Here is a 144,179-nt window from a genome sequence, read left to right as displayed (position 1 = left end):
CCTGGCTAGAGGCAGGGCTCCTCTATTCCTGATCCTGGTACACGTTGCTCTCTCCCTGTAAATAGGTTCTTGAGGTTCCTTCAAGAGGATCAGTCATATCATCATTTTGATACTGTCTGGAGTTCTCTACACGAGAGACTGGAGCAGCATTGACTCTAGATGAACTTCTTGTGGTAGGTGTCCCTCTTTTCAGCTCACGTACCCGGGCTGCTAAGGAGGAGTTGGGTTTTCCATCCCACTTCCTCATGTCTTCTCCATGCTCCTGAAGGAAAAACCAGAGGTTACCTCGTGGAGTGTGTCCTCTCTCCCTGCCTGAGGAACGCCGGCTCCTAATGGCAGAAACTCTTGTTGGTTCTGGAGAGATCTGGTAGTTGTTTTCCTTAAGTTCTTTTTTTAGTTTCTGATGGCCCTCTTCAATCAGGCTTCGGACTTGCTCCACCAGCCGTGTTTCCACGGATGAGACATGGGTACAAAATGGGGCTGTGACACTGTCCTCATAAATTCTTAGTTTATTGGCCAAGACGCCTACCATGTCCTCACCTTCCCTCCAATGCAGCGTTGCCAGGTAACGGGAATACATCTCTGGTCCAAGCCGTGCAAATCTCAACCACATCTGTGACGTGCACCGGACACAGTCTGGGCTCTTAGGAAATCTCTCATCTTCTGAGAAAATGATCTCCAGCACGGCCAATTCCCTCAGCCATCGGATACCTTGTTCTATTGTGCTCCATTTTCCTTGGTGCACCTGAAGATCTCCTTTACAAAGGTATCTGTCCTTCACACTTGTCAGCAGTCGCCGCCAGAGGCTGAGAGTTTCTTGGGTTCTCCCAATCCCCTGGTCAATGACCACATCCCTGGACAGAGATCCCAGTTGCCTGGCCTCACATCCATCCAGAATGGTGTCATTGGCTGCAGCGTCCCAGATGCGGAGCAGCCAGGTCAAGATGGACTCATTTGTCTGGCGGGTGAATTCCCTCCGCAGGTCACGCAGCTCACCCAGGGATAGACAGCGAGTGATGATTTCTGGCTCTGTCACTTCTGCTGGGTGCGAAGGTCCTGCCACGTCCTCGTCAGTCACTATGCGAACTGATTTGCTCTTTGATTTCTTCTTCTGAACGGGTGCAACTGCTACTGGTCTAGGCTGTTCTGGCTCAGTGGTGGTTTGTGTGGAGATGCTGATGGTGCTTCTGTCTTTTTTCTCCTTTGTGGCAGACTGCATAGACACGGACACTGTTGCTTTGCTTTTGGCTTTTTCCTCCTCTGTGGCAGTCTGCGTAGACACGGACACTGTTGCTTTGCTTTTGTCTTTTTCCTCCTTTGTGGCAGTCTGCATAGACACGGGCACTGTTGCTTTTTGTTTGGTTCTTCTCCTCTTTGTGACATTCTGTGCAGTCGTGGACGAAGTTGATTTGTTTCTTTTTTCCTCTTCCTCAAGAATACGCATCAATACGCCATGTAGTGTTCTGTTTCTAAGCATGTTGTAGGCTGTAAAGGCTGTGCAGAGGAGACAAAGCAGAACTAACAACAATATTATGCTGTCCTTAGCATCCAGCGGGAACTCAACATTTCCAAAAACTACTGTAGCAGGCCGGAAAGATTGGAAAAAATCATCCTTTACCCCTCCCCCCAAGGGCTGGGGGTGATTGTTAAAACCCCGGATGTAGCAACCTAGACTAGGACAAGCAAACAAAGTCGAGTATATAGTCCGGATTATGTTCATTGCCTCAGAGGTTATCATGCAGTAGACATAATAGGCCAGTAAATCAATTTTTATACCATATCCTGGTCTACACAGGAGCATTACAGCTGGCAGATACTTCCCCATGTGTGGAAAAATATAGAGAGCAAGATATAAAACCCATGTAAGCATGTTGAGAATCATGGTGAAAACAAAATTGTAATACTGACTTTCCTCAGTACCCTTCGTGCCCCACGTTGGGCGCCAATTAATGTGTTGGTTTGAAAGTAAAACCAGTGCGAGACTCTAAGTCAGTAATACAATTTAATAGGAGAAAAGAGAAAAAAATAAAATACATGCAGTAATTTAAAAGAAACAACCACCAACACAGTCAGAAATACAACCTGACACCCTGTCAGTCAGGGTGTTGGTAGCAGTCCGTATAAATGGTGGCTGCAGTCCTCCTGGATGACAGATGTGGTTCTGTTGAAGCAGTGCTCCTGTAGAAGGTGCAGTTTTCCTCCGAAGATCCAGCGATGATGTGGAAAAAGGTCCGACTTTCCTCTGGCATCCAGTAGAAAGGTCTGCCCTCGGGTCCCAAACCCCAGTTTTTTATCTAGGTAGGAAAGGCTTGGCTCCTGCCCCTGGTTGGAGCATCTCCCAATGGGGTGATGTAATCTTATCAGTCACACAATAGGACTTAATGGCCCATTAACGGAATATATTTTCTGGATGAAGGATGGGTTGTGAATAGATAACGATGATCATCCCCCCATCTTATCAGATGGCACATCAGCAGAGGATATCTCCCACAGAGATAAGGATCACCACCCCTCCCACATTTTAACAGATGGTGATAGAATACACATTTTTGCATTGTACCCCAGGACACAACCACAAAGGTAACAGGTGACCTTTTAGGGCCAACCATTGCTGTTATCAGGAGGTCCCCAGTATTAGGATTTCTGGTGAGCGTTCTAATGAATAACCAGTTCCCCCCCCCATGCCTCTGCCCACCCACGAGAGACGGGGTTTCTAGTTTCCCTGCTTCTGAAGCCGTTTCAGTTCCATTCCCAAAAACTGAGAAGGAGGAAACTCTGACTCAGCTCTCAGAACCTGTGGACGAGATTGATTTGGCTCACTGCCCAGAATCTGTGGAGGGGTTAAGTTTGACTCACTGACCACAACCTGTGGAGGAGGCGGTGCACTAGGCTGGACAGTAGGAGAGTTTGATGTAAGGATCTTAGGGCAATGCCAATTCACAACAATTTTTATCAACTTGTCAAGTGGTAAGCCATCCATAACATCTTTAGGAATTTGTTTCTTTAACCCCAACGACCACCAGTACTGACGGGGAGTATTCAAATTCCCCTTTCCTGGCTTATCACTAGGAGAAACAAGGTGTCTAACACCTTTAGTTTTCTCCACTTTATCCTATGGGACTTTTACGGGTCCATATTTCCTGCTGTAATTCAACAAGTCCTCTGCAACATCGCTCCATGTCCAAACTTTACGGTTATTGTCAGGAGATTCTGGAGTCCGTCTAGAGGGGGATTCATAGGGAGGGAAAGAGTCCACGGAACCAGATCGCTCACGTGAGTTTCCAAGAAATCTATCTAATCTTTCTACAGGTGTCATGGATGCGATAGTTTTTTGAAGGAGAATTGCGGTAGATTTGAGTGTTTCTGGGAGACCACGAATTAAAGGGGTCATGATTTCAGGCATTACAGGCAATTGCATAGGTGATTCATAGGTGGTAGTCAGTTTTCTATCATGTATCATTTGCAGGCAAGCAGCTTTGTGAATGTTTTTCAAAAGTTGGTCGGGAGTATCAACTAAAGCTATAGGGTCTCCCCTTTCCAGGGGGTTAAGCCCCCCGGCCCAAAAAGCTGCACGTTGGGTCAAGGACCATGGGTAGCTCTTATCTCCGGTTCTTAAGAAGACCCTATGTCCCCGATACCCACTAGCTTCACTTTCTGATAATTTAATCTCATCTCCCCCAGTAAGAGACACTCGAAATACATATTCAGTGTCTGTTTCATGAGGGAGTCGCCCATATTCCTTTGTCAGTTTTGCTAATTCAGTGGCAGAATATGGGATTTCTTTTGTAGAAATGTTTGGTACAAAATCATCAGGACCAAGATAAGTATATTGTGTTTTAACCATAGGTCTCAACTTCGGACAACAGTGTTCCCCAAGATTTTTCATTATAGTTAACTCCTTTTGGGGATAAATTTGATTAATGTGAACAATCTCCTTCTCTTCTGTTTCTGCGTGTGTTTCATTCTGTCTTACTGTTTTGGTACTTTCTTCTCTTAGGGCAGCCTGTAGCAAATGTTTTTCATCTCGCAACAAACGGTTCTCATTCCTTTCTTGATCTAATTGTTTTTGCAGAATTTGAACAAGATTTTGCAAAGAATCTATAATTGTACTTTCTTCACTAACTCGCTTAGAGCGAGTTTCTATGGCTGCCGTAAGACAAGCTCCCTAAACTGAGAAGAGTATGGTTTTATTTTTGCCCAGTTTGAACTTTGATTCATGTTGCCAAGAATATATTCTATCAATCACATTCTCCAGATTAAACCAATTACTGTTGGCCCATTCCTCCCCACCTTGGGACGGTCTGGCTCTACACTTATCTAATAGAGCATAAAATGCAGCTTTATCTGTTACGGTGGAATTCTCAGTCATTTTGTGAAGGGATAAGTAAAAACCACAACAGGTAGGTCTATTGCTTAAGTTACCACACACAGCGAAACAGCTTTCGCTGTGTGCCCCCCTTCGCTTCCCTATGCGGGTGAAGAGGCCAAACTACTTGGGAGGCACTCCTTAGTTACAAAACACCAGGTTGTCTCTTCACTACACCAAGTATCAAAAACATCATAAAAAACAACAACGTGTTCTACATTGTCCCTTCTCGTCATCCAGTTTGTGCTTCTGCTGCTTCTGCTGTTAGGAATCGCTCCTTGAAAGACAAGAGAGAGCGTCTTTCTGGGTGCATTGCACTGAGTGAGAGCTCGCTAGGGACTTTGCACTCGGAGCCAAGGCAACAGGGCGTGCTTGCCCGCGGAACTGAGGACAAGCTGTTGAGCAGAGCTGAAACTGACCGCTGGATTTCAGCTGTGTCCGGACGGCAGAAGGCAAAGGACGAAGCCGCTTCGCAGGGCCGTGGAGCAAAGAGCACCTGAGCAGTCAAAGAGCCCCTTCACAATCGCTTTCACTTCTCAGTGCTCTTGCTGCTTGGAAAAGTAGCACACAGCCGTTGCACGCCAGTGCCCTTCCTCACACCTTCGCTGTGGTGTACTCCATTGTTGGGGGTTGAATGCTTCCCTTTTCTTTCTGTGGAATTTCTCCCCTTGTTATGCTAAGTGGTTGCACCTTAAGGTAATGTTCTCTCGAAGGGAGGTGGGTGGAGGAAGAGGGGGGGGGGAGACCGGAAAAAGGAAAGGTGGGACGGGGGTCGGGAGCGGGCTGGAAAACTCTCTCTTGTTTGGCTCGTGGAGGGAGGGGACGCCCCGTGCTCGGATCTGGCATCTCCCCTGCCACCCCAGGGCTGAGATCCACGCTCCCTGCCTTTGGACATCGCTCTGCTGCTCTCCCACCTCACCCTACTACCTCCAGACACTCTGCCGAGCACCACGACCGACACCGTGAGGGGGGAGTCACTTTCCCCATCCCTCTCACCCCTGGACCGCTGTCGCTGTCACTCCAGCCCTCTTCAACGGCGCGGGACCTGCCCTGCTCCCACAGCACCGGTAACTGAGCACAGGGAGACGGCCTGCGGCCAAAAGGGACTGGAACTGAGTCATACTGTTCTGTTCTGTTGTCAATTTTTATAGCTGTTGTTGTTTTCTGCCTTGTTAGATATCAGTAAAGAACTGTTACACTTATCCCCACATCTCATGCCTGAAGGCCCCTGATTTGGACCTGAAATAATTAAAAGGGAGGGGGGTTGCACTCTGCATCGCAGGAAAGGGGCTCTTGCCTTTCCTTAGACCATACCTGTCTTTCAAACCAAGACAGATTTTGGCGCCCGGAACGTGAGGCATTCCCAAAGGGCATGGAGAGAGGGGTAGAAAAGGGCATAACAGTTCTTGAATTACCCAAGCTTGTGGTAGGTGACACCATGCTGTCCAGCTTACCCTGGATTGGCCTCCATGTGGTCACTGCTATATCTCTCCTATTTGCAAGGCCTTCTTTAAACATGAGTCTCATAACCAAGGTTACTGTGGCTATTATCCGGTTCATTTTGTGGGTTGATCAGTTGAGGAATTCATGGATTTTTAATTTTCTCTGGAAGATGGCCACATGGATTCAGAGCTATCGCACTCTAAGTGTGTGTTTCTGGGGCTACTTCAATAATGGTACTTACTGTGAGGAAGTGGCAGCAGGTGAAATCTTCTCCCAACCCATCACACAGTTTTTGAAGTTCACCCCACCAGTCTTCAAGGGGTTCAAATCTGCTTTAAATGCTAATGAAGGCAAAGAAGGAAGCCACAGGGCACCGGGCTTGCAAGGACAGTGCAGCGAAGAGAACATGAGCAGCCAAAGAGCTCCTTCATAATCGCTTTCACTTCTCAGTGTTCCTGCTGCTTGGAAAAGTAGTACACAGCCGTTGCAAGCCAAGGGAAAAGCTGGCGCAGTGCCGTTCCTCACTCCTTCTCTGTGGTGTACTCCATGCAGCTAGAGCAAACCGAGAAGGACGCGAGGAAGAAGAAGGCGTTCTTAAAGTAGGCCCCTGTCAGCAGCCCTTAAAGAGCGCATAACACACGGCGTCTCGCTGCCCTCCATTCTACATACTCGCAGCTCCCTTTGCCGACTTGCAAAAAACCTACCAGAGTAGAGAGGGCCAGATTGAAGAGGCAGTGCCTAGGTTCACCTTCTACTTATTCGACGTAAGCCACGTCCAGCTCCTCGCTGCACTCTGTATTTCCCTTCCCCGCGGCATTTACCGTGGTACTGTGTGCAACTCGGCGCCTCGAAGTGACCGCCAATGTTTCCACAGCGGGCTGCAAGGGAACCAAGGAGCAGCACAAGCAGCAGTGCTTCAGCTTGCTCCTTACGACTGCTAAGGGCACTTGGGAACGCAAGCGAGAGGCAGCCACCTTCCTCTCCTAGTAGCCTGTAACGTGCTCCACACAACCACGGTACTTGTGCTGCTTCGTTTACCTCCCTCACCCACGCCTGGCGCCGCTTTCACTCCCCGGCGGCCAGAAGCCTCTGAAGCGGCTCCACGCAGCCAGCAGTGTGCCGGCAGCCTAGCACTCGAGAACACTGCTTCTGCCCAAGCCCGCCTAGGGCGTGCACCTTTGTTCTCAGAGCTCCTTGCAACAGTCTGCATCTCTCGCAGTTGGAATGGAAAATGAAAGCTTTTCACCTACGCCCTTCACAGAGATCTGTTGCCAGCACGAGAAGGTCTTGTGGCAGGAGCTCGCCCCCACCGCGAGGAAGCTGCTATTAGCACCGCATTGCAGGGGCACTTCTCGCTCCTTGACTACGTGCTCAGCGCTCTCCGAATTCGCTGCTAGCTCCACTGTCCTTTTCAGTGGCAAGTAGCAGCGCTCACAGTACATAAAGCTTTGCAAGGACCAAAGTCCTGGAGGGACATATCTCACACGAAAATGTGCCAGGGCAGAGACGTTCTACACTGAGTAGAGACAGAGACAGACAGAGAGTTCTACACTGCCACTTTTTGTCAACCGTCTTGTGCTCTGGGCGCCTCTGCTGTGACAAAGCGTTCCTTGAATGACGGGCGAGAGCGCCTCTCCAGGCATATTGCACTGAGTGAGATCTCCCTAGGGACTTTTGGGTGTAAAACTTTTTCCACCTCCAAAAATACATGGGTAAGTCCTAAAAGTTTTGGTTTTATTAAGAATAGTTACGTCCAAATATTGCTGTTCCAAACACCCTTGGTTTCAGTCTGAAATTAACTGCTTCTTTCTGTCTTTTTGGCTAGTGGCAATCTAATTCCAAGGTATCTAGATGTGTTGCAAATCCATAAATTACATCTCAGGTTAGGTGGGATAATTGGCTCGGAAGAAAATGGAATTGAGAATTTGAAAAGAATCCAAAGTGAGCTGATTGTAACGGCTTTTTCCCGGCCTATACAGAGTCTTTCACCTTCCACCGGTCTAGCTCAGGTGTTGGGGTGATATTCCCCTGGGCCTTAGCCACAGAGACGTAGATAAGATACCAAAAGAGGCTCTTTCCCCTGATAAAGTTACAGGTTTATTTGTCGTGGGTAGTGAGTGAAAAGGGAAGGGAAAAGAGCGGGGGAAGAGAGAGAAAAGAGGGGAAAGGACAAGATAAAAGCGTGGGGGGGGGAAGAAAACGGGGGAAGAGAAAAAGGGGAAAAAAGAAAGAGCGGGATAAGAGATCTGGGGAAAAAAGAGATGCGGGAAAAGAGAGGGGGGAAAAAAGAGAGAACGGGATAAGAGATGGGGAAAAAATGAGAACGGGGCAAGAGAGAGTGGGGGAAAAAAGAGAACGGGGCAAGAGAGAGTGGGGGAAAAAAGAGAACGGGGCAAGAGAGCGAGGTCAGCGGGTCCTGACCTTTTCTAGGGTCTGGAAAGGGGGGGGCGGGGAGAAATTGGATCCCAGCCAGCTCTGTGTGGCCAGGAGGGGAGAGGGACCAAGATACAGGGTACAGCAGGGGTCACGGGATGTACCATTTACAATGTATCTAGGGAACGCAACAGCTGATGTCACCATCTGAGATTCCCTTGGGTTCCAAATCCTTTCATTTGTGTTTTTGTGGGCTTTTTTGAAGGCGCTGTACAGTTGAAGCCATGATTTAGCTGCGGTGAGACCTGCTCTGCTGTAAAAGCATTATTTTCTCAGTGAGCATGGACAACAGTTACAGTGTCGTCTTTTAAGATTCCCTGCACTCCACTTATGCTGGCAAAAGCAGTGCCTTGACTGTAATCATAAAAGTGATTACAGTTTCATTGCTTTGACATCATGTAGGATGCTTCCTCCATCTCCTGTGGTCAGCATTAAGTAACAGACTTCTCAGTTTCTAGGAAGAGTCTAGCAAACAATCACCTTGCTCCTTCTCTTGCATTTATTCATCACTGCTATGCTGCTCTACAGACAGATAGTCTGTTTATGATTCAACAATTCAATGGGACATCAAGTAAATAGCAAAGCAAAACTAACTAGCGAAAGCACTATAAGGGCCAGAGATTAGCTTGGATCAAAACAGGTATTCTCGTAGCATTGTTTACAAACGAGTCAGCATGTGAAACAGAAGGCACAATGTAGTTTGTGCCTTGTTTTGGGCATGCCCGGAAGAAGGACATTCTGATTTCACATATGGGAAAAGAAATGTTGACATTTGAATGAGATTGTTCATACCCCAGAAAAGGTTGCTTTGAAAGGTTGTGGAAGTCCTGTTAGGAAACATGGCTTTACAAGTCCTTTCCACCAGGAGACAACAGCTGCAGAACATCTGGGTGTGCCAGTATTGAGAGCACCAGCAAAGATGACAGTGGAGAAGTTGGTGAACAATGGCAGTGGCCTGGGGGAGAGCAAGTGGGGTGCTGGCTGTGGAACCAGGGGAGTGCTGACTGATTTAGGAGGCGTGTGATGGTCTGTGCCAGCAAGCGGAGTAGTGCTGTGGCCTTGGGACACTGCCTATACTGGAATTCAGTGCGGTCACTGGGCAAGCTGAATGTCTGAGCTGCTGGAGGGACCCAGTTTGCTCACATGTAAACATCCAGTCTCACTCTTGCCAGCCACAGAAAGGAGCAGGATGTGGCTGCTGGCGATGCCTGTCATGTATATGTAGTGTGCATGTGTGCTATCCTAGCCTGCTGGGAACACTTCTTCTTTGTGACTGCTTGGGCTGAGGGAGAGAAAGCAGTGGTAGTTTCTGAGGTTTCGAGTTTGCTCGAGTTTCTCAGGCTGTTTCTGGAGCCACCCAGAGTTCTCTTCCTTGAAGCATTTGAATTCCTGGTAATTTTCAAAATTCAAACAGACACAGCCCTAAGCTAGTTGATCTGACTTCAGAGCTATTCTTACGCTGAGCTCTTGAATGATCTGATCTCCTGAGATGTCTTCCATCTCAGTTTATGACCTGGTTCTTGTGAAAAGTAGGATCTTTTAGCCTGGAGAAGAGTGGTTTCTGGAGAGACAGTATTGTGGGCTTTGAATATGTAAAGAGGGTATAAGACAAATGGAGAAAGACTTTTTAGGAAGGTTTGCAGAGGCAGGACAAGGGGCCATGCTTTCAAACTGAGACTAGGTTTAGATTGGCTAAAAGGAAAAACTTTTCTACAATGAAGCTGGTGAGGCACTCTAACAGGTGTTCCAGAGAAGTTGTGGATGCCCCATCATTGAGAGTGCTCCTTATCAGTTTGGCTAGTCTAGAGCAATTTGATCTACTGTAAGATCTACCTGTCAAGGAAGTTGGACTAGATGATCTTTAATCACAGACTGTTGTATGATTCCATGAAAGACAGAATGCAATAAAGTTCATATTTCAGATTTTGGCGCAGATATATTTATTATTTCTCACTTATTATCAGCGTCTTTTGCATCATCTGAGCTTTTTAAAAGGTCTAGTAAAAGCACTTTCAAAGATCTTTTCCACAGGCTTTCCCATAGATCATATTTTGAAGGAGTTAACAGACATCGGAAAAGCTCTTTGATATCATATGGAACCAGTTCGTTTGAGGTAAAGGTGGCTCTCATCATGCCTTTAAAGATTTCACTATTTCTACTAAATTCTCTCTGTACTTTACAAATTTCCTTTTTTATCTTGATAGGACAAAGGTTGATAACTTCTACCATTCCTCTTACCAAGATTAACTACACGAGCAACTGATGGTATATACTCTTTTTCCTGGTGTTGACTTTCAGGGCTGGGCATCCCCACCCACCCGGACCAGGAGGCTGCCCACCCCCCCCAGCAACGGGACACCATCCATCCCGCAGGGGCTGTGAGCTGATCCCTCCCCACCCCCACCCCTACCGGCACTGAACTCAGCAGGGGCTCCACTGCCCTCCCCCACCCCGCAGCAGCTTGGAGGGAAGCAATGTGAAACCGGAGCGGGGGACGGGTGCTGGGATCCAGGGTTGCAACACCTGTGGGCGGGGTCGCTGGGTGCTGTGTAGGACTGGGTCTTGGAGGGGGGAGGGGGCAGTGGAGCCGAGGGCAGGGATGGGTTATGGGAGGGGACAGGCTTCGGGGCAGGGACCGGAGGGTGAAGCGGGTTGCAAGATGATGGAGGAGACACGTGGCTGCCACCACATGGGACCCCCCCCTACGGGCTGTATTGCATGGCCAGAGCTATCTGGGACCCCGACACCTTCAGGTGTAGCCACGTGGCCGTTGCCCAGAGGGGAAGGGAACAAGGAAGGAGTGCTGACAATTTTCGAAAAATTATCAGAACTGGGATACTGGGGAGGACCCAGGGACTCAGAGCAACCACAGCAGTGCTGGGAGCCCTGCACCCCCCAGGGAGACCCGTGGGTCCCCTCCAGGTCCGGGTTATAGGGTTTTCGGGAAAGGGAAGGTGAGTCTGAACCGTTTTGCTGCTGCTGTTTGTTGTTGTCTGTCTGAATTAAAAGTTTCCGAATTTGTAAAAACTTCGGGAGGAATACAGAAGCTGTTTTATCTCCAATTTCCACTTTTAAAGTTAATAAATCCGCTATTTCATCCCAAAATGAAATCGAATTTCTATTTTGCAATTCAAGGTCAGATTTTTCAAGAGACAGCCAGCTGGCAAAACGGGCTAAATTTTCTTAGATATTAAAACATTTCCTGAACTTAATATCTCCCTGAGTTGGTTTCTTATACTCTTTTGTAAGGCAGATTGCTGTAAGCCCATGATGTTTAGCAATTTGCCACTATATCTACCCCACTACTGTTGAAAACACAGGAAGAGAGTTAGTTGTTAAACCGTGCCAGGTACACTACGGTTTTCAGGCTTTACTGGATGCCGACCCGATGTTAATTTCGTTACTTTAGACTGCGCCGCTATAGGGACCAACCCCGCAGCAAAACCCCACAAAAACCGCAAAAAAACTCAAAAAAACTTCCGTGCCACCGCTTTGAAACCGATCAAAGCTTCCTGCCTGCTGCCGCGCCTGGGTGACTGCGTAGAGCCCCCACCAGTCTGCACGCCACACCACGTGGTCGCGTGTACACCGAGCCGTCGCGCAGGCCACGCACACGCCCGCGCCGTCTCTCTCCTTGAGTTCGGCGCCACGCCAGGCAAATGCCAGCGGTGAGACCCCAATGCGGAGCTCCAGAAACCCACCCACCGCGAAAGGAGGCTTCCACTCACCTTTTTTTTTTTTGCTGGCAGAGGCGTCTGAGTAACTGTAGTGGGTCTACGTCCAGAACCGACCTGCCTGGGCTTCTGACAGGCTCCCGGTTCGTGCTTAAAAGTCTTTGAACTGCACAAAATGCAGCTAAAAGAAATTTAAGCTAGTTGATCAGCTCCAAGGCTTCTTGAATCCTGAAAATAGGAGTCACAGCCGAACATGGGGTGCTCTGTAGAGACCATTCACTTAGGGAGCCAAATGAGGCTTTTTCTCAGCCCTAAAATGGGGTTCTTCGCCTTTCCTCCGGTCTAGCTCAGGTGTTAGGGTGATGGCTCCCGGGGCCCTTGCCTCATGGACGTAAATGAGATAACAAATGAGGCCCTATCCCCTGATGAAGTTAGAGGGTTTATTTCTCGTGAGTAGCGAGGAAAAGAGGGAGCAAGAGAAAAAGAGGGAAGAAGAGACAGAGGTCAGGGGGCACAGAACTTTTCTAGGGCCTGCAAAGGGTGGCGGGGAGAAACTGAATCCCAGCCAGCCCTGTATGGCCAGGACGGGAGAGGGACCAAGCTACAGGGCATAGCAGGGGTCATGGAATGTACCATTTACAATGCATCTAGGAAATGCAACAGTCTTTCCTACCTGCTCGATCAGAGGCACATTAGAAGAGCAGTATGGACCTGAGGGGCAGATGCACATACCTTCACAGACTTCACAGTGGGACTGTGGCTAGAGCTGGAGGTTTGATATTCTTCCTGATAATTTGAGCCGTTAAAACAAAGCCGGAGGTAACAGACCAAGTGAAAATACAATGCCAGGTTGCGGAAAGAGAATGTTACCTATCTAAACACCTACATAAATTCCCCATTATTCTCTTTGTTTAGGAGACCAAGCCAATGTCCGTGTAAATGAAAACAAGTGTGAATATTGACTTTTCTTGAATCAAGACTCGGGTTTATGTCCAAGTCAAAGGCCAATAAACCAGAAAGGCTCCGCTGAGCACAGTGCACAACTAACATGGAAGACAGTAATTTGACCTCTTATGTAAGCAGTGTTGGAATGGTTCCCCATCCAAAAGGAAGGATGTCAAATGCTTCTTTGGAAATATTTTAACTTCTGTGCATTTCTTTCTTTGTAATGAACTAATCTCTAACAAGCCAGGACGTGACTGTGTTCAGTAGAAATAGATCAATGGCAACATTTAGCCTAAAGGTATTATGAGCTTGATCAGGAAGTTTGAATTAGATTTAAAGGCACTGTAGTCATATTTAATTTTATTTCTCTCCGTACTTGAGTCTCTTAAACAGGGACCTTCAATTGGACAGGAACGGGACACTGAAGCAAATTGTAATGGATGATGTAATGGCTTACCCGGAAGCATTTTTTGGGAATTGATTCCTTCTAGGTATCCATCAGCCAGCATTTTAGTGTGAAGGAAATCTTCAAACAGGTAAAACAAAAATTCCCGTTGGTTTAAAACCTGACTGCTATATTAATTTTTCACTTTTTTGAAAATTTTCATGACCTTTAAAATTCAGACTATATCAAGTATTGTTTCAGCCATTGAAGAAAGTGCATTTGATACAGATAGGAGAGGGAAACCAAAACATTTCTCAGAGCCGCACTTTGAACTCTGTCCTTGTTACAAACGGCACTTGAGGAAATTCATTTGCCTTTGGAACAGAAAACGACAAGGTAACAGGCTTATCATTACGGATTTGAGTGTTCCAGGTTCTTTAGATAGTAAGTGATCTATTCAAGATGACCTCTTACTGAAAGAGATCCATTTTGAGAAGGGATATGGATTTCTTAGAAGAAAGCAAATCCCTATGTTAAAACGGTGTGGTGGGTGTTTTTTGTTGTTGTTTTGCTTTTAGAACTTGCAAGGCACAATCGACTTCATAGTTCGAGATCCAAATAAGACCACGACATTCCAAACCGGTGTTTATTTTTGGTTGTTTTTCAATCGGTATATCTTTGGATTGTAACCAGTAGAACTGTGCTTGAACTGGAAAGAAGTAGGGGAGGTTTCAGAAGTGGAACATATGGTGGAACAGTAAGCTGAGAGCATTGTGCAAGGAGAGGAAAGAGGGGAAAATGGTAAGAGTTTCCTGAGTCGGAAGGGACCCCTAGGGATCGTCAAAGTCCAACTCCTGGCCCTGCACAGACACTCCAACAGTCCCACCCTCTGCATCCCTGAGAGCATTGGCCAAACGCTCCTGGATCTCTGGCAGCCTTGGGGCTGTGCCCATTGCCTGGAGAACCTATTCAGTGCCTGACCAGCCTCTGAGGAAAAAAACCTTAGCCTGATAGCCAGCCTAATCGTCCCCTGACGCAGCTCCTGACATTCCCCTGGCTCCTGTCCCTGGTCGCCGAGAGCAGAGAGCAAAGCTGTCCCTGTGCTGCCCTTGAGATGAGCTGAGAGGTCCCAAGTGAGGTGTGAGCTCAGTGTCCTCTCTGCAGCTGAACCAAATGCCCTCAGCCACTCTTTGTATGGCTTCCCCTCCAGCTCCTTCACGGTCTCTATGTCCCTTTTTTGGACATTTCTCCAATAGCCTGAGGTCTTTCTGACGTTGTGGCATCCAAAATTGCCCCCAGGGCTTGAAGAGAGCGCAGTCCCAGCCCAGAGCAGAGCAGGACAATCACCTCTCTCGAGTGAGCGGTGCCACAAGATAGGGGCAGTTGTCAAAAATCAGCTGGAGAAACAAATCTAACAGAGAAACAGGTGATCTTGGCACAGGAAATGGAAGAAGCAGGGGAAGAAGAAGATGAGGAGAGGATTCCTTGTAAATGTGAAGAAAATGAGCATGCAGAACAGGGACTAAGCATTATGCAGGTAAGTGAGCAAGAGAATAAGTTTGAAAGTGAAGGCAGTTTTTTCCAAAAGAAGGAGGAATAAGAAGTCTTTTTGCTGCGAATGAATAGAAAGGTTTTTTTCCATTTAGTTTGTATACGAAGCGCCAAGGGGTCTAGATCCTTTTGTGGGAAAATGGAGTGCGTAAAGTTGCCAATCATTTTGGAGCAAATTTGGAGGTTTTTGGGGTCCCCGGTGAATTTTGGGTCGAATGCTGGGGATTTGGGGGTTCCCAGGTGAATTGGGGGGGGGGGGGTGTTTGGGGAGATCCAGGTGAGTTTTGAGGAGTTCCAGGTTGATTTTGGGGGAGAATTTGTGGAATTTTGGGGGATCCCGGGTAGCGAGGTTTGGGGTTGTGTTGGTTTGAAAGTAAAACCAGTGAAAGACTCCAAGTCAGTAATAGAGTTTAATAGGAGTAAAGAGAAAAAATAAAATACATGCAATAATATAAAAGAAAAACCAGCAACAAAGTCAGAAATACAACCTGACACCCTGTCAGTCAGGGTGTTGTTAGCAGTTAGTATAAATGGTGGCTGCAGTCCTCCTGGATGACAGATGTGGTTCAGTTGAAGCAGTGCTCCTGTAGAAGGTGCAGTTTTCGTCCGAAGATTCAGATTCATTTGGGATGAATTTGGGGGCCTGCTGGTGGATATTCCGGGGAATTTTGGTGACTTTTGGGAGTCCCAGATGGGTCTTGGAGTGAATTTGGTGGATTTGGAGGTATCTGGGTGTGTTTTGAGGGGGACTGGAGAGATTTTGGGGTGAATTTTGGAGGTGTTGGAAGGACTGGGTCTTGGGGGTGATTTGAGGGATTTTGGGGGTTGCAGGTGGGTTTCTGGGGTGAAGCCCAAGGACTTAGTCGTCCCCTGTGAATTTTGGGGTGAATTTGTGGAATTCTGGGAGTTGCCAGGTGAGTGCTGGGCATCCCAGGGGGGGCTTCGGGGTGAATTTTGGGGATTTTGGGTTTCCCAGGTCATTTGCTGGGGTGAAAACGTTCGAAAAGGTTTCATTTTGAAAACAAGTTAAAGCCAGAAGGTTACTGAAAATTAATAGATGTGATGCGGCCAGGTAATATGCAGACAACACACAGCGAGACAAATCATGGGAAAAATACAGTGGTAACACACGAGCATGTGAGGATGGGATCAGTACAGCTAAGGCTCAGCTGAAGCTGAATTTGGAAAAGCATGCCAAAAATAAGAATAATAAAGGCACCAACGGGTATTTCAGTGGGAAAAGGAAGATGAAAAGAAACCTATCACACCTCCCCTATTCCCCCCCACCCCCATAAGCCAGACAGGACTAGTGACAACAGACAAGGAGAAGGCTGAAGTACTCAACAAGTGTTGGTCTCAATTTTTACTGCCAGTCACTATTTCCACATCTGTCAGGTTATTGGACTGGTGGACTTGATTCTAAGCCATAGTAGCAGGTCAGCTTTCAGACCACTTGAGGAACCTGAGCATGCAAGACCATGGGACCCACCCAGAGGCATGTCAGGGCCCTGAGAGAACTGGCACCTGTAGTTGCTAAGGTGCTTCATCCATCATATTTGAGAAATCAAGGCAACCAGCTGAAGTCTCCAGACACTGTGTTGTATTTACTCCAATACTCTTGGTCTTTTTTGTAAATCTTAGAGCTCTGAGTCAATTTCTGCAGAGGATTCCCAATGCAGTTTCAAAAATGGAATCTTTGTTATTGGTCCTCATGTTGATCTTGGATATTTCCATTTTCTGCACTCCTATATTTTCGAAACATTTGTAATGACTGAAAAGAAAGCTGAGACGAGGCATTATGCTCTTTCCAGTGATATAAATGGACCAGTATTCTTATCAGACAAATATATTTTTGCTGTGTCTAAGCACATGTGCATAGCTGTGTTTGATTTATGTGTCCAGGTTTTGGCAATGGGGCAGCCACAGGGCCGTCCTGTGACAATGGCCCAGGTGTTGCCCCGTCCCGCATTCTTCCAACTGGCTCCACTTCAGGATGTCCTCCCTGCTGAGAGAAGAGGCTGGGACAGCATCTTTAGAAATGTGACTTTCTGAGTTTTTTTGTTTTGTTTTGTTTTGTTATTTTTTAAGTTACTAAAAACCTTCACCTTGATTTTTTGGTGTGTTGGGTTTGGGGTTTTTTTCCAGTATGGGTGGTTTTTTGTGGGCTTTTTTGTGTCCTTTTTTGTCTCTTTGGGGCTTATTGGTTGGGGTTTTATGTGTGTATGTTTGGTCTGCTTTTTTTGTTTGTTTGTTTGTTTGGTTATTACGGTTTTGTAGAGTTTTTTAAGCAAATTCATTGAAAAACTGAACAGTCCTCCACTATAGTCTCCTGGATTCACCAGAGACTCTTCCTAGGCATCTCCCTGATCCTTTTTTCAATGAGTCTCACATCATTCTCCTGAGGAACCTGTCTGCTTATGGTTTGGGTGGGTGGGCTGTTTGCTGGGTGGCAAACTGGGTGATGGCCAGGCCCACAGAGTGGTGGGAAATAGAGTTCATCCAGCTGGTCCCCAAGGCTCACTCTTGGGCCCAGTCGTGTTTAATATCTTTATCAGTGATCTGGACAAGGGGATAGAGTACACGCCCAGGAAGTTCACAGATGATGCAAAGTTAGCTGGTAGTGTTTTTTTCTTCTGGAGGACAGCAGGCTCTGCTTCTTCTTCCTCCTGTTCTGAGGTCGCTGCTCCCTCTTCATCCCTCATTAAGTGTGCTGATTTTATCACTTGGATGAGAAAACAATTTTAGCAACAATACTAGTGGCAGGGTACAAGAAAGGACGAGTTCACATGAATCCCCGCCAAACAACAGACCATACCTGATGGCTCCTCTGCCCAGCTTACTGACTACACCGGAACCCACTGTCTCCCAAAGATACTCCCTTCTCCCTGCCCCCAGCCATGATGTGAGATGGAATAGAATAACTAAGATTTAGATTCTCCCTATGTAACTCCATCATACTTCGATTCTGGGAAAAAAAAGAATTCTTGAAGTTCTATCATTTCAGATCATTGAATTTGAATTTGCATACTAAAAAGTCTAGCCAGAAACTCATGACAATATTAATAGCCCATTCTAGAATGTCTGAGATGATATACACTTCTTTCAAGAGAATGTGATACCTCACGTGACTTCTCCAGAATTTCAATGAACAGCGGGAGTAGTCTACAAGATTCTTGCTGCCATCTGGGTTTCCTGGTATTTGGCTGGTCTATGTAAGCCAATCAGCTATTCAGCAGAGGGAATATTAGTGTGATACTTGATGGTATGTGAGACGGAACACAGTAATTTCTGCCTTTTTGCATAGAGATAAATCTGTAAAGAAAGCTCCATAATGCTCAGACAAGGAGGCTGCTGGACTTCAAGCAGCAAAGGCCCAAAACGAACCAGTGAAAAGGTGTCATTGAAAAAAAAAAAGAAAGCCAGGTGGGGAGCAAAGTGATACTTAAGGGCAGTTTACTAAAGGAGGAAATCTAGTGAAAAAAAATGTCCAAGAGTGAAGGAATAACAGGGAAAATGAAACTAAGGAAGGAAATCAATCTCAGCTCATCATTTCTGAAGCGAAAAAGTTGTCATTGCAATGATGCATAAAGCGAGAAATAATAAATGCGTCTGCGCCAAAATCTGAAATATGAACTTTATTGCATTCTGTCTTTCATGGAATCATACAACAGTCTGTGATTAATGATCATCTAGTCCAACTTCCTTGCCAGGTAGATCTTACATTCGATCAAATTGCTCAAGACTAGCCAAACTGACAAGGAGCACTCTCAATGATGGGGCATCCACAACTTCTCTGGAACACCCGTTTGAGTGTCTCACCAGCTTCATTGTAGAAAAGGTTTTCCTTTTAGCCAATCTAAACCTAGTCTCAGTTTGAAAGCATGGCCCCTTGTCCTGTCTCTGCAAACCTTCCTAAAAAGTCTTTCTCCATTTGTCTTATACCCTCTTTACATATTCAAAGGCCACCATCCTGTCTCTCCAGAAACCTCTCTTCTCCAGGCTAAAAGATCCTACTTTTCACAAGAACCAGGTCATAAACTGAGATGGAAGACATCTCAGGAGATCAGATCATTCAACAGCTAAGCGTAAGAATAGCTCTGAAGTCAGATCAACTAGCTTAGGGCTGTGTCTGTTTGAATTTTGAAAATTACCAGGAATTCAAATGCTTTAAGGAAGAGAACTCTGTGTGGCTCCAGAAACAGCCTGAGAAACTCGAGCAAACTCGAAACCTCAGAAACTACCACTGCTTTCTCTCCCTCAGCCCAAGCAGTCACAAAGAAGTGTTCCCAGCAGGCTAGGATAGCACACATGCACACTACATATACATGACAGGCATCGCCAGCAGCCACATCCTGCTCCTTTCTGTGGCTGGCAAGAGTGAGACTGGATGTTTACATGTGAGCAAACTGGGTCCCTCCAGCAGCTCAGACATTCAGCTTGCCCAGTGACCGCACTGAATTCCAGTATAGGCAGTGTCCCAAGGCCACAGCACTACTCCGCTTGCTGGCACAGACCATCACACGCCTCCTAAATCAGTCAGCACTCCCCTGGCCCCACAGCCAGCACCCCACTTGCTCTCCCCCAGGCCACTGCCATTGTTCACCAACCTCTCCACTGTCATCTTTGCTGGTGCTCTCAACACTGGCACACCCAGATGTTCTGCAGCTGTTGTCTCCTGGTGGAAAGGACTTGTAAAGCCATGTTTCCTAAGAGGACTTCCACAACCTTTCAAAGCAACCTTTCCTGGGGTATGAACAATCTCATTCAAATGTCAACATTTCCTTTCCCATATGTGAAATCAGAATTTCTTTCTTCCGGGCATGCCCAAAACAAGGCACAAACTACATTGTGCCTTCTGTTTCACATGCTGACTTGTTTGTAAACAATGCTAGGAGAATACCTGTTTTGATCCAAGCTAATCTCTGGCCCTTATAGTGCTTTCGGTAGTTAGTTTTGCTTTGCTATTTACTTGATGTCCCATTGAATTGTTGAATCATAAACAGACTATCTGTCTGTATAGCAGCATAGCAGTGATGAATAAATGCAAGAGAAGGAGCAAGGTGATTGTTTGCTAGACTCTTCCTAGAAACTGAGAAGTCTGTTACTTAATGCTGACCACAGCAGATGGAGGAAGCATCCTACATGATGTCAAAGCAATGAAACTGTAATCACTTTTATGATTACAGTCAAGGCACTGCTTTTGCCAGCATAAGTGGAGTGCAGGGAATCTTAAAAGACGACACTGTAACTGTTGTCCATGCTCACTGAGAAAATAATGCTTTTACAGCAGAGCAGGTCACACCGCAGCTAAATCATGGCTTCAACTGTACAGCGCCTTCAAAAAAGCCCACAAAAACACAAATGAAAGGATTTGGAACCCAAGGGAATCTCAGATGGTGGCATCAGCGCACTTTGGATCCTTTCCAAATCCTCAATTCCTTTTTCTCCCCAGCCAATTGTCCCACCTAACCTGAGATGTAATTTATGGATTTGCAACACATCTAGTTACCTTAGAATTAGATTGCCTCTAGGCAAAAAGACAGAAAGAAGCAGTTAAGTTCAGACTGAAACCAAGGGTGTTTAGAACAGCAATACTTGGACATAACTAATCTTAATAAAACCAAAACTTTTAGGACTTACCCATGTGTTTTTGTAGGTGGAAAAAGTTTTACATCTAAAAGTCCCTAGGGAGCTCTCACTCAGTGCAATGTGCCTGGAGAGGCGCTCTCGCTCGTCTTTCACGGAACGATTTGTCACAGCAGAGGCGTCCGGTGCACAAGATTCCCGACGAGAATGGGCAGTGTAGAACTCTCTGTCTGTCTCAGTCACTACTCGGTGTAGAACGTCTCTGTCCTGGCACATTTTCCTGTGAGATATGTCTCTCCAGCTCTTCGGTACTTGCGAAGCTCTATGTACTGTGTGCGCTGCTACTTGCAGCTGAGAAGGACCGTGGAGCTAGCAGCGAATTCGGAGAGGGCTGAGCACGTAGTCAAGGAGCGAGAAGTGCCCCTGCAATGCGGTGCTAATAGCAGCTTCCTTGCGTCGGGGGCCAGCTCCTGCCACAAGACCTTCTCGTCCTGGCCAGGGATCTGTGTGAAGGGCGTAGGCGAAAAGCTTTCGTTTTCCATTTGAACTGCGAGAGAGGCAGACTGTTGCATGGAGCTCTGAGAACAAAGGTGCACGCCCTAGGCAGGCTTGGGCAGAAGCAGCGAGGGCTGTGAACAAAGCTGCACAATTACCTTGGTTGTGTGCACCACGTTACAGTCTACTAGGAGAGGAAGGTGGCTGCCTCTCGCTTGCGTTCCCAAGTGCCCTTAGCAGTCGGAAGGAGAAACCTGAAGCACTGCTGCTTGTGCTGCTCCTTGGTTCCCTTGCAGCCCGCTGTGGAAACATTGGCGGTCACTTCGAGGCGCCGAGTTGCACACAGTACCACGGTAAATGCCGCGGGGAAGGGAAATACAGAGTGCAGCGAGGAGCTGGACGTGGCTTACGTCGAATAAGTAGAAGGTGAACCTAGGCACTGCCTCTTCAATCTGGCCCTCTCTACTCTGGTAGGTTTTTTGCAAGTCGGCAAAGGGAGCTGCGAGTATGTAGAATGGAGGGCAGCGAGACGCCGTGTGTTATGCGCTCTTTAAGGGCTGCTGACAGTGGGCTACTTTAAGAACGCCTTCTTCTTCCTATCGTCCTTCTTGCTTCGCTCTAGCTGCATGGAGTACACCACAGCGAAGGTGTGAGGAAGGGCACTGCCTCAGCTTTTGGCCTCGCCTGCCTGTGCTGCGCCTTTAGCTGCACACCAGAACAATGGCATTTCTTACCGGCAAGGTAAAATGGTGTTAGTGTAGCCTCAGGATTGGCATTGCCTAGACATTAAGTTGAGAGACCACGTATGAGGGAGTCTTTAGAGGATTCCTCCCCCATGGCGCAGGTGTATTCTCATTCTCGTGCTGAACTGAAAAGTCCGGGCATGGCAATTCTGGCCCGCCTTGTGCAGAGACGAACGCAAATGTGTGGCTATTATCCTCTGTTCCGGACCTCTTTGTTATAAATGAGAGACAAAAGTCTCGATATTCAGCAAAATTTTGGATTGCTTTATTTGATCTAGAAAGAGCAAGCAGCGCGCTGGGGAACATGAGAGGTCACCGCCCACTCCACGCTCCACCGAACTTTGGTTTGCAGCCTCTTCTTATACTGTGGTTCCTCGTTGTAATCAATAATTTTTGGGTATTTTTTGCTGTCATAATTTTGCCAGGTAAGCAGTGGTTGTTCGAATAAACATCCTTACACATTTCACAAAGCCTCCGGGCAATAATCAGTCACAGATAGCCATCTGGTCCTTGTAGATAACCACCAGAGAAGTTCTGGAAGTCTGGTCCTTGAGATAAGCAGTATTGATCAGACAAAAACAGGAAGGGCTTTTTGGGTAGTCCGAATTCGCCAGCTGGTAGCCGATACAACTTATTTGATAAACATAACATAATATAATTAATGTAATGTAACATAATTGTTGGGGGTTGAATTGTTCCCCTTTTCTTTCTGTGGCATTTCTCCCATTGTTATGCTAAGTAATTGTGGCTACACCTTAAAACGTCAGATAATGTGCTCTCGTAGGGGGGTGGGTGGAGGGGGAGGGGGGGGGGAACCGGAAAAGGAAAGGTGGGATGGGGGGGTCTGGAGCGAAGGACTCTCTCTCGCTTGGCTCGTGGTGTGGGAGGACAGCCCGGGGCTCCGGTCTTGCATCTCCCCTGCCATCCCAGCACAGTAAAAGCAGGTTCGTCACGGTGAATTATTTCCTGCTTCATTTCCTTGTTTTGGTGGGGGTTTTCGTGGTTTTCCTCCCCCTTTCTGCTGGGTTTCTTTCTGTCTTTCACGAACTGCAGCTATAAAGATTTTTGCTTTTGCTTTCTGCTTCTCTTCATCCCTCCTTACATAAACTTTTTGTGCTTCTCTTAGCAATTCTTGTAACCCCCGATCTTGCCAATCATCTAACTTGTCTAATTTCTTTCTAATATCTCCCCATGATCGAGCAACAAATTGGGTTTTGAGGAGTGCCTGACCCACTTGTGTATCAGGGTCTATCCCGGAGTACATTTGGAGATCTTTCCTCAGCCGCTCCAACCAGTCTGTCGGGGATTCGTCCTATTTTTGTTGTTCACTAAAGGCTTTATTAATATTTTGTCCTTTAGAAACTTATTCTCGGATACCTTTAACGAGTATCCATCTTAAGTCCATCATATTCTGGCAATGGACATCATTCTGATTATCCCAGTTAGGATTATTTAATGGCCATTTCTGGTCTCCCCTAGGTCCAATCTGATGCTCCCGGTCACATACCCTCATTCCAGCCTGTCTGATCATTTCCCCTTCTTCCGTGGTGAATAGGATACTTAATATAGATTGTAATTCCATCCAAGTATACATACTTGGTCCGAGGAATTGATCTAGTCTCTCTGATACCCCTATAGGATCTTTTAATAGTTTTCCCATTTCTTTTTTAAAGTTTCTCACTTCCCCTGTGTTCAAGGGAACATTTACAAATCCAATTAAGCCAGCCTGTTGTCCTGCTAATGGAACTTCCCTCAGGGGGTAAAGGCGAGCCTTTGTATTGTTATCTCCCTCCTCTCTGGTGATACTATCTCTCCTGGTATTCCTTTCACTGGAGTGAGTTCTTAGAGCTATGGGAGTACCAGGAGGAGAAGTGGGTGCGGTGGGGGGGGTCTCCTGTATTTTCTGTATTATACAGAGGTGGGAGATTATCGAGGGGTTCCCAGGTAACCTTTTTTTTATCTTCATCCTCTTTTTCTTTTAAAGTATATATCAAGGATGGCTTGGACTGTTTTGCCCACAGGGCAGCATACTCACATTTCTCTCTGTTGAATGGTTCTTTATGAGCCACATATGTGTTTAATGCCCGACAAATCCAACCCTCAAATGAGCCGAACATGGGCCAGTATAGGTTATCTTTACGGATCATTTCTCTGGTCCACTCCACCATGCAATATTGAATCAATTTTTCTTTACTTTTTCCTCTGTCTACCACCCCTGTGTCCCAACATTTTAATATTACTCCCAAAGGGCTGCCTGGTGGTATTTCTGGCAACCTACTTGTCTTGTCTTTATTTTCCCAATCTCCTTGTGGACCAAATGAACTTGAACCCCTTCGTGGGTCCCTGGGACTCAGAATCTTACTCCCTCTTTTTCCCATTTTTACCTCAAGGGACTGTCTTGAGGTGTTTGTACTCCCCGATGTGTTCCGCCCGAACCCCTGCCTCTCATTGGGTCAGGATGGACTAGAACCCGCCTCTACCTGGGCTGGGATGGGAAAAGCAGCTTTTCCCTTCTCCCTCCGTGACTGGTGTGTTGCAATCTGATTTTCTTTTCCTCCCCCTTCCCCCCTCCCCGCCCCCCCCCTTCCAGGGTCCTGCCTTTGCCTGGATTAGGATGGGAAGGACCTAGCCCTACCTGGGCTAGGGCAAGAAAATCAGTCTCTCCCTTTGTGCTCACTCGCTTCGTCCGGTCACCGGCCAGGTCCCTCGCGGGATGCTGGAAACGCAGATAGGACTCCACTCTCACTTAGCAGCAAAGGCCACGTCTCATTCACACAAACACACAGTCATCCCCAACAAACCAGACAGATACTTAGAGTCCAATGCTCCTGTCTGGGTCTTCGTGCACAAGAATTACAGGTGATTTTTCCGCGGCCTTCCGGGGAGATTTTCCTTGCTCAGTCTATATGGTGCGGTACGTCGATGGGTCCCGAGAATCACTGACGAACCGGGGCCGCAGTAGTGGGGCGCTTCCCTGAAATCGCAGTGCCTCTCAGGGATCCAAGGACGTCCCGGGTTTCTGCACCAAATTGTTATAAATGAGAGACAAAAGTCTCGATATTCAGCAAAATTTTGGATTGCTTTATTTGATCTAGAAAGAGCAAGCAGCGCGCTGGGGAACGCGAGGGGTCACTGCCCACTCCACGCTCCACCGAACCTTGGTTTGCAGCCTCTTCTTATACTGTGGTTCCTCGTGGTAATCAATAACTTTTAGGTTATTTTGCTGTCATAATTTTGCCAGGTAAGCGGTGGTGGTCGAATAAACATCCTTACACAAATTCACAAAGCCTCCGGGCGATAATCAGTCACAGATAGCCATCTGGTCCTTGTAGATAACCACCAGAGAAGTTCTGGAAGTCTGGTCCTTGAGATAAGCAGTATTGACCAGACAAAGACAAAAAGGGCTTTATGGGAAGTCCGATTTCGCAAGCTGGTAGCTGATTCAACTTAGTTGATAAACATAACATAATATAACATAATGTAATGTAACATAATACAACATAATATAACATAACAAGGTGAATTTAAAAAGAATTATTCAATCATATAATTTCCTTTATCTAATGTCCATGCATCACTTCAGAGCTTAGTATTCTGGTTTATGCAAACCCCAATGCTTTTGTGATTAACATGAATCTTTTATCAATTGTCACATCTGCTTCCGGGTGTGTGGGCCGCCATGAGCACGCAGCAGCCGCCGAGGACACTGTGGATTGTGGATGAGGCTGGACTGGCCCCCCGCCCCCGTTGGTCTGACAGCGGCCGGAGTGGCATCTGAGCAGCATCGCCTGAGGGCCTCATGGGGGGCGGGGAGAGAGCCGGGAGTGACCCCGAGCGACACCGGAAGCGATATCCGTAGGGCCCGGAAGGCCAGCAGTGGCATCGAGTTTCACGGGTAGGAGGCTGCTAAGCTGCTTGGAAAGCTGGAGCTCCTCTGCTCTAGGACAGACTGGGCGGGCTGGGGGTGTCCAGTCTGGAGAACAGAAGGCTCCAGGGAGACATTCGAGCCCCTTGCAGTGCCTGCTGGGGCTCCAAGATAGCTGGGGAGGGACTTTGGAAAAGGGTCTGGACTCGCAGGACAAGGGGGTATAGCTTCAAACTGCCAGAGAGCTTGGGTAAATGGGATATTGGAAAGGAATTCTTCCTTGTATGGGTGCTGAGGCCTGGCACATGTTGCTCAAAGAGGCTGTGTGGGAGCCCCATGGCAGGAAGTGTCCAAGGCCCGGCTGGAGCAGACATGGAGCAACCTGGACTAGTGGAAAAGTGTGCCTGCCCATGTCAGGATGTGGCACGAAGATGATCTATCATCTCTAAGGTCGCTTCCAGGCCAAACCATTCTGGGATTCTAGGATTCATGGAAGGCCCTTTTCCAAGTGAAGTGTTGTATCTCTTGGCTCCCAGCTTGTAGTTGCCAGTTCTCGAAGCAGGCCTGGCCAAGCAGCTGTGATGAGCCATGGGTTCTCAATAGGACGAGTGTGATATATTTGCAGAGAGGAAGGCTGCAGACAGAATTTCAAGGCCCAGGTAAAACAAGCAAAGGATTGAATATAAGCCAAAGGTTGGTTGTGTTAGTCAGTTTGCTGGCTGTTGAAATGGCCCCAGGTCATTTTCAATATTTCTAATTTGGATTTGTTTGAGTAAAAAAAGAATGTGTTACCTCCAGCGTAGGCTCTCCAATGCATGTCCATGTGCTCCCATCTCTTTGTTGTATATCAGGTTCTATTAACTGAAGACAGAATCATAACACAGTAGTAAAACATTTAGAGGTGAATTTAGCCAGCTTCAGGAGTTTTCAACTCTGCTGTTGACTTTTCTGGTAACTGCAAGCAAGGCAACACGATCCAGTTACTCCACTTCTCTCTGAGGAAAAGATGATTTTTTTTTTCCTCATTTTGAAAATAGCCTAGAATGAAGAGAGTTATGCATGTGGCATGTAGGATTCATTATTTTACCTTTCTCTTCTGCTGTCTTTTGCGTACTTGTTTTTTTAATTTTTTTTTGTCGCTGTTCTCCATTCAGTAAGTTTGAAAGAATTCTAATTGTTGAGATGATGGTTCTTTGAAGGCTCACTTAGCCCACCTTTTGGGTGAAGGAAAGAAGAAGACAAGGTTCTCTAAGAAGAGTAAAAAGCATACTGTAAAGCAACATTCAGAGATGTCTGCTGATGCCATGCAATTACCGTGTAATCAGCAGAAATGTGTTGGAAAAACACCCATCAGTGACTTCACAAGAAAGCCACACTCAAGGCAGGTAAAGAACAGAAGCATAAAACCCCAAAGGAATGAAATGGACAGATTTTCATTGGGAATGAGCAACTGCTGAATTCTTGGTTCTAGAACTAGGGGCTTGTAATAAATAGACTGTCTCCTTGCCAAACGTAAATTTGGTGTAATGAACTGCTCACTGCCCGTTGAAGTGCAGGGCTAGTAGACTAATATTTACCATGGCAGGCATATTGTATGGCTTTCCTGTTAAAAAGAAATTGGTTTTGCTCATAGCAACCTAGATATGTACCCAGTCTGACACCTATTTTTTAGGCTATATTTCCAAGTAAATGGCTTCCATGATGATGCAGTAAGTTTATGTCATGAACAGGAATGAAGTGATTGCATGCATCCTTTTTTACCCTAAGCCAGCTGCTGAATAATGAGACAGAGACTCTCACTGACGCCAAGGAGTGCCCAAGCTTTTGGGAAAAGCACTGGGCAGATAAAGCCTATTTCCACATTTCTTGCTAGCGTCTTCTTCGAAGTTCATGGGTTTGTTCATCTTTTAGAGCTGTTCTAGATGTCTTTGTAGTTTACATGTACTAAATATAGCAGGTATTGCTTTCATGCCGTCCTAATAGATTTGAAGTTGGGATCTACTCAGGCTTCAATGCCTCAGAAGAAGCAACGTTGATTCTTTGAATTCTATTCTTGAACGTGAGAATGATACTTATGTAGTTAATGAATTAATTAAATCGAATTCATTTGAATGGAAAAATTGTCTTGTTCATGTAGATTTTAACTTGGGAAATTGATATTTGAGTTCTACTTTTCATTGTTGTTGCTTTTCTGTATTCTTTGATTGCACAGATAGCAGATGTACTGACCAAGTATTCTGTGAAACTGGAGGAAATGTCCTTCCTCTTGGCAGCTGATGTTCACAAGCTCATTAACAAAAAGGCCATGGTAAATGTTTTACCTGGGGCAAGATAGCAGTCTGAATATTCCTAGAATGCCTTTCTTTCCCCAAATGAAATTCATTTTTTCTGCCTATCAATCACTGAAATATAGAAGATATTTCTACTTGGCAGGGTATTGGTTATCATTTGTGTTATTTTCTCCCCTCATTTTCTGTAGAAGAGACAATTTTTTGTTTGTTTTTGCATGTCGTATGCTGCTTCTACTTCTGGTTTTCTTTTTTAATACACAGAATGTAAAGAGAGCACTGCTGGATAATGAGAGGGCAACTGCCAAGCTACTCTTGAATCGAATGAAATCAGAGCTTGAGAAAGAAAAATGGCATCAACTGAAATGGCAAGGGAGAGTCAAGGCCTGGAAGCTCATGCAAAAGAAGTGTGTAGTTCAGAGTTTCAGGTCAGAAATGTGGCAGTCTTCTTTTGGACAATGAGCAACACAAAGTGGCTAGTGTTCACTTTTGGTTTCTATAAAAGTAATACTTGATCATTATTTCTTTCTGCATGGTATCACATATGATATCACATATATCATGTGATTCCATTCTACATATCTACTTTCCATCCTGCAGAGAATTTATGGCAACTGAAGAAATACAGAATCCCCCAACTGTGAATATGCAAATGGAAAAGTTGGTAAAGGAGCAGATGGTACTTGCATTTATTCATCACTGCTATGCTGCTATACAGACAGATAGTCTGTTTATGATTCAGCAATTCAATGGGACATCAAGTAAACAGCAAAGCAAACCTAACTACCGAAATCACTATAAGGGCCCGAGATTAGCTTGGATCAAAACAGGTATTCTCCTAGCATTGTTTACAAACAAGTCAGCATGTGAAACAGAAGGCACAATGGGGTTTGTGCCTTGTTTTGGGCATGCCCGGAAGAAGGACATTCTGATTTCACATATGGGAAGAGAAATGTTGACATTTGAATGAGATTGTTCATACCCCAGAAAAGGTTGCTTTGAAAGGTTGTGGAAGTCCTGTTAGGAAACATGGCTTTACAAGTCCTTTCCACCAGGAGACAACAGCTGCAGAATATCTGGGTGTGCCAGTGTTGAGAGCACCAGCAAAGATCAAAGTGGAGAAGTTGGTGAACAATGGCAGTGGCCCGGGGGAGAGCAAGTGGGGTGCTGTCTGTGGGACCAGGGGAGTCCTGACTGATTTAGGAGACGTGTGATGGTCTGTGCCAACAAGCGGAGTAGTGCTGTGGCCTTGGGACACAGCAAATACTGGAATTCAGTGGGGTCACTGTGCAGGCTGAGTGTCTGAGCTGCAGGAGGGACCCAGTTTGCTCACATGTAAACATCCAGTCTCACTCTTGCCAGCCACAGAAAGGAGCAGGATGTGGCTGCTGGCGATGCCTGGCATGTAGTGTATACGTGTGCTATCCCAGCCTGCTGGGAACACTTCTTTGTGACTGCTTGGGCTGAGGGAGAGAAAGCAGTGGTAGTTTCTGAGGTTTCGAGTTTGCTCGAGTTTCTCAGGCTGTTTCTGGAGCCACCCAGAGTTCTCTTCCTTGAAGCATTTCCATTCCTGGTAATTTTCAAAATTCAAACAGACACAGCCCTAAGCTAGTTGATCTGACTTCAGAGCTATTCTTACGCTGAGCTGTTGGATGATCTGATCTCCTGAGATGTCTTCCATCTCAGTTTATGACCTGGTTCTTGTGAAAAGTAGGATCTTTTAGCCTGGAGAAGAGAGGTTTCTGGAGAGACAGTATTGTGGCCTTTGAATATGTAAAGAGGGTATAAGACAAATGGAGAAAGACTTTTTAGGAAGGTTTGCAGAGACAGAACAAGGGGCCATGCTTTCAAACTGAGACTAGGTTTAGATTGGCTAAAATGAAAAACTTTTCAACAATGAAGCTGGTGAGACACTCAAACGGGTGTTCCAGAGAAGTTGTGGATGCCCCATCATTGAGAGTGCTCCTTATCAGTTTGGCTAGTCTTGAGCAATTTGATCTACTGTAAGATCTACCTGGCAAGGAAGTTGGACTAGATGATCTTTAATCACAGACTGTTGTACGATTCCGTAAAAGACAGAAGGAAGTGAAGCTCATATTTCAGATTTTGGCGAAGACATATTTATTATTTCTCAATTTATGCATCATTGCAATGACGACTTGTTAGCTTCTGAAATGATGAGCTGAGATTGATTTCCTTCCTTAGTTTCATTTTCCCTGTTATTCCTTCACTCTTGGACTTTTTTTTTCACTAGATTTCCTCTTTCAGTCAACTACCCTTAAGTATCACTTTGCTCCGCACCTGGCTTTTTTTTTTCAATGACATCTTTTCACTGGTGCGTTTTGGGCCTTTGCTGCTTGAAGTCCAGCAGCCTCCTTGTCTGAGCATTATGGAGCTTTCTTTACAGGTTCATCACTATGCAAAAAGCCATAAACTACTGTGTTCCATCTCACATACCATCTAGTATCACACTAATATTCCCTCTGCTGAATAGCTGATTGGCTTACATAGACCAGCCAAATACCAGGAAACCCAGATGGCAGCAAGAATCTTGTAGACTACTCCCGCTGTTCATTGAAATTCTGGAGAAGTCACGTGAGGTATCACATTCTCTTGAAAGAAGTGTATATCATCTCAGACATTCTAGAATGGGCTATTAATATTGTCATGAGTTTCTGGCTAGACTTTTTAGTATGCAAATTCAAATTCAATGATCTGAAATGATAGAACTTCAAGAATTCTTTTTTTTCCCAGAATCGAAGTATGATGGAGTTACATAGGGAGAATCTAAATCTTAGTTATTCTATTCCATCTCACATCATGGCTGGGGGCAGGGAGAAGGGAGTATCTTTGGGGGACAGTGGGTTCCGGTGTAGTCAGTAAGCTGGGCAGAGGAGCCATCAGGTATGGTCTGTTGTTTGGCGGGGATTCATGTGAACTCGTCCTTTCTTGTGCCCTGCCACTAGTATTGTTGCTAAAATTGTTTGTTTTCTCATCCAAGTGACAAAATCAGCACACTTAATGAGGGATGAAGAGGGAGCAGCGACCTCAGAACAGGAGGAAGAAGCAGAGCCTACTGTCCTCCAGAAGAAAAAAACACTACCAGCCAACTTTGCATCATCTGTGAACTTCCTGGGCGTGTACTCTATCCCCTTGTCCAGATCACTAATAAAGATATAAAACAGGACTGGGCCCAAGACTGAGCCTTGGGGACCAGCTGGATGAACTCTATTTCCCACCACTCTGTGGGCCTGGCCATCACCCAGTTTGTCACCCAGCAAACAGCCCACCCACCCAAACCATAAGCAGACAATTTCCTCAGGAGAACGATGTGAGACTCATTGCAAAAAGGATCAGGGAGATGCCTAGGAAGAGTCTCTGGTGAATCCAGGAGACTATAGTGGAGGACTATTCAGTTTTCCAATCAATTTGCTTAAAAAAATCTACAAAACCGTAATAAAAAATCAAACAAACAAACAAAAAAAGTAGACCAAAGAAACACACAAAAAACCCAACCAATAATCCCTAAAGAGACAAAAAAGCCCACAAAAGAAAACACCCTAAACTGAAAAATCTCCAAACCCAACACATCAAAAAATCAGGGTGAATGTTTTTAGTAACTTAAAAAATAACAAAACAAAAAAACCCCACAAAGTCACATTTCTAAAGGTGCTGTCCCAGCCTCTTCTCTCAGCAGGGAGTACATCCTGAAGTGGAGCCAGTTGGAAGAAAGCGGGACAGGGCAGCACCTGGTCCATTGTCACAGGATGGCCCTGTGGTTGCCCCATTGCCAAAACCTGGACGCATAAATCAAACACAGGTATGCACATGTGCTTAGACACAGCAAAAATATATTTGTCTGAAAAGAATACTGGTCCATTTATATCACTGGAAAGAGCATAATGCCTCGTCTCAGCTTTCATTTCAGTCATTACAAATGTTTCTAAAATATAGGAGTGCAGAAAACGGAAATATCCAAGATCAACATGAGGACCAATAACAAAGATTCCATTTTTGAAACTGCATTGGGAATCCTCTGCAGAAATTGACTCAGAGCTCTAAGATTTACAAAAAAGACCAAGAGTATTGGAGTCAATACAACACAGTGTCTGGAGACTTCAGCTGGTTGCCTTGATTTCTCAAATATGATGGAGGAGGCACCTTAGCAACTACAGCTGCCAGTTCTCTCAGGGCCCTGACATGCCTCTGGGTGGGTCCCATGGTCTTGCATGCTCAGGTTCCTCAAGTGGTCTGAAAGCTGACCTGCTACTATGGCTTAGAATCAAGTCCACCAGTCCAATAACCTGACAGATGTGGAAATGGTGACTGGCAGTAAAAATTGAGACCAACACTTGTTGAGTACCTCAGCCTTCTCCTTGTCTGTTGTCACTAGTCCTGTCTGGCTTATGGGGGTGGGGAGGAATAGGGGAGGTGTGATAGGTTTCTTTTCATCTTCCTTTTCCCACTGAAACACCCGTAGGTGCCTTTATTATTCTTATTTTTGGCATGCTTTTCCAAATTCAGCTTCAACTGAGACTTAGCTATACTGATCCCATCCTCACATGCTCGTCTGTTACCACTGTATTTTTCCCATGATTTGTCTCGCTGTGTGTTGTCTGCATATTAGCTACTCACATCACATCTATTAATTTTCAATAACCTTCTGGCTTTAACTTGTTTTCAAGAAGAACCTTTTTGAACCTTTTCACCTCAGAAATTCACCTGGGAAACACAAAATCCCCAAAATTCACCCCGAAGACCCCCTGGGATGCCCAGCACTCACCTGGCAACTACGAAAAAATCCACAAATTCACCCCAAAATTCATGGGGGACCACCAAATCCCGGGGCTTCACCCCAAAATCCCACCTGCAACCCCCAAAATCCCTCAAATCACCCCCAAGACCCAGTCCCCCAACACCTCCCAAATTCACCCCAAAATGTCACCAATCCCCCTCAAAACCCACCCAGATACCCCCAAATCCACCAAATTCACTCCAAGACCCATCTGGGACTCCCCAAAATCACCAAATTTCCCCAAAAATCCACCTGCATCCCCCCCAATTCATCCCAAAATCCTCCCACGACTCCCAAATGCTCACCTGGATACCCCAAAATCGACAGAATTCACCCCAAAATCAGACTGACATCCCCAAAACTCACCTGAGAACCTTAAAAATCACATGTATACCCTAAAATTCACCAAATTACCCCCAAAATTCCCCTGAGATCCCTAGAATTCCACAAATAACCCCTAAAATTCGACGGGGAGTCCCCACATTCCACAAATTCACCCCTCTACTGGGGTACAATGCAAAAATGTCTATTCTATCACCATCTGTTAAAATGTGGGAGGGGTGGTGATCCTTATCTCTGTGGGAGATATCCTCTGCTGATGTGCCATCTGATAAGATCAGGGGGATGATCATCGTTATCTTTTCACAACCCATCCTTCCTCCAGAAGACAGATTCTCTTAATGGGCCATTAAGTCCTATTGTGTGACTGATAAGATGACATCATCCCATTGGGAGATGCTCCAGCCAGGGGGAGGAGCCAAACATTTCCTACCTAGATAAAAACTGAGATTTGGAACACCAAGTCAGTCCTTTCCACTCGATCCCAGAGGAAAGTCGGACCTTTTTCCACATCATCGCTGGATCTTCGGAGGAAAACTGCACCTTCTACAGGAGCACTGCTTCAACTGAACCACATCTGTCATCTAGGAGGACTGCAGCCACCATTTATAGGGACTGCTACCAACACCCCGACTGACAGGGTGTCAGCTTGTATTTCTGACTTTGTTACTGCTTTTTCTTCTATATTATTGCACGTATTTTATTTTTTCTCTTTTCTCCTATAAAATTGTATGACTGACTTGGAGTCTCGCTCTGGTTTTGCTTTCAAACCAACACATTTATTGGCGCCCAACGTGCGGCACGGAGGGTACTGAGAAAGGTCAGTATTACAAATTTGTATGCACCATGATTCTCAACATGCTTACATGGGTTTTATATCTTGTTCTCTATATTTTTCCGCACATGGGGGACTATCTGCCAGCTGTAATGCTCCTGTGTAAACCAGGATATGGTATAAAAATTGCTTTATTGGCCTACTATGTCTACTGCATGATAACCTCTAAGGCAATGAACATAATTCGGAATATATACTCGACTTTGTTTGCTTGTCCTAATCTAGGTTGCTGCATCCGGGGTTTTAACAATCACACCCAGCCCTTGGGATTGGTAAAGAATGATTTTTTCCAATCTTTCCGGCCTGATTCGGTAGTTTTTGGAAATATTGAGTTCCCGCTGGATGCTAAGGACAGCATAATATTGTTGTTAGTTCTGCTTTGTCTCCACTGCACAGCCTACAACATGCTTAGAAATAAAACACTACATGGTGTATTGCTGCGTATTCTTGAGGAAGAGGAAAAAAGAAACAAATCAACTTCGTCCACGTCTGCACACAATGTCATAAAGAGGAGAAGAACCAAAAACAAAGCCACAGTGTCCGTGTCTACGCAGACTGCCAAAGAGGAGAAAAAAAGCCAGAAACACCATCAGCATCTCCACACAAACCATCACTGCACCAGAACAGCTTAGACCAGTAGCAGTTGCCCCCGTTCAGAAGAAGAAATCAAAGAGCAAATCAGTCCGCATAGTGACTGATGAGGACGTGGCAGGACCTTCGCACCCAGCGGAAGAGACAGAGCCAGAAATCATCACTCGCTCTCTATCCCTGGGTGAGCTGCGTGACCTGCGGAGGGAATTCACCCGCCAGACAAATGAGTCCATCTTGACCTGGCTGCTCCGCATCTGGGACGCTGCAGCCAATAACACCATTCTGGATGGAAGTGAGGCCAGGCAACTGGGATCTCTGTCCAGGGATGTGGTCATTGACCAGGGGATTGGGAGAACCCAAGAAACTCTCAGCCTCTGGCGGCTACTGCTGACAAGTGTGAAGGACAGATACCTTTGTAAAGAAGATCTTCAGGTGCACCAAGGAAAATGGAGCACAATAGTACAAGGTATCCGATGCCTGAGGGAATTGGCCGTGCTGGAGATCATTTTCTCAGAAGATGAGAGATTTCCTAAAAGCCCAGACTGTGTCCGGTGCACGTCACAGATGTGGTTGAGATTTGCACGGCTTGGACCAGAGATGTATTCCCGTTACCTGGCAACGCTGCAGTGGAGGGAAGGTGAGGACATGGTAGGCGTCTTGGCCAATAAACTAAGAATTTATGAGGACACTGTCACAGCCCCATTTCGTACCCATGTCTCATCCGTGGAAACAAGGCTGGTGGAGCAAGTCTGAAGCTTGATTGAAGAGGGCCATCAGAAACCAAAAAAAGAACTTAAGGAAAACAACTACCAGATCTCTCCAGAACCAACAAGAGTTTCTGCCATTAGGAGCCGGCGTTCCTCAGGCAGGGAGAGAGGACACACTCCACGAGGTAACCTCTGGTTTTTCCTTCAGGAGCATGGAGAAGACATGAGGAAGTGGGATGGAAAACCCAACTCCTCCTTAGCAGCCCGGGTACGTGAGCTGAAAAGAGGGACACCTACCACAAGAAGTTCATCTAGAGTCAATGCTGCTCCAGTCTCTCGTGTAGAGAACTCCAGACAGTATCAAAATGATGATATGACTGATCCTCTTGAAGGAACCTCAAGAACCTATTTACAGGGAGAGAGCAACGTGTACCAGGATCAGGAATAGAGGAGCCCTGCCTCTAGCCAGGTAGAGGAGAGGGATAATCGAATCTATTGGACTGTGTGGATCCGATGGCCTGGCACATCCGACCCACAAAAACATAAGGCTTTGGTTGACACCGGCGCCCAATGTACTCTGATGCCATCAAAGTATGTAGGAGAAGAATCCATCTCTATTTCTGGGGTAACAGGAGGATCCCAGCAGCTGACTGTAGTGGAGGCCAAAGTGAGTTTAACTGGGAACAGGTGGCAGAAACACCCCATCGTGACTGGCCCAGAGGCCCCATGCATCCTTGGCATAGACTATCTTAGAAATGGATATTTCAAAGACCCAAAAGGATATCGCTGGGCTTTTGGGATAGCTGCTGTAGAGACAGACGACATTAGAAAACGGAACACCTTGCCTGGTCTTGCAGATGACCCCTCTGCTGTGGGACTACTGAGAGTTGAAGAGCAACAGGTACCAATCGCCAGAAAAACAGTACACCGTCGGCAATACCGTACTGACAGAGACGCGGTGATTCACATCCATGAAATGACCCGTGAGCTGGAGAGTCAAGGGGTGGTCAGCAAAACCCACTCACCCTTCAACAGCCCCATCTGGCCTGTGTGTAAATCTGAAGGAGAATGGAGATTGACCGTAGACTATCGTGCATTGAATGAGGTGACTCCACTGCTGAGCGCTGCTGTGCCGGACATGCTGGAACTCCAGTACAAGCTGGAGTCAAAGGCAGCAAAGTGGTATGCCACCATTGACATCGCCAATGCATTTTTCTCCATTCCTCTGGCAGCAGAATGCAGGCCTCAGTTTGCTTTCACCTGGAGGGCCGTGCAGTACACCTGGAATTGTCTGCCCCAGGGGTGGAAGTACAGTCCCACCATCTGTCATGGACTGATCCAGGCTGCCCTGGAAAAGGGTGAAGCCCCCGAACATCTACAGTATATCGATGACATCATTGTATGGGGCAGCACAGCAGGGGAAGTCTTCGAGAGAGGAGAGAAGATTATCCAGATTCTGCTGAAAGCTGGTTTTGCCATTAAGCGAAATAAAGTTAAGGGACTGGGTCAGGAAATTCAGTTTCTAGGAGTCAAGTGGCAAGATAGATATCGTCAGATCCCAACAGAGGTAATTAATAACATCACCGCTATGTCTCCACCTACCAGCAAGAAGGAAACACAAGCCTTCCTAGGTGCCATAGGCTTTTGGAGAATGCACATTCCTGAGTACAGCCAGATTGTGAGCCCTCTCTACCTGGTTACCCGCAAGAAGAACGATTTCCACTGGGGCCCTGAGCAGCAGCAAGCCTTTGCCCAGATCAAGCAGGAGATTGCTCATGCAGTAGCCCTTGGCCCAGTCAGGACGGGACCAGATGTGAAGAACGTGCTCTACTCTGCAGCCGGGAACCATGGTCTGCCCTGGAGCCTTTGGCAGAAGGTGCCTGGGGAGACTCCGGGTCGACCACTGGGATTCTGGAGCAGAAGCTACAAAGGATCTGAAGCCAGCTATACTCCCACAGAGAAGGAGATCTTGGCCGCCGATGAAGGAGGTCAAGCGGCCTCAGTGGTGATTGCACAGAAACACAACTCCTCCTGGCACCCCGACTACCAGTGCTGGGTTGGATGTTCAAGGGAAAGGTGCCTTCCACACATCACACCACTGACACCACATGGAGCAAGTGGATTTCCCTCATCACTCAGCGCGCTCATATTGGGAATACAAATCACCCTGGGATTCTGGAAATAATTACAAACTGGCCTGAAGGTGAGACTTTTGGATTGTCTTCTGAAGAAGAAGAGGAGCAAGTGGCACGTGCTGAGGAAGCCCCACCATATAATGAGCTACCGGAGACTGAAAGACGATATGCCCTCTTCACTGATGGTTCCTGCCAAATTGTAGGCACTAACCAGAAATGGAAAGCTGCAGTATGGAGCCCCACATGACAAGCTGCACAAGCTACCGAGGGACAAGGTGGATGGAGTCAGGTCGCAGAGCTAAAAGCCGTCCAGTTGGCTATGGATATTGCTGAATGAGAGAAGTGGCCAAGGCTTTATCTCTACACTGACTCATGGATGGTAGCTAATGCTCTGTGGGGATGGCTGGATTGCTGGAAAAAGGCCAACTGGCAGCGCAGAGGGAAACCCATCTGGGCAGCTGAGATTTGGCAGGACATTGCTGCCCGAGTAGAGAAATTGACCATAAAGGTTCTACACGTGTATGCACATGTACCCAAAAGCCGGGCTAATGAAGAACATCACAACAACGAGCAGGTGGACCGAGCTGCCAAAGTGAAAGTATCACAGGTAGATCTAGACTGGCAGCACAAGGGAGAATCATTCCTAGCTCATTGGGCCCATGATGCCTCTGGTCATTAGGGGGGATATGCAACATACCGATGGGCCCCTGACCGAGGGGTGGACCTTACCATGGACAGCATCAAACAGGCCAAGAGGGTGAAGCCTCTGTGGTACGGTGGACGATGGTCAAAGTACAGGTATGGGGAAGCCTGGCAAATTGACTACATCACCCTTCCCCAAACCCACCAGGGCAAGCGCTACGTACTGACCATGGTGGAAGCAACTACAGGATGGATAGAAACCTACCCTGTGCCTCATGCCACTGCCCGGAACACCATCTTGGGCCTAGAAAAACAAGTCCTTTGGAGGCATGGTACCCCTGAGACAATTGAATCAGACAAGGGAACCAATTTCAAGAACAGCCTTATCAACACCTGGGCCAAAGAACATGGTATTGAATGGATATATCATATCCCTTAGCAGGCGCCAGCTGCCGGGACAGTTGAACGGTCTAATGGACTCCTTAAGACTACTTTGAAAGCACCAGGTGGTGGAACCTTCAGAAATTGGGAAATGAACTTGGCCAAAGCCACCTGGATGGTTAACACCCGAGGGTCCATCAATCAAGCCGGTCCTACCCACTCTGAACCCCTGCACACAGTGGATGGGGACAAGGTCCCTGTGGCACACATGAAAGGTATTTTAGGAAAGACTGTTTGGATTAATCCCACCACAGGCAAAGGCAAACCGATCCGTGGGATTGTTTTTGCTCAAGGACCTGGTTGCACTTGGTGGGTAATGCAGAAAGATGGGGAAACCCGTTGTGTACTGCAAGGAGACCTAATTTTTAGAGAGAACTGTATGTAAGGTTCATTTTGTATTATATATCTGTAACAGGGTATTGGTTTGGGTATGATGTAGATGGTAATAGAATAAGGGGTGGATTATGTCCTGGGGTACAATGCAAAAATGTGTATTCTATGACCATCTGTTAAAATGTGGGAGGGGTGGTGATCCTTATCTCTCTGGGAGATATCCTCTGCTGATGTGCCATCTGATAAGATCAGGGGGATGATCATCGTTATCTTTTCACAACCCATCCTTCCCCCAGAAGATATATTCTGTTAATGGGCCATTAAGTCCTATTGTGTGACTGATAAGACTACATCATCCCATTGGGAGATGCTCCAGCCAGGGGGAGGAGCCAAACATTTCCTACCTAGATAAAAACTGAGATTTGGAACACCAAAGCAGTCCTTTCCACTGGATCCCAGAGGAAAGTCTGACCTTTTTCCACATCATCGCTGGATCTTTGGAGGAAAACTGCACCTTCTACAGGAGCAATGCTTCAACTGAACCACATCTGTCAACCAGGAGGACCGCAGCCACCATTTATACGGACTGCAACCAACACCCTGACTGACAGGGTGTCAGGTTGTATTTCTGACTTTGTTGGTGGTTTTTCTTTTATATTATTGCATGTATTTTATTTTTTCTCTTTTCTCCTATTAAATTGTATTACCGACTTGGAGTCTCACATTGGTTTTACTTTCAAACCAACACAACCCCAAACCTCGCTACCCGGGATCCCCCAAAATTCCACAAATTCTCCCTCAAAATCAACCGGGGACCCCTCAAAACTCACCTGGATCTCCCCAGATTCCCCCCCAATTCACCTGGGAACCCCCAAATCCCCAGAATGCAACCCAAAATTCACCTGGACCCCAAAAACCTACAAATTCGCTCCAAAATGATTGGCAACTTTACACACTCCATTTTCCCACAAAAGGATCTAGACCCCTTGGCGCTTCGTTTACAAACTAAACGGAAAAAACCTTTCTATTCATTCTCAGCAAAAAGACTTCTTATTCCTCCTTCTTTTGGACAAAACTGCCTTCACTTTCAAACTTATTCTCTTGCTCACTTACCTGCATAATGCTTAGTCGTTGTTCTGCATGATCATTTTCTTCACTTTTACAAGGAATCCACACTTCATCTTCTTCTTCCTCTACTTCCTCCATTTCCTGTGCCAAGATCACCTGTTTCTCTGTTAGATTTGTTTCTCCAGCTGATTTTTAACAGCTGTCCCTATCTTGTGGCACCGCTCACTCGAGAGAGGTGATTGTCCTGCTCTGCTCTGGGCTGGGACTGCGCTCTCTTCAAGCCCTAGGGGCAATTTTGGATGCCACACCTTCAGAAAGACCTCAGGCTATTGGAGAAATTTCCAAAGGAGGGACACAGAGATAGTGAAGAAGCTGGAGGGGAAGCCATACAAAGAGTGGCTGAGGGCATTTGGTTCAGCTGCAGAGAGGACACTGAGCTCACACCTCACTTGGGACCTCTCAGCTCCTCTCAAGGGCAGCACAGGGACAGCTTTGTTCTCTGCTCTCTGCGACCAGGGACAGGAGCCATGGGAATGCCAGGAGCTGTGTCAGGGGACGATTAGGCTGGCTATCAGGGAAAGGTTTTTTTCCTCAGAGGCTGGTCAGGCACTGAATAGGTTTTCCAGGCAATGGGCACAGCCCCAATGCTGCGAGAGATCCAGGAGCGTTTGGTCAATGCTCTTGATACCGAAATAATGAGAAAAAGGTCTAATGTTGATATAGTAGTAGTCAGGCTAAAGCTTAGAAAACTGCAGTTCTCGGACAGGCCCTGGGAAACAGGCCTGGGAATGAGCTGGGGACTGTGGAAACAATAATTAAAGATAATTAAAAAATTTAATGGAGCATATAGAACATTTAGAAACTTTCAGGATAAGGCTAAAGTATAATAATAAATAAAGGGTTCTGGTGATGGGAAAACATGCAAGGGGGAATTAAAGGGGGGGAGCCTATACTTTTGAATAGACAAGCATGCAAAATTTATAACTTTTAGGAATGATATCTACAAGATTTATGTATCTGTATTGTCTTGAAGAATGTGTACCTCTGCACGTAGACTACTTTGTAAAAAGGTATAAAAAACTTGATGAAAAAGGGAACTGTGGGACCCTGACTTTGGACGCTAGTCCGCAGGTTCCCCGGGCCCTGGATAAAGCACCGCATAAACTAACTCTGTTAGTTTGTGTTCTGTTTGGGGCATCGGGCAACACTCTCAGGGATGCAGAGGGTGGGACTGTTGGAGTGTCTGTGCAGGGCCAGGAGTTGGACTTTGACGATCCCTAGGGGTCCCTTCTGACTCAGGAAACTCTTATCATTTTCCCCTCTTTCCTCTCCTTGCACAATGCTCTCAGCTTACCGTTCCACCCTATGTTCCACTTCTGAAACCTCCGCTACTTCTTTCCAGTTCAAGCACAGTTCTACTGGTTACAATCCAAAGATATACAGATTGAAAAACAACCAAAAAGAAACACTTGTTTGGAATGTCGTGGTCTTATTTGGATCTCGAACTATGAAGTCGATTGTGCCTTGCAAGTTCTAAAAGCAAAACAACAACAAAAAACACACACCACACCGTTTTAACATACGGATTTGCTTTCTTCTAAGAAATCCATTTCCCTTCTCAAAATGGATCTATTTCAGTAAGAGATCATCTTGAATAGATCACTTACTATCTAAAGAACCTGGAACACTCAAATCCGTAATGATAAGCCTGTTACCTTGTCGTTTTCTGTTCCAAAGGCAAATGAATTTGCTCAAGTGCCGTTTCTAACAAGGACAGAGTTCAAAGTGTGGCTCTGAGAAATGTTTTGCTTTCCCTCTCCTATCTCTATCAAAAGCCCTTTCTTCAATGGCAGAAACAATACTTGATATAGTCTGAATTTTAAAGGTCATGAAAATTTTCTCAAAAGTGAAAAATTTATATAGCAGTCAGGTTTTAAACCAACGGGAATTTTTGTTTTACCTGTTTGAAGATTTCCTTCACACTAAAATGCTGGCTGATGGATACCTAGAAGAAATCAATTCCCAAAAAATGCTTCCGGGTAAGCCATTACGTCATCCATTACAATTTGCTTCAGTGTCCCGTTCCTGTCCAATTGAAGGTCCCTGTTTAAGAGACTCAAGTACGGAGAGAAATAAAATTAAATATGACTACAGTGCCTTTAAATCTAAATCGAACTTCCTGATCAATCTCATAATACCTTTAGGCTAAATGTTGCAATTGATCTGTTTCTACTGAACACAATCACATCCTGGCTTGTTAGAGAATAGTTCATTACAAAGAAAGAAATGCACAGAAGTTAAAATATTTCCAAAGAAGCATTTGACATCTTTCCTTTCGGATGCGGAACCATTCCAACACTGCATACATAAGAGGTCAAATTACTGTCTACCATGTTAGTTCTGCACTGTGCTCAGCGGAGCCTTTCTGGTTTATTTGCCTTTGATTTGGTCATAAAGCTGAGTCTTGATTCAAGAAAAATCAATATTCACACTTGTTTTCATTTACACAGACATTGGCTTGGTCTCCTAAACAAAGAGAATGATGGGGAATTTATGGAGGTGTTCAGATAGGTAACATTCTCTTTCCTACTGGATGTGTGAACAGTGCTGCTTCCTCTATGGCTTCAGAGCTGCTGCTAACATCTTCAGGGAGGAGAGCGGTATTGTACCAATTTTTAGATCGTTTTTACGTTGCAAGTGCTTGGCCGTCTTGAATGTCTGAGTTCCTAGAACTTTGAATGAGATCAAATCTATGAGTGAAGAGATGATGGTGCAGACCAAGTTCTGAATAAGGCATGGATGTGATGGTATGCACAGTAATACTGATGTGCTATGGTTTTTGAATGATAGCAGTCTTCCTTTGTCCCATTCCTAAACCGTGGGCATTATTTGCCTTAACCTTGTTCAGTAGGCACATTATTCTATATTCTTACATGAAGTGGAAAGCACTCTTTTATAATACCTTCACACAACAGCATTAAAACAAGGCCTAAGTAGTACAACCAATGTTCAAAGATGCTCTACCTTTTAAGTTGACGATACAAAATTCATACCTTGTTCTAATTTGATCTCAAGAAGAAAGGGTGTTCTCCAAATACTCCTTCAGCTCTCCCTCACAGCTCACCATTTTCCTTTTATCTAAAATTGTATCCAGATCACTTTCATCATCGAAGGCCACATAAAAATGCGAGTAAAAATGGTTTCGTAGCTACTAAAATCTCCCCAACTATATAGGATTCAAGGAAGTTAATTATGCGCATATATTCTACACCCAGGAGAGAAAGCTACCTCAGCAAAACTCATCACCTATGGAAATATTCCTAGATAATGAAAACCTCTGACACTGCCACCCCAAGGTGGTTGTTGAAAAAATGAGAACCTCACATCCAATCAGACTCTAGACCTGCACAAGATCTCGCAATAGCAACTTGCAGCCACTTTCGACAGAAAGCAGCAGTGATCTCTATCTCTGTTGCCATACCAAGAATAAGACAGGACTGTCCATTCAGCGTGAATCAAGCAGTTAGCGAAAATGCACCTGACAGAATGAAACTGAAGAGTAGAAATTCCCATCTAAAAGTCAAAGATTACATTTTTAATTTTATAGCAGGTATTTTGAATTTCAGAGGACTCTTTGCATTAAGAAGTCCTGTCTTTATAGCACACCCTTGTTTTTATGTTTCTACCTGTATTATGGCCATTTAGCCGTCTCCTTAAAATCACTCCAAAGAAAAACATTCAAGTGAACAAGTTCTTTCTAAACTGCTGGAAGGTTAAATGAATGAGTAAGAGGATATGTAACATGATAAAAGGCTGTCTGGAATTTTACGACTGGTATCCAACGTGGCATCTTCTATCTGGAGAGTAAAAAAAATCAGTCTCCAAGTAATCTGCTAAGAATGCGGATTATCAAAACTTCTGTTTATTCTGGCACCATAAAGCACCAAATCACATTCTATAATTTATCCCTTTAGAAACAACTGCCCGACTTTTTGTATGTATAGAAAAGATTGGAAGACATTTGGGAGATCATTTCCAGCTATTCCTAAAGTCTGATCTTAAGCAGACTGGGCCATACATCATTCATCGCTATCATATGTAGTTCAGATAGAAATGATCATAAAAATACAATCTATTTATATTACAAATAATAAACACAAGAATTATGAACACTTCCACATGAAACTCTTCCACACCAAACTGTTTCTTTGGAGTGTTTTGTCACACTATGGACCTCTTTCTAAGGTGACATCAGTAGCCTACCACGCAGAAGGCATTGCAGGTGGGAGCACAGGAAGAGCAGACTAAACCCAAGGAGTGATGAAAATATATGTCATCAAATAAAAGAAACGTACATCCACGTGCTCCACTTCTTCTTCAAACCTACACATTAGTTTCTCAGTCATCTGAAGCATGTTGGAGTGCACAACTTCAGCATCTTCTGCTGTGCAAATGTTCATATCCAACAGGGTCATCTGAAGGAAAAGAAGAACAAATTATTGACATGCACAGAAGAAATACTGTGTGGCTTTCAGAGAGCCTGGCTAAACCTAGTGTTTCTTTTCTTGTGATGGACAGAGATAGATTCAACCTCCTACATGCCATATTAGATTAGTAAACAATACCATCTGGTTGGACACAAAGGGAGAAATTGAGGCAGAGGTGGAATTTCTTCCCCAAGATAAGACAGATTTAGCACAAGGGCTGAGGCTCCTTGCATCTTCCACATTCACGCAGGACAGCACTCCCTTCATTACCGGCATTTGTTACGGATTTTCCACATTTCAAGTACAAATACCAACAACTACTGTGAAACCAAACGGATGGCTTAGTTTTTGAACAGAGTAAGGCAGAGGTTAAAAAGGAATTCCACTTGTTATCTCAATGTTTGACCCATCCTCAGATGCATTTTACTGTAATGACACATTGGACCACGGCTATCACAGCCAAAAGCTGTGGCACTCAACTTGCACATCTGCCCTTTCTCCTGACATTTGCCCTCGACCAGCTCATACTGGATGCTCATTTTCTCCACTCACTCCAGATTAGGGCTGTCTGAATGATATGGAAGAGACCACAGTCAAAATTCCCATCTTTCATAGTGCAGTGTGATATCGAAATATGACAGAGGCCATGTGCTGAATCTCAGCACACGGAACGGATCCCAGCAGTGCCTGCAGACCTTTGCCTACAGACACCAGACACTACCAGCCAAAGAAATCAAGACATTTTCATACACAGCTCTTTATCATTATGCTTCAAAGTAGCAAGGTACTTACAATCGCTACCAACTTATTTGCTACCATACAGGCTAGAAACATCCCAACAGGATGTGCTCTGGAGCAAGAGAAGGCAGACACAGAGAGGGAAGGCATGCTGCAAGGACACAGAGAAAGGAAGTATCTCCAATACTTCCCCTCTTCTTCTCATACTTCCCCTCTTCTTCTCCAAGAGTTAAGAAGGAGTATTTTTGTATGATTGAGAAGGGATCCATGTCAAAATTAACTTTAGATTTCCCCCAGATTCATTCTAACCAAGCCAGTTCCTGCTAGATCTCACCATGCACAGGTGTTTGTACTGGCCAAAGGAAAGCCATGCCACAGGCAGCTTCTTTGGTTCTTACTGCCACCTCCAAGCAACTGAGAAGGTATGTGGGAACACACGGAACAAAGAATAGAGCAAACATGCACTCTCAAAGCAACTGTCTGCCTCATCGTTGCCTGGGAGAAAAGAAAATATTGCTTGAATTCCAGACTGTTCTTAGGATTTCCCGACCTACCTAGACTTTTGTTTCAATTCTCCAGAGTTCTGCACCATTCGCTTCCATCAGATTTGGCACGTGTTGGAGGCAACAAGGTGCTATCAAAGTAGGAAACAAGAGTCAGGTATCCTAAAATACAAACCAGTCAGTACATCAAATATAAAAATATGAATCCAAATATCCATACTACTGGGCTTTCTTTTATTTAAAGCCATCTTGGCAATGATAATAAACCTGAGATTGTTGTTGTTCAAGGCCAACTGTTTACTGCCCGATAAGGAACTAACTGTCATCTACCTTGTTCCTACATCCACCGTAAAAAACCTCCCTGTAAAGATCGTAATGCATTGCACCCACACCAATGCGTCTTGTGTTCAGGATGGATATTCAAACGCAGCAACGTTAGATTTCTATCCAGACTCCTCTCTTAATTTATTAGGCAAATAAAATCCCATGCCATGGAGAAAAAATGCCTTGACAAAAGCACCAACTTCTAGCTCTCCACCCATCTTTGCCCATTTCTACTATGTTTCAAGATTTACTTCTGCATTCCTCCATTTTTAGAGCCTGGTCGCCACCTATTAAGTGTAGCTGGGGCACTGAAAATCAAGAATGCATTTTCTCCATTCAAAAGAGCTGTCCAGAAATACATGTAGACCCTGCCTTACTGCTGCATTTAGCAATCACACATTGACAGGAAGCAAAGTGCATTTTGTAGCCAAGTCCTTCATTAACTCCAGCAACAATTGTTTTCCTTTATGCTATACCCTCTTTTGCCATACCCGATATATTGCAAAACCTTCAGTCTCTGTTCACTGAGTACCATCTGCTCCTTTATCAACTTTTCCATTTGCATATTCACAGTTGGGGGATTCTGTATTTCTCCACTTGCCATAAATTCTCTGCAGGATGGAAAGTAGATATGTAGAATGGAATCACATGATATATGTGATATCATATGTGATACCATGCAGAAAGAAATAATGATCAAGTATTACTTTGATAGAAACCAAAAGTGAACACTAGCCACTTTGTGTTGCTCATTGTCCAAAAGAAGACTGCCACATTTCTGACCTGAAACTCTGAACTACACACTTCTTTTGCATGAGCTTCCAGGCCTTGACTCTCCCTTGCCATTTCAGTTGATGCCATTTTTCTTTCTCAAGCTCTGATTTCATTCGATTCAAGAGTAGCTTGGCAGTTGCCCTCTCATTATCCAGCAGTGCTCTCTTTACATTCTGTGTATTAAAAAAGAAAACCAGAAGTAGAAGCAGCATACGACATGCAAAAACAAACAAAAAATTGTCTCTTCTACAGAAAATGAGGGGAGAAAATAACACAAATGATAACCAATACCCTGCCAAGTAGAAATTTCTTCCATATTTCAGTGATTGATAGGCAGAAAAAATGAATTTCATTTGGGGAAAGAAAGACATTCTAGGAATATTCAGACTGCTATCTTGCCCCAGGTAAAACATTTACAATGGCCTTAGCGTTAATGCACTTGTGAATATCAGCTGCCAAGAGCAAGGGCATTTCCTCCAGTTTCACAGAATACTTGGTCAGTACATCTGCTATCTGTGCAATCAAAGAATACAGAAAAGCAACAACAATGAAAAGGAGAACTCAAATATCAATTTCCCAAGTTAAAACCTACATGAACAAGACAATTTTTCCATTCAAGTGAATTTGATTTAATTAATTCATTAACTACATCAGTATCATTCTCACGTTCAAGAATAGTATTCAAACAATCAACGTTGCTTCTTCTGAGACATTGAAGCCTCAGTAGAGCCCGACTTCAAATCTATTAGGACGGCATGAAAGCAATACCAGCTACATTTAGTACATGTAAACTACAAAGACATCTAGAACAGCTCTAAAAGATGAACAAACCCATGAACTTTGAAGTAGACGCTAGCAAGAAATGTGGAAATAGGCTTTATCTGCCCAGTACTTTTCCCAAAAGCTTGGGCACTCCTTGGCATCAGTGAGAGTCTCTGTCTCATTATTCAGCAGCTGGCTTAGGGTAAAAAAGGATGCATGCAATCACTTCATTCCTGTTCATGACATAAACTTACTGCATCATCATGGAAGCCATTTACTTGGAAATATAGCCTAAAAAATAGGTGTCAGACTGGGTACATATCTAGGTTGCTATGAGCAAAACCAATTTCTTTTTAACAGGAATGCCATACAATATGCCTGCCATGGCAAATATTAGTCTACTAGCCCTGCACTTCAACGGGCAGTGAGCAGTTCATTACACCAAATTTACGTTTGGCAAGGAGACAGTCTATTTATTGCAGGCCCCTAGTTCTAGAACCAAGAATTCAGGAGTTGCTCATTCCCAATGAAAATCTGTCCATTTCATACCTTTGGGGTTTTATGCTTCTGTTCTTTACCTGCCTTGAATGTGGCTTTCTTGTGAAGTCACTGATGGGTGTTTTTCCAACACATTTCTGCTGATTACACGGAAATTGCATGGCATCAGCAGACATCTCTGAATGTCGCTTTAAAGTATGCTTTTTAGTCTTCTTAGAGGACCTTGTCTTCTTCTTTCCTTCACCCAAAAGGTGGGCTAAGTGAGCCTTCAAAGAACCATCATCTCAACAATTCGAATTCTTTCAAACGTACTGAATGGAGAAGAGCCACAAAAAAAATTTTAAAAAACTAGTACGGGAAAGACAGCAGAAGAGAAAGGTAAAATAATGAATCCTACATGCCACATGCATAACTCTCTTCAATCGAGGCTATTTTCAAAATGAGAAAAAAAAAAAGATCATCTTTTCCTCAGAGAGGAAAAGTGGAGTAACTGGATTGTGTTGCCTTGCTTACAGTTACCAGAAAAGTCAACAGCAGAGTTGAAAACTCCTGAAGCTGGCTAAATTCACCTCTAAATGTTTTACTACTGTGTTATGATTCTGTCTTCAGTTAATAGAACCTGATATACAACAAAGAGATGGGAGCACATGGAGATGCATTGGAGAGCCTACGCTGGAGGTAACACATTAATTTTTTACTCAAACAAATCCAAATTAGAAATGTTGAAAATGACCTGGGGCCATTAAAACAGCCAGCAAACTGACTAACACAACCAACCTTTGGCTTATATTCAATCCTTTGCTTGTTTTACCTGGGTCTTGAAATTCTGTCTGCAGCCTTCCTCTCTGCAAATATATCACACTCGTCCTATTGAGAACCCATGGCTCATCACAGCTGCTTGGCCAGGCCTGCTTCCAGAAGAACTGGCAACTACAAGCTGGGAGCCAAGAGATACAACACTTCACTTGGAAAAGGGCCTTCCATGAATCCTGGAATCCCAGAATGGTTTGGACTGGAAGCGACCTTAGAGATGATAGATTATCTTCGTGCCACATCCTGACATGGGCAGGGACACTTTTCCACTAGTCCAGTTGCTCCATGTCCGCTCCAGCCTGGCCCTGGACACTTCCTGCCATGGGGCTCCCACACAGCCTCGTTGAGCAACATGTGCCAGGCCTCAGCACCCACACAAGGAAGAATTCCTTTCCAATATCCCATCTACCCCAGCCCTCTGGCAGTTTGAAGCTATACCCCCTTGTCCTGTGAGTCCAGACCCTTTTCCAAAGTCCCTCCCCAGCTATCTTGGAGCCCCAGCAGGCACTGCAAGTGGCTCGAATGTCTCCCTGGAGCCTTCTGTTCTCCAGATTGGACACCCTCAACTCTCCCAGTCTGTCCTACAGCAGAAGAGCTCCAGCTTTCAAAGGAGCTTAGCAGCCTCCTACCCCTCAAACTCGACGCCACCGCTGGCCTTTTGGGCCCTACGGATATCACTTCTGGTGCCGCTCATGGTCACTCCCGGCTCTCTCCCCCCCGCCATGGGGCCCTCAGGCGATGCTGCTCGGACCCCACTCCTGCCGCTGTCAGACCAACGGGAGGCGCTGGGCCAGCCCAGCCTCATCCACAATCCACAGTGTCCTCGGCAGCTGCTGCAGGCTCATGGTTGCCCACACACCCCGAAGCAGATGTGACAATTGATAAAAGGTTCATGTTAATCTCAAAAGCATTGGGGTTTGCATAAACCAGAATACTAAGCTCTGAAGTGAAGCATGGACACTTTATAAAGGAAATTATATGATTGAATAATTCTGTTTAAAATCACCTTGTTATGTTATATTATGTTATGCTTTTCAAATAAGTTGTAAGGAGGGATGAAGAGAAGCAGAAAGCAAAAGCAAAAATCTTTATAGCTGCAGTTCGTGAAACACAGAAAGAAACCCAGCAGAAAGGGGGAGGGAAACCACGAAAACCCCCACCAAAACAAGGAAATGAAGCAGGAAATAATTCACCGTGACGAACCTGCTTTTACTGTGCTGCGATGGCAGGGGAGATGCAAGACCGGAGCCCCGGGCTGTCCTCCCACACCACGAGCCAAGCGAGAGAGAGTCCTTCGCTCCAGACCCCCCATACCACCTTTTCTTTTCCAGTTCCCCCCCCTCCCCCTCCCCCTACCCCCCTAGGAGAGAACATTATCTGTCGTTTTAAGGTGTAGCCACAATTACTTAGCATAACAGTGGGAGAAATTCCACAGAAAGAAAAGGGGAACAATTCAACCCCCAACAATTATGTTACATCACATTAATTATATTATGCTATGTTTATCAAAGAAGTTGTATTGGCTACCAGCTTGCGAAATCGGACTACCCAAAAAGCCCTTCCTGTCTTTGTCTGATCACTACTGCTTATCTCAAGGACCAGACTTCCAGAACTTCTCTGGTGGTTATCTACAAGGACCAGATGGCTATCTGTGACTGATTATCGCCCGGAGGCTTTGTGAATTTGTGTAAGGATGTTTATTCGACGACCACTGCTTACCTGGCAAAATTATGACAGCAAAAAATACCCAAAAATTATTGATTACAACGAGGAACCACAGTATAAGAAGAGGCTGCAAACCAAGGTTCGGTGGAGCGTGGAGTGGGCGGTGACCCCTCGCGTTCCCCAGCGCGCTGCTTGCTCTTTCTAGATCAAATAAAGCAATCCAAAATTTTGAGGAATATCAATACTTTTGTCTCTCATTTATAACAATTTGGTGCCGAAACCCAGGACGTCCTTGGAGCCCTGAGAGGCACTGCGATTTCGGGGAGGCGCCCCACTGCTCTGGCCCCGGTTCGTCAGTGATTCTTGGGACCCATCGACGTACCACACCATATAGACTGAGCAAGGAAAATCTCCCCGGAAGACCGCGGCAAAATCACCTGTAATTCTTGTGCACAAAGACCCAGACAGGAGCATCGGACTGTGACTATCTGTCTGGTTTGGTGGGGATGACTGTGTGTTTGTCTGAATGAGACGTGGCCTTTGCTGCGAAGCGAGAGTGGAGTCCTTCTATCTGCGTTTCCAGCATCCCGTGAGGGACCTGGCCGGTGACCGGACGAAGCGAGTGAGCACAAAGGGAGAGACTGATTTTCTTGTCCTAGCCCAGGTAGAGGCTAGGTCCTTCCCATCCTAGTCCAGGTAGAGGCTAGGTCCTTCCCATCCTAGTCCGGGCAAAGGCAGGACCCGGGAAGGCGGCGGGGGGGGGGGGGGGGGGTGGGGAAGGGGGAGGAAAAGAAAAGCAGATTGCAACACACCAGTCACGGAGGGAGAAGGGAAAAGCTGCTTTTCCCGTCCCAGCCCAGGTAGAGGCGGGTTCCAGTCCATCCTGACCCAAGGAGAGGCAGGGGTTCGGGCGGAACACATCGGGGAGTACAAACACCTCAAGACAGTCCCTTGAGGTAAAAATGGGAAAAAGAGGGAGTAAGATTCTGAGTCCCAGGGACCCACGAAGAGGTTCAAGTTCATTTGGTCCACAAGGAGACTGGGAAAATAAAGACAAGACAAGTAGGTTGCCAGAAATACCACCAGGCAGCCCTTTGGGAGTAATATTAAAATGTTGGGACACAGGGGTGGTAGACAGAGGAAAAAGTAAAGAAAAATTGATTCAATATTGCATGGTGGAGTGGACCAGAGAAATGATCCCTAAAGATAACCTATACTGGCCCATGTTCGGCTCATTTGAGGGTTGGATTTGTCGGGCATTAAACACATATGTGGCTCATAAAGAACCATTCAACAGAGAGAAATGTGAGTATGCTGCCCTGTGGGCAAAACAGTCCAAGCCATCCTTGATATATACTTTAAAAGAAAAAGAGGATGAAGATAAAAAAAAGGTTACCTGGGAACCACTCGATAATCTCCCACCTCCGTATAATACAGAAAATACAGGAGACCCCCCACACACACCCACTTCTCCTGGTACTCCCATAGCTCTAAGAACTCGCTCCAGTCAAAGGAATACCAGGAGAGATAGTATCACCAGAGAGGAGGGAGATAACAATACAAAGGCTCGCCTTTACCCCCTGAGGGAAGCTCCATCAGCAGGACAACAGGCTGGCTTAATTGGATTTGTAAATGTTCCCTTGAACACAGGGGAAGTGAGAAACTTTAAAAAAGAAATGGGAAAACTATTAAAAGATCCTATAGGGGTATCAGAGAGACTAGATCAATTCCTCCGACCAAGTATGTATACTTGGATGGAATTACAATCTATATTAAGTATCCTATTCACCACGGAAGAACGGGAAATGATCAGACAGGCTGGAATGAGGGTATGGGACCGGGACCATCAGATTGGACCTAGGGGAGACCAGAAATGGCCATTAAATAGTCCTAACTGGGATAATCAGAATGATGTCCATCGCCAGAATATGATGGACTTAAGATGGATACTCGTTAAAGGTATCTGAGAATCAGTTCCTAAAGGTTAAAATATTAATAAAGCCTTTAGTGAACAACAAAAAAAGGATGAATCCCCGACTGACTGGTTGGAGCGGCTGAGGAAAGATCTTCAAATGTACTCCGGGATAGACCCTGATACACAAGTGGGTCAGGCACTCCTCAAAACCCAATTTGTTGCTCGATCATGGGGAGATATTAGAAAGAAATTAGACAAGTTAGATGATTGGCAAGATCGGGGGTTACAAGAATTGCTAAGAGAAACACAAAAAGTTTATGTAAGGAGGGATGAAGAGAAGCAGAAAGCAAAAGCAAAAATCTTTATAGCTGCAGTTCGTGAAACACAGAAAGAAACCCAGCAGAAAGGGGGAGGGAAACCACGAAAACCCCCACCAAAACAAGGAAATGAAGCAGGAAATAATTCACCAAGGCGAACCTGCTTTTACTGTAACAAGAAAGGTCATATAAAGAAAAATTGTAAAGAACGGATACGGGGTGAAAACATGTTCCAGGAAGATGAATAGGGGTGTCAGGGGCTGTATGTATTAGGGACCATACCATCCAAAGATCCCTTGATAAATTTAAAGATTGGTCCCCAGGGGGAGGAGGTGGAATTTTTAGTAGATACAGGAGCCGGAAAATCCACAATTAAACACCTACCAAAAGGGTGTAAACCTAGTAGAGAAACAGCACTCGTGGTTGGAGCAAAAGGTGAACCATTTCGGGTCCCTATTATTAAAAATGTGCAAATTGAGACCCAAACCAAAATTGAATTAAAAGATCTGCTGTTACTGCCAGAGGCAGAAAATAATTTATTGGGGAGGGATTTAATAATAGCATTGGATTTGAAACTTGAAGTATCCCAAGGTCAGCTTAAAATTTTTGCTTTAACTCAAAAGGACGAGGAGCAAATATGTCCTGAGGTGTGGTACACCCCTGGAGAAATAGGGAAGTTAAAAATGAAACCTATCAAAGTGAAAATCACTGATCCCGATTTGCCTATCCGAGTTCGTCAATATGCAATATCTCTGGAAGGGAGACGGGGCCTTAAGCCTCTCATAGAAAACCTTTTGCAACAGGGGGCTTTGGAACCATGTATGTCCCCACATAATACTCCTATTCTGCCTGTCAAAAAGACAGACGGGAATTCCAGATTGGTACAGGATTTGAGAGCTATGAATCAGCAAACTGTTACCAAATTTCCCATAGTAGCAAACCCTTAGACACTCTTAAGCCATTTGTCCCCTGACTACACTTGGTATAGTGTAATAGATCTAAAAGATGCCTTCTGGGCATGCCCATTAGAAGAAAGTAGTAGAGATTACTTTGCCTTTGAATGGGAAGATCCTGATAAGGGCAGGAAACAACAACTGCTTTGGACAGTATTGCCTCAGGGCTTTACAGAATCCCCTAATCTCTTTGGACAAGCCCTAGAAGAATTCATGCAGTCTTTTGAGTCACCAGATGGGGTGAAATTGTTACAATATGTAGATGATCTATTAATAGCAGGAAAGGACGAGAAATCTACTAGAAATGGGACTATAAAACTTTTAAACTTTTTGGGACAACAGGGATTGAAGGTATCCAAAGCCAAATTACAGTTCACAGAACCAGAAGTAAAATATTTGGGACATTGGCTAAGTAAAGGGAAAAAGAAATTGGATCCTAATAGAATCTCTGGAATATTAAGTCTGGGACCTCCAAAAACCAAAAAAAGAAGTGAGGAAAATTTTGGGATTGCTGGGATATTGTCGCCAATGGATAGAGGGATTTAGTGAGAAAGTAAAATTTCTATATGAAAAACTTACCACTAATCGCCTAAAATGGACAGAAGAGGATGATAAAAGTTTTGAAAAGGTCAAACATGCTTTAATTCAAGCCCCTGTACTCAGTCTCCCAGACTTGGAGAGGCCATTTCAGTTATTTGTAAATACCTCTGATCAAACAGCATATCGCGTACTCACCCAGGAATGGGCAGGCAGTCGAAAGCCAGTGGGATATTATTCTGAACTGCTCTACCCTGTCAGTAGGGGTTGGCCCACATGCCTCCAGGCCCTAGTGGCCACAGCACTTTTAATTGAAGAAGTCCGAAAAATTACCTTTGGGGCACCCCTAGTGGTCCACACCCCTCATAACGTAAGGGGAATTCTGAATCAAAAAGCTGAGAAATGGTTAACCGATGCCCCAATATTAAAATATGAAGCTATTCTAATCACTTCCCCAGATTTGGAGCTAAAAACAACAACTGCTCAAAGTCCTGCACAATTCCTATATGGGGAACCAGGAGAAAATTTAGAACATGATTGTGTGGATGTTATAGAATTACAAACAAAAATTAGACCTGACTTGGGAGAAGTTGAATTTAAGGATGGAGTAAAATTGTTTATAGATGGATCTTCTCGAGTGGTGGAAGGAAAACGAAAATCGGGATATGCCATAGCAGGAGGAGAAGAACTGAAATTAGTAGAATCCGGACCCTTAAACGCAGCATGGTCCGCTCAGGCTTGTGTACTATTTGCTCTTTATAGGGCATTATCTTATTTAGAAGGTAAAAAAGGGATGGTATATACGGATTCTAAGTATGCCTATGGCATAGTCCACACATTTGGTAAAATTTGGGAAGAAAGGGGGTTAATTAACACTCAAGGACGGGGGTTGATACACCAAGAATTAATTGCTAGAATACTAGAGGCTCTTAGGGGCCCCACTGAAATTGCTGTGGTCCGTATAAGAGGGCACCAAAAAGGAACAAGCTACCATACAAGGGGGAATAATCTGGCTGACAAAGAAGCAAAAAAAGCAGCATTGGAGCAAAAACCGGTTTCTGTATTAAGGACTACAGTTAAAGATCTCAGCCCCAACCAGGAATTACAGAAGCTATTTACTCCTCAGGAAAAAGAAGGGATAAAAAAATTAAAGGCAGAACAGCATGAGAACAAATGGGTTTTACCAGATGGCAGGGAAATTTTACCTAAGACCCAGGCCAGACAAATTATTGAACAATTACACCAACAAACACATTGGGGAACCAGAGCGCTAGCAGACCAATTTTTAAAATTTTTTGGATGCATCGGCATTTTTGATATTGCAAAGCAGAGCGTACAGGGTTGTTTAACTTGTCAGAAAATTAATAAAAAAGGTATGCGACAAGGTCCGTCAGGAGGACGGAAAACTGCTTACAGACCCTTTGAAAGAATACAAGTAGATTTTACAGAATTACCAAAAATAGGAAGGTGGAAATACTAGTGAGAGTAGACCAATTAACCCACTGGGTAGAGGCATACCCTGCAGCTAGGGCCATATCACAAGTGGTAGCCAAAATATTGTTGGAACACATAAGCCCAAGGTATGGCCTGGTTCGAGCAATAGACTCAGACCAGGGGACGCACTTTACATCAAGGGTGCTTAAGTTACTGACCTTGGCGCTGGGCATCAGCTGGGAGTATCATACACCTTGGCACCCTCAGAGTTCTGGGAGGGTTGAAAGGATGAATCAAACATTAAAACAACAGCTGTCAAAATTAATGATTGAGACTAAAATGCCATGGACAAAGTGCCTCCCACTAGCCCTGTCTAATATACAAACAATGCCAAATTCAAAAACAGGGATTTCACCGTATGAAATGCTGTATGATGGTATGCCTTACCCTAAAGGAGTACACCTTGATGCGACCTTAGTTCAGGACCCTTCTCTTCAGAATTACATAATAACAATCAGCAAAAACTTGGAAGAATTAAGAGAGAAGGGGATTTTAGCTCAAACTGTCCCTCTAGGATTTGCCATACATAAAATTAAGCCAGGACAACATGTGTTAATGAAAGTATGGAAAGAAGAAAATCTAGCTCCAAAATGGGAAGGACCGTATTTAGTTCTGTCAACAACTGAAACAGCTGTGAGTACAGGTGAAAAGGGATGGACACATGTGAGTAGAGGCAAGGGTCCTGTAACCCCTCCTACTGCAGGTTGGACAGTGACATCTGAGCCTGGAGACCTCAAAGTGCGAATTCGGAAGACTTGATGTCAATACCGGATCAATTCGTCTCAAAGGTCTCCTAATCAGGACTGAAAGTCACCTGCCCCAAACCCGGGTGTAGCCTGTTCATCAAGAAAAGGTGTCCATATTGTACTGAGTTGTTGTGGTGTTATTCCTATGGTGGGTATCCCCCATTCACATTATGTGTCCAATGTAGAAGAAATGAATGTAAGGAAACTATTAAAGTATTAATACCCTATCAGCACAAGGAGAAATCGAAATTGATGATCATAACTGGTGGGAGGAATAAGGAAAAAAAAGAGAGCCAGAGCAGAGGTATTGACAAGAAAGTGTCAGAAGGGTTGTGTATACTGTGCTGTTACTGCTGTACATTGTACTGGAATGTTAAAGCTAAAAGCTGGGACAAAATTAAGAAACACTACCAAAAGAGAAAGACAATGTGGGAGACCCCAGGACATATTCCCTGCTGCCGAGAAGATTAAACAAACCTCGGCTACTGGCAGCAACCCCGTAGGCCTTGAGGGAGGCAGAGGGATGAAAATGGTCATGGGAGTCATCCTATTGCTAATGATGATAAAAGGAAATAGTGCTGATGCTTGTTCCAAGTGTTACCAGACAATTAAGTATGGCAGACACACGGTATCCACCCTTGCCTTCCATACACATATCAATTCGGCCTGCTATAATAAACACAACTTAGAAACTTGCACTATTATGGGAAGAAGTTACTGGGTAGCCACCAATTTGGGAAAAGGAGGGTGGGTTCCATCAGCATACCAAAGTTGTCCAGTAGGAAAGACACACCTCTGCTTCACAAAAGAAGGTATGTGGGGATATTCAGATCAGGGAGGAGTGCATGATCACTACAAGGAAGAATTGATAAAAAATATAACTAAGGTCTTGAAAGGATCAAAGACAAACCATGGGGGAAATTTTAACTTGTATGAGAAAACAAAACAACAACTCAGCGAACGGGACTTACCCACCTTGGGAAAAAATTTATTTGTAGAATTAATGAAAGAAATCACTACTGAACTGAACTGAACTCACTGTTGGATCTGTGGAGGAATGCAAATGACTGAACAATGGCCATGGAGGGGGGAGGGATTGGGCCCAGAGCAGTTGTTACAGTGGAATCAAACGGAGTCAATAGACCTGAAGGGTGGGTTCTAAGTCATGAGGTAATAGGAGAGGTATGTATAACACGTCAGGGAACTAACTTTACCCAATATGTGGGGCACACCCCCTGTAAGCCTATCCTGATTACAAATGCAAGCAAACAGTCTTGGTGGCCCAAAGCTCCAGAAAGATATTGGGGAAAGTTAAGTAAATGTAATTGTATAAAGAACAATTTTACAGGACTATGCTGGTATAATAAAAATAGAGCCAACCCATATGAAGAAGTAAAAAGTGTAAGGACTTATTGGCAACAACCTGAATCAGTTAAACTAAGCTGGAAAGCCCCAGATGGAATATTTTGGATCTGTGGGAAAAAAGTTTATAATACCCTACCAAAAAGATGGAGAGGGACATGTACTCTAGGGATTATCCAGCCTGCGTTGTTTACATTACCAAAGGAAAAGGGTAATAGAGTGTTAGGAGTTCCCTTGTATGAAACTTTGTATCGAAATAAAAGGAGCACAGACATAGGGGGAACACAAATATGGAAGGATGATGAATGGCCCCCAGAACGAATTACTGAATATTATGGACCAGCTACCTGGGCTCAAGATGGGAGCTGGGGCTATCACACTCCAATTTATATGCTAAATAGAATTATCAGGCTACAAGCCGTGGTAGAAATTACTTCAAACCGGACAGCCTGAGCAATGGAATTGATAGCTAAACAACTTACCCAAACTAGAGCAGCAGTATATCAAAACCGACTGTCTCTAGACTATCTGTTAGCTGAAGAAGGGGGAGTGTGTGGAAAGTTTAATAATTCTGAATGCTGCTTAGAAATTGATGATAATGGTGAAGTAATTACTAAAATTGCAGAAGAAATAAAACAAATAGCCCATGTACCTGTACAAACCTGGAACTCTATGCTTAATAATAATTGGTGGAATAACCTGTTGGGGGAAACTCGGTGAAAGAAATTAGGATTTATGTTAACATGTGCATTATTAGGACTACTGTTCATCCCTTGTCTTGTTCCATGCTTCATTCGACTAATACAGTCAGTGGTTCAAGGAATGCAAATTGCTACAAAACCAATAGACCCTGAGAAGGCAACAAAATTAATGGCAGTACAAGAGGTACTGACAAAATTTGAAACCAGAACACGAATCAATGGGATAAAAAAAGAGAAGTGGGGAAATTGTGACTATTCATAAAAGATTCGTGTTAATCACAAAAGCATTGGGGTTTGCATAAACCAGAATACTAAGCTCTGAAGTGAAGCATGGACACTAGATAAAGGAAATTATATGATTAAATAATTCTGTTTAAAATCACCTTGTCATGTTATATTATGATGTATTAAGTTACATTACATTATGTTATATTATGTTATGTTTATCAAATAAGTTGTATCGGCTACCAGCTGGCGAATTCGGACTACCCAAAAAGCCCTTCCTGTTTTTGTCTGATCAATACTGCTTATCTCAAGGACCAGACTTCCAGAACTTCTCTGGTGGTTATCTACAAGGACCAGATGGCTATCTGTGACTGATTATCGCCCGGAGGCTTTGTGAATTTGTGTAAGGATGTTTATTCGACCACCACGGCTTACCTGGCAAAATTATGACAGCAAAAAATACCCAAAAATTATTGATTACAACGAGGAACCACAGTACAAGAAGAGGCTGCAAACCAAGGTTCTGTGGAGCATGGAGTGGGTGGTGACCCCTTGTGTTCCCCAGCGCGCTGCTTGCTCTTTATAGATCAAATAAAGCAATCCAAAATTTTGAGGAATATCAATATTTTGTCTCTCATTTATAACACAGAGGTCCGGTACAGAGGATAATAGCCACACATTTGTGTTCGTCTCTGCACAAGGCAGGCCAGAATTGCCATGCCCGGACTTTTCAGTTCAGCACGAGAATGAGAATACACCTGTGCCATGGGGTAGGAAACCGCTAAAGACTACCTCATACGTGGTCTCTCAACTTAATGTCTAGGCACTTGCCAATCCTGAGGCTACACTAACACCTTTTTTACCTTGCGGGTAAGAAATGCCATTGTTCGGGTGTGCAGCTAAAGGTGCAGCACAGGCAGGAGAGGCCAAAAGCTGAGGCAGTGCCCTTCCTCACACCTTCGCTCTGGTGTACTCCATGCAGCTAGAGCGAAGCAAGAAGGACGCGAGGAAGAAGAAGGCGTTCTTCAACTAGCCCTCTGTCAGCAGCCCTGAAAGGGCACATAACACACGGCATCTCGCTGCCCTCCGTTCTACATACTCGCAGCTCCCTTTGCCGACTTGCAAAAATGCTACCAGAGTAGAGAGGGCAAGATTGAAGAGGCAGTGCCTAGGTTCACCTTCTACTTATTCCACGTAAGCCACGTTCAGCTCCTCGCTGCACTCTGTATTTCCCTTCTCCGCAGCATTTACCGTGGTGCTCTCTGCAACTCGACGCCTAGAAGTGACCGCCAATGTTTCAAAAGCAGGCTGCAAGGGAACCAAGGAGAAGCACAAGCAGCAGTGCTTCAGCTTGCTCCTTCCGACTGCTAAGGGCACTTAGGAAGGCAAGCGAGAGTCAGCCACCTTCCTCTCCTAGTAGACTGTAACGTGGTGCACACTAGCACGGTTCTTGTGCGGCTTTGTTCACCGCCCTCACCTATGCCTGGCGCCGCATTCACTCCCCGGCGGCCAGAAGCGCTCGCGAACGCTGCTTCTGCCCAAGCCCGCCTAGGGCGTGCACCTTTGTTCTCAGAGCTCTGTGCAACAGTCTGCCTCTCTCGCAGTTCAAATGGAAAACGAAAGCTTTTCGCCTACGCGCTTCACAGAGATCTGTTGCCAGCACGAGAAGGTCTTGTGGCCGGAGCTCACCCCCGACGCAAGGAAGCTGCTATTAGCACCGCATTGCAGGGGCACTTCTCGCTCCTTGACTACGTCCTCAGCGCTCTCCGAATTCGCTGCTAGCTCCACGGTCCTTCTCAGCTGCAAGTAGCAGCGCTCACAATTCATAGAGCTTGGCATGGACCGAGGACCTGGAGGGACATATCGCACAAGAAAATGTGCCAGGGCAGAGACGTTCTACACTTGGTAGAGACAGAGACAGACAGAGAGTTCTACAGTGCCCCTTCTCGTAGGCCATCTTGTGCTCCTGCTGCCTCTGCTGTGACAAATCGTTCTTTGAATGACCAGCGAGAGCACCTCTCCAGGCACATTGCACTGAGTGAGACCTCCCTAGGGACTTTTGGATGTAAAACTTTTTCCACCTCTAAAAATACATGGCTAAGTCCTAAAAGTTTTGGTTTTATTAAGATTAGTTATGTCCAAGTATTGCTGTTCTAAACACCCTTGGTTTCAGTCTGAAATTAACTGCTTGTTTCTGTCTTTTTGCCTAGTGGCAATGTAATTCCAAGGTAACTAGATGTGTTGGAAATCCATAAATTACATCTCAGGTTAGGTGGGATAATTGGCAGGGGAGAAAAAGTAATTGAGCATTTGGAAAGAATCCAAAGTGAGCTGATGTCACAATCCGAGATTCCCTTGGGTTCCAAATCCTTACACTTGTGTTTTTGTGGGCTTTTTTGAACGTGGTGTACAGTTGAAGCAATGATTTAGCTGCGGTGAGACCTGCTCCGCTGTAAAAGCATTATTTTCTCAGTGAGCATGGACAACAGTTACAGTGTCGTCTTTTAAGATGCCCTGCACTCCACTTATGGTGGCAAAAGCAGTGCCTCGACTGTAATCATAAAAGGGATTACAGTTTCATTGCTTTGACATCATGTAGGATGTTTCCTCCATCTGCTGTGGTCAGCATTAAGTAAGAGATTTCTCAGTTTCTAGGAAGAGTCTAGCAAACAATCACCTTGCTCCTTCACTTGCATTTATTCATCACTGCTATGCTGCTATACAGACAGATAGTCTGTTTATGATTCAACAATTCAATGGGACATCAAGTAAATAGCAAAGCAAAACTAACTAGCGAAAGCACTATAAGGGCCAGAGATTAGCTTGGATCAAAACAGGTATTCTCCTAGCATTGTTTAAAAACAAGTCAGCATGTGAAACAGAAGGCACAATGTAGTTTGTGCCTTGTTTTGGGCATGCCCGGAAGAAGGACATTCTGATTTCACATATGGGAAAAGAAATGTTGACATTTGAATGAGATTGTTCATACCCCAGAAAAGGTTGCTCTGAAAGGTCGTGGAAGTCCTGTTAGGAAACATGGCTTTAGCAGTCCTTTCCACCAGGAGACAACAGCTGCAGAACATCTGGGTGTGCCAGTGTTGAGAGCACCAGCAAAGATCAAAGTGGAGAAGTTGGTGAACAATGGCAGTGGCCTGGGGGAGAGTAAGTGGGGTGCTAGCTCTGGAACCAGGGGAGTCCTGACTGATTTAGGAGACGTGTGGTGGTCTGTGCCAGCAAGCGGAGTAGTGCTGTGGCCTTGGGACACTGCAAATACTGGAATTCAGTGGGGTCACTGGGCAGGCTGAGTGTCTGAGCTGCTGGAGGGACCCAGTTTGCCCACATGTAAACATCCAGTCTCACTCTTGCCAGCCTCAGAAATGAGCAGGATGTGGCTGCTGGCGATGCCTGTCATGTATATGTAGTGTATATGTGTGCTATCCCAGCCTGCTGGGAGCACTTCTTCTTTGTGACTGCTTGGGCTGAGGGAGAGAAAGCAGTGGTATTTTCTGAGGTTTCGAGTTTGCTCGAGTTTCTCAGGCTGTTTCTGGAGCCACCCAGAGTTCTCTTCCTTGAAGCATTTGAATTCCTGGTAATTTTCAAAATTCAAACAGACACAGCCCTAAGCTAGTTGATCTGACATCAGAGCTATTCTTACGCTGAGCTGTTGGATGATCTGATCTCCTGAGATGTCTTCCATCTCAGTTTATGACCTGGTTCTTGTGAAAAGCCGGATCTTTTAGCCTGGAGAAGAGAGGTTTCTGGAGAGACAGTATTGTGGCCTTTGAATATGTAAGGAGGGTATAAGACAAATGGAGAAAGACTTTTTAGGAAGGTTTGCAGAGACAGGACAAGGGGCCATGCTTTCAAACTGAGACTAGGTTTAGATTGGCTAGAAGGAATAACTTTTCTACAATTAAGCTAGTTAGACACTCAAACGGGTGTTCCAGAGAAGTTGTGGATGCCCCATCATTGAGAGTGCTCCTTATCAGTTTGGCTAGTCTTGAGCCATTTGATCTACTGTAAGATCTACCTGGCAAGGAAGTTGGACTAGATGATCTTTAATCACAGACTGTTGTACGATTCCGTAAAAGACAGAAGGCAATGAAGCTCATATTTCAGATTTTGGAGCAGACATATTTATTATTTCTCACTTTATGCAACATTGCAATGACAACTTGTTAGCTTCTGAAATGATGAGCTGAGATTGATTTCCTTCCTTAGTTTCATTTTCCCTGTTATTCCTTCACTCTTGGACTTTTTTTTTCACTAGATGTCCTCTTTCAGTCAACTGCCCTTAAGTATCACTTTGCTCCTCACCTGGCTTTTTTTTTTCAATGACATCTTTTCACTGGTGCGTTTTGGGCCTTTGCTGCTTGAAGTCCAGCAGCCTCCTTGTCTGAGCATTATGGAGCTTTCTTTACAGCTTCATCACTATGCAAAAAGCCATAAATTACTGTGTTCCATCTCACATACCATCAAGTATCACACTAATATTCCCTCTGCTGAATAGCTGATTGGCTTACATAGACCAGCCAAATACCAGGAAATCCAGATGGCAGCAATAATCGTTTAGACTACTCAAGCTGGTCATTGAAAATCTGGAGAAGTCATGTGAGGTATCACATTCTCTTGAAAGAAGTGTATATCATCTCTGACATTCTAGAATGGGCTATTAATATTGTCATGAGTTTCTGGCTAGACTTTTTAGTATGCAAATTCAAATTCAAATGATCTGAAATGATAGAAGTTCAAGAAATTTTCTTTCCCAGAATGGAAGTATGATGGAGTTACATAGGGAGAATCTAAATGTTAGTTATTCTATTCCATCTCACATCATGGCTGGGGGCAGGGAGAAGGGAGTATCTTTGGGGGACAATGGGTTCCGGTGTACTCAGTAAGCTGGGCAGAGGAGCCATCAGGTATTGTCTGTTGTTGGGGGGGGGATTTCATGTGAACTCGTCCTTTCTTGTACCCTGCCACTAGTATTCTTGCTAAAATTGTTTGTTTTCTCATCCAAGTGACAAAATCAGCACACTTAATGAGGGATGAAGAGGGAGCAGGGACCTCAGAACAGGAGGAAGAAGAAGCAGAGCCTGCTGTCCTCCAGAAGCAAAAAACCACTACCAGCCAACTTTGCATCATTTGTGAACTTCCTGGGCGTGTACTCTATCCCCTTGTCCAGATCACTGATAAAGATATTAAACAGGACTGGGCCCAAGACTGAGCCTTGGGGACCAGCTGGATGAACTCTATTTCCCACCACTCTGTGGGCCTGGCCATCACCCAGTTTGTCACCCAGCAAACAGCCCACCCATCCAAACCATAGGCAGAAAGTTTCTTCGGGAGAAGGATGTGAGACTCATTGCAAAAAGGATCAGGGAGATGCCTAGGAAGACTCTCAGGTGAATCCAGGAGACTATAGACGAGGACTATTCAGTTTTCCAATCAATTTGCTTAAAAAACTCTACAAAACCGTAATAAAAAAACAAACAAACAAACAAAAAAAAAAAAGCAGACCAAAGAAACACACAAAAACCACCAACCAATAATCCCCAAAGAGACAAAAAAGGCCACAAAAAAAAGCCCACAAAAAATCACCTATACTGGAAAAAAACCCCAAACCCAACACATCAAAAAATCAGGGTGAAGGTTTTTAGTAACTTTAAAAATAACAAAACAAAACAAAAAAACCCCAGAAAGTCACATTTCTAAAGGTGCTGTCCAAGTCTCTTCTCTGAGCAGGGAGGACATCCTGAAGTGGAGCCACTTGGAAGAAAGCAGGACAGGGCAGCACCCAAATCCCTGGGCTTCACCCCAAAATCCCACCTGCAACCCCCAAAATCCCTCAAATCACCCCCAACATCCAGTCCTTCAAACAACTTCCAAATTCACCCCAAAATGTCTCCAATCCCCCTCAAAACCCACCCAGATACCCCAAATCCACCAAATTCACTCCAAGACCCATCTGGGACTCCCAAAAATCACCAAAATTCCCTGGAAAATCCACCTGCATCCCCCCAAATTCATCCCAAAATTCTCCCACGACTCCCAAATGCTCACCTGGATACCCCAAAATCGACAGAATTCACCCCAAAATCAGCCTGGCATCCCCAAAACTCATCTGAGAACCCTAAAATTCACATGTATACCCTAAAATTCACCAAATTACCCCCAAAATTCCCCTGAGATCCCTAGAATTCCACAAATTCCCCCTAAAATTCTCCGGGGACTCCCCACATTCCGCAAAGTCACCCCTCTACTGGGGTACAATGCAAAAATGTGTATTCTATCACCATCTGTTAAAATGTGGGAGGGGTGGTGATCATTATCTCTGTGGGAGATATCCTCTGCTGATGTGCAATCTGATAAGATCAGGGGGATGATCATGGTTATCTCTTCACAACCCATCCTTCCTCCAGAAGATATATTCTTTTAATGGGCCATTAAGTCCTATTGTGTGACTGATAAGATTACATCATCCCATTGGGAGATGCCCCAGCCAGGGGGAGGAGCCAAACATTTCCTACCTAGATAAAAACTGAGATTTGGAACACCAAGGCAGTCCTTTCCACTGGATCCCAGAGGAAAGTCTGACCTTTTTCCACATCATCGCTGGATCTTCGGAGGAAAACTGCACCTTCTACAGGAGCACTGCTTCAACAGAACCACATCCGTCATCCAGGAGGACTGCAGCCACCATCTATAGGGACTGCTACCAACACCCTGACTGACAGGGTGTCAGGTTGTATTTCTGACTGTGTTGGTGGTTGTTTCTTTTATATTATTGCATGTATTTTATTTTTTCTCTTTTCTCCTATTAAATTGTATTACTGCTTTGGAGTCTCGCACTGGTTTTACTTTCAAACCAACACAACAACTAACTCTCTTCCTGTGTTTTTAACTGTAGTGGGCTAGATATAGTGGCAAATTGCTAAACATCATGGGCTTACAGCAATCTGCCTTACAAAAGAGTATAATAAACCAACTCAGGGAGATATTAATTTCCGGAAATGTTTTAATACCTAAGAAAAAATTAGCCCGTTTTGCCATCTGGCTGTCTGTTGAAAAATCTGACCTTGAATTGCAAAATATAAATTCGATTTCATTTTGGGATGAAATAGGGGATTTATTAACTTTAAAAGTGGCAAATGGAGTTAAAACAGCTTCTGTATTCCTCCCGAATTTTTTACCAATTTGGAAACTTTTAATTCAGACAGAAAACAACAGACAGCAGCAGCAAAACGGTTCAGACTCACCTTCCCTTTCCCCAAAACCCTATAACCCGGACCTGGAGGGGACCCACGGGTCTCCCTGGGGGATGCAGGGCTCCCAGCACTGCTGTGACTGCTCTGAGTCCCTGGGTCCTCCCCGGTATCCCGATTCTGATAATTTTTCGAAAATTGTCAGCACTCCTTTCTTGTTCCCTTCCCCTCTGGGCAACGGCTACACCTGAAGGTGTTGGGCTCCCAGATAGCTCCGGCCATGTGATACAGCTCGTAGGGGGGGGTCCCATATGGTGGCAGCCACGTGTCTCCTCCTTCATCCCGCAACCCCCTTCACCCTCCCGTCTCTACACCTAAGCCTGTCCCCTCCCATAACCCATCCCTGCCCTCGGCTCCACTGCCCCCTCCCCCCTCCAAGACCCAGCCCCGCACGGCACCCAGCGACCCTACCCACAGGTGTCGCGACCCTGAATCCCACCACCCCTCCCCCGCTCCGGTTTCACATTCCTTCCCTCCAAGCTGCTGCGGGGTGGGGGAGGGCAGTGGAGCCCCTGCTGAGTTCAGTGCCGGTGGGAGTGGGGGTGGGGAGGGATCAGCTCACAGCCCCTGCGGGACGGATGGTGTCGCTGTGGTGGGGGGGGTGGGCAGCCCTGAAAGTCAACACCAGGGAAAAGAGTATATACCATCAGTTGCTCCTGTAGTTTATCTTGGTAAGAGGAATGGTAGAAGAAGTTATCAACCTTTGTCCTATCAAGATAAAAAAGGAAATTTGTAAAGTACAGAGAGAATTTGGTAGAAATAGTGAAATCTTTAAAGGCATGATGAGAGCCACCTTTAACTCAAACAAGCTGGTTCCATATAATATCAAAGAGCTTTTCCGATGTCTGTTAACTCCTTCAGAATATGATCTATGGGTAAGCCTGTGGAAAAGATCTTTGAAAGTGCTTTTACTAGAGCTTTTAAAAAGCTCAGATGATGAAAAAGATGCTGAAAATAATGTCATAACATATGAACACCTATGTGGGGAAAAGGATTGGCATTGCCACGAAAGCCAAACCAGAGTACTATCCAAGTCTGTCCCGGATAAAATCTGCAATGTTGCAGAAAAGGCTTTTAATCAATTACCAACAGTAGATACTAAAGGCAGTTATGTTAACATTAAACAGTTTGCTTCTGAGAATTTCTTACAGTTTGTGGACCGCCTTCGTACGCAAGTAGAAAGACAAGTGTCTGATCCAGTATTACAAGCTGAATTAATTAAAGAAATGGCTCAGAGGAATGCTAATGAAACCTGCCGTAGGGTTATTCTTGGCCTTCCCCTAGAGCCAGCACCTAGCTTAGCACAGATGATAGAATCCTGCGCCAGCAAAACAGAACTGCTCAGTGGACACGAGAGAAATCCAGGACTGGCACACCCAAAAACCATGGCAGCTGTAACACCAGAAGCCAAGAAGCAACCAATGTCACCAGAGCAGCTGCAGCACATCATCTGCTTCCAGTGCAAGCAGCCAGGACACTTCGCCAGAGACTGTCCACACAACCAGAAACAGAAGAAGACCAACAAACAAAAAAACTAGCTTTACAGCGCGTACCTGCCATTAAAACAATAGCGCCCTCGGCTATAAATGCTGCGGGCTCCACACTCGCAAAGGACTCTCTCTTAATAAACAAAAAGCGGAAGGATGGGAGAGAGGGTGTGGGGATGCATGGCAATCAAAAGATTAAATGTTCAATTAACAATGTTTGGAAGCCACTAGGCCGTTTTAGGCTTGTGACAACCAAAGGTTTTCATTTCAGGTCACGTGATTGGACGGTCATTACAGAGGACTTACCTAACAGTACACAGGACGTGACGTTAAAACACATGAAACTGGACAGTGAGTTCTTTGTTGTCAGGGACACAGCACACACACCCCCAGAGATTGAGGTAGCTCCCATGACCATCAAGGGAAGCATAACTGGCCTCATTCTCCTGGCACGATGTCCTCTACCACCATATTACCTGGTTGAGGGACAAATCCTCGCCCAGGCCATTCCTGTTCCAGTGGAGGTCCCAGTAGATGGAAAATCACCTGAAGTCTACTGGGCAGAAGTGGTGGGTGAGGACAAACCTTCTCTGGCATGCAACCTAACCAGTGGATCAGATCACCTCCATGTGGAGGGGGTACTGGACACAGGTGCTGATGTGACTATCATACCTGAGAGGATGTGGCCGTCACATTGGGAACTTCACCCTGTGGCAGGCAGAATCCAAGGTGTAGGAGGAGTAAAATTGGGAAAAAAATATCAAAAAGCATCGTACAAATTGAGAGGCCGGTTGGAAAATTGGCTAGCATCCGTCCATTTGTTACAGACAATAAATGCCCTCTATGGGGGAGAGACACCATGTCCCAGTGGGGGGTAAAATTGATTTTTCCTAAGACTCCTCGGGATTTTTAGAGGCGGCCACTGTACAGCGTCCTACCCAAAAGTTGAAATGGCTAGATGATACCCCAAAGTTGGTAGCACAGTGGCCGATGAGTAAGGAAAAGCTCAGGGCACTTGAAGAGCTTGTGGAGGAGCAATTGGCTAAAGGCCACATAGAGGAGACTACAAGTGCGTGGAATTTCCCGGTTTTTGTGATAAAGAAACCGGGGAAGGACAAGTGGAGGCTGCTCCACGACCTCCGGGAAATAAACAAAGTAATTGAGGACATGGGGTCTCTCCAACCTGGGATGCCTTCTCCAACAATGCTTCCTAAAGATTGGCAATTGGCTGTTCTAGACATCAAGGACTGTTTCTTCCACATTCCCCTACACCCAGAGGATGCCCCATGGTTCGCCTTCTCGGTTCCTACCATCAATCGAGAAGCCCCAATGAAGCGTTACCACTGGAAGGTTTTGCCCCAGGGATTAAAATGTAGTCCCTCCATCTGCCAGTGGCATGTGGCCTCATTGCTGTCCCAGGTGCTTGCCCAGAGAGGGGAGGCCATCATCCTGCATTACATGGATGATGTGCTTGTGTGTGCCCCCGATAACTCTCTACTCCAAGACACACTTGACCTAGTGGTTAAAGTTTTAACCTCTGCTGGATTTGAATTGCAGGAGGACAAAGTCCAAAGGATGCCACCTTGGAAGTACCTGGGCTTGGAAATTACTGCACGGACCATTGTTCCACAGAAATTGGAAATTAATTGTAATCCAAAAACCTTAGCAGATCTCCATTCCCTGTGTGGGTCATTGAATTGGGTTAGGCCCTGGCTAGGCCTCACTAATGAGGACCTAGAACCTCTCTTCAATTTATTGAAGGGGGAGAGAGAGCTGCTTTCTCCCAGGGAACTGACCCCAGAGGCAAAGACTGCAATTGAAAAGGTACAAAAGACCTTAGAAGAGAGGCAAGCTCACCGTTACCAGCCCGAGCTGCCCTTCAAATTCATTGACCTAGGAAAACTGCCACGCTTACACGGGTTAGTATTCCAATGGATCCAGGGGCAGAGAGAGTCACTCTTAATCATAGAGTGAGTCTTCCTCTCCCACCAAAGATCCAAAACTATCACTTAGCCACAGGAAATGATAGCTCAGCTGATTCGGAAAGCAGGGATCAGACTGTATGAACTAGCTGGTTGTGACTTCACATGTATTCACCTCCCTGTTAAACTGTCTGAGGAGGGAAGGAACTCTCCTGAAAGATTGACTGTAGAGATGTTTGAGCATTTGCTCCAGAGCAATGCCAGTCTCCAATTAGCCCTGGACACCTACAGAGGACAAATATCAGTCCATGCCCCGTCTCACAAGCTGTTCAATGAGGAATTCCACCTCATTCCTTGTGAGGAGTCGGAGACCACTCAAAGCTCTCACAGTGTTCACGGATGCATCTGGGGCGTCCCACAAGTCAGTGATGACTTGGAGAAATCCTCAGACTCAGCATTGGGAAGCTGGTGTTGAGTTTGTGGAGGGGTCACCCCAGGTAGCTGAACTGGCAGCAGTTGTGAGAGCCTTTGAGAAGTTCTCAGAGCCAATCAACTTGGTAAGAGATTCAGCCTATGTAGCGGGGGTAGTGTCCAGGGCAGAGCAGGCAGTGCTCAGAAACATCGAGAATAAGTAGCTTTTCAGGTTGCTTTCCAAACTAATTTATTTGATTTCTCATAGAGAACACCCGTTCTATGGTATGCATGTGAGATCACACACAGGTTTGCCAGGCAAAATTGCAGAAGGGAACCGTCAGGCAGACTCCCTTGCAACCCCAGCAGAACAAGCAACCCCAGCAGAACAAGCACGCCTTCCTGACATCTTCCAACAGGCAAAGCTGAGCCACCAGCAGTATCACCAAAATGCACCAGGTCTAATGCGTCAGTTCCAGCTAACACGGAGTCAGGCTCTAGCCCTTGTGGCCACCTGTCCCAACTGTCAGCTGCACACCATGCCCTCAATGGGCATGGGGGTTAACCCCCGAGGTCTTGGCAGTTGTGAGGTATGGCAGACAGACATCGCACACATTCCTAGTTTCGGTCGCCTCAAATATGTGCATGTTAGCATTGACACATATTCAGGCGCAGTCTATGCCTCTGCCCATGCAGGAGAAAGGGCAATGCACGCCAAACAACACCTAATGCAAGCCTTTTCAGTATTGGGGATCCCTAGGGAAATCAAAAGTGATCAGGGCGCAGCATATAAGTCAAAGGAGTTCCTGGAATTTGTCCAGCAGTGGGGAGTGGAACATAAATCTGGCACCTCCCACTCCCCCACAGGCCAAGGTGTAGTTGAGAGAGCCAATCAGACGCTCAAGCAGGTTTTGGCTAAACAGAGCAGTTCAACTCCGTGGATGTCTCCACAGCAGAAGCTCTGCAAAGCCATGTTTACTATCAATTTCCTGAATTGTTCATTTGAGAACATGAGTCCACCTGTGGTACAGTCACTTTAACAGTGGTAAACAGTTCAAGTTATCCCAACATCCTCCAGTTTTGATTAGGGACCCAGAAACCTGGGAAATCAAAGGTCCCTATGAGCTCATTACCTGGGGACGTGGCTGTGCGTGCGTATCCACTCCCTCAGGCCCTCGGTGGATTCCCCAAATGTGGGTGAAACCGTATGTCCCCAAACATCCTGCTCCAACTGAGGGGAACGAGGAGCAGGTGGCTGTGGCTTCAAAAAGAAGACGCTGCCAGAAAAAAGAAAAATAAATCCTCCTAAAGGATGACATTCTGGCAGATAGAGTCTTTTAACAGGTTTTATAATGTTTGTCTTTCCTTTTAGAGAAAAGCTTCCCTTCTCTAGGTCCTGTGAGGAACCCCATTCAAGTTGTCTTCCTGTTAACGCTGAACAGTTTAGCAGCTGCATGAATCGTCCTTCAGCCACGTCAGAACATCTGGGTGACCCTGGCACACACACTCCCAAATCGTGCTGCTACAGATTTTCTCCTACTACTGCAGGGACATGAGTGCCAGGAATTTGAAGGACTTTGCTGTATGGACCTAACCTCGAAAATTCCTGACATCCATGCTACCCTAATCTGAAGATGGACTGTTCAAAATCTGGGGACTCACAGGGTGATGGGCAAAATCATAATTTGAATGAAACTAATATCCTTCTTTCAACTTTGTTAAACAAAAAATGGGGAGATGTTGCATTTCCTAGATGCATTGTAAATGGTACTTGCCGTGCCCCCTGCTATGCCCTGTAGCTTGGTCCCTCTCCCCTCCTGGCCATACAGGGCTGGCTGGGATCCAATTTCTCCCCGCCCCCCTTTTCAGACCCTAGAAAAGATCTTTACCCCCTGACCTCTGTTTCTTTATCTCTTTTTCTCTTTCTCCCTATTTCCCTAGCTACCCACGAGAAATAAACCCTGCAACTTCATCAGGGAAAAGAGCCCCTTTTCTTATGTTATTTACGTCAATGAGGCAAGGCCCCTGGAGGCTTCATCCTAACACATGAGCTAGACCGGAGGAAGGGTGAAGAACCCTATTTTAGGGCAGAGCAAAAGCCTCAGTACACCACTGCGAAGGTGTGAGGAAGGGCACTGCCCCAACTTTTGGCCTGGCATGCCTGTGCTGCGCCTTTAGCCACACACCAGAACAATGGCATTTCTTCCCTGAATGGTAAAAAAGGTGTTAGTGTATCCTCAGGATTGGCAAGTGCCTAGGCATTAAGATGAGAGACCACATATGAGGGAGTCTTAAGAGGTTTCCTCCCACATGGCACAGGTGTATTCTCATTCTCGTGCTGAACTGAAAAGTCCGGGCATGGCAATTCTGGCCTGCCTTGTGCAGAGACGACCACAAATGTGGGGCTATGATCCTCTGTTCCGGAGCTCTGCTTCCGGGTGTGTGGGGGACCATAGGCCTGCAGCAGCCACCAAGGACACCTTGGATTATGGATGAGGCTGGACTGGCCCAGCGCCTCCCGTTGGTCTTACAGCGGCAGGAGTGGCGTCCGAGCGGCATCGCCTGAGGGCCCCATGGGGGGCAGGGAGAGAGCCGGGAGTGACCATGAGCGACACCAGAAGCGATATCCGTAGGGCCCGGAGGGCCAGCAGTGGCATCGAGTTTCACGGGTAGGAGGCTGCTATGCTGCTTTGAAAGCTGGAGCTCCTCTGCTCTAGGACAGACTGGGAGAGCTGTGGGTGTCCAATGTGGAGAACAGAAGGCTCCAGGGAGACCTTCGAGCCCCTTGCAGTGCCTGCTGGGGCTCCAAGATAGCTGGGGAGGGACTTTGGAAAAGGGTCTGGACTCGCAGGACAAGGGGGTATAGCTTCAAACTGCCAGAGAGCTTGGGTAAATGGGATATTGGAAAGGAATTCTTCCTTGTGTGGGTGCTGAGGCCTGGTACATGTTGCTCAAAGAGGCTGTGTGGGAGCCCCATGGCAGGAAGTGCCCAGGGCCAGGCTGGAGCGAATATGGAGCAACTGGACTAGTGGAAAAGTGTCCCTGCCCATGTCAGGATGTGGGAAGAAGATACTCTATCATGTCTAAGGTCGCTTCCAGTCCAAACCATTCTGGGATTCTAGGATTCATGGAAGGCCCTTTTCCAAGTGAAGTGTTGTATCTCTTGGCTCCCAGCTTGTAGTTGCCAGGTCTTCTGGAAGCAGGCCTGGCCAAGCAGCTGTGATGAGCCATGGGTTCTCAATAGGACGAGTGTGATATATTTGCAGAGAGGAAGGCTGCAGACAGATCTTCATGGCCCAGGTAAAACAAGCAAAGGATTGAATATAAGCCAAAGGTTGGTTGTGTTAGTCAGTTTGCTGGCTGTTGAAATGGCCCCAGGTAATTCTCAACATTTCTAATTTGGATTTGTTTGAGCAAAAAATGAATGTGTTACCTCCAGCGTGGGCTCTCCAATGCATCTCCATGTGCTCCCATCTCTTTGCTGTATATCAGGTTCTATTAACTGAAGACAGAATCATAACACAGTAGTAAAACATTTAGAGGTGTAGTTAGCCAGCTTCAGGCGTTTTCAACTCTGCTGTTGACTTTTCTGGTAACTGTAAGCAAGGCAACACAATCCAGTTACTCCACTTTTCCTCTCTGAGGAAAAGATGATCTTTTTCTTTTCGCAGTTTGAAAATAGCCTCGAATGAAGACAGTTATGCATGTGGCATGTAGGATTCATTATTTTACCTTTCTCTTCTGCTGTCTTTCCCGTACTAGTTTTTTAAAATTTTTTTTGTGGCTCTTCTCCATTCAGTAGGTTTGAAAGAATTCGAATTGTTGAGATGATGGTTCTTTGAAGGCTCACTTAGCCCACCTTTTGGGTGAAGGAAAGAAGAAGACAAGGTCCTCTAAGAAGAGTAAAAAGGATACTTTAAAGAGACATTCAGAGATGTCTGCTGATGCCATGCAATTTCCGTGTAATCAGAAGAAATGTGTTGGAAAAACACCCATCAGTGACTTCACAAGAAAGCCACACTCAAGGCAGGTAAAGAACAGAAGCATAAAACCCCAAAGGTACTAAATGGACAGATTTTCATTGGGAATGAGCAATTCCTGAATTCTTGGTTCTAGAACTAGGGGCTTGTAATAAATAGACTGTCTCCTTGCCAAACGTAAATTTAGTGTAATGAACTGCTCACTGCCCGTTGAAGTGCAGGGCTAGTAGACTAATATTTGCCATGGCAGGCATATTGTATGGCTTTCCTGTTAAAAAGAAATGGGTTTCGCTCATAGCAATCTAGATATGTACCCAGTCTGACACCTATTTTTTAGGCTATATTTCCAAGTAAATGGCTTCCATGATGATGCAGTAAGTTCATGTCATGAACAGGAATGAAGTGATTGCATGCATCCTTTTTTACCCTAAGCCAGCTGCTGAATAATGAGACAGAGACTCTCACTGACGCCAAGGAGTGCGCAAGCTTTTGGGAAAAGCACTGGGCAGATAAAGACTATTTCCACATTTCTTGCTAGCGTCTTTTTCAGAGTTCATGGGTTTGTTCATCTTTTAGAGCTGTTCTAGATGTCTTTGTAGTTTACATGTACTAAATATAGCAGGTATTGCTTTCATGCCGTCCTAATAGATTTGAAGTTGGGATCTACTCAGGCTTCAATGCCTCAGAAGAAGCAACGTTGATTCTTTGAATTCTATTCTTGAACGTGAGAATGATACTTATGTAGTTAATGAATTAATTAAATCGAATTCATTTGAATGGAAAAATTGTCTTGTTCATGTAGATTTTAACTTGGGAAATTGATATTTGAGTTCTACTTTTCATTGTTGTTGCTTTTCTGTATTCTTTGATTGCACAGATAGCAGATGTACTGACCAAGTATTCTGTGAAACTGGAGGAAATGACCTTCCTCTTGGCAGCTGATATTCACAAGCTCATTAACGCTAAGGCCATGGTAAATGTTTTACCCGGGGCAAGATAGCAGTCTGAATATTCCTAGAATGTCTTTCTTTCCCCAAATGAAATTCATTTTTTCTGCCTATCAATCACTGAAATATAGAAGAAATTTCTACTTGGCAGGGTATTGGTTATCATTTGTGTTCTTTTCTCCCCTCATTTTCTGTAGAAGAGGCAATTCTTTGTTTGTTTTTGCATGTCGTATGCTGCTTCTACTTCTGGTTTTATTTTTTAATACACAGAATATAAAGAGAGCACTGCTGGATAATGAGAGGGCAACTGCCAAGCTACTCCTGAATCGAATGAAATCAGAGCTTGAGAAAGAAAAATGGCATCAACTGAAATGGCAAGGGAGAGTCAAGGCCTGGAAGCTCATGCAAAAGAAGTGTGTAGTTCAGAGTTTCAGGTCAGAAATGTGGCAGTCTTCTTTTGGACAATGAGCAACACAAAGTGGCTAGTGTTCACTTTTGGTTTTTATCAAAGTAATACTTGATTATTATTTCTTTCTGCGTGATATCACATATGATATCTCATATTTCATGTGATTCCATTCTACATATCTACATTCCATCCTGCAGAGAATTTATGGCAAGTGAAGTAATACGGAATCCCCCAACTGTGAATATGGAAGAGTTGGTAAAGGAGCAGATGGTACTCAGTGAACAGAGACTGAAGGTTTTGCAATATATCGGGTATGGCAAAAGAGGGTATAGCATAAAGGAAAACAATTGTTGCTGGAGTTAATGAAGGACTTGGCTACAAAATGCACTTTGCTTCCTGTCAATGTGTGATTGCTAAATGCAGCAGTAAGGCAGGGTCTACATCTATTTCTGTACAGCTCTTTTGAATGGAGAAAATGCATTCTTGATTTTCAGTGCCCCAGCTACACTTAATAGGTGGCGACCAGGCTCTAAAAATGGAGGAATGCAGAAGTAAATCTTGAAACATAGTAGAAATGGGCAAAGATGGGTGGAGAGCTAGAAGTTGGTGCTTTTGTCAAGGCATTTTTTCTCCACGGCATGGGATTTTATTTGCCTAATAAATTAAGAGAGGAGTCTGGATAGAAATCTAACGTTGCTACGTTTGAATATCCATCCTGAACACAAGACACATTGGTGTGGGTGCAATGCATTACGATCTTTACAGGGAGGTTTTTTACGGTGGATGTAGGAACAAGGTAGATGACAGTTAGTTCCTAATCGGGCAGAAAACAGTTGGCCAGGAAAAACAACAATCTCAGGTTTATTATCATTGCCAAGACGGCTGTAAATAAAAGAAAGCCCAGTAGTATGGATATTCAGATTCATAATTTTATATTTGAAGTACTGAGTGGTTTGTATTTTAGGATACCTGACTCTTGTTTCCTACTTTGATAGCACCTTGTTGCCTCCAACACGTGCCAAATCTGATGGAAGCGAATGGTGCAGAACTCTGGAGAATTGAAACAAAAGTCTAGGTAGGTCGGGAAATCCTAAGAACAGTCTGGAATTCAAGCAATATTTTCTTTTCTCCCGGGCAACAATGAGGCAGACAGTTGCTTTGAGAGTGCATGTTTGCTCTATTCTTTGTTCCGTGTGTTCCCACATCCCTTCTCAGTTGCTTGGAGGTGGCAGTAAGAAGCAAAGAAGCTGCCTGTGGCATGGCTTTCCTTTGGCCAGTACAAACACCTGTGCATGGTGAGATCTAGCAGGAACTGGCTTGGTTAGAATGAATCTGGGGGAAATCAAAAGTTAATTTTGACATGGATCCCTTCTCAATCATACAAAAATACTCCTTTTTTAACTCTTGCAGAAGAAGAGGGGAAGTATTGGAGATACTTCCTTTCTCTGTGTCCTGGCAGCATGCCTTCCCTCTCTGTGTCTGCCTTCTCTTGCTCCAGAGCACATCCTGTTGGGATGTTTCTAGCCTGTATGGTAGCAAATAAGTTGGTAGCGATTGTAAGTAACTTGCTACTTTGAAGCATAATGATCAAGAGCTGTGTATGAAAATGTCTTGATTTCTTTGGCTGGTAGTGTCTGGTGTCTGTAGGCAAAGGTCTGCAGGCACTGCTGGGATCCGTTCCGTGTGCTGAGATTCAGCACATGGCCTCTGTCATGTTTCGATATCACACTGCACTATGAAAGATGGGAATTTTGACTGTGGTCTCTTCCATATCATTCAGACAGCCCTAATCTGGAGTGAGTGGAGAAAATGAGCATCCAGTATGAGCTGGTCGAGGGCAAATGTCAGGAGAAAGCGCAGATGTGCAAGTTGAGTGCCACAGCTTTTGGCTGTGATAGCCGTGGTCCAATGTATCATTACAGTAAAATGCGTCTGAGGATGCAGCAAACATGGAGATAACAAGTGGAATTCCTTTTTAACCTCCGCCTTACTCTGTTCAAAAACTAAGCCATCCGTTTGGTTTCACAGTAGTAGTTGGTATTTGTACTTGAAATGTGGAAAATCCGTAACAAATGCCGGTAATGAAGGGAGTGCTGTCCTGCGTGAATGTGGAAGATGCAAGGAGCCTCAGCCCTTGTGCTAAATCTGTCTTATCTTGGGAAAGAAATTCCACCTCTGCCTCAATTTCTCCCTTTGTGTCCAACCAGATGGTATTGTTGACTAATCTAATATGGCATGTAGGAGGTTGAATCTATCTCTGTCCATCACAAGAAAAGAAACACTAGGTTTAGCCAGGCTCTCTGAAAGCCACACAGTATTTCTTCTGTGCATGTCAATAATTTGTTCTTCTTTTCCTTCAGATGACCCTGTTGGATATGAACATTTGCACAGCAGAAGATGCTGAAGTTGTGCACTCCAACATGCTTCAGATGATCGAGAAACTAATGTGTAGGTTTGAAGAACAAGTGGAATATGTGGATGTACGTTTATTTTATTTGATGACATATATTTTCATCACTCCTTGGGTTTAGTCTGCTCTTCCTGTGCTCCCACCTGCAATGCCTTCTGCGTGGTAGGCTACTGATGTCACCTTAGAAAGATGTCCATAGTGTGACAAAACACTCCAAAGAAACAGTTTGGTGTAGAAGAGTTTCATGTGGAAGTGTTCATAATTCTTGTGTTTATTATTTGTAATATAAATAGATTGTATTTTTATGATCATTTCTATCTGAACTACATATGATAGCGATGAATGACGTATGGCCCAGTCTGCTTAAGATCAGACTTTAGGAATAGCTGGAAATGATCTCCCAAATGTCTTCCAATCTTTTGTATACATAAAAAAAGTCGGGCAGTTGTTTCTAAAGGGATAAATTATAGAATGTGATTTGGTGCTTTATGGTGCCAGAATAAACAGAAGTTTTGATAATCCGCATTCTTAGCAGATTACTTGGAGACTGATTTTTTTTACTCTCCAGATAGAAGATGCCACGTTGGATACCAGTCGTAAAATTCCAGGCAGCCTTTTATCATGTTACATATCCTCTTACTCATTCATTTCACCTTCCAGCAGTTTAGAAAGAACTTGTTCACTTGAATGTTTTTCTTTGGAGTGATTTTAAGGAGACGGCTAAATGGCCATAATACAGGTAGAAACATAAAAACAAGGGTGTGCTCTAAAGACAGGACTTCTTAATGTAAAGAGCCCTCTGAAATTCAAAATACCTGCTATAAAATTAAAAATGTAATCTTTGACTTTTAGATGGGAATTTCTACTCTTCAGTTTCATTCTGTCAGGTGCATTTTCGCTAACTGCTTGATTCACGCTGAATGGACAGTCCTGTCTTATTCTTGGTATGGCAACAGAGATAGAGATCACTGCTGCTTTCTGTCGAAAGTGGCTGCAAGTTGCTATTGCGAGATCTTGTGCAGGTCTAGAGTCTGATTGGATGTGAGGTTCTCATTTTTTCAACAACCACCTTGGGGTGGCAGTGTCAGAGGTTTTCATTATCTAGGAATATTTCCATAGGTGATGAGTTTTGCTGAGGTAGCTTTCTCTCCTGGGTGTAGAATATATGCGCATAATTAACTTCCTTGAATCCTATATAGTTGGGGAGATTTTAGTAGCTACGAAACCATTTTTACTCGCATTTTTATGTGGCCTTCGATGATGAAAGTGATCTGGATACAATTTTAGATAAAAGGAAAATGGTGAGCTGTGAGGGAGAGCTGAAGGAGTATTTGGAGAACACCCTTTCTTCTTGAGATCAAATTAGAACAAGGTATGAATTTTGTATCGTCAACTTAAAAGGTAGAGCATCTTTGAACATTGGTTGTACTACTTAGGCCTTGTTTTAATGCTGTTGTGTGAAGGTATTATAAAAGAGTGCTTTCCACTTCATGTAAGAATATAGAATAATGTGCCAACTGAACAAGGTTAAGGCAAATAATGCCCACGGTTTAGGAATGGGACAAAGGAAGACTGCTATCATTCAAAAACCATAGCACATCAGTATTACTGTGCATACCATCACATCCATGCCTTATTCAGAACTTGGTCTGCACCATCATCTCTTCACTCATAGATTTGATCTCATTCAAAGTTCTAGGAACTCAGACATTCAAGACGGCCAAGCACTTGCAACGTAAAAACGATCTAAAAATTGGTACAATACTGCTCTCCTTCCTGAAGATCTTAGCAGCAACTCTGAAGCCTTAGGGGAAGCAGCACTGTTCACACACCCAGGAGGTCTCTCCTACCTGCTCGATCAGAGGCACATTAGAAGAGCACTATGGACCTGAGGGGCAGATGCACATACCTTCACTCACCTCGCAGTGGGACTGTGGTTAGAGCTGGAGGTTTGATACTCTTCGTAATAATTTGAGCCGATAAAACAAAGCCAGAGGTAACGGACCAAGTGAAAATACAATGCCATGTGGCTGAAAGAGAATGTTACCTATCTGAACACCTACATAAATTCCCCATCATTCTCTTTGTTTAGGAGAACAAGCCAATGTCCGTGTAAATGAAAACAAGTGTGCATATTGATTTTTCTTGAATCAAGACTCAGCTTTATATCCAAGTCAATGGCCGATAAACCAGAAACGCTCCGCTGAGCACAGTGCAGAACTAACATTGAAGACAGTAATTTGACCTCTTCTGTAAGCAGTGTTGGAATGGTTCCCCATCCAAAAGGAAGGATGTCAAATGCTTCTTTGGAAATATTTTAACTTCTGTGCATTTCTTTCTTTGTAATGAACTAATCTCTAACAAGCCAGGACGTGCCTGTGTTCAGTAGAAACCGATCAATGGCAACATTTAGCCTAAAGGTTTTATGAGCTTGATCAGGAAGTTCGATTTAGATTTAAAGGCACTGTAGTCATATTTAATTTTATTTCTGTCCATACTTGAGTCTCTTAAACAGGGACCTTCAATTGGACAGGAACGGGACACTGAAGCAAATTGTAATGGATGACGTAATGGCTTACCCAGAAGCATTTTGTGGGAATTGATTTCTTCTAGGTATCCATCAGCCAGCATTTTAGTGTGAAGGAAATCTTCAAACAGGTAAAACAAAAATTCCCGTTGGTTTAAAACCTGACTGCTACATTAATTTTTCACTTTTGAGAAAATTTCCATCACCTTTAAAATTCAGACTATATCAAGTATTTTTTCAGCCATTGAAGAAAGTGCTTTCGATAGAGATAGGAGAGGGAAACCAAAACATTTCTCAGAGCCACACTTTGAACTCTGTCCTTGTTACAAATGGCACTTGAGCAAATTCATTTGCCTTTGGAACAGAAAACGACAAGGTAACAGGCTTATCATTACGGATTTGAGTGTTCCAGGTTCTTTAGATAGTAAGTGATCTATTCAAGATGACCTCTTACTGAAAGAGATCCATTTTGAGAAGGGATATGGATTTCTTAGAAGAAAGCAAATCCCTATGTTAAAACAGTGTGGTGGGTGTTTTTTGTTGTTGTTTTGCTTTTAGATCTTGCAAGGCACAATCGACTTCATAGTTCGAGATCCAAATAAGACCACGACATTCCAAACAGGTGTTTATTTTTGGTTGTTTTTTAATCGGTATATCTTTGGATTGTAACCAGTAGAACTGTGCTTGAACTGGAAAGAAGTAGCGGAGGTTTCAGAAGTGGAACATAGGGTGGAACGGTAAGCTGAGAGCATTGTGCAAGGAGAGGAAAGAGGGGAAAATGGTAAGAGTTTCCTGAGTCGGAAGGGACCCCTAGGGATGGTCAAAGTCCAACTCCTGGCCCTGCACAGACACTCCAACAGTCCCACCCTCTGCATCCCTGAGAGCATTGGCCAAACGCTCCTGGATCTCTGGCAGCCTTGGGGCTGTGCCCATTGCCTGGAGAACCTATTCAGTGACTGACCAGCTTCTGAGGAAAAAAACCTTTCCCTGATAGCCAGCCTCATTGACCCCTGACACAGCTCCTGGCGTTCCCTTGGCTCCTGTCCCTGGTCGCAGAGAGCAGCGAGCAGAGCTGCCCCTGTGCTGCCCTTGAGAGGAGATGAGAGGTCCAAAGTGAGGTGTGATCTCAGTGTCCTCTCTGCAGCTGAACCAAATGCCCTCAGCCACTCTTTGTATGGCTTCCCCTCCAGTCTCTTCACGGTCTCTGTGTCCCTCCTTTGGACATTTCTCCAATAGCCTGAGGTCTTTCTGACGTTGTGGCATCCAAAATTGCCCCCAGGGCTTGAAGAGAGCGCAGCCCCAGCCCAGAGCAGAGCAGGACAATCACCTCTCTCGAGTGAGCGGTGCCACAAGATAGGGGCAGTTGTCAAAAATCAGCTGGAGAAACAAATCTAACAGAGAAACAGGTGATCTAGGCACAGGAAATGGAAGAAGCAGGGGAAGAAGAAGATGAGGAGAGGATTCCTTGTAAAAGTGAAGAAAATGATCATGCAGAACAACGACTAAGCATTATGCAGGTAAGTGAGCAAGAGAATAAGTTTGAAAGTGAAGGCAGTTTTGTCCAAAAGAAGGAGGAATAAGAAGTCTTTTTGCTGAGAATGAATAGAAAGGTTTTTTCCGTTTAGTTTGTATATGAAGCCCACAGGGCTCTTGATCCTTTTGTGGGAAAATGGAGTGTGTAAAGTTGCCAATCATATTGGAGCGAATTTGAAGGTTTTTGGGGTCCCTGGTGAATTTTGGGTTGAATTCTGGGGATTTGGGGGTTCCCAGGTGAACTGCGGGGAGGGGGGGGATTTATGGAGATCCAGGTCAGTTTTGAGGGATCCCACGTTGATTTTGTGGGAGAATTTGTGGAATTTTGGGGGATCCCGGGTAGCGAGGTTTCGGGTTGTGTTGGTTTGAAAGTAAAACCAATGTGAGACTCCAAGTCAGTAATACAATTTAATAGGAGAAAAGGGAAAAAATAAAATACATGCAATAATATAAAAGAAAAACCAGCAACAAAGTCAGAAATACCACCTGACACCCTGTCAGTCCGGGTGTTGGTAGCAGTCTGTATAAATGGTGGCTGCAGTCCTCCTGGATGACAGATGTGGTTCAGTTGAAGCAGTGCTCCTGTAGAAGGTGCAGTTTTCCTCCAAAGATCCAGCGATGATGTGGAAAAAGGTCAGACTTTCCTCTGGGATCCAGTGGAAAGGACTGCCTTGGTGTTCCAAATCTCTGTTTTTATCTAGGTAGGAAATGTTTGGCTCCTCCCCCTGGCTGGAGCATCTCCCAAAGGGATGATGTAATCTTATCAGTCACACAATAGGACTTAATGGCCCATTAACAGAATCTGTCTTCTGGAGGAAGGATGGGTTGTGAAGAGAGAACGATGATCATCCCCCTGATCTTATCAGATTGCACATCAGCAGAGGATATCTCCCACAGAGATAATGATCACCACCCCTCCCACATTTTAACAGATGGTGATAGAATACAGATTTTTGTATTGTACCCCAGTAGAGGGGTGAATTTGTAGAATGTGGGGACTCCCAGATGAATTTTAGTGGGAATTTGTGGAATTCCAAGGATCTCACAGGAATTTTGGGGGTAATTTGGTGAATTTTAGGGTATACATGTGAATTTTAGGGTTCTCACGTGAGTTTTGGGGATGCCAGGCTGATTTTGGGGTGAATTCTGTCGATTTTGGGGTATCCAGGCGAGCATTTGGGAGTCGTGGGAGAATTTTGGGATGAATTTGGGGGGATGCAGGTGGATTTTCCAGGGAATTTTGGTGATTTTTGGGAATCCCAGCTGGATCTTGGAGTGAATTTGGTGGATTTGGGGGTATCTGGGTGGGTTTTGAGGGGGATTGGAGACATTTTGGGGTTAATTTGGGAGGTGTTCGAAGGACTGGGTCTTGGGGGTGATTTGAGGGATTTTGGGGGTTGCAGGTGGGATTTTGGGGTGAAGCCCTGGGATTTGTGGTCCCCCGTGAATTTTGGGGTTAATTTGTGGAATTCTGGGAGTTGCCAGGTGTGTGCTGGGCATCCCAGGGGGACTTGGGTGTGAATTTTGGGGATTTTGGGATTCCCAGGTGAATTTCTGAGGTGAAAAGTTTCAAAAAGTTTTTTTTTGAAAACAAGTAAAAGGCAGAAGGTTATTGAAAATTAATAGATGTGATGTAATAGGTAATATGCAGACAATACACAGGGAGACAAATCATGGGAAAAATACAGTGGTAACACATGAGTGTGTGAGGATGGGATCAGTATAGCTAAGGCTCAGTTGAAGCTGAATTTGGAAAAGCATGCCAAATATAAGAATAATAAAGGCACCTGCGGGTATTTCAGTGGGAAAAGGAAGATGAAAAGAAACCTTTCACACCTCCCCTATTCCCCCCCACCCCCATAAGCCAGACAGGACTAGTGACAACAGACAAGGAGAAGGCTGAGGTACTCAACAAGTGTTGGTTTCAATTTTTACTGTCAGTCACTATTTCCACATCTGTCAGGTTATTGGACTGGTGGACTTGATTCTAAGCCATAGTAGCAGGTCAGCTTTCAGACCACTTGAGGAACCTGAGCATGCAAGACCATGGGACCCACCCAGAGGCATGTCAGGGCCCTGAGAGAACTGGCAGCTGTAGTTGCTAAGGTGCTTCCTCCATCATATTTGAGAAATCAAGGCAACCAGCTGAAGTCTCCAGACACTGTGTTGTATTGACTCCAATCCTCTTGGTCTTTTTTGTAAATCTTAGAGTTCTGAGTCAATTTCTGCAGAGGATTCCCAATGCAGTTTCAAAAATGCAATCTTTGTTATTGTTCCTCATGTTGATCTTGGATATTTCCATTTTCTGCACTCCTATATTTTCGAAACATTTGTAATGACTGAAAAGAAAGCTGAGACGAGGCATTATGCTCTTTCCAGTGATATAAATGGACCAGTATTCTTTTCAGACAAATATATTTTTGCTGTGTCTAAGCACATGTGCAGACCTGTGTTTGATTTATGTGTCCAGGTTTTGGCAATGGGGCAGCCACAGGGCCGTCCTGTGACAATGGCCCAGGTGTTGCCCCGTCCCGCATTCTTCCAACTGGCTCCACTTCAGGATGTCCTCCCTGCTGAGAGAAGAGGCTGGGACAGCATCTTTAGAAATGTGACTTTCTGAGTTTTTTTGTTTTGTTTTGTTTTGTTATTTTTTAAGTTACTAAAAACCTTCACCTTGATTTTTTGGTGTGTTGGGTTTGGGGTTTTTTTCCAGTATGGGTGGTTTTTTGTGGGCTTTTTTGTGTCCTTTTTTGTCTCTTTGGGGCTTATTGGTTGGGGTTTTATGTGTGTTTGTTTGGTCTGCTTTTTTTGTTTGTTTGTTTGTTTGCTTATTACGGTTTTGTAGAGTTTTTTAAGCAAATTGATTGAAAAACTGAACAGTCCTCCACTATAGTCTCCTGGATTCACCAGAGACTCTTCCTAGGCATCTCCCTGATCCTTTTTTCAATGAGTCTCACATCATTCTCCTGAGGAACCTGTCTGCTTATGGTTTGGGTGGGTGGGCTGTTTGCTGGGTGGCAAACTGGGTGATGGCCAGGCCCACAGAGTGGTGGGAAATAGAGTTCATCCAGCTGGTCCCCAAGGCTCACTCTTGGGCCCAGTCGTGTTTAATATCTTTATCAGTGATCTGGACAAGGGGATAGAGTACACGCCCAGGAAGTTCACAGATGATGCAAAGTTAGCTGGTAGTGTTTTTTTCTTCTGGAGGACAGCAGGCTCTGCTTCTTCTTCCTCCTGTTCTGAGGTGGCTGCTCCCTCTTCATTCCTCATTAAGTGTGCTGATTTTATCACTTGGATGAGAAAACAATTTTAGCAACAATACTAGTGGCAGGGTACAAGAAAGGACGAGTTCACATGAATCCCCGCCAAACAACAGACCATACCTGATGGCTCCTCTGCCCAGCTTACTGACTACACCGGAACCCACTGTCCCCCAAAGATACTCCCTTCTCCCTGCCCCCAGCCATGATGTGAGATGGAATAGAATAACTAAGATTTAGATTCTCCCTATGTAACTCCATCATACTTCGATTCTGGGAAAAAAAAGAATTCTTGAAGTTCTATCATTTCAGATCATTGAATTTGAATTTGCATACTAAAAAGTCTAGCCAGAAACTCATGACAATATTAATAGCCCATTCTAGAATGTCAGAGATGATATACACTTCTTTCAAGAGAATGTGATACCTCACATGACTTCTCCAGATTTTCAATGACCAACTTGAGTAGTCTAAACGATTATTGCTGCCATCTGGATTTCCTGGTATTTGGCTGGTCTATGTAAGCCAATCAGCTATTCAGCAGAGGGAATATTAGTGTGATACTTGATGGTATGTGAGATGGAACACAGTAATTTATGGCTTTTTGCATAGTGATGAAGCTGTAAAGAAAGCTCCATAATGCTCAGACAAGGAGGCTGCTGGACTTCAAGCAGCAAAGGCCCAAAACGCACCAGTGAAAAGGTGTCATTGAAAAAAAAAAAACAAAGCCAGGTGGGTAGCAAAGTGATACTTAAGGGCAGTTGACTGAAAGAGGAAATCTAGTGAAAAAAAAGTCCAAGAGTGAAGGAATAATAGGGAAAATGAAACTAAGGAAGGAAATCAAACTCAGCTCATCATTTCAGAAGTTAACAAGTTGCCATTGCAATGGTGCATAAAGTGAGAAATAATAAATATGTCTGCTCCAAAATCTAAAATATGAATTTATTGCATTCTGTCTTTCACGGAATCGTACAACAGTCTGTGATTAAAGATCATCTAGTCCAACTTCCTTGCGAGGTAGATCTTACAGTCGATCAAATTGCTCAAGACTAGCCAAACTGATAAGGAGCACTCTCAATGATGGGGCATCCACAACTTCTCTGGAACGCCCGTTTGAGTGTCTCACCAGCTTCATTGTAGAAAAGGTTTTCCTTTTAGCCAATCTAAACCTAGTCTCAGTTTGAAAGCATGGCCCCTTGTCCTGTCTCTGCAAACCTTCCTAAAAAGTCTTTCTCCATTTGTCTTATACCCTCTTTAAATATTCAAAGGCCACAATACTGTCTCTCCAGAAACCTCTCTTCTCCAGGCTAAAAGATCCTACTTTTCACAAGAACCAGGCCATAAACTGAGATGGAAGACATCTCAGGAGATCAGATCATCCAACAGCTCAGCGTAAGAATAGCTCTGAAGTCAGATCAACTAGCTTAGGGCTGTGTCTGTTTGAATTTTGAAAATTACCAGGAATTGAAATGCTTCAAGGAAGAAAACTCTGGGTGGCTCCCGAAACAGCCTGAGAAACTCGAGCAAACTCGAAACCTCAGAAACTACCACTGCTTTCTCTCCCTCAGCCCAAGCAGTCACAAAGAAGAAGTGTTCCCAGCAGGCTGGGATAGCACACGTGTACACTACATATACATGACAGGCATCGCCAGCAGCCACATCCTGCTCCTTTCTGTGGCTGGCAAGAGTGAGACTGGATGTTTACATGTGGGCAAACTGGGTCCCTCCAGCAGCTCAGACACTCAGCCTGTCCAGTGACCCCACTGAATTCCAGTATTCGCAGTGTCCCAAGGCCACAGTACTACTCCGCTTGCTGGCACAGACCATCACACGCCTCCTAAATCAGTCAGGGCTCCCCTGGTCCCACAGCCAGCACCCCACTTGCTCTCCCCCAGGCCACTGCCATTGTTCACCAACCTCTCCACTTTGATCTTTGCTGGTGCTCTCAACACTGGCACACCCAGATGTTCTGCAGCTGTTGTCTCCTGGTGGAAAGGACTTGTAAAGCCATGTTTCCTAACAGGACTTCCACAACCTTTCAAAGCAACCTTTTCTGGGGTATGAACAATCTCATTCAAATGTCAACATTTCTTTTCCCATATGTGAAATCAGAATTTCCTTCTTCCGGGCATGCCCAAAACAAGGCACAAACTACATTGTGCCATCTGCTTCACATGCTGACTTGTTTGTAAACAATGCTAGGAGAATACCTGTTTTGATGCAAGCTAATCTCTGGCCCTTATAGTGCTTTCGCTAGTTAGTTTTGCTTTGCTGTTTACTTGATGTCCCATTGCATTGTTGAATCATAAACAGACTATATGTCTGTATAGCAGCATAGCAGTGATGAATAAATGCAAGAGAAGGAGCAAGGTGATTGTTTGCTAGACTCTTCCTAGAAACTGAGAAATCTCTTACTTAATGCTGACCACAGCAGATGGAGGAAGCATCCTACATGATGTCAAAGCAATGAAACTGTAATCACTTTTATGATTACAGTCGAGGCACTGCTTTTGCTACCATAAGTGGAGTGCAGGGAATCTTAAAAGACGACACTCTAACTGTTGTCCATGCTCACTGAGAAAATAATGCTTTTTCAGCAGAGCAGGTGGCACCGCAGCTAAATCATGGCTTCAACTGTACACCGTCTTCAAAAAAGCCCACAAAAACACAAATGAAAGGATTTGGAACCCAAGGGAATCTCAGATGGTGACATCAGCTCACTTTGGATTCTTTCCAAATTCTCAATTCCATTTTCTTCCCAGCCAATTATCCCACCTAACCTGAGATATAATTTATGGATTTCCAACACATCTAGTTACCTTCGAATTAGATTCGCACGAGGCAAAAAGACAGAAACAAGCTGTTAATTTTAGACTGAAACCAAGGGTGTTTAGAACAGCAATACTTGGACCAAAATATTCTTAATAAAAACAAAACTTTTAGGACTTAGCCATGTTTTTTTGGAGGTGGAAAAAGTTTTACATCCAAAAGTCCCTAGGGAGCTCTCCTCAGTGCAATGTGCCTGGAGAGGCGCTCTCGCTCGTCATTCAAGGAACGATTTGTCACAGCAGAGGCAGCAGGAGCACAGTATGGCTGACGAAAGGGGCAGTGTAGAACTCTGTCTTTCTCTGTCTCTACTCAGTGTAGAAGGTCTCTGTCGTGTCATATTTTCGTGTGGAATACGTCCCTCCAGGTCCTAGGTCCATGCGAAGCTCTATGTACTGTGAGCGCTGCTACTTGCAGCTGAGTAGGACCGTGGAGCTAGCAGCGAATTCGGAGAGCGCTGAGCACGTAGTCAAGGAGCGAGAAGTGCCCCTGCAATGCGGTGCTAATAGCAGCTTCCTTGCGTCGGGGGTGAGCTCCGGCCACAAGACCTTCTCGTCCTGGCAACAGATCTCTGTGAAGGGCGTAGGCGAAAAGCTTTCGTTTTCCATTTGAAATGCGAGAGAGGCAGACTGTTGCACGGAGCTCTGAGAAGAAAGGTGCACGCCCTAGGCGGGCTTGGGCTGAAGCAGCGTTCTCGAGTGCTCGGCTGCCGCCACACTGCTGGCTGTGTGGCGCCGCTTCAGCGGCTTCTGGCCGCTGGGGAGTGAAAGCGGCGCCAGGCGTGGTCGAGGGCGGTGAACGAAGCAGCACAAGTACCGTGCTTGTGTGCACCACGTTACAGGCTACTAGGAGAGGAAGGTGGCTGCCTCTCGCTTGCGATCCCAAGTGCCCCTAGCAGTCGAAAGGAGCAAGCTGAAGCTCTGCTGCTTGTGCTGCTCCTTGGTTCCCTTGCAGCCCGCTTTTGAAACATTGGCGGTCACTTCTAGGTGCCGAGTTGCAGAGAGCACCACGGTAAATGCCGCGGAGAAGGGAAATACAGAATGCCGGACTTGGCTTACGTGCAATAAGTAGAAGGTGAACCTAGGCACTGCCTCTTCAATCTGGCCCCCTCTGCTCTGGAAGCAACTTTTGCAAGTCGGCAAAGGGAGCTGTGAGTATGTAGAATGGAGGGCAGCGAGACGCGTTGTGTTATGAGCCCTTTCAGGGCTGCTGACAGGGGGCTACTTTAAGAATGCCTTATTCTTCCTCGCGTCCTTCTCACTTCGCTCTAGCAGCATGGAGTACACCACAGCGAAGGTGTGAGGAAGGGCACTGCGCCAGCTTTTCTCCTGGCGTGCAATGGCTGTGTGCTATTTTTCCAAGCAGCAAGAGCACTGAGAAGTGAAAGCGATTGTGAAGGACCTCTTTGGTTGCTCATGTTCTCTTGTCTGCACTGTTCTCGCAAGCCCGGTGCCCTGCGGCTTCGTTCTTCACCTTCATTAGCATTTAAAGCAGATTTGAATCCCTTGTAGACTGGTGGGGTGAACTTGAAAAACCGTGTGATGGGTTGGGAGTAGATTTCACCTGCTGCCACTTCGTCACAGTAAGTACCATTATTGAACTAGCCCCAGAAACACACACTTAGAGTGCGATAGCTCTGAATCGATGTGGCCATCTTCCAGAGAAAATTAAAAATCCTTGAATTCCTCAACTGATCAACCCACAAAATGAACCGGATAATAGCCACAGTAACCTTGGTTATGAGACTCATGTTTAAAAAAGGGCTTGCAAATGGGAAAGATATAGCAGTGACCACATGAAGGCCAATCCAGGGTAAGCTGGACAACATGGTGTCACCTACCACAAGCTTGGGTAATTCAAGAACTGTTATCCCCTTTTCTACCCCTCTCTCAATGCCCTGAGGGAATGCCTCACGTTCCGGGCGCCAAAATCTGTCTTGGTTTGAAAGACAGGTATGGTCTAAGGAAAGGCAAGAGCCCCTTTCCTGTGATGCCGAGTGCAACCCCCCTCCCCTTTAATTATTTTAGGTCCAAATCAGGGGCCTTCAGGCAGGAGATGTGGGGATAAGAATAACAGTTCTCGACTGATATCTAACAAGGCAGAAAACAACAACAGCTATAAAAATTGACAAGAGAACAGTATGACTCAGTTCCAGACCCTTTTGGCTGTAGGCCGTCTCCCTGTGCTCAGTTACGATTGCTGTGGGGGCAGGGCAGGTCCTGCGCAGTTGAAGAGGGCTGGAGTGAAGGTGGCAGCGGCCCAGGGGTGAGAGGTATTGGGAAAGTGACTCCCCCCTCACGGTGCCGGTCGTGGTGCTGGGCAGAGTGTCCGGAGGTAGTAGGGTGAGGTGGGGGAGCAGCAGAGCGATGTCCAAAGGCAGGGAGCGTGGATCTCAGCGCTGGGGTGGCAGGGGAGATGCCAGATCCGAGCACGGGGTGTCATCTCCCTCGACGAGCCAAACGAGAGAGTTTTCCAGCCCGCTCCCGAAACCCGTGCCACCTTTTCTTTTTCCGGCTCCCTCCCCCCTCCCCCATACCCACCTCCCTGCGCAAACATATTACCTTAAGGTATAGCTACTTAGCATAACAATGGGATAAATTCCACAGAAAGAGAATGGAAGCATTCAACCCCCAACAATGGAGTACACCACAGCGAAGGTGTGAGGAAGGGCATTGCCGCAGTTTTTTCCCTGCCGTGCAACGGCTGTGTGCTACTTTTCCAAGCAGCAAGAGCACTGAGAAGTGAAAGCGATTGTGAAGGAGCTATTTGACTGCTCCTGTGCTCTTTGCTGCACTGCGCCTGGAAACCTGGTGCCCTGCGGCTTCGTTCTTCCCCTTCTGCCTTCCGGACAGAGCTGAACTCCAGCGGTCAATTTCAGCTCTGCCCAAGAGCTTCTCCTCAGTTCTGCGGGCAAGCACGCCCTGTTGCCTTGGCTCCAAGTGCAAAGTCCCTAGCGAGCTCTCACTCTGTGCAATGCACCCAGAAAGATGCTCTCGCTCGTCTTTCAAGGAGCGATTCCTAACAGCAGAAGCAGCAGAAGCACAAACTGGATGACGATTAGGGATGATGTAATACACGACTCTCTCCTGGCACATTTTCAGTGAGATATGTCCTTTCAGGTCCTTGGTCCATGCGAAGCTCTATGTACTGTGATCACTGCTACTTGCAGCTGAGAAGGACCATGGAGCCAGCAGCGAATTCGGAGAGCTCTGAGCACGTAGTCAAGGAGCGCGAAGTGCCCCTGCAATGCGGTGCTAATAGCAGCTTCCTCGCATCAGGGGCTGTAAGGGTCGGTCCGAAGTTCCCCTCGATTTTGCCTCCCGAGCGTGGCAAGGAGAACTCGAGGACCCACACCCAGGCTGACTCTGAACAATGGTTTCCTGGCCCGGCCAAGGTGGATGCTCTTGACTGTGTGCTGGTGTATTGTGTTCACTGGACTGTGCTGTCATGGCACCAACCAGAGGTTGTCTTGTACCACCACCTGAGGAGTGCTTGACCGTACATGTCTCCTGCAGCACCGCACAATGTTCCATAAATCTTCCCATCTCTTAGCGAGAGGCCACTCGCTTTGGAGAAGGACTATAAAAGAGCAATCCTCTGAGAAAGACCCCTTGAGATCTCTCCACTGATGAAGACCCGTCTACCCCCTGGAGAAGACCCCTGAGATCTCCCCACGGATGAAGACTCGTCTATCTGATGACCAGTGAGGGCGCCCATCTCGTCTGTTGGTAGCTATTTTCCCATCCCTTTCTTTCCTTCCCCTCTCCCTATACTTTGTTTCCTATACCTCTCCCCCTTACCGTAACTGAGTTGTTGGCAGTTGATGAAATGCATTGCTGTTGTTGAATAAACTGATTTTCTGCTGTTGAATAAACTGATTTTGTCCCCTGCACTTTGCCTGTTTGCACCTTTAAGATGAAAAGAACCATCATGACCCCCGCTCTGTATTAATAGTGGATCGTGACATTAAATTGGCGTCACGGACAGGATATTCTGACAGACAGAAGGGATGCAAGGTTGTCTGTAGTCTGTATCAGGGGAAGGAAGTCTTACTCCAGCCTCACCTAGCTGGCCACCTTGGATGGGTGAGCCTGTCTAGAAAGCAAGGTGGGTTTTTCTGATTTCCCGCAGACTGCAGACACCTTGGTGTGGAGCATCCCCAGACTTGCTTGAGGGCTCTGTCGTCAGAATTTCACAAAAGATCTACTGGTGCAAAAGGAGGGACACTGTTGTTGTTGTTGTTGTTGTTTTTTATGATGTTTTTGATTCTTGGTGTAGTGAAGAGACAACCTGGTGTTTTGTAACTAAGGAGTGCCTCCCAAGTAGTTTGGTCTCTTCACCCGCGAAGGAGGGCACACAGTGAAAGCTGTTTCGTTGTGTGTGGTAACTTAAGCAATAGACCTCCCTATTGTGGTTTTTACTTATCCCTTCACAAAATGACTGAGAATTCCACCGTAACAGATAAAGCTGCATTTTATGCTTTATTAGCTAAGTGTAGGGCCAGACCGTCCCAAGGTGGGGAGGAAGGGGTGAACAGTAATTGGTTTAATCTGGAGAATGTGACTGATAGAATATATTCTTTGCAACGTGAATCAGAGTTCAAACTGGGCAAAAATAAAACCATACTCTGCTCAGTTTTGGGAGCTTGTCTTACGGCAGCCATAGAAACTCGCTCTAAGCGAGTTAGTGAAGAAAGTACAATTATAGATTCTTTGCAAAATCTTGTTCAAATTCTGCAAAAACAATTAGATCAAGAAAGGAATGAGAACCGTTTGTTGCGAGATGAAAATCATTTGCTACAGGCTGCCCTGAGAGATGAAAGTACCAAAAAAGTAAAGCAGAATGAAACACACGCAGAAACAGAAGAGAAGGAGATTGTTCACATTAATCAAATTTATCCCCAAAAGGAGTTAACTATAATGAAAAATCTTGGGGAACACTGCTGTCCAAAGTTGAGACCTATGGTTAAAACACAATATACTTATCTTGGTCCTGATGATTTTGTACCAAACATTTCTACAAAAGAAATCCCATATTCTGCCACTGAATTAGCAAAACTGACAAAGGAATATGGGCCACTTCCTCATGAAACAGAGACTGAATATGTATTTCGAGTGTCTCTTACTGGGGGAGATGAGATTAAATTATCAGAAAGTGAAGCTAGTGGGTATCGGGGACAAGGGGTCTTCTTAACAACCGGAGATAAGAGCTACCCATGGTCCTTGACCCAACGTGCAGCTTTTTGGGCCGGGGCGCTTAACCCCCTGGAAAGGGGAGACCCTATAGCTTTAGTTTGGTACTCCCGACCAACTTTTGGAAAACATTCACAAAGCTGCTTGCCTGCAAATGATGCATGAGAGAAAACTGACTACCACCTATGAATCGCCTATGCAATTGCCTGTAATGCCTGAAATCATGACCCCTTTAATTCGTGGTCTCCCAGAAACACTCAAATCTACCGCAATTCTCCTTCAAAAAACTATCGCATCCATGACACCTGTAGAAAGATTAGATAGATTTCTTGGAAACTCACGTGAGCGATCTGGTTCCGTGGACTCTTTCCCTCCCTATGAATCCCCCTCTAGACGGACTCCAGAATCTCCTGACAATAACCGTAAAGTTTGGACATGGAGCGAAGTTGCAGAGGAATTGTTGAATTACAGCAGGAAATATGGACCGGTAAAAGTCCCAGAGGATAAAGTGGAGAAAACTAAAGGTGTTAGACACATTGTTTATCCTAGTAATAAGCCAGAAAAGGGGAAATTGAATACTCCCCGTCAGTACTGGTGGTCGTTGGGGTTAAAGAAACAAATTCCTAAAGATGTTATGGATGGCTTACCACTTGACAAGTTGATAAAAATTGTTGTGAATTGGCATTGCCCTAAGATCCTTACATCAAACTCTCCTACTGTCCAGCCTAGTGCACCTCCTCCTCCACCGGTTGTGGTCAGTGAGTCAAACTTAACCCCTCCACAGATTCTGGCAGTGAGCCAAATCAATCTCCTCCACAGGTTCTGAGAGCTGAGTCAGAGTTTCCTCCTTCTCAGTTTTTGGGAATGGAACTGAAACTGCTTCAGAAGCAGGGAAACTAGAAACCCCGTCTCTCGTGGGTGGGCAGAGGCATGGGGGGGGGAACTGGTTATTTATTAGAACGCTCACCAGAAATCCTAATACTGGGGACCTCCTGATAACAGCAATGGTTGGCCCTAAAAGGTCACCTGTTACCTTTGTGGTTGACACTGGAGCCCAAATTTCTGCACTAACAAGAAAAGCTGCCCAGAAATGTGGAGTTGTTCCAACAAGGAGACAATGCTTTGTTCTCAATGCCTTGGGGACCACAGAAGCTATGGATATAGCTCTGATAAAAATCTTACTACCTGGAGAGGAGAATTTGTTACTTATCAAAATTGTAATTGGAGATATTCCAAATGATTTATTGGGAATGGATGTCCTTGCTGGAAGACAGTGGGAAGACGAGGAGGGTTGTCTCTGGTCCTTTGGCACACCACGTTTTAATATTAATCTGCTTCAATCCGCACCTTCCTTACCTTTCAGTAAAATTACTAATGTGAAACAATAGCCACTTCCCACTGGTGCCAAAGAAGGAATCAAGCCAGTTATTCAGGACCTGAGAGATCAGGGAGTGATAATTGACACTCATTCTCCCTTTAGCTCTCCAGTGTGGCCAGTCCGTAAACCTAACGGAAAGTGGAGGCTGACAGTAGATTTTCGCAGACTAAATGCAAACACAGATCCTCTCACAGCAGCTGTCCCAAATTTAGCTGAACTTATAACTTCAATTCAGGAGAAGGCTCATACAATCATGGCAACTTTAGATGTCAAAGACATGTTCTTTATGATACCTATACAGCCAGAGGACATGGACTGTTTTGCCTTCACATGGGAAGGACAGCAATACACCTTCACTAAGCTTCCTCAAGGGTACAAACACTCCCCTACTCTAGCCCACCATGCTTTAGCACAGGAAGTAGAAAAGATACCCAAACCTGACAATGTAGCTGTCTATCAATACATTGATGATATTCTGGTGGGGGGAGATGAAATAGAAGTAGTGGGGGATAGCCAACAGAAAATAATATCTCATCTGGAAAGCCTTGACTTACAAATTCCCCCAGAGAAAATTCAGAAACCTTCGCAGGAGGTGAAGTTTTTGGGGATTTGGTGGAAAGGAGGTATGACATGCATTCCACCTGATACCCTAACCTCCCTAGATCAAATTAAAATGCCTGGATCCAGGAAAGAGCTTCAACAAGCTCTGGGATTATTAGTGCTTTGGAGAAAACACATCCCTGATTTTTCCATTATTGCTACACCTCTTTATGACTTGCTGAGGAAAAGGGTAAAATGGGATTGGACTCCTTCTCAGGAGGAAGCATTACAACTGCTGATTTTTGAAGCAACTGCACATCAAGCTCTAGGCCCTATTCATCCCACAGATCCTTTCCAGGTAGAATGGGGATTTGCCACCTCGGGGTTGTCAGTGCACATATGGCAACGAGGCCCAGAAGGCCCTACAAGGCCTCTTGGTTTTTATTCTCATGGTTTTAAAGATGCTGAAAAAAGATACACTGTCTGGGAAAAGGGGCTTTTTGTTGTCAGCATAGCTCTCATAGAAGTGGAGAAAATTACACGTCAGCAACCAATTGTATTAAGAGGCCCTTTTAAAGTTATTAAAACAGTCACCAGCGGGACCCCTCCCCCTGACGGGGTGGCCCAGAGATCCTCAGTTAGGAAGTGGTATGCCCAGATAGAACATTACTGTAACATCTTCTCTGTAACAGAAGGAGCTGTAAAAAATCTGGCTATACAAGAAACTGAGAACTTGGCTAGCAGCCACGATAAACCTGCCTCAGTAATTAAAGTGGCCCCTCCTTTCTCCCCTGAACAATCAGTCAATTCTTGGTTTACTGATGCTTCTGCTAGACGAGAAGGAAAGGTGTGGAAATACAGGGCAGTAGCTCTCCATACTTCATCTGGTGAACGAATTATTACTGAGGGAGAAGGCAGTGCTCAGGTTGGTGAGCTGATTGCTGTATGGAGTGTTTTCAAGCATGAGGTACATAATACCTCTCTTGTTTGTATTTACACTGACTCCTATGCTCTGTTTAAAGGATGTACAGAGTGGCTTCCTTTCTGGCAGCAAAATGATTGGGAAGTTAACAGGATCCCAGTATGGCATAAGGAAAAATGGCAAGAAATTCTAGATATAGCCAATCAAGGAAACTTTGCTGTGGGGTGGGTGGCTTCTCATCAGACAGATGGAAATTTAGCTGGTGAGTGGAATAATGCTGCTGATGAGTTAGCAAGACTAAGTCCCCTGAAAAAGGAACAAATTACAGAGGATTGGGAGCACCTGCTAGAATGGCTGCATATAAAAAGACAACATACAGGTGCGAAAGATTTGTACAAAGAAGCCCTTGCTCGTGGCTGGCCTGTCACCAGGGAAATGTGTAAAACATGCATATCAGCTTGTGAACAATGCCGCAGACGACTAGAAAGGCATCCTTTGGAAGATGACCCTTTGCACTTAAGGAAAGGTAAAGGCTTATGGGACGCGTGGCAGGTAGATTATATCGGTCCCTTTAAGAAGTCTGGTGGTAAACATTTCGTGCTGGTAGGAGTGGAAATAATATCAGGGTTAGCTCAAGCTGAAGCCTTTAACAGATCTACGGGAGAAAACACTGTTAAGGCATTACAAGAATGGTTTGGAACTTTTCCAAAGCCACAGGAGATTCAATCTGATAATGGGTCTCACTTTACTGCTAAAGTAGTACAGGAATGGGCAAGGGAGGAAGGAATAAAGTGGACTTTTCACACCCCCTATTACCCTCAAGCCAACGGGATTGTAGAAAGGACAAATGGTCTTCTGAAGCGACTCCTAAAACCACATGAGGGAAGTTGGGATCTTCGATTATGGCAAGCTGTAAAAGGTATAAATGATAGATGGGGGGTAAACGGCTGTCCCAAAATAACTGCTTTTTGTCCAAAAGCCCCAAGCATCATTCCTGCACTACAGGGACCTAATGATCATAAAAATCCAGCCCATTACCCTGGGCAACCTGTTTTAGTAAACCTCCCTACTGTAGGAGAAGTACCACTGGTACTAAAAACTCCTCTGAATAAATATGCATGGGTAGCCACCAATGCTCTGGGAAAGGAGCATCGGATAAGTACCCGTTGGATTGTTCCATCATTTTGACCTCCTGCCTCTTGGTGGCAGACTCTGTTGTGTTTACTTTTCACAGAAGAACACCCAGGGACATGGGAACCGGACAAACCATGATCACCTTTTTGATACTTCTCTGTATCCTACCACAACACCATGGCCAAAACTCGGCCGAGTGGCCGTGGTCTGAAGCTTCCATCAGATATACCAGTGCTTTAGGACCCTACCCCAGAGATCGTCACCCAAGCCTTGCGACCGTAGTACTGCACGATTCTGAGGTATACCATTCAAGTGACTGGGGTTGGGACAAAAAGGACTGGGCTAGGGTACTAATAGGAACAATTGGTGAAGAAATCAAGGTAGGATGCAGAAAAGTGGAAAAATCCCTTCAGGAGAAAGCCACCACCATTACAATCACCGGGAATTACTTAAAATCAGATATAACCAGTAGTTTGCACCCTAACATCACGGCGAGTCTCTGCCCCACGACAGTATGGACGTGTAAAAAGCAAGTCCCCCTAATACTGTGCTGTGGCCAAAGGAAGGTTGGTAACTATACCTTGGACCCTGACGCCAACAACGTCGAAGTTACAAAGCTTTGTGCGGATGAACTTACAGACTGTTGGCATAACTTTAACCAGACCAACCTATGTAACATGCTCCTGGCAGAATAACACAACAGATGAGTCCAGCTTGAAAGGTCTGACCTATAGATTCAAAATAAATGCCATAGAAAAACCCACACTGACCGCAGTAGTTGCATACCATGGTGTAAGCACCCCCTTAGTGTTGGATGACAAAAACAAGGTTTTCCCTCCTTTCGTGGTGACGCAAGGTGATGACTTCGCAATAACTTGTAAATTAGTGGCTGGATCCCTCACCGAACCTGCATACAGTTATGGCATAGGACCCCATGGCCTGACTTTATATTGTAGAACCCAAAATCAAGACTGTTGGCTAAATTTAACTGCTATACAATTTTCCTATAAAGTCATGTGTGGAAAAAACAATACAAAACACAGGGGGGAACTTGATGTTAATGTTGTAACACCTACCACCTAACCACCGGTTGTGTTGAGCCCTACAATTTTTCAATTTGGACCTTATGTAATTAGAAAAACTGGCCAACAACAAATATTGTTTAATCCGGCATGGTCTCTCAAACAAATCAAATTGCTGATGCAAAATAATGTCTCAGAAGTTCAGCCAGCTTGTTCACCCTTTCTACATACTTCTTTTGAGGGATGGACAACCTGGTTGCGGAAACGGAATCCTTCCAAAAAACGAATGGCAAGAGACATAACCGGTGTTGTGGGAACAGGATTGGGAATTTTGAACAGCATCGATTCAGAAGTACTAATGAATAAATTGGCTACCACAGCTGGAGATGTAACCAAATTACAACGGCCCCTGCAAACAGCCTTAACAGCTTTGGGGACTCAACAGTGGTTGTTATCAAACATATTACCAAGTTGGGAAAAGGTAAATGTAAATGACCACAAATTGAAAATCGATGCACTTGGTGCTACACAAAATAACATCTCTTTGGCTCTCAGTTGTATCCAGGCCCAGTTGTGGATGCAGTCTGTTGCTGCTTTAATTATAAGAGAAGGTGAGGAAGGCACTTTTCCCACTGAAATTCGAAAGATAGTCTGGGACAGTGCCACTGATTTTGAGAAAGAATTCCAGTCCTGGTGGAACTTAGTAAATTTTACCTATGATCCCAGCACAAACACAGCCACAGCCTTTGTACTGACTATACGTAATGCTTCAGTGCATTCAATATTCCCCATCATTGCATTAGGGTTGAACCATGACGGAGCTATTCTCTATCCTTTCGAGCATAGGGAATGGGCCCCTCAAATTGGTGGGAGGTGGCAAACTGTCAATTTGGAAACTTGCATTGTCCGGGAACAACAAGGGTTTATCTGTGAAAGTAATGCAATTAGAGCTCAAGATATCTGCTTGGACACAGAACAGAACGTTTGCAATTTTGAAATTCATCCAAACGAGATTCCTGAAACAGTACTGGTATATGTAGGCAATGGATGTGCATGCTTTAGAACTGCTTGTGATAGTGTTTTCATAGAAAATTTGGTAGTGAATACTAAGAATCAAACTTTTGTGTCTGTAACTTTACTAGGATTTCAGGATGTGATTTTTCCTATGTAGCCCCAGTTACTTCTCACCATCTTTTGCAGTCAAATTACACACTGATCCACCATCTATTGCCCACTGCAATTGGAATGAACCTCTCTCTGGTGAAGCAATTGTTGCTCCACCAAGATTTGATCGAAATTTTGGAGAAGATCAAGAAAAACGGACAGAAAACTCTAATAGCTGTTCATCACAATGTGGAAAAAATACATCGTGTTTTGGAAAGGGTAAAGACAGATGCTGAACACAGGTGGTGGGATACTCTATTTGGGTGGTCACCTACTGCTACAGGTGTCCTGAACAAATTGTGACATCCCACCATTGTTCTCTTGATTTTGGTTTTAATTGGTTTTTTTTTATCAGCAATCCTATACATGATGAGTTGGAGAATAATGAAACGGTTAGCACAATTGGCATCTGTGACAAATGTATCCAGATCGCTTACTGTTGGCATCCCTAGGGTTATTGACACAAGGTTTTAAATAGGATAAAATATGATTTTTAACTAGAATTGATTATCTTCAAATTGCAATTAAAATTGTTTAATCAAAATTTTGCTTTAAAAATTTGATTTATTTCTAAACAAAAATTGAAAAATTAAAGAATTGAACAAATTGTTTAAGATTGTTAGTAATCAAAAATTGAATATAATTGATTTGTTTTCCTTTTTTCTCCTTTTCCTTATCCTGTCCCTTATCTTCTTCCTACTTTCCTGTCTCTGTTTTCCGGGATATGCTACCAACTTGGACGAGTCCTGAAGACACCACAACTGAAGACTCCACCAGGACTCTACAAAGGGGTGCTCTTGACAACGATCTTGAGTCACGGGGTGGTGTAAGGGTCGGTCCTAAGTTCCCCTCGATTTTGCCTCCCGACCGTCGTAAGGAGACCGCGATGGCCCCCACCCAGGCTGACTCTGAACAGTGGTTTCCTGGCCCGGCCAAGGTGGATGCTCATGACTGTGTGCTGGTGTATTGTGTTCACTGGACTGTGCTGTCATGGCACCAAACAGAGGTTGTGTTGTACCACCAACTGGGGACTGCTTGACCGTACCTGTCTCCTGCAGCACCACACAGTGGTCCATAAATCTTCCCACCTCTTGGCCAGAGGCCACTCGCTTTGGAGAAGGACTATGAAAGAGCGACTCTCTGAGTAAGACCCTTTGAGATCTCTCCACTGATGAAGACCCATCTACCCCCTGGAGAAGACCCCTGAGATCTCCCCACGGATGAAGACTCGTCTATTGGATGACCTATGAGGACGCCCGTCTCGTCTGTTGGTAGCTATTTCCCGATCCCTTTCTTTCCTTCCCCTCTCCCTATACTTTGTTTCCTGTACCTCTCCCCCTTACAGTAACTGAGTTGTTGGCATTTGATGAAATGCATTGCTGTTGTTGAATAAACTGATTTTCTGCTGTTGAATAAACTGCTTTTGTCCCCTATACTTTGCCTGTTTGCACCTTTTAGATCAAAACAACCATCACGACCCCCGCTCTGTATTAATAGTGGACTTTGACAGGGGCTAGCTCTGGCCACAAGACCTCGTCCTAGCAACAGTTCTCTGTGAAGGGCGCAGGCGTGTTGCGTTTCCTAGATACATTGTAAATGGTATATCCCGTGACCCCTGCTGTGCCCTGTATCTTGGTCCCTCTCCCCTCCTGGCCACACAGAGCTGGCTGGGATCCAATTTCTCCCCGCCCCCCCTTTCCAGACCCTAGAAAAGGTCAGGACCCGCTGACCTCGCTCTCTTTTTCCCCCCAAGCTCCTCTTCCCCCGTGCTCTTTCTCTTTTTTTCCCCCACTCTCTTCCCCCGTGCTCTTTCTCTTTTTCCCCCCAAGCTCCTCTTCCCCCGTGCTCTTTCTTTTTCCCCCCACTCTCTCTTATCCCGCTCTTTCTTTTTTTCCCCCCCACTCTCTTCCCCTGCGCTTTTTCTCTTCCCCCGTTCTCTTTTCCCCCCCCACGCTTTTACCCTGTCCTTCCCCCTCTTTTCTCTCTCTTCCCCCGCTCTTTTCCCTTCCCTTTTCACTCACTACCCACGAGAAATAAACCTGTAACTTTATCAGGGGAAAGTGCCTCTTTTGATATCTTAACTACGTCTTTGTGGCTAGGGCCCAGGGGAATCTTACCCTAACACTTGAGCTAGACCGGAGGAGGGTGAAAGACTCTGTTTGGGCGGGAAAAAGCCGTTACAGTTGGCGCTCCACGTGCGTGGTTTCTATAAAGCACCCACGTTTAGCTGTGACTCCTATTTTCGGGATTCGACCAGCATAGGAGCTGATCAACTAGCTCAAATTTCTTTAAGCTGCATTTTGTGCAGTTCGAAGACTTTTCAGCACAAACCGGCAGCCTGTCCGTCCCAGACAGGTCGGTTCAGGACGTGGATCTACTACCGTTACACAGACGTCTCTGCCTGCAAGAGAAAAGGTGAGTTAAGCGTCCCTTTCCGGCGGGTAGTTCCCGGAGCTCCGCGGGGGGGTCTTACCGGTGGCATTTTGCCGGCCTGGCGCCGTTCTCGGGAGGAGAGGCGGCACGGGCGTGTTTGAAGCGTGCGCGCGGCTCAGCAGCTCGTGGCCACGTGGTGCGGCGCGGGGGCTGGGGGGGGGCTGGACGCGGCCACCCCAGGCGCGGCGCGGCAGGCAGGCAGCTTTGATGGGTTTCAAAGCTGCGGCACAGGGAGTTTTTTTTGCGTTTTTGCGGTTTTTACGGGTGTTTGCGGCGGGGCCGGTCCCTACAGCGGCGCGGGCGCCACACATAGGTTTTGCTGACAAAAAACCCGGCGAAATTAACATCGGTTCCGCATCTAGTAAAGCCTGAAAACCGTGGTGTACATCTTAACAACTAACTCCTTTCCTGTGTTTTAACTGTAGTGGGGTAGATATAGTGCAAATTGCTAACACTATGGGGATACAGCAATCTGCCTTACAAAAGAGTATAACAAAACAACTCAAAGAAATACTAAGTTCAGGAAATGTTTTAATATCTAATAAAAAACTAGCTCGTTTTGCCAGCTGGCTGTCTGTTGAAATATCGGACCTTGAATTGCAAAATATAAATTCGATTTCATTTTGGGATGAAATAGGGGATTTATTGACTTCAGAAGTAGAAAATAGAGATAAAATTGCTTCTGTATTCCTCCTGATATTCTTACAAATTCGGAAAGTTTTAATTCAGACAGAAAACAACAGACAGCAGCAGCAAAATGATTCAAGCTCACCTTCCCTTTCCAAAAATCCCTATAACCATAACCTGGAAAGCACCCTAGGGTCTCCCTTGGAAATGCAGCATGCTCAGCACGGCTGTAACTGTTCTCCTTCCTTGTTCCCTTCCCCTCCGGGCCACGAACACGTGGCCGTATCTGGACAGGTCAGGATAGGGGTCGCAGATAGCATTGGACATGCGGTTCAGGGAGTGGGGGGGGGCCGATATGGTGACAGCCACGTGTCTCCTCCTTCATCCCGCAACCCCCTTTACCCTCTGGTCCCAGCCCCTAAGCCTGTCCCCTCCCATAACCCATCCCTGCCTTCGGCTCCACCGCCCCCTCCCCCCTCCAAGACCCTGTCCTGCCTGGTACCTGGCGACCCCGCCCACAGGTGTTGCAACCCTGGATTCCACCACCCCTCCCCCTCTCCGGTTTCACATTCCTTCCCTCCAAGCTGCTGCGGGGTGGGGGAGGGCAATGTAGCCCCTGCTAGTTTCAGTGTGGGTGGGGGTGGGGGTGGGGGTGGGGGGGGATCAGCTCACAGCCCCTGGGGGATGGATGGTGCTCCCGTGGTGGGGGGGGGTGGGCGGCCTCCTGGGCCCGATGGGGGGGGGATGCCTAAACCTGAAAGTCAGCACCAGGAGAAAGAGTATGTACCATCAGTTGCTCCTGTAGTTTATCTTGGTAAGAGAAACGGAAAAAGAAGTTATCAACCTTTGTCCTACCAAGATAAAAAAGAAATTTGTAAAGTACAAAGAGAATTTGGTAGGAATAGTGAAATCTTTAAAGGCATGATGAGAGCCACTTTTAATTCAAATGAACTGGTTCCATATGATGTCAAAGAGCTTTTCCGATGTCTGTTAACTCCTTCCGAATATGATCTATGGGAAAGCCTATGGAAAAGATCTTTAAAAGTGCTTTTAGAAGAGCTTTTAAAAAGCTCAGATAATGCAAAAGATGCTGATAATAATGATATCACATATGAACACCTATGTGGAGAAAAAAATTGGCATTGCCCTGAAAATCAAACCAGAGTACTATCTAAGTCTGTCTTAGATAAAATATGCAATGCTGCAGAAAAAGCCTTTAATCAGTTACCAACAGTAGATACTAAAGGCAGTTATATTAACATTAAACAGTTTACTTCTGAGAGTTTCTTACAGTTTGTGGACCGCCTTCGTACGCAAGTAGAAAGACAAGTGTCTGATCCAGTATTACAAGCTGAATTAATTAAAGAAATGGCTCAGAGGAATGCTAATGAAACCTGCCGTAGGGTTATCCTTGGCCTTCCCCTGGAGCCAGCACCTAGCTTAGCACAGATGATGGAAGCTTGCGCCAGAAAAGCAGAACTGTTCAGTGGACACGAAAGAAATCCAGGACTGGCACACCCAAGAACCATGGCAGCTGTAACACCAGAAGCCAAGAAGCAACCAGTGTCACCAGAGCAACTGCAGCACATCATCTGCTTCCAGTGCAAGCAGCCAGGACACTTCGCCAGGGACTGTCCACACAACCAGAAACAGAAGAAAACCAACAAACAAAAAAACTAACTTTACAGCGCGTACCCGCCATTAACACCATAGCACGCTCGGCTATAAATACTGCGGGCTCCACACTCGCAAAAGACTCTCTCTTAATGAACAAAAAGGGGGAGGATGGGATAGAGGGTGTGGGGATGTATGTCAATGAAAATATCAAATGTTCAGTTAACAAGGTTTGGAAGCCACTAGGCCGTTTTAGGCTTGTGACTACCAGAGGTTTTCATTTCAGGTCACCTGATTGGACAGTCATTACAGTGGACTTACCTAACAGTACACAGGACGTGACGTTAAACCACATGAAACTGGACAGTGAGTACTTTGTTGTCGGTGACACAGCACACACACACCTAGAGATTGAGGTGGTTCCCATGACCATCAAGGGAAGCATAACTAGCCTCATTCTCTTGGCACGATGTCCTCTACCACCATATTACCTGGCTGAGGGACAAATCCTTGCCCAGGCCACTCCTGTTCCACAGGAGGTCCCAGTAGATGGGAAATCACCTGAAGTCTACTGGGCAGAAGTGGTGGGTGAGGACAAGCCCTCTCTGGCGTGTAACCTAACCCGCGGATCAGATCACCTCCATGTGGAGGGGGTACTGGACACGGGTGCTGATGTGACTATCATACCCGAAAGGATGTGGCCGTCACATTGGGAACTTCAGCCTGTGGCAGGCAGAATCCAGGGTGTAGGAGGAGTCAAATTGGCAAAAATATCAAAAAGCATCGTACAAATTGAGGGGCCAGATGGAAAATTGGCTAGCATCCGTCCATTTGTTACAGACTATAAATGCCCTCTATGGGGGAGAGACACCCTGTCGCAGTGGGGGGTAAAATTAATTATTCCTAAAAGTCCTCGGGATTTTTAGAAGCGGCCACTGTGGGGCGCCCTACCCAAAAGTTGAAATGGCTAGATGATACCCCAAAGTGGGTAGCACAGTGGCCAATGAGTAAGGAGAAGCTCAGGGCGCTTGAGGAGCTTGCTGAAGAACAATTGGCTAAAGGCCACTTAGAAGAGACCACAAGTGCATGGAATTTCCCGATTTTTGTGGTAAAGAAACCAGGAAAAGACAAGTGGAGGCTGCTCCACGACCTCCGGGATATAAACAAAGTAATTGAAGACATGGGGTCTCTCCAACCTGGAATGCCTTCTCCAACAATGCTTCCCAGAGATTGGCAATTGGCTGTTCTAGACATCAAGGATTGTTTCTTTCATATTCCCTTACACCCAGAGGATGCCCCACGGTTTGCTTTCTCGGTTCCTACCATCAAACGAGAGGCCCCAATGAAGCGCTACCACTGGAAAGTTTTGCCCCAGGGATTAAAATGTAGTCCCTCCATCTGCCAGTGGCATGTGGCCTCATTGCTGTCCCAGGTGTGTGCCCAGAGAGGGGAGGCCATCATCCTTCATTACATGGATGATGTGCTTGTGTGTGCACCCGATAACTCTCTACTCCAAGACACACTTGACCTAGTGGTTAAAGTTTTAACCTCTGCTGGATTTGAATTGCAGGAGGACAAAGTCCAAAGGATGCCACCTTGGAAGTACCTGGGCCTGGAAATCACTGCATGGACCATTGTTCCGCAGAAATTGGAAATTAACTGTAATCCAAAAACCTTAGCAGATCTCCATTCCCTGTGTGGGTCATTGAATTGGGTTAGGCCCTGGCTAGGCCTCACTAATGAGGACCTAGAACCTCTCTTCAATTTATTGAAAGGGGAGAGAGAGATGCTTTCTCCCAGGGAACAGACCCCAGAGTCAAAGACTGCAATCGAAAAGGTACAAAAGACCTTCGGAGAGAGGCAAGCTCACCGTTACCAGCCCGAGCTGCCCTTCAAATTCATTATCCTAGGAAAACTGCCACACTTACATGGGTTAATATTCCAATGGTTCAAGGAGCAGAGAGAGTCACTCTTAATCATAGAGTGGGTCTTCCTCTCCCACCAAAGATCCAAAACCATCACTAAGCCACAAGAGTTAATAGCACAGCTGATTCGGAAAGCAAGGATCAGACTGTATGAACTAGCTGGTTGTGACTTCACATGTATTCACCTCCCTGTTAAACTGTCTGAGGAGGGAGGAACTCTCCTGAAAGACTGACTAAAGAGATGTTTGAGCACTTGCTCCAGAGCAATGCCAGTCTCCAATTAGCCCTGGACTCCTACAGAGGACAAATATCAGTCCATGTCCCGTCTCACAAGCTGTTTAATGAGGAATTCCACCTCATTCCTCGTGAGGAGTCGGAGACCACTCAAAGCTCTCACAGTGTTCACGGATGCATCTGGGGCATCCCACAAGTCGGTGATGACTTGGAGAGATCCTCAGACTCAGCACTGGGAAGCTGATGTTGAGTTTGTGGAAGGGTCACCCCAGGTAGCTGAACTGGCAGCGGTCATGAGAGCCTTTGAAAAGTTCTCAGAACCAATAAACTTGGTGACAGACTCAGCCTATGTAGCGGGGACAGTGCCCAGGGCGGAGCAGGCAGTGCTCAGAGACATCGAAAATGAGCAGCTTTTCAGGTTGCTTTCCAAACTAATTTATTTGATTTCTCATAGAGAACACCCGTTCTATGTGATGCATGTGAGGTCACACACAGATTTGCCAGGCGAAATTGCAGAAGGGAACCGTCAGGCAGACTCCCTTGCAACCCCAGCAGAACAAGCAACCCCAGCAGAACAAGCACGCCTTCCTGACATCTTCCAACAGGCAAAGCTGAGCCACCAGCAGTATCACCAGAATACACTAGGTCTAATGCGTCAGTTCCAGCTAACATGGAGTCAGGCTCGAGCCATTGTGGCCACCTGTCCCAACTGTCAGCTGCACACCATGCCCTCAATAGGCATGGGGGTTAACCCCCGAGGTCTTGGCAGTTGTGAGGTATGGCAAACAGACATCACACACATTCCTAGTTTTGGTCGCCTCAAATATGTGCATGTTAGCATTGACACATATTCAGGTGCAGTCTATGCCTCTGCCCATGCAGGAGAAAGGGCTATGCATGCCAAACAACACCTAGTGCAAGCCTTTTCAGTATTGGGGATCCCTAAGGAAATCAAAACTGATAAGGGCGCAGCGTATAAGTCCAAGGAGTTCCTGGAATTCGTCCCGCAGTGGGGAGTGGAACATAAAACTGGCACCTCCCACTCCCCCACAGGCCAAGGTATAGTGGAGCGAGCCAATCAGACACTCAAACAGGTTTTGGCTAAACAGAGCAGTTCAAGTGTGTGGATGTCTCCACAGCAGAAGCTGTGCAAAGCCATGTTTACTATCAATTTCCTAAATTGTTCATTTGAAAACATGAGTCCACATGTGGTACGTCACTTTAACAGTAGTAAACAATTCAAGTTATCCCAACATCCTCCAGTTTTGATTAGGGACCCAGAAACCTGGGAAATCAAAGGTCCCTATGAGCTTGTTGCCTGGGGGCGTGGCTATGCATGTGTATCCACTCCCTCAGGCCCTCGGTGGATTCCCCAAAAGTGGGTGAAACCGTTTGTTCCCAAACATCCTGCTCCAGCTGAGGAGAACGAGGAGCAGGTAGCAGTGGCTTCAAAAAGAAGACGCCGCCAGAAAAAAGGAAAAGAAATCCCCATAGAAGGTGGCATTCCGGAAAATAGAGACTTTTAATAGGTTTTATAATGTTTGTCTTCGCTTCTAGAGAAAAGCTTCTCTTCTCTCAGTCCCGTAGTGAACCCCATCCAAGCTGTCTTCCTGCTAACACTGAACAGTCTAGCAGCTGCATGGATCGTCCCTCAGCCACGTCAGAACATCTGGCTGACCCTGGCACAGATGCTCCAACAAGAAAATAGATTTTCTCTTGCTACTGCACGGACATGAGTGCCAGGAATTTGAAGGACTTTGCTGTATGGACCTGACCTCGAGAGCTCCTAACATCCATGCTGCCCTCCAAAACAGGAACAACTTAATCGGACAAGTGAAGCAAGAATCTGAAGATTGGTTCAATGGACTGTTCAAAGGCTGGGGACTCACAGGGTGGTGGACATGAAAGACTTGAAACAATCTAACCCTCCCGCCAGCTACAAGTGGTGGGCAAAATCGTAATTTGAATGATACCAATATCCTTCTTTCAACTTTGTTAAACAAAAAACGGGGAGATGTTGCGTTTCCTAGATACATTGTAAATGGTACATCCCGTGACCCCTGCTGTGCCCTGTATCTTGGTCCCTCTCCCCTCCTGGCCACACAGAGCTGGCTGGGATCCAATTTCTCCCCGCCCCCCCTTTCCAGACCCTAGAAAAGGTCAGGACCCGCTGACCTCGCTCTCTTTTTCCCCCCAAGCTCCTCTTCCCCCGTGCTCTTTCTCTTTTTTCCCCCCACTCTCTTCCCCCGTGCTCTTTCTCTTTTTCCCCCCAAGCTCCTCTTCCCCCGTGCTCTTTCTTTTTCCCCCCACTCTCTCTTATCCCGCTCTTTCTTTTTCCCCCCCCACTCTCTTCCCCTGCGCTTTTTCTCTTCCCCCGTTCTTTTTTCCCCCCCACGCTTTTACCCTGTCCTTCCCCCTCTTTTCTCTCTCTTCCCCCGCTCTTTTCCCTTCCCTTTTCACTCACTACCCACGAGAAATAAACCTGTAACTTTATCAGGGGAAAGAGCCTCTTTTGATATCTTAACTACGTCTTTGTGGCTAGGGCCCAGGGGAATCTTACCCTAACACTTGAGCTAGACCGGAGGAGGGTGAAAGACTCTGTTTTGGGCCGCGAAAAAAGCCTTTACACAGGCGAAAAGTTTTCATTTTACATTTGAACTGCGAGAGAGGCAGACTGTTGCACGGAGCTCTGAGAACAAAGGTGCACGCCCTAGGCGGGCTTGGGCAGAAGCAGCGTTCTCGAGCACTTGGCGGCCGGCCCACTGCTGGCTGTGTGGCACCGCTTCAGCGGCTTCTGGCCACGGGGGATTGAAAGCTGCGCCAGGAGTGGGCGAGGGCCGTGAACAAAGCCGCACAAGTACCGTGCTTGTGTGTACTACGATACAGGCAACTAGGAGAGGAAGGTGGCTGCCTCTCGCTTGCCTTCCCACATGACCCTAGCAGTCGAAAGGAGCAAGCTGAAGCTCTGCTGCTTGTGCTGCTCCTTGGTTCCACTTGCAGCAGGCTGTGGACACATTGGCGGTCACTTCTAGGCTCCGAGTTGCAGAGAGCACCGCGGTACATGCCACGGAGAAGGGAAATACAGAGTGCAGCGACGAGCTGGACGTGGCTTACGTGCAATAAGTAGAAGGTGAACCTAGGCACTGCCTCTTCAATCTGGCCCCCTCTGCTCTGGTAGCAACTTTTGCCCGTCGGCAAAGGGAGCTGTGAGTATGTAGAATGGAGGGCAGCGAGACGCCGTGTGTTATGCGCTATTTCAGGGCTGCTTGACAGAGGGCTACTTTAAGAAGGCCTTCTTCTTCCTGTCGACCTTCTCGCTTCGCTCTAAATGCATGGAGTACACCACAGCAATGGTGTGAGGAAGGGCACAGCCCCAGCTTTTGCCCTGCCCTGCCTGTGCTGCGCCTTTAGCTGCACACCAGTACAATGGTATTTCTTACCCGCAAGGTAAAAAAGGCGTTAGTGTAGCCTCAGGAATGGCAAGTGCCTAGGCATTAAGTTGAGAGACCACGTATGAGGGTGTCTTTAGTGGTTTCCTCCCCCATGGGGCAGGTGTATTCTCATTCTCCTGCTGAACTGAAAAGTCCAGGAATGGCAATTCTGGCCTGCCTTGTGCAGGGACAAACACAAATGTGGGGCTATGATCCTCTGTTCCGGAGCTCTGCTTCCAGGTGTGTATGCCGCCATGAGCCGGCAGCAGCCACCGAGGACACTGTGGATTGTGGATGAGGCTGGGCTGGCCCCCCGGCTCCCGTTGGTCTGAGAGCAGCAAGAGTGGCAGCCGAGCAGCATCGCCTCAGGCCCCACGGGGGGCGGGGAGAGAGCTGGGAGTGACCCTGAGTGACACCATTAGCGATAGCCGTAGGGCCCGGATGGCCCGCGGTGGCATCGAGTTTCACGGGTAGGAGACTGCTAAGCTGCTTTGAAAGCTGGAGCTCCTCTGCTCTAGGACAGACTGGAAGAGCTGAGGTTGTCCAATCTGGAGAACAGAAGGTTCCAGGGAGACCTTCAAGCCCCTTGCAGCGCCTGCTGGGGCTGCAAGATAGATGGGGAGGGACTTTGGAAAAGGGTCTGGACTCAGAGGACATGGGGGAATAGCTCCAAACTGCCAGAGGGCAGGGGTAGATGGGATATTGGAAAGGAATTCTTCCTTGTGTGGGTGCTGAGGCCTGGCACATGTTGCTCAAAGAGGCTGTGTGAGAGCCCCATGGCAGGAAGTGTCCAGGGCCAGGCTGGAGCGGACATGGAGCAACCTGGACTAGTGGAAAAGTGTCCCTGCCCATGTCAGGACGTGGGAAGAAGATAATCTATCTCTAAGGTCGCTTCCAGTCCAAACCATTCTGGAATTCTAGGATTCATGGAAGACCCTTTTCCAAGTGAAGTGTTGTCTCTTGGCTCCCAGCTTGTAGTTGCCAGTTCTTCTGGAAGCAGACCTCGCCAAGCAGCTGTGATGAGCCATGGGTTCTCAATTGGACAAGTGTGATATATTTGCAGAGAGGAAGGCTGCAGACAGATCTTCAAGGCCCAGGTAAAACAAGCAAAGGATTGAATAAAAGCCAAAGGTTGGTTGTGTTAGTCAGTTTGCTGACTGTTGAAATGGCCCCAGGTCATTTTCAGCATTTCTAATTTGGATTTGTTTGAGTAAAAAATGAATGTGTTACCTCCAGCGTAGGCTCTCCAATGCATCTCCATGTGCTCCCATCTCTTTGTTGTATATCAGGTTCTATTAACTGAAGACAGAATCATAACACAGTAGTAAAACATTTAGAGGTGTAGTTAGCCAGCTTCAGGAGTTTTCAACTCTGCTGTTGACTTTTCTGGTAACTGTAAGCAAGGCAACACGATCCAGTTACTCCACTTTTCCTCTCTGAGGAAAAGATGATCTTTTTTTTTTTTCTCATTTTGAAAATAGCCTCGATTGAAGAGAGTTATGCATGTGGCATGTAGGATTCATTTTTTTACCATTCTCTTCTGCTGTCTTTCGCGTACTAGTTTTTTTAAATTTTTTTTGTCGCTGTTCTTCATTCAGTAGGTTTGAAAGGTTTCTAATTGTTGAGATGATGGTTCTTTGAAGGCTCACTTAGCCCACCTTTTGAGTGAAGGAAAGAAGAATACAAGGTCCTCTAAGAAGAGTAAAAAGCATACTTTAAAGAGACATTCAGAGATGTCTGCTGATGCCATGCAATTTCCGTGTAATCAGAAGAAATGTGTTGGAAAAACACCCATCAGTGACTTCACAAGAAAGCCACACTCAAGGCAGGTAAAGAACAGAAGCATAAAACCCCAAAGGTACTAAATGGACAGATTTTCATTGGGCATGAGCAACTCCTGAATTCTTGGTTCTAGAACTAGGGGCTTGTAATAAATAGACTGTGTCCTTGCCAAAAGTAAATTTGGTGTAATGACCTGCTCACTGCCCGTTGAAGTGCAGGGCTAGTAGACTAATATTTGCCATGGCAGGCATATTGTATGGCTTTCCTGTTAAAAAGAAATTGGTTTTGCTCATAGCAATCTAGATATGTACCCAGTCTGACACCTATTTTTTAGGCTATATTTCCAAGTAAATGGCTTCCGTGATGATGCAGTAAGTTTATGTCATGAACAGGAATGAAGTGATTGCATGCATCCTTTTTTACCCTAAGCCAGCTGCTGAATAATGAGACAGAGACGCTCAGTGACGCCAAGGAGTGCCCAAGCTTTTGGGAAAAGCACTGGGCAGACAAAGCCTATTTCCACATTTCTAGCTAGCGTCTACTTCAAAGTTCATGGGTTTGTTCATCTTTTAGAGCTGTTCTAGATGTCTTTGTAGTTTACATGTTCTAAATGTAGCAGGTGTTGCTTTCATGCCGTCCTAATAGATTTGAATTTGCGATCTACTGAGGCTTCAATGTCTCAGAAGAAGCAATGTCGATTCTTTGAATTCTATTCTTGAATGTGAGAATGATACTTATGTAGTTAATGAATTAATTAAATCGAATTCACTTGAATGGAAAAATTGTCTTTTTCATGTAGATTTTAACTTGAGAAATTGATATTTGAGTTCTACTTTTCATTGTTGTTTCTTTTCTATATTTGATTGCGCAGATAGCAGATGTACTGACCAAGTATTCTGTGAAACTGGAGGACATGTCCTTCCTCTTGGCAGCTGATGTTCACAAGCTCATTAACGCTAAGGCCATGGTAAATGTTTTACCTGGGGCAAGATAGCAGTCTGAATATTCCTAGAATGTCTTTCTTTCCCCAAATGAAATTCATTTTTTCTGCCTATCAATCACTGAAATATAGAAGAAATTTCTACTTGGCAGGGTATTGGTTATCATTTGTGTTCTTTTCTCCCCTCATTTTCTGTAGAAGAGACAATTTTTTGTTTGCTTTTGCATGTCGTATGCTGCTTCTACTTCTGGTTTTATCTTTTAATACACAGAATATAAAGAGAGCACTGCTGGATAATGAGAGGGCAACTGCCAAGCTACTCTTGAATCGAATGATATCAGAGCTTGAGAAAGAAAAATGGCATCAACTGAAATGGCAAGGGAGAGTCAAGGACTGGAAGCTCATGCAAAAGAAGTGTGTAGTTCAGAGTTTCAGGTCAGAAATGTGGCAGTCTTCTTTTGCACAATGAGCAACATAAAGTGGCTAGTGTTCACTTTTGGTTTCCTATCAAAGTATTACTTGATCATTTTTTCTTTCAACGTGATATCACGTATGATATCACATATATCATGTGTTTCCATTCTACATATCTACTTTCCATCCTGCAGAGAATTTATGGCAAGTGAAGAAATATGGAATCCCCCAACTGTGAATATGGAAATGCAAAAGTTGGTAAAGGAGCAGATGGTAGTCAGTGAACAGAGATTGAAGGTTTTGCAATGTATCGGGTATGGCAAAAGAGGGTATAGCATAAAGGAAAACAATTGTTCCTGGAGTTAATGAAGGACTTGGCTACAAAATGCACTTTGCTTCCTGTCATTGTGTGATTGCAAAATGCAGCAGTAAGGCAGGGACTACATCTATTTCTGTTCGGCTCTTTTGAATGGAGGAAATGCATTCTTGATTTTCAGTGCCCCAGCTACACTTAATAGGTGGAGATCAGGCTCTAAAAATGGAGGAATGGAGAAGTAAATATTGACACATAGTAGAAGTGGGCAAAGATGGGTGGAGAGCTAGAAGTTGGTGCTTTTGTCAAGGCATTTTTTCTCCATGCCGTGGGATTTTATTTGCGTAATAAATTAAGAGAGGAGTCTGGATAGAAAACTGACGTTGCTACTTTTGAATATCCATCCTGAACACAAGACACATTGGTGTGGGTGCAATGCATTACTATCTTTACAGGGAGGTTTTTTACAGTGGATGTAGGAACAAGGTAGATGACAGTTAGTTCCTTATCGGGCAGTAAACAGTTGGCCTTGAACAACAACAATCTCAGGTTTATTTTCATTGCCAAGATGGTTGTAAATAAAAGAAAGCCCAGTAGTATGGATATTCAGATTCATAATTTTATATTTGAAGTACTGACTGGTTTGTATTTTAGGATACCTGACTCTTGTTTCCTACTTTGATAGCACCTTGTTGCCTCCAACACGTGCCAAATCTGATGGAAACGAATGGTGCAGAACTCTGGAGAATTGAAACAAAAGTCTAGGTAGGTCTGGAAATCCTAAGAACAGTCTGGAATTCAAGCAATATTTTCTTTTCTCCCTGGCAACGATGAGGCAGACAGTTGCTTTGAGAGTGCATGCTTGCTCTATTCTTTGTTCCGTGTGTTCCCACATACCTTCTCAGTTGCTTGGAGGTGGCAGTAAGAGCCAAAGAAGCTGCCTGTGGCATGGCTTTCCTTTGGCCAGTACAAACAACTGTGCATGGTGAGATCTAGCAGGAACGGCTTGGTTAGAATGAATCGGGGGAAATCAAAAGTTAATTTTGACATGGATCCCTTCTCAATCATACAAAAATACTCCTTTTTAACTCTTGGAGAAGAAGAGGGGAAGTATGAGAAGAAGAGGTGAAGTATTGGAGATACTTCCTTTCTCTGTGTCCTTGCAGCATGCCTTCCCTCTCTGTGTCTGCCTTCTCTTGCTCCAGAGCACATCCTGTTGGGATATTTGTAGCCTGTATGGTAGCAAAGAAGTTGGTAGCGATTGTAAGTACCTTGCTACTTTGAAGCATAATGATAAAGAGCTGTGTATGAAAATGTCTTGATTTCTTTGGCTGTTAGTGTCTGGTGTCTGTAGGCAAAGGTCTGTAGGCACTGCTGGGATCTGTTCGGCGTGCTGAGATTCAGCACATGGCCTCTGTCATATTTCCATGTCACACTGCACTATGAAAAATGGGAATTTTGACTGTGGTCTGTTCCATATCATTCAGACAGCCCTAATGTGGAGTGCGTGGAGAAAATGCGCATCCAGTATGAGCTGGTCAAGGGCAAATGTCAGGAGAAAGGGCAGATGTGCAAGTTGAGTGCCACAGCTTTTGGCTGTGATAGCCGTGGTCCAATGTGTCATTAGAGTAATATGCGTCTGAGGATGCACCAAACATTGAGATAACAAGTGGAATTCCTTTTTAACCTCTGCCTTACTCTGTTCAAAAAGTAAGCCATCCGTTTGGTTTCACAGTAGTAGTTGGTATTTGTACTTGAAATGTGGAAAAGCTGTAATAAATTCCCGTAATGAAGGGAGTGCTGTCCTATGTGAATGTGGAAGATGCAAGGAGCCTCAGCCCTTGTGCTAAATCTGTGTTATCTTGGGAAAGAAATTCCACCACTGCCTCAATTTCCCCCTTTGTGTCCAACCAGATGGTATTGTTTACTAATCTAATATGGCATGTAGGAGGCTGAATCTATATCTGTCCATCACAAGAAAAGAAACACTACGTTTAGCCAGGTTCTCTGAAAGCCACACAGTATTTCTTCTGTGCATGTCAATAATTTGCTCTTCTTTTCCTTCAGATGACCCTGTTGGATATGAACATTTGCACAGCAGAAGATGCTGAAGTTGTGCACTCCAACATGCTTCAGATGACTGAGAAACTAAAATGTAGGTTTGAAGAAGAAATGGAGCACATGGATGTACGTTTCTTTTATTTCATGACATATGTTTCCATCACTCCTTGGGATTAGTCTGTTCTTCCTGTGTTCCCACCTGCAATGCCTTCTGCGTGGTAGGCTATTGATGTCACCTTAGAAAGAGGTCCATAGTGTGACAAAACACTCCAAAGAAACTGTTTGGTGTGGAAGAGTTTCATGTGGAAGTGTTCATAATTCTTGTGTTTATTATTTGTAATATAAATAGATTGTATTTTTATGATCATTTCTACCTGAAATACATATGATAGCGATGAATGACGTATGGCCCAGCCTGCTTAAGATCAGAATTTAGGAGTAGCTGGAAATGATCTCCCAAATGTCTTCCAATCTTTTGTATACATAAAAAAAGTCGGGCAGTTGTTTCTAAAGGGATAAATTATAGAATGTGATTTGGTGCTTTATGGTGCCAAAATAAACAGAAGTTTTGATAATCCGCATTCTTAGCAGTTTACTTGGAGACTGATTTTTTTTTACTCTCCAGATCGAAGACGCCATGTTGGATACCCGTCGTAAAATTCCAGGCAGCCTTTTATCATGTTACATATCCTCTTACTCATTCATTTCACCTTCCAGCAGTTTAGAAAGAACTTGTTCACTTGAATGATTTTCTTTGGAGTGATTTTAAGGAGACGGCTAAATGGCCATCATACAGGTAGGAACATAAAATCAAGGGTGTGCTATAAAGACAGGACTTCTTAATGCAAAGAGCCCTCTGAAATTCAAAATACCTGCTATAAAATTAAAAATGTAATCTTTGACTTTTAGATGGGAATTTCTACTCTTCAGTTTCATTCTGTCTGGTGCATTTTTGCTAACTGCTTGATTCAGGCTGAATGGACAGTCCTGTCTTATTCTTGGTATGGCAACAGTGATAGAGATCTCTGCTGCTTTCTGTAGAAAGTGGCTGCAAGTTGCTATTACGAGATCTTGTGCAGGTCTAGAGTCTGATTGGATGTGAGGGTCTCATTGTTTCAACAAGCAACTTGGGGTGGCAGTGTCAGAGGTGTTCATTATCTAGGAAGATTTTCATAGGCGATGAGTTTTGCTGAGGTAACTTTCTCTTCTGGGTGTAGAATATATGTGCATAACTAACTTCCCTGAATCCTAAATAGTTGGGGAGATTTTAGTAGCTACGAAACCATTTTTACGAGCTTTTTTATGTGGCCTTAGATGATGAAAGTGATCTGGATACAATTTTAGAAAAAAGGAAAATGGTGAGCTCTGAGGAAGAGATGAAGGAATATTTGGAGAAAACCCTTTCTTCTTGAGATCAAATTAGAACAAGGTATGAATTTTGTATCGTCATCTTAAAAGGTAGAGCATCTTTGAACATTGGTTGTACTACTTTGGCCTTGATTTAGTGCTGTTGTGTGAAGGTATGGAAAAAGAGTGATTTTCACTTCATGTAAGAATATAGAATAATGTCCCTAGTGAACAAGGTTAAGGCAAATAATGCCCACGGTTTAGGAATGGGACAAAGGAAGACTGCTATCATTCAAAAACCATAGCACATCAGTATGACTGTGCATACCATCACATCCATGCCTTATTCAGAAGGTAAAAGTAGTAGCGCAGATTCTTGGATCACCGGAATCAGAAGTTGGTCTGCACCATCATCTCTTCACTCATAGATTTGATCTCATTCAAAGTTCTAGGAACTCAGAAGTTTAAGATAGCCAAGCACTTGCAACTTTAAAAATCATCTAAAAATTGGTACAATACCGCTCTCCTTCCTGAAGATCTTAGCAGCAGCTCTGAAGCCATAGAGGAAGCAGCACTGTTCACACACCCAGGAGGTCTTTCCTACATGCTCCATCAGAGGCATATTAGAAGAGCAGTATGGACCTGAGGGGCAGATGCACATACCTTGACACACCTCGCAGTGGGACTGTGGCTAGAGCTGGAGGTTTGATACTCTTCCTAATAATTTGAGCCGTTAAAACAAAGCTAGAGGAAGCAGACCAAGTGAAAATACAATGCCAGGTTGCGGAAAGAGAATGTTACCTATCTGAACACCTACATAAATTCCCCATCATTCTCTTTGTTTAGGAGACCACGACAATGTCCGTGTAAGTGAAAACAAGTGTGAATATTGATTTATCTTGAATCAAGACTCAGCTTTATGTCCAAGTCAAAGGCCAATAAACCAGAAAGGCTCCGCTGAGCAGAGTGCAGAACTAACATGGAAGACAGTAATTTGACCTCTTATGTAAGCAGTGTTGGAATGGTTCCCCATCCAAAAGGAAGGATGTCAAATGCTTCTTTGGAAATATTTTAACTTCTGTGCATTTCTTTCTTTGTAATGAACTAATCTGTAACAAGCCAGGACATGATTCTGTTCAGTAGAAACAGATCAATGGCAACATTTAGCCTAAATGTATTATGAGCTTGATCAGGAAGTTCGATTTAGATTTAAAGGCACTGTAGTCATATTTAATTTTATTTCTCTCCCTACTTGAGTCTCTTAAACTGGGATCTTCAATTGGACAGGAACGGGACACTGAAGCAAATTGTAATGGATGATGTAATGGCTTACCTGGAAGCATTTTGTGGGAATTGATTCCTTCTAGGTATCCATCAGTCAGCATTTTAGTGTGAAGGAAATCTTCAAACAGGTAAAACAAAAATTCCCGTTGGTTTAAAACCTGACTACTATATTAATTTTTCACTTTTGAGAAAATTTTCATGACCTTTAAAATTCAGACTATATCAAGTATTGTTTCAGCCATTGAAGAAAGTGCTTTTGATAGAGATAGGAGAGGGAAACCAAAACATTTCTCAGAGCCACAATTTGAACTCTGTCCTTGTTACAAACAGCACTTGAGCAAATTCATTTGCCTTTGGAACAGAAAACGACAAGGTAACAGGCTTATCATTACGGATTGGAGTGTTCCAGGTTATTTAGATAGTAAGTGATCTATTCAAGATGACCTCTTACTGAAATAGATCCCTTTTGAGAAGGGCTATGTATTTCTTAGAAGAAAGGAAATCCCTATGTTAAAACGGTGTGGTGGGTGTTTTTTGTTGTTGTTTTGCTTTTAGAACTTGCAAGGCACAATCGACTTCATAGTTCGAGATCCAAATAAGACCACGACATTCCAAACAGGTGTTTATTTTTGGTTGTTTTTTAATCGGTATATCTTTGGATTGTAACCAGTAGAACTGTGCTTGAACTGGAAAGAAGTATCGGAGGTTTCAGAAGTGGAACATACAGTGGAACGGTAAGCTGAGAGCATTGTGCAAGGAGAGGAAAGAGGGGAAAATGGTAAGAGTTTCCTGAGTCGGAAGGGATCCCTAGGGATCGTCAAAGTCCAACTCCTGGCCCTGCACAGACACTCCAACAGTCCCACCCTCTGCATCCCTGAGAGCATTGGCCAAACGCTCCTGGATCTCTGGCAGCCTTGGGGCTGTGCCCATTGCCTGGAGAACCTATTCTGTGCCTGAGCAGCCTCTGAGGAAAAAAACCTTTCCCTGATAGCCAGCCTAATCGTCCCCTGACACAGGTCCTGGCATTCCCTTGGCTCCTGTCCCTGGTCGCAGAGAGCAGAGAGCAAAGCTGTCCCTGTGCTGCCCTTGAGTGGAGCTGAGAGGTCCCAAGTGAGGTGTGAGCTCAGTGTCCTCTCTGCAGCTGAACCAAATGCCCTCAGCCACTCTTTGTATGGCTTCCCCTCCAGCCTCTTCCCTATCTCTGTATCCCTCCTATGGACATTTCTCCAATAGCCTGAGGTCTTTCTGACGTTGTGGCATCCAAAATTGCCCAAAGGGCTTGAAGAAATCGCAGTCCCAGCCGAGAGCAGAGCAGGACAATCACCTCTCTCGAGCGAGCAGTGCCACAATATAGAGACAGTTCTCAAAAATCAGCTGGAGAAATAAATCTAATAGAGAAAAGTGATCTAGGCACAGGAAATGGAAGAAGCAGGGGAAGAAGAAGATGAGGAGAGGATTCCTTGTAAAAGTGAAGAAAATGAGCATGCAGAACAGGGACTAAGCATTATGCAGGTAAGTGAGCAAGAGAATAAGTTTGAAAGTGAGGGCAGTTTTGTCCAAAAGAAGGAGGAATAGGGATTCTTTTTGCTGAGAATGAATAGAAAGGGGTTTTTTTCCGTTTAGTTTGTATATGAAGCACCCAGGTGTTGCGTTTCCTAGATACATTGTAAATGGTACATCCCGTGACCCCTGCTGTGCCCTGTATCTTGGTCCCTCTCCCCTCCTGGCCACACAGAGCTGGCTGGGATCCAATTTCTCCCCGCCCCCCCCTTTCCAGACCCTAGAAAAGGTCAGGACCCGCTGACCTCGCTCTCTTATCCCGCACTTCTCTATTTCCCCCCAATCTCTTCCCCCGTGCCCTTTTCCCCCCACTCTCTTCCCCTGTTCTCTCTTTTTCCCCCCAAGCTCTTCCCCCGTTCTCTTTTTCCCCCCACTCTCTTCCCCCGCGCTTTTTTCCCATCCTCTTGGCCCCGCTCCTTTTTTCCCCCGCTCTCTTACCCAGCTCTTACCCCGATTTTTCTCTCTTCCCCCGTGCTCTTTTCCCCCACGCTCTTACCCTGTTCTTCCCCCTCTTTTCTCTCTCTTCCCCCGCTCTTTTCCCTTCCCTTTTCACTCACTACCCACGAGAAATAAACCTGTAACTTTATCAGGGGAAAGAGCGTCTTTTGATATCTTAACTACGTCTCTGTGGCTAGGGCCCAGGGGAATTTCACCCTAACACCTGAGCTAGACCAGAGAAAGGGTGAAAGACCCTGTTTTGGGCCGAGAAAAAGCCTTACACCCAGGGCTCTAGATCCTTTTGTGGGAAAATGGAGTATGTAAAGTTGCCGGTCATTATGGAGCGAATTTAAAGGTTTTTGGGGTCCCAGGTGAATTTTGGGTAGAATTCTGGGGATTTGGGGGTTCCCAGGTGAATTGGGGGGGGGGGGGGAATCTGGGGAGATCCAGGTGAGTTTTGAGCGGTCCCAGGTTGATTTGGGGGAGAATTTGTGGAATTTTGGGGGATCCCGGGTAGCGAGGTTTGGGGTGACTTTGTGGAATGTGAGGACTCCCAGTTGAATTTTAGGGGGAATTTGTGGAATTCTAGGGAATCAGGGGAATTTTGGGGGGAATTTGGTGAATTTTAGGGTATACATGTCAATCGTAGGGTTCTCAGGTGAGTTTTGGGGATGCCAGGAAAATTCTGGGGTGAATCCTCTCGATTTTCGGGTATCCAGGTAAGCATTTGGGAGTCATGGGAGAATTTATGGATGAATTTGGGGGGATGCAGATGGATTTTCCAGGGAATTTTGGTGATTTTTGGGAGTCCCAGATGGGTCTTAGAGTGAATTTGATGGAATTGGGGGTATCTGGGAGGGTTTCGAGGTGGATTGGAGACATTTTGGGGTGAATTTGGGAGGTGTTGGTGAAACTGGGTCTTGAGGGTGATTTGAGGGATTTTGGGGGTTGCAGGTTGGATTTTCTGAAATACCCTGGTATTTGGGGGTCCCCCGTGAATTTTGGGGTGAATTTGTGGAATTCTGGGAGTTGCCAGGTGAGTGCTGGGCATCCCAGGGGGGACTTCAGGGTGAATTTTGGGGATTTTGGGTTTCCCAGGTGAATTTCTGAGGTGAAAAGGTTCAAAAAGGTCTTTTTTGAAAACAAGTTAAAGCCAGAAGGTTACTGAAAATTAATAGATGTGATGTAATAGGTAATATGCAGACAATACACAAATTATGGGATAAATACAGTGGTAACACATGAGTGTGTGAGGATGGGATCAGTATAGCTAAGGCTCAGTTGAAGCTGAATTTGGAAAAGCATGCCAAAAATAAGAATAATAAAGGCACCTACGGGTATTTCAGTGGGAAAAGGAAGATGAAAAGAAACCTATCACACCTCCCCTATTCCCCTCCCACCCCCATAAGCCAGACAGGACTAGTGACAACAGACAAGGAGAAGGCTGAAGTACTCAACAAGTGTTGGTCTCAATTTTTACTGCCAGTCACTATTTCCACATCTGTCAGGTTATTGGACTGGTGGACTTGATTCTAAGCCATAGTAGCAGGTCAGCTTTCAGACCACTTGAGGAACCTGAACATGCAAGATCATGGGACCCACCCAGAGGCATGTCAGGGCCCTGAGAGAACTGGCAGCTGTAGTTGCTAAGGTGCTTCCTCCATCATATTTGAGAAATCAAGGCAACCAGCTGAAGCCTCCAGACACTGTGTTGTATTGACTCCAATACTCTTGGTCTTATTTGTAAATCTTAGAGCTCTGAGTCAATTTCTGCAGAGGATTCCCAATGCAGTTTCAAAAATGGAATCTTTGTTATTGGTCCTCATGTTGATCTTGGATATTTCCATTTTCTGCACTCCTATATTTTCGAAGCATTTGTAATGACTGAAAAGAAAGCTGAGACGAGGCATTATGCTCTTTCCAGCGATATAAATGGACCAGTATTCTTTTTAGACAAATATATTTTTGCTGTGTCTAAGCACATGTGCATACCTGTCTTTGATTTATGTGTCCAGGTTTTGGCAATGGGGCAGCCACAGAGCCGTCCCGTGACAATGGCCCAGGTGCTGCCCTGTCCCGCTTTCTTCCAACAGGCTCCACTTCAGGATGTCCTCCCTGCTGAGAGAAGAGGATGGGACAGCACCTTTAGAAATGTGACTTTCTGGGTTTGTTTTGTTATGTTTTGTTATTTTTAAAGTTACTATAAACATTCACTCTAATTTATTGATGTGTTAGGTTTGGAGGTTTTTTTTCAGTTTTGGGTGGGTTTTTTTGTGGGCTTTTTTGGGGGGCTTTTTTGTCTCTTTGGGGGTTATTGGTTGCGGTTTTTTCTGTGTTTGTTTGGTCTGCTTTGTTTGTTCATTTGTTTGTTTGTTTGTTTGTTACGTTTTTGTAGAGTTTTTTAAGCAAATTGATTGGAAAACTGAATAGTCCTCCACTATAGTCTCCTGGATTCACCTGAGACTCTTCCTAGGCATCTCCCTGATCCTTGTTGCAAAGAGCCTCACATCATTCTCCTGAGGAAACTGTGTGCTTATGGTTTGGATGGGTGGGCTGTTTGCTGGGTGGCAAAATGGGTGATGGCCAGGGCCACAGAGTGGTGGGAAATAGAGTTCATCCAGCTGGTCCCCAAGGCTCAGTCTTGGGCCCAGTCCTGTTTAATATCTTTATCAGTGATCTGGACAAGGGGATAGAGTACACGCCCAGGAAGTTCACAGATGATGCAAAGTTGGCTGGTAGTGTTTTTTTTCTTCTGGAGGACAGCAGGCTCTGCTTCTCCTTCCTCCTGTTCTGAGGTCGCTGCTCCCTCTTCATCCCTCATTAAGTGTGCTGATTTTGTCACTTGGATGAGAAAACAAACAATTTTAGCAACAACACTAGTGGCAGGGTACAAGAAAGGAAGAGTTCACATGAATCTCCCCCCCCAAAAACAGACAATACCTGATGGCTCCTCTGCCCAGCTTACTGACTACACCAGAACCCATTGTCCCCCAAAGATACTCCCTTCTCCCTGCCACCCGCCATGATGTGAGATGGAATAGAATATCTAAGATTAAGATTCTCCCTATGTAACTCCATCATACTTCGATTCTGGGAAAAAAAATTTCTTGAAGTTCTCTCATTTCAGATCATTTGAATTTGAATTTGCATACTAAAAAGTCTAGCCAGAAACTCATGACAATGTTAATAGCCCATTCTAGAATGTCGGAGATGATATACACTTCTTTCAAGAGAATGTGATACCTCACGTGACTTCTCCAGCATTTAAATGAAAAGCGGGAGTAGTCTACAAGATTCTTGCTGCCATCTGGATTTCCTGGTATTTGGCTGGTCTATGTAAGCCAACCAGCTATTCAGCAGAGGGAATATTAGTGTGATACTTGATGGTATGTGAGATGGAACACAGTAATTTATGCCTTTTTCCATAGTGATAAACCTGTAAAGAAAGCTCCATAATGCTCAGACAAGGAGGCTGCTGGACTTCAAGCAGCAAAGGCCCAAAACGAACCAGTGAAAAGGTGTCATTGGAAAAATAAAAAAAGCCAGGTGGGGAGCAAAGTGATACTTAAGGGCAGTTTACTGAAAGAGGAAATCTAGTGAAAAAAAAAGTCCAAAAGTGAAGGAAAATGAAGGAAAATGAAACTAAGGAAGGAAATCAATCTCAGCTCATCATTTCAGAAGCTAACAAGTTGTCCTTGCAATGATGCATAAAGTGAGAAATAATAAATATGTCTGCGCCAAAATCTGAAATATGAACTTTATTGCATTCTGCCTTTCACGGAATCATACAACAGCCTGTGATTAAAGATCATCTAGTCCAACTTCCTAGCCAGGTAGATCTTACAGTCGATCAAATTGCTCAAGACTAGCCAAACTGATAAGGAGCACTCTCAATGATGGGGCATCCACAACTTCTCTTGAACACCCATTTGAGTGTCTCAGCAGCTTCATTGTAGAAAAGTTTTTCCTTTTAGCCAATCTAAACCTAGTCTCAGTTTGAAAGCATGGCCCCTTGTCCTGTCTCTGCAAACCTTCCTAAAAAGTCTTTCTCCATTTGTCTTATACCCTCTTTAAATATTCAATGGCCACCATACTGTCTGTCCAGAAACCTCTCTTCTCCAGGCTAAAAGATCCTACTTTTCACAAGAACCAGGTCATAAACTGAGATGGAAGACATCTCAGGAGATCAGATCATCCAACAGCTCAGCGTAAGAATAGCTCTGATGTCAGATCAACTAGCTTAGGGCTGTGTCTGTTTGAATTTTGAAAATTACCAGGAATGGAAATGCTTCAAGGAAGAGAACTCTGGGTGGCTCCAGAAACAGCCTGAGAAACTCGAGCAAACTCGAAACCTCAGAAACTACCACTGCTTTCTCTCCCTCAGCCCAGGCAGTCACAAAGAAGTGTTCCCAGCAGGCTGGGATAGCACACGTGTACACTACATATACATGACAGGCATCGCCAGCAGCCACATCCTGCTCCTTTCTGTGGCTGGCAGGAGTGAGACTGGATGTTTACATGTGGGCAAACTGGGTCCCTCCAGCAGCTCAGACACTCAGCCTGCCCAGTGACCCCACTGAATTCCAGTATTCGCAGTGTCCCAAGGCCACAGCACTACTCCGCTTGCTGGCACAGACCATCACACGACTCCTAAATCAGTCAGGATTCCCCTGGTCCCACAGCCAGCACCCCACTTGCTCTCCCCCCGGCCACTGCCATTGTTCACCAACTTCTCCACTTTGATCTTTGCTGGTGCTCTCAACACTGGCACACCCAGATGTTCTGCAGCTGTTGTCTCCTGGTGGAAAGGACTTGTAAAGCCATGTTTCCTAACAGGACTTCCACAACCTTTCAAAGCAACCTTTTCTGGGGTATGAACAAACTCATTTAAATGTCAACATTTCTTTTCCCATATGTGAAATCAGAATTTCCTTCTTCCGGGCAAGCCCAAAACAAGGCACAAACTACATTGTCCCTTCTGTTTCACATGTATCTTGGTTTGAAAGACAGATATGGTCTAAGGAAAAGCAGGAGCCCCTTTTCTGGGATGCAGAGTGCAACACCCCTCCCTTTTAATTATTTTAGGTCCAATTGAGACGCGTTCAGGCAGGAGATATGGGGATAAGAATAACAGTTCTTTACTGGTATCTAACAAGGCAGAAAACAACAGCTATAAAAATTGGCGACAGAACAGTCTAGCTCCGCTCCAGTCCCTTCTGGCCGCAGGCCGTCTCCCTGTGCTGTTACCGGTGCTGTGTGAGCATGGCAGGTCCCGCGCAGTTGAAGAGGGCTGGGTGATGGCGGCCGCTTCCCAGGGGTGAGAGGGGATGGGGAAAGTGACTCCCCCTCACGGTGTCGGTCGTGGTACTCAGCAGAGTGTCCGGAGATAGTAGGGTGAGCTGGGAGAGCAGTAGAGCGATGTCCAAAGGCAGGGAGCGTGGATCTCAGTGCTGGGATGGCAGAGGAAGATGCCAGAGCGGAGCCCAGGTTGTCTTCCCACTCCCGAGCCAAGCGAGAGAGAGAGCCCTGCTCCAGACCCCCCATCCCACCTTTCCTTTTACGGTTCCCCCCACCTCCCCCTCCAGCCACCCCCCTACGAGAGAACATTATCTGTCGTTTCAAGGTGTAGACACAATTTCTTAGCATAACAATGGGAGAAAATTCCACTGAAAGAAAAGGGAATAGTTCAACCTCCAACAACATGCTGACTTCTTTGTAAACAATGCTAGGAGAATACCTGTTTTCATCCAAGCTAATCTCTGGCCCTTATATTGCTTTCGGTAGTTAGTTTTGCTTTGCTATTTACTTGATGTCCCGTTGAATTGTTGAATCATAAACAGACTATCTGTCTGTATAGCAGCATAGCAGTGATGAATAAATGCAAGAGAAGGAGCAAGGTGATTGTTTGCTAGACTCTTCCTAGAAACTGAGAAATCTGTTACTTAATGCTGACCACAGCAGATGGAGGAAGCATCCTACGTGATGTCAAAGCAATCAAATTGTAATCACTTTTATGATTACAGTCAAGGCACTGCTTTTGCCACCATAAGTGGAGTGCAGGGAATCTTAAAAGACGACACTGCAACTGTTGTCCATGCTCACTGAGAAAATAATGCTTTTACAGCGGAGCAGGTCTCACCGCAGCTAAATCATGGCTTCAACTGTACACCGCCTTCAAAAAAGCCCACAAAAACACAAATGAAAGGATTTGGAACCCAAGGGAATCTCGGATGGTGACATCAGCTCACTTTGGATTCTTTCCAAATTCTCAATTTCATTTTCTTCCTAGCCAGTTATCCCACCTAACCTGAGATGTAATTTATGGATTTCCAACACATCTAGTTACCTTAGAATTCGACTGCCACTAGGCAAAAAGACAGAAACAAGCAGTTAATTTCAGACTGAAAACAAGGGTGTTTAGAACAGAAATACTTGGACGAAATTATTCTTAATAAAACCAAATCTTGTAGGACTTAGCCATGTATTTTTGGAGGTGGAAAAAGTTTTACATCCAAAAGTCCCTAGGGAGCTCTCAATCAGTGCAATGTGCCTGGAAAGGAGCTCTCGTTCGTCTTTCAAGGAACGATTTGTCACAGCAGAGGCAGCAGGAGCACAAGCTGGATGACGAGAAGGGACAATGTAGAACACGTCTCTGTCGTGACACATTTTCGTGTGCGATATGTCCCTCCAGGTCTTTGGACCATGCGAAGCCCTATCTACTGTGAGCGCTGCTACTTGCAGCTGAGAAGGACCGTGGAGCTGGCAGCGAATTCGGAGAGCACTGGGCAGGTAATCAAGGAGCGAGATGTGCCCCTGCAATGCGGTGCTAATAGCAGCTTCCTCGCTGCGGCGGCGAGCTCCGGCCACAAGACCTTCACGTCCTGGCAAGAGATCTCTGTGAAGGGCGTAGGCGAAAAGCTTTCGTTTTCCATTCAAACTGCGAGAGAGGCAGACTGTTGCTTCTGGCCGCCAGGGAGTGAAAGGGGAGCCAGGATTGGGCAAGGGAGGTGAACGAAGAAGCACAAGTACTGTGCTTGTGTGCACCACGTTACAGGCTACTAGGAGAGGAAGGTGGCTGCCTCTCGCTTGGGTTCCCAAGTGCCCTTAGCAGATGGAAGGATCAATCTGAAACACTGCTGCCTGGGCTGCTCCTTTCTTCCCTTGCAGCCTGTTGTGAAAACATTGGCGGTCACTTCTAGGCTCCGAGTCGCAGACAGCACCACGGTAAATGCCACGGAGAAGGGAAATACAGCAAGGAGCTGGACGTGGCTTACGTGCAATAATAGAAGGTGAACCTAGGCACTGCCTCTTCAATCTGGCGCCCTCAGTCTTGGTAGCAACTTTTGCAAGTATGCAAAGGGCACTGCAAGTATGTAGAAGAGAGGGCAGCGAGACGCCGTGTGTTATGTGCCCTTTCAGCACTGCTTGACAGAGGGCTACTTTAAGAACGCCTTCTTCTTCCTTGCGTCCTTCTCGCTTCGCTCTAGCTGCATGGAGTACACCACAACAAAGGTGTGAGGAAGGGCACTGCGCCAGCTTTTGCCCTTGGCTTGCAACGGCTGTGTGCTACTTTTCCAAGCAGCAAGAGGACTGAGAAGTGAAAGCAATTGTGAAGGAGCTATTTGGCTGCTCGTGTGCTCTTTGCTGCACTGCTCTCGCCAGCTCAGTGCCCTGCGGCTTCGTTCTTCGCCTTCTGCCATCCAGACAGAGCTCAACTCCAGCGGTCAGTTTCAGCTCTGCCCAACAGCTTGTCCTCAGTTCTGCGGGCAAGCACGCCCTGTTGCCTTGGCTCCGAGTGCAAAGTCCCTAGAGAGCTCTCACTCAATGCAATGCACCCTGAAAGACGCTCTCGCTCGTCTTTCAAGGAGCGATTCCAACCAGAGTTTGTGTTGTACCACCAACTGAAGAGTTCTTGACCGTACCTGTCTCCTGCAGCACCACACAATGGTCCATAAATCTTCCCACCTCTTGGCCAGAGGCCACTCGCTTTGGAGAAGGACTATAAAAGAGCGATCCTCTGAGAAAGACCCTTTGAGATCTCTCCACTGATGAAGACCTGTCTACCCCCTGGAGAAGACCCCTGAGATCTCCCCACGGACGAAGACTCGTCTATCGGATGACCCCTGAGGATGCTTGTGTCTTCTGTTGGTAGCTATTTTCCCATCCCTTTCTTTCCTTCCCCTCTCCCTATACTTTGTTTCCTATACCTCTCCCCCTTACCGTAACTGAGTTGTTGGCATTTGATGAAATGCATTGCCGTTGTTGAATAAACTGATTTTCTGCTGTTGAATAAACTGATTTTGTCCCCTGCACTTTGCCTGTTTGCACCTTTAAGATCAAAAGAACCATCATGACCCCCACTCTGTATTAATAGCGGATGGTGACATTAAATTGGTGTCATGGACAGGATATTCTGACAGACAGAAGGGATGCAAGGTTGTCTGTAGTCTGTATCAGGGGAAGGAAGTCTTACTCCAGCCTCACCTAGCTGGCCACCTTCAATGGGTGAGCCTGTCTAGAAAGCAAGGGGGGGTTTTCTGATTTCCCGCAGACTGCAGACACCTTGGTGTGGAGCATCCCCAGACTCGCTTGAGGGCTCTGTCGAAAGAATTTCACAAAAGATCTACTGGTGCAATAGGCCGGACACTGTTGTTGTTGTTTTTGTTGTTTTTTATGATGTTTTTGATACTTGGTGTAGTGAAGAGACAACCTGGTGTTTTGTAACTAAGGAGTGCCTCCCAAGTAATTTGGTCTCATCCCCCGTGAAGGGGGGCACACAGCGAAAGCTGTTTCGTTGTGTGTGGTAACTTAAGCAATAGACCGCCCTGTTGTGGTTTTTACTTATCCCTTCACAAAATGACTGAGAATTCCACCGTAACAGATAAAGCTGCATTTTATGCTCTATTAACTAAATGTAGCGCCAGACTGTCCCAAGGTGGGGAGGAATGGGCGAACAGTAATTGGTTTAATCTGGAGAATGTGACTGATAGAATATATTCTTTGCAACATGAATCAAAGATGAAACTGGGCAAAAATAAAACCATACTCTGCTCAGTTTTGGGAGCTTGTCTTACGGCAGCCATAGAAACTCGCTCTAAGCGAGTTAGTGAAGAAAGTACAATTATAGATTCTTTGCAAAATCTTGTTCAAATTCTGCAAAAACAATTAGATCAAGAAAGGAATGAGAACCATTTGTTGTGAGTTTAAAATCATTTGCTACAGGCTGCCCTAAGAGAAGAAAGTACCAAAAAAGTAAAGCAGAATGACACACACGCAGAAACAGAAGAGGAGATTGTTCACATTAATCAAATTTATCCCCAAAAGGACTTAACTATAATGAAAAATCTTGGGGAGCACTGCTGTCCGAAGTTGAGACCTATGTTTAAAACACATTATACTTATCTTGGTCCTGATGATTTTGTACCAAATATTTCTACAAAGAAATCCCATATTCTGCCACTGAATTAGGAAACCTGACAAAGGAATATGGGCAACTCCATCATGAGGCTTTTACTTGGCCCTAAAATGGGGTTTTTCACCTTTCTTCCAGTCTAGCTCAGGTGTTAGGGTGAAGTTTCCCTGGGCCCTTGCCTAATGGACGTAAATAAGATAGCAAAGGAGGGTCTTTTCCCTAATGAAGTTACAGGGTTTATTTCTCATGGGTAGCGAGGAAAAGAGGGAGGGGAAGAAAAGAGGGGAAAAAGAGACAGAGGCCAGGGGGTACCGACCTTTTCTAGGGTCAGGAAAGGGGGGGCGGGGAGAAATTGGATCCCAGCCAGCTCTGTGTGGCCAGGAGGGGAGAGGGACCAAGATACAGGGCACAGCAGGGGTCATGGAATGTACCATTTACAATGTATCTAGGAAATGCAACATCTCCCCGTTTTTTTGTTTAACAAAGTTGAAAGAAGGATATTAGTTTCATTCAAATTATGATGTTGCCCACCACTTGCTGTTGGTGGGAGGGTTAGATTGTTCTAAGTTTTTCATTTCTATGTGATTGACTACTGAGGTAGAGGGAATGAGACCATTAATAGCCTTGAAAACTAAGTGACGTAGGATCCCGAACGCCGTTATTACAAGGAAAAGAATAACAAAAATTAACAATTGTTTCGACTATAGATGTCCACCACCCTGTGAGTCCCCAGCTTTTGAACAGTCCATTGAACCAATCTTCAGATTCTTGTTTCACTTGTCCGATTAAGTTGTTCATGTTTCGGAGGGCAGCATAGATGTTAGGAGCTCTCGAGGTCAGGTCGATACAGCAAAGTCCTTCAAATTCCTGGCACTCATGTCCGTGCAGTAGCAAGAGAAAATCTATAGCAGCACGATTTTGGAGTGTGGCCTGCCTGGTAATTTCCTCGTCTTCTAGGAGGGAGCCGATTGCTGTGCATGTTAAGTTTGATTGTTTGACTACCCAACACTTTAGGTGGCCCAATTCGCCTAGAGCTTTAGTTGCTGCAACCCATGGAAGAAACAGGGACACAGCAATTCTTTTTGACTTGGCCCAATGGAAAATTTCAGAATCACAGTTTGGGTCCAAATTGTCTGCACTTCTTTTTTGGATTTTATTACCTGATTTGTTTTTGTGAGTCCAATGGTTTATTAAGGTTTCATTGGGTGCCAACAGGGACAACTGACCGAAGTTGCATGGCCCTCCTAAGAGCCGAGAAGGAATTCCTGCCCACGCCAGGTCTCCACAAATTAAGAACAATCCCTTTGGGAGGCTTTTGGGGCTTGAATAAGTTGTGGTGTCAGCTGCAATATGGCTTATAGTATTGCACCACCTTTTGGCAGTGAATTCCCCACGATGTTGCATTATGTTGTGGAATTCCTTTATGCTAGAAGGTTTTGGGAAGCTTCTAATGTGAATGCAATATTGTGCTGGGTAGGAACCTAACAGCTCTAGTTCTTGGGGTTAGTGAGTTGATTTGGGCAAATTTGGCAGCAACTCTTCTATGGGGTTCTTACTTACCCCAGCTTGCTGTCTATGATTTTTGTGTGATGAAATGGTGTGTGACTAAGGAATTTCATTGGACAAGTGTGTTTTAAAACTGGCTGAATATTCTCCAGCCTTCAATGGGATTCCTACCAGGCAGGTGGACATAGGGTTTGCTGTTGCTGCTGTGGACAGACATATGTTTTCTTGTTGGAGCGTTTGTGCCAGGGTGACCCAGATGTTCTGACGTGGTTGAGGGACGATCCATGCAGCTACTAGACTGTTCAGTGTTAACAGGAAGACAGCTTGGATGGGGTTCATTACAGGACTGAGAGAAGAGAAGCTTTTTTCTAAAAGGAAAGACAAACATTATAAAACCTGTTAAAAGTCTCTATCTGCCGGAATGCCACCCTCTATGAGGATTTTTTTCCTTTTCTCGGGCGGCGTCTTCTTTTTGAAGCCACAGCCACCTGCTCTTCGTTCCCCTCAATTGCAGCAGGATGTTTGGGAACATACAGTTTCACCCACATTTGGGGAATCCACCGAGGGCCTGAGGGAGTGGATACGCACGCATAGCCACGCCCCCAGGTAACGAGCTCATAGGGACCTTTGATTTCCCAGGTTTCTGGGTCCTTAATCAAAACTGGAGGATGTTGGGAAAACTTGAACTGTTTACCACTGTTAAAGTGACGTACCTGTCTGCCATACTTCACAACTGGCAAGACCTCGGGGGTTAACCCCCATGCCTATTGATGGCATGGTGTGCAGCTGACAGTTGGGACAGGTGGCCACAATGGCTCGAGCTTGACTCCGTGTTAGCTGGAACTGACGCATTAGACCTGGTGTATTCTGGTGATACTGCTGGTGGATCAGCTTTGCCTGTTGGAAGATGACAGGAAGGCATGCTTGTTCTGCTGGGGTTGCTTGTTCTGCTGGGGTTGCAAGGGACTCTGCCTGATGGTTCCCTTTTGCAATTTCGCCTGGCAAATCTGTGTGTGATCTCACATGCATCACATAGATCGGGTGTTCTCTATGAGAAATCAAATAAATTAGTTTAGAAAGCAACCTGAAAAGCTGCTCATTCTCGATGTCTCTGAGCACTGCCTGCTCTGCCGGGGACGCTACCCCTGCTACATAGGCTGAGTCTGTTACCAAGTTGATTGGCTCTGAGAACTTCTCAAAGGCTCTCACTACTGCTGCCAGTTCGGCTACCTGGGGTGATCCCTCCACAAACTCAACATCAGCTTCCAATGCTGAGTTTGAGGATCTCTCCAAGTCATCACCAACTTGTGGGACGCCCCAGATGCATCCAAGAACACTGTGAGAGCTTTGAGTGGTGTCCGACTCCTCATGAGTAATGAGGTGGAATTCCTCATTAAACAGGTTGGGAGACGGGGCATGGACTGATATTTGTCCTCTATAGATGTCCAGGGCTAATTGGAGACTGACATTGCTCTGGAGCAAGTGCTCAAACATCTCTTTAGTCAATCTTTCAGGAGAGTTCCTCCCCTCCTTAGACAGTTTAACAGGGAGGTGAATACATGTGAAGTCACAAACAGCTAGTTCATACAGTCTCATCCTTGCTTTCTGAAACAGCTGAGGTATTAACTCTTGTGGCTTAGTGATAGTTATGGATCTTTGGTGGGAGGGGAAGTCCCACTCTATGATTAAGAGTGACTCTCTCTGCTCCTTGATCCATTGGAATATTAACCCGTGTAAGCGCGGCAGTTTTCCTCGGACAATGAATTTGAAAGGCAGCTCGGGCTGGTAACGGTGAGCTTGCCTCTCTCCTAAGGTCTTTTGTACCTTTTCGATTGCAGTCTTTGACTCTGGGGTCAGTTCCCTGGGAGAAAGCAGCTCTCTCTCCCCCTTCAATAAATTGAAGTGATGTTCTAGGTCCTCATTAGTGAGGCCAAGCCAGGGCATAACCCAATTCAATGACCCACACAGGGAATGGAGATCTGCTAAGGTTTTTGGATTACAATTAATTTCCAATTTCTGCGGAACAATGGTCCGTGCAGTAATTTCCAGGCCCAGGTACTTCCAAGGTGGCATCCTTTGGACTTTGTCCTCCTGCAATTCAAATCCAGCAGAGGTTAAAACTTTAACCACTAGGTCAAGTGTGTCTTGGAGTAGAGAGTTATCGGGGGCACACACTAGCACATCATCCATGTAATGAAGGATGATGGCCTCCCCTCTATGGGCACACACCTGGGACAGCAATGAGGCCACATGCCACTGGCAGATGGAGGGACTACATTTTAATCCCTGTGGAAGAACTCTCCAGTGGTAGCGCTTCATTGGGGCCTCTCGATTGATGGTAGGAACCGAGAAGGCGAACCGTGGGGCATCCTCTGTGTGTAGGGGAATGTGGAAGAAACAGTCCTTGATGTCTAGAACAGCCAATTGCCAATCTCTGGGAAGCATTGTTGGAGAAGGCATTCCAGGTTGGAGAGACCCCATGTCCTCAATTACTTTGTTTATTTCCAGGAGGTCGTGGAGCAGCCTCCACTTGTCCTTCCCCGGTTTCTTTATCACAAAAACTGGGAAATTCCATGCACTTCTGGTCTCCTCTATGTGGCCTTTAGCCAATAGTTCCTCCACAAGCTCCTCAAGTGCCCTGAGCTTTTCCTTACTCATGGGCCACTGTGCTACCCACTTTGGGGCATCATCTAGCCATTTCAACTTTTGGGTAGTGCGCCCCACAGTGGCCGCTTCTAAAAATCCCAAGGAGTCTTAGGAATAATCAATTTCACCCCCCACTGGGACATGGTGTCTCTTCCCCATAGAGGGCATTTATAGTCTGTAACAAATGGACGGATGCTAGCCAATTTTCCATCCGGCCCCTCAATTTGTACGATGCTTTTTGATATTTTTGCCAATTTGACTCCTCCTACAGCCTGGATTCTGCCTGCCACAGGCTGAAGTTCCCAATGTGACGGCCACATCCTTTCGGGTATGATAGTCACATCAGCACCTGTGTCCAGTACCCCCTCCACATGGAGGTGATCTGATCCACGGGTTAGGTTGCATGCCAGAGAAGGTTTGTCCTCACCCACCACTTCTGCCCAGTAGACTTCAGGTGATTTTCCATCTACGGGGACGTCCGCTGGAACAGGCATGGCCTGGGCAAGGATTTATCCCTCAACCAGGTAATATGGTGGTAGAGAACATCGTGCCAGGAGAATGAGGCCAGTTATGCTTCCCTTGATGGTCATGGGAGCTACCTCAATCTCTGGGGGTGTGTGTGCTGTGTCCCGGACAACAAAGCACTCACTGTCCAGTTTCATGTGGTTTAACATCACGTCCTGTGTACTGTTAGGTAAGTCCACTGTAATGACTCTCCAATCAGGTGACCTGAAATGAAAACCTTTGGTAGTCACAAGCCTAAAACGGCCTAGTGGCTTCCAAACCTTGTTAATTGAACATTTAATCTTTTGATTGCCATGCATCCCCACACCCTCTATCCCATCCTCCTCCTTTTTGTTTATTAAGAGAGAGTCCTTTGGGAGTGTGGAGACCGCAGCATTTATAGCAGAGCGCGCTATTGAGTTAATGGCGGATACGCACTGTAAAGCTGGTTTTTTTGTTTGTTGGTTTTCTTCTGTTTCTGGTTGTGTGGACAGTCTCTGGCAAAGTGTCCTGGCTGCTTGCACTGGAAGCAGATGATGTGCTGCAGCTGCTCTGGTGACATTGGTTGCTTCTTGGCTTCTGGTATTACAGGTGCCGTGGTCTTTGGGTGTGTCAGTCCTGGATTTCTCTCGTGTCCACTGAGCAGTTCTGCTTTCCTGGCGCAGGCTTCTATCATCTGTGCTAAGCTAGGTGCTGGCTCGAGGGGAAGGCCAAAAATAACCCTATGGCAGGTTTCATTAGCATTCCGCTGAGCCATCTCTTTAATTAATTCAGCTTGTACCACTGGATCAGACACCTGTCTTTCCACTTACGCACGAAGGCGGTCCACAAACTGTAAGAAATTCTCAGAAGCAAACTGTTTAATGTTAACATAACTGCCTTTAGTATCTAATGTTGGTAATTGATTAAAAGCCTTTTCTGCAACATTGCATATTTTATCCAGGACAGACTTGGATAGTACTCTGGTTTGGCTTTCGGGGCAATGCCAATCCTTTTCCCCACATAGGTGTTAATATGTTATTATTATCAGCATCTTTTGCATCATCTGAGCTTTTTAAAAGCTCTAGTAAAAGCACTTTCAAAGATCTTTTCCACAGGCTTTCCCATAGATCATATTCTGAAGGAGTTAACAGACATCGGAAAAGCTCTTTGATATCATATGGAACCAGTTCGTTTGAGTTAACGGTGGCTCTCATCATGCCTTTAAAGATTTCACTATTTCTACCAAATTCTTTCTCTAATTTACAAATTTCCTTTTTTATCTTGATAGGACAAAGGTTGATAACTTCGTCTACCATTCCTCTTACCAAGATAAACTACAGGAGAAACTGATGATATATACTCTTTTTCCTGGTGTTGACTTTCAGGGCTGGGCATCCCCCCCCCACCCGGACTGGGAGGCTGCCCACCCCCCGCCACCAGGGGAACACCATCCGTTCCGCAGGGGCTGTGAGCTGATCCCTCCCCACCCCCACCGCCACCCCCACCAGCACTGAACTCAGCAGGGGCTCCACTGCCCTCCCCCACCCCGCAGCAGCTTGGAGGGAAGGAATGTGAAACCAGAGCGGGGGAGGGGTGGTGGGATCCAGGGTTGCAACACCTGTGGGTGGGATCGCTGGGTGCCGAGCAGGGCGGGGTCTTGGAGGGGGGAGGGGACAGTGGAGCCGAGGGCGGGGATGGGTTATGGGAGGGGACAGGCTTAGGGGCTAAGACCGGAGGGTGAAGGGGGTTTCGCAATGAAGGAGGAAACACCTAGCTGCCACCATATGGGACCCCCCCTAATGGCTGTATGGCATGGCCAGAGCTATCTGGGACCCCGACACCTTCAGGCGTAGCCACGTGGCCGTGGCCCAGAGGGGGAGGGAACAAGGAAGGAGTGCTGACAATTTTCGAAAAATTATCAGAACCGGTATACCGGGGAGGACCCAGGGACTCAGAACAGCTACAGCTGTGCTGAGTGCACTGCGTCTCCCAGGGAGACCCGTGGGTCCCCTCCAGGTCCGGGTTATAGGGTTTTGGGGAAAGGGAAGGTGAGTCTGAACCGTTTTGCTGCTGCTGTCTGTTGTTTTCTGTCTGAATTAAAAGTTTCTGAATTTTTAAGAAAATCGGGAGGAATACAGAAGCTGTTTTATCTCCATTTTCCACTTTTAAAGTTAATAAATCCCCTATTTCATGCCAAAATGACATCGGATTCATATTTTGCAATTCAAGGTCAGATTTTTCAACAGACAGCCAGCTGGCAAAACGGGCTAATTTTTTCTTAGATATTAAAACATTTCCTGAATTTAATATTTCCCTTAGTTGGTTTCTTATACTCTTTTGTAAGGCAGATTGCTGTAAGCCCATGATGTTTAGCAATTTGCCACTATATCTACCCCACTACAGTTAAAAACACAGGAAAGGAGTTAGTTGTTAAAACGTGCGAAGTACACCACGGTTTTCAGGCTTTACTGGCTGCGGAGCGGATGTTATTTTCGCTGTTTCTGTCGGTAAAACCCACGTGGGCCCCGCACCGCTGTAGGGACAGACCCTGCCGCAAAAAACCGCAAAAACCACAAAAAAACTGAAAAAAACCCCCGTGCCACTGCTTTGAAACCGATCAAAGCTGCCTGCCTGCCGCTCCGCGCCTGGGGTGACTGCGTCCAGCCCCCCCAGGCCGTGCGCCATACCACTTGGCCTCGGACTGCTGAGCCGTGCATGCCGTGCACACGCCCGCGCCACCTTTCCTCCCGATAGCTGAGCTGCGCCGGCAAAATGCCACCAGTGAGACCTCCCCGCAGAGCTCCGGGAACCCACCTTCCGCGAAAGGAGGCTTCCACTCACCTTTTTTTTCTTGCAGGCAGAGGCGACTGTGTAACTGTAGTTGGTCTACATGCAGAACCGACCTGCCTGGGATTCCGACAGGCTCCCGGTTTGTGCTTAAAAGTCTTCAAACTGCACAAAAAGCAGCTAAAAGAAATTTAAGCTAGTTGATCAGCTCCAAGGCTTCTCGAATCCCGAAAATAGGAGTCACAGCCGGACGTGGTGTGCTCTGTAGAGACCATCCAAGTTGGGGGGCCAACTGAGGCTTTTTCTCGGCCCTAAAAATGGGATCTTCACCTTTTCCTCCGGTCTAGCTCAGATGTTAGGTTGAAGCCTCCTGGGCCCTTGCCTCATGGACCTAAAAAGATAACAAAAGAGGCTCTTTTCCCTGATGAAGTTGCAGGGTTTATTTCTCGTGGGTCGCGAGGAAAAGAGGGAGAAAGAGAGGGAAAAAGAGACAGAGGTCAGGGGGTACAGGTCTTTTCTAGGGTCTGAAAAGGGGGGCGAGGAGAAATTGGATCCCAGCCAGCCCTGTAAGGCCAGGAGGGGAGAGGGACCAAGTTACAAGGCATAGCAGGGGCCACGGAAGGTACCATATACAATGCACCTAGGAAATGCAACACAGTGTCTCAGCTTGCTCCTTTCGACTGCTACGGTCATGTCGGAAGGCAAGTGAGAGGCAGCCACAAGTTGCTGAAGCGGTGCCACACAGCCAGCAGTGTGCCAACAGCCAAGCACTCGAAAACGCTGCTTCTGCCCAAGCCCGCCTAGGACGTGCACCTTTGTTCTCAGAGCTCCGTGCAACAGTCTGCCTCTCTCGCTGTCCGAATTGAAAACGAAAGCTTTTTGCCTACGCCCTTCACAGAGATCTGTTGCCAGGACGAGAAGGTCTTGTGGCCGGAGCTCGCCCCCACAGCGAGGAAGCTGCTATTAGCACCGCATTGCAGGGGCACTTCTCCCTCCTTGACCACCTGCTCGCAGCTCTCCAAATTCGCTGCTAGCTCCATGGTCCTTCTCAGCTGCAAGTAGCAGCACTCACAGTATATAGAGCTTCGCAAGGACCGAAGTCCTGGAGGGACATATCGCACACGAAAATGTGCCAGGGCAGAGACGTTCTACACTGAGTAGAGACAGAGACAGACAGAGAGTTCTACACTGTCCCTTCTTGTCGGCCATCTCGTGCTCCTGCTCCCTCTGCTGTGACAAATCATTCCTTGAATGACGACCGAGAGCTCTTCTCCAGGCACATTGCACTGAGTGACTGTTCCATAGGGACTTTTGGATATAAAACTTTTCCCCCCTCCAAAAATACATGGCTAAGTCCTAAAAGTTTGGGTTTTATTAAGAATAGTTTCGCCCAAGTATTGCTCTTTCAAACACTCTTGGTTTCAGTCTGAAATTAACTGCTTGTTTCTGTCTTTTTGCCTAGTGGCAATCTAATTCTAAGGTAACTAGATGTGTTGCAAATCCATAAATTACATCTCAGGTTAGGTGGGATAATTGGCTCGGAAGAAAATGGAATTGAGAATTTGGAAAGAATCCAAAGTGAGCTGATGTCACCATCCGAGATTCCCTTGGGTTCCAAATACTTTCATTTGTGTTTTTGTGGGCTTTTTTGAAGGCGGTGTACAGTTGAAGCCATGATTTAGCTGCGGTGAGACCTGCTCCGCTGTAAAAGCATCATTATCTCAGTGAGCATGGACAACAGTTACAGTGTTGTATTTTAAGATTCCCTGCACTCCACTTATGGGGGCAAAAGCAGTGCCTTGGCTGTAATCATAAAAGTGATTATAGTTTCATTGCTTTGTCATCATGTAGGATGCTTCCTCCATCTGCTGTGGTCAGCATTAAGTAACAGATTTCTCAGTTTCTAGGAAGAGTCTAGCAAACAATCTCCTTGCTCATTCTCTTGCATTTATTCATCACTGCTATGCTGCTATACAGACAGATAGTCTGTTTATGATTCAACAATTCAATGGGACATCAAGTAAATAGCAAAGCAAAACTAACTACCGAAAGCACTATAAGGGCCAGAGATTAGCTTGGATGAAAACAGGTATTCTCCTAGCATTATTTACAAAGAAGTCAGCATGTGAAAAAGAAGGCATAATGTAGTTTGTGCCTTGTTTTGGGCATGCCCGGAAGAAGGACATTCTGATTTCACATATGGGAAAAGAAATGTTGACATTTGAATGAGATTGTTCATACCCCAGAAAAGGTTGCTTTGAAAGGTTGTGGAAGTCCTGTTAGGAAACATGGCTTTACAAGTCCTTTCCACCAGGAGACAACAGCTGCAGAACATCTGGGTGTGCCAGTGTTGAGAGCACCAGCAAAGATCAAAGTGGAGAAGTTGGTGAACAATGGCAGTGGCCCGGGGGAGAGCAAGTGGGGTGCTGGCTGTGGGACCAGGGGTGTCCTGACTGATTTAGGAGGCGTGTGATGGTCTGTGCCAGCAAGCGGAGTAGCGCTGTGGCCTTGGGACACTGCGAATACTGGAATTCAGTGGGGTCACTGGGCAGGCTGAGTGTCTGAGCTGCTGGAGGGACCCAGTTTGCCCACATGTAAACATCCAGTCTCACTCCTGCCAGCCACAGAAAGGAGCAGGATGTGGCTGCTGGCGATGCCTGTCATGTATATGTAGTGTACACGTGTGCTATCCCAGCCTGCTGGGAACACTTCTTTGTGACTGCCTGGGCTGAGGGAGAGAAAGCAGTGGTAGTTTCTGAGGTTTCGAGTTTGCTCGAGTTTCTCAGGCTGTTTCTGGAGCCACCCAGAGTTCTCTTCCTTGAAGCATTTCCATTCCTGGTAATTTTCAAAATTCAAACAGACACAGCCCTAAGCTAGTTGATCTGACATCAGAGCTATTCTTACGCTGAGCTGTTGGATGATCTGATCTCCTGAGATGTCTTCCATCTCAGTTTATGACCTGGTTCTTGTGAAAAGTAGGATCTTTTAGCCTGGAGAAGAGAGGTTTCTGGAGAGACAGTATGGTGGCCCTTGAATATGTAAAGAGGGTATAAGACAAATGGAGAAAGACTTTTTCGGAAGGTTTGCAGAGACAGGACAAGGGGCCATGCTTTCAATAAGAGACTAGGTTTAGATTGGCTAAAAGGAAAAACTTTTCTACAATGAAGCTGGTGAGACACTCAAACGGGTGTTCCAGAGAAGTTGTGAATGCCCCATCATTGAGAGTGCTCCTTATCAGTTTGCCTAGTCTTGAGCAATTTGATCTACTGTAAGACCTACCTGGCAAGAAAGTTGGACTAGATGATCTTTAATCACAGACTGTTGTATGATTCCGTGAAAGACAGAATGCAATAAAGTTCATATTTCAGATTTTGGCGCAGACATATTTGTTATTTCTCACTTTATGCATCATTGCAATGACAACTTGGTAGCTTCTGAAATGATGAGCTGAGATTGATTTCCTTCCTTAGTTTCATTTTCCCTGTTATTCCTTCACTCTTGGACTTTTTTTTTCACTAGATTTCCTCTTTCAGTAAACTGCCCTTAAGTATCACTTTGCTCCCCACCTGGCTTTTTTTATTTTTCCAATGACACCTTTTCACTGGTTCGTTTTGGGCCTTTGCTGCTTGAAGTCCAGCAGCCTCCTTGTCTGAGCATTACGGAGCTTTCTTTACAGCTTCATCACTATGCAAAAAGCCATAAATTACTGTGTTCCATCTCACATACCATCAAGTATCACACTAATATTCCCTCTGCGGAATAGCTGGTTGGCTTACATAGACCAGCCAAATACCAGGAAATCCAGATGGCAGCAAGAATCTTGTAGACTACTCCCGCTGTTCATTTAAATTCTGGAGAAGTCACGTGAGGTATCACATTCTCTTGAAAGAAGTGTATATCATCTCAGACATTCTAGAATGGGCTATTAATATTGTCATGAGTTTCTGCCTTGACTTTTTAGTATGCAAATTCAAATTCAAATGATCTGAAATGATAGAACTTCAAGAAATGTTCTTTCCCAGAATCGAAGTATGATGGAGTCAGATAGGGAGAATCTTAATCTTAGTTATTCTATTCCATCTCACATCATTGCTTGGGGTAGGGAGAAGGGAGTATCTTTGGGGGACAACGGGTTTTGGTGTAGTCAGTAAGCTGGGCAGAGGAGCCATCAGGTATTGTCTGTTGTTGGGGGGGGATTCATGTGAACTCTTCCTTTCTTGTACCCTGCCACTAGTATTGTTGCTAAAATTGTTTGTTTTCTCATCCAAGTGACAAAATCAGCACACTTAATGAGGGATGAAGAGGGAGCAGCGACCTCAGAAGAGGAGGAAGAAGAAGCAGAGCCTGCTGTCCTCCAGAAGAAAAAAACACTAGCAGCCAACTTTGCATCATCTGTGAACTTCCTGGGCGTGTACTCTATCCCCTTGTCCAGATCACTGATAAAGATATTAAACAGGACTGGGCCCAAGACTGAGCCTTGGGGACCAGCTGGATGAACTCTATTTCCCACCACTCTGTGGGCCTGGCCATCACCCAGTTTGCCACCCAGCAAACAGCCCACCCACCCAAACCATAAGCAGACAGTTTCCTCAGGAGAATGATGTGAGACTCATTGCAAAAAGTATCAGGGAGATGCCTAGGAAGAGTCTCAGGTGAATCCAGGAGACTATAGTGGAGGACTATTCAGTTTTCCAATCAATTTGCTTAAAAAACTCTACAAAAACGTAACAAACAAACAAACAAACAAATGAACAAACAAAGCAGACCAAACAAACACAGAAAAAACCGCAACCAATAACCCCCAAAGAGACAAAAAAGCCCCCCAAAAAAGCCCACAAAAAAACCCACCCAAAACTGAAAAAAAACCTCCAAACCTAACACATCAATAAATTAGAGTGAATGTTTATAGTAACTTTAAAAATAACGAAACATAACAAAACAAACCCAGAAAGTCACATTTCTAAAGGTGCTGTCCCATCCTCTTCTCTCAGCAGGGAGGACATCCTGAAGTGGAGCCTGTTGGAAGAAAGCGGGACAGGGCAGCACCTGGGCCATTGTCACGGGACGGCTCTGTGGCTGCCCCATTGCCAAAACCTGGACACATAAATCAAAGACAGGTATGCACATGTGCTTAGACACAGCAAAAATATATTTGTCTAAAAAGAATACTGGTCCATTTATATCGCTGGAAAGAGCATAATGCCTCGTCTCAGCTTTCTTTTCAGTCATTACAAATGCTTCGAAAATATAGGAGTGCAGAAAATGGAAATATCCAAGATCAACATGAGGACCAATAACAAAGATTCCATTTTTGAAACTGCATTGGGAATCCTCTGCAGAAATTGACTCAGAGCTCTAAGATTTACAAATAAGACCAAGAGTATTGGAGTCAATACAACACAGTGTCTGGAGGCTTCAGCTGGTTGCCTTGATTTCTCAAATATGATGGAGGAAGCACCTTAGCAACTACAGCTGCCAGTTCTCTCAGGGCCCTGACATGCCTCTGGGTGGGTCCCATGGTCTTGCATGCTCAGGTTTCTCAAGTGGTCTGAAAGCTGACCTGCTACTATGGCTTAGAATCAAGTCCACCAGTCCAATAACCTGACAGATGTGGAAATAGTGACTGGCAGTAAAAATTGAGACCAACACTTGTTGAGTACTTCAGCCTTCTCCTTGTCTGTTGTCACTAGTCCTGTCTGGCTTATGGGGGTGTGTGTGGGGGGGGGGGGAATAGGGGAGGTGTGATAGGTTTCTTTTCATCTTCCTTTTCCCACTGAAATACCTGTAGGTGCCTTTATTATTCTTATTTTTGGCATGCTTTTCCAAATTCAGCTTCAACTGAGCCTTAGCTATACTGATCCCATCCTCACACACTCATGTGTTACCACTGTATTTATCCCATAATTTGTGTATTGTCTGCATATTACCTTCGAGCATCACATCTATTAATTTTCAATTACCTTCTGGCTTTAACTTGTTTTCAAAAAAGACATTTTTGAACCTTTTCACCTCAGAAATTCACCTGGGAAACCCAAAATCCCCAAAATTCACCCTGAAGTCCCCCCTGGGATGCCCAGCACTCACCTGGCAACTCCCAGAATTCCACAAATTCACCCCAAAATTCACGGGGGACCCCCAAATACCAGGGTATTTAAGAAAATCCACCCGCAACCCCTAAAATCCCTCAAATCACCCCCAAGATCCAGTCCCCCCAACACCTCCCAAATTCACCCCAAAATGTCTCCAATCCACCTCGAAACCCTCCCAGATACCCCCAATTCCATCAAATTCACTTTAAGACCCATCTGGGACTCCCAAAAATCACCAAAATTCCCTGGGAAATTGACATGCATCCCCCCAAATTCATCCCAAAATTCTCCCACGACTCCCAAATGCTCAGCTGGATAACCTAAAATCGATAGTGTTCACCCCAAAATCCACCTGGCATCCCCAAAACTCACCTGAGAACCCTAAAATTCACATGTATACGCTAAAATTCACCAAATTCCCCCCAAAATTCCCCTGAGATCCCTAGAATTCCACTAATTCCCCCTAAAATTCAACTGGGAGTCCCAACATTCTAGAAATTCACCCCTGTCCTGGGGTACAATGCAAAAATGTGTATTCTATGACCATCTGTTAAAATGTGGGAGGGGTGGTGATCCTTATCTCTGTGGGAGATATCCCCTGCTGATGTGCCATCTGATAAGATCAGGGGGATGATCATCGTTATCTTTTCACAACCCATCCTTCCTCCAGAAGATATATTCTGTTAATGGGCCATTAAGTCCTATTGTGTGACTGATAAGATTACATCATCCCATTGGGAGATGCTCCAGCCAGGGGGAAGAGCCAAACATTTCCTACCTAGATAAAAAGTGAGATTTGGAACACCAAGGCAGTCCTTTCCACTGGATCCCAGAGGAAAGTTGAACCTTTTTCCACATCATCGTTGGATCTTTGGAGGAAACCTGCACCTTCTACAGGAGCACTGCTTCAACTGAACCACTATTGTCATCCAGGAGGACTGCAGCCACCATTTATACGGACTGCGACCAACACCCTGACTGACAGGGCGTCAGGTTGTATTTCTGACTTTGTTGGTGGTTTTTCTTTTATATTATTTCATGTATTTTATTTTTTCTCTTTTCTCCTATTAAACTCTATTACTGACTTGGAGTCTCGCACTGGTTTTACTTTCAAACCAACACAACCCCAAACCTCGCTACCCGGGATCCCCCAAAATTCCACAAATTCTCCCACAAAATCAACCTGGGACCCCTCAAAACTCACCTGGATCTCCCCGAATCGCCCCCCCCCCCCCCAATTCACCTGGAAACCCCCAAATCCCCAGAATTCTACCCAAAATTCACCTGGGACCCCAAAAACCTCCAAATTCGCTCGGAAATAATTGGCAACTTTACACACTCCATTTTCCCACAAACGGATCTAGAGCTGTATCATTAGAAAAACCCTGTATAATCAAGGACAAAGAACCACTAACTAATTAAGGTTATAAAGTGGTATGTTTGTTCACCGGCAGGCGGCACGGGAGTCACCTCCGAAAGGCGTGTCGGCTCTGAACAAGGTTCTTTGCCATCTATTTATTCCCCAAGATCTTACATACAATACATATGCATAACCCCAGCACCTCCCATCCCCATCCCATATTAAAATGAGCCCATTAGTCCTTCACGCGTACACAGCTCTTCTCTTGAATTGGGTCAGTGGTCTTGAAGGCTGAAGTCAGGAGAGTCTTCATCAGGTCTCAGTGACCCTCTGGCACGATCCAAGGCTCCGTGCCTCATGGTTAGCAGTTTACTTATTTTACGTTCTTCTGTACTTAAATTTGTAATAGCAGATAATTATACCAATTAGCTCTAGCCTAAGCATCTAGTAATTATTAACCTACCATTTATCTACCTAACTTACATCTTGGTCATGGAAACTACTTCTACTCTTAGCAAAAACCTTAACTTTTTAAAATCATGATTCACAGCCCTGGGTGCTTCATATACAAACTAAACGGAAAAAACCTTTATATTCATTCTCAGCAAAAAGACTTCCTATTCCTCCTTCTTTTGGAGAAAACTGCCCTCACTTTCAAACTTATTCTCTTGCTCACTTGCCTGCATAATG

General features: G+C 45.4%; 1 long non-coding RNA gene across 2 annotated transcripts; it reads left to right on the top strand.

Moving 5' to 3' along the window:
- The first annotated feature begins 78,603 nt into the window (after positions 1-78,603).
- LOC148220096 (uncharacterized) lies at positions 78,604-80,603 on the top strand. Of its 2 annotated transcripts, none has more exons than XR_015798871.1 (3): positions 78,604-78,674; positions 79,806-79,960; positions 80,506-80,603. It is a non-coding gene; the product is annotated as an uncharacterized LOC148220096 (long non-coding RNA). The 2 variants fall into 2 exon arrangements; XR_015798869.1 differs by having other exon boundaries at positions 80,503-80,562.
- The last annotated feature ends 63,576 nt before the right edge of the window (positions 80,604-144,179 follow it).

The sequence above is a fragment of the Sturnus vulgaris genome, chromosome W, assembly GCF_052056855.1.
Source record: "Sturnus vulgaris isolate bStuVul1 chromosome W, bStuVul1.hap1, whole genome shotgun sequence".
Lineage (NCBI taxonomy): Eukaryota > Metazoa > Chordata > Aves > Passeriformes > Sturnidae > Sturnus > Sturnus vulgaris.
Note: the sequence above shows the minus strand (reverse complement) of the source record. Positions and strands in the feature narration are given on the sequence as shown.